The following is a 144,179-nucleotide window of genomic DNA, read 5'->3' on the forward strand; positions in this document are numbered from 1 at the left end:
TAAATTCTTTCCTTTTCCATAGATCTAAAGGCATACTATTCAATGTTTTAATTTACTTATAATTTTGCTCTTTATATTTAAGTCATTTTCCCATTTTGAATTAATCTTGGTATAGGGAGTGAGATGTTGAACTAAATTTAATGTTTCCCATACTGTTTTCGAATTTTCCCAGCAGTTTTTTTTTTAAGCTTATTTTTCCTATGTAATTATAGGTAGGCTTGGGGGAATGATATGATGTTCTGAGGACTGAGAGCTCTGAGAGCCCCCTCCCCCTGCTGATTCAATTGACCCTTGTGATGCTGATAGCTTAAAGACTTACCTCAGGCTTAGGTGTAAGCTTTTGATCTCACTCTGTTCTTGATCATGCCAGGGGCTGATCAAATTCTAGCCTCAGGCTTAGTCTCAAGTTTTAGTCTCACTGTGTACTAGATCCAGTCAGGCACATCCACCCTTGATAGTCCTGTCTTGGAGCCCCAACCTGACCTTTAGGTAAAAAGATCAGTACTTAGTATTTAGTACTATCATCCACCCCAAAGTGTGAATTAAGTCCTTGTCCCAAACCCAGATTAGAATTCTCAGGACTGGGGCTCTGGACTTCTCCACAGGTTTGAAATTTCAAGGGGTATGTTTTGGCTTGTACCTCTATTTGCTCAGGCAGAGTTTCAGGATCTGGATGTTGGCTCTGGCATAGGTTCCTGAACCTTGGACAGCAGATGTGGGGTGGGAGGGTGTGGCTCGCTCTTGGCTTGCTCTTCCCTCCTTGCTACAGCTTCTTGCTGGATCTGCTCTCCTTTCACCTCAGTTCCTAGATTTTTTTTTCCTACCTTTTGGCTTTTTCTTTTCTTGAAAGTTGTTTCACTCTGTCTCCTTGGTTCTTTCACTCCTGTATTCATTTTGTGGCCATATTTTAATCTTGGTCAGAAAAGATCCTCATGGTGGCACAGAGCTGCTGAGGATTACTCTGCCATCTTGGCTCCAACCCTGGAAACCTCTCTCCCAGCAGTTTTTGTCAAATAGTGAGATCTTGTCCCCAAAGTTGGGATCTTAGGGTTTATCAAACACTAGCTTGCTGAGGTCATTTACCCCAAGTTTATACCATTGATCTACCTTTCTATCTCTTAGCTAGTACCATATTCATGATCACTGCTTTATAGTACAGTTTAAGATCTGGTACTGCTAGGCCACCATCCTTCACATTTTTTTTTTTGTCATTACTTTCCTTGATGTTCTTGATTTTTGGTTCTTCCAGATGAACTATTGTTGTGTGCAGATGCAAAGCATGGAATCCCTGCAAAGGTACAGGGAGAGCCTCACCCAGAATTCCAGGGGACCCCCATGGAGAACTTTGGGTGAGGGGCAGTTGAGAAGGGTTGGAGACAGTTATTTTGTGGGGGTGGATGTGAGCAGACACTCTGCTTGTCTCTCCTGACTTGGGGTTCCTCCTGAGAAACCATTGTAGTTTAAGCCAGTGGTTTCTACTCATAGAGTTAGCCTATTTGTTATTACTATTCTTCATTAATATAATTATATAATTACTTAGTGATTAGAGAATAAGATATTTATCTATAGCAAGAGAGCCAGTTTTAGTTAAGTGTTTTCTCCCCTCCAGTGAGGAGGGGGGAAGGGGCATCAATTTAACAGTTCAGGGTCACCTTTCCTTTATCCTAAAACCTTCATTAATTTCTCTAATTTTCCTTGTTAATTCCTAATATAACTTTTTACCTTCAAATCTGTGCCTGATAATTATTTGGGAAGATACTTACAATTCAGTCTGTATATTTAGTTTGAATCCTGTTGGCTGCCAGTTTAAGATCTCCTCTGTCCTCAACAGTTAGATAAATAATTTCTATATACTCATCATACTGTCCTGAGAGGAATATAAATTTAAGAAAAGAACATCAGTTGGGGTTTCAGCCATAACCAGAAACTTACCAGAGGAATCTTATTCCTGTCTTCATTACCAACTGAAGCAGAAGCAGTTAGAGGGGGAGGGGTTTGAGAATCAGGAGTGTTTTACTCCCTCCTTTCCTCACTGTAGCCTGTCAATCTCTGGCTCTTGACTTAAAGCTATATTTGGCCCTGACACATTTATCTGCTTCTCCAAACTATCTATTCTTATCATCATAACACTATGTTATAATTGTTTCTAGTTTTTTTTTAATAATTCTTATTTTTTAGAAAAGTTATCACGGTTACATGATTCATGTTCTAAGTTTCCCCTTCACTCCCCGACCTACCCCCCATCCCCCCATAGTTGATGCACATTTCCCCTGGTTTTAACATGTGTCATCAATCAAGACTTATTTCCAAATTGTTGATAATTGCATTGGTGTGGTAGTTTTGGGTCTACATCCCCAATCATGTCCACCTCAACCCATGTGTTCAATCAGTTGCTTTTCTTCTGTTTCCTCTCCTGTAGTTCTTCCTCTGAATGTGGGTAGGGTTCTTTTCCATAAGTCCCTCAGAATTGTCCTGGGTCATTGCATTGCTGCTAGTACAGAAGTCCATTACATTTGATTTTACCACAGTGTATCAGTCTCTGTGTACAATGTTCTTCTGGCTCTCCTTTCACTCTGCATCAATTCCTGGAGTTCTTTCGAGTTCACATGGAATTCCTCCAGTTTATTATTCCTTTGAGCACAATAGTATTCCATCATCAGCATATACCACAATTTGTTCAGCCATTCCCCAATTGAAGGGCATATCCTCATTTTCCAGTTTTTTGCCACCACAAAGAGCACAGCCATGAATATTTTCGTACAAGTCTGTTTATCTATTATCTCTTTGGAGTACAGACCCAACAATGGTATGGCTGGATCAAAGGGCAGGTGATCTTTTATAGCCCTTTGAGCATAGTTCCAAATTGTCATCCAGAATGGTTGGATCAGTTCACAACTCCACCAGGAATGCATTAATGTCCCAATTTGGCCACATCCCCTCCAACATTCATTAGTCTCCCCTACTATCATTTAGCCAATCTGCTAGGTGTGAGGTGATACCTCAGCATTGTTTTAATTTGCATTTCTCTAATTATTAGAGATTTAGAACACTTTCTCATGTGCTTATTGATATTTTTGATTTCTTTATCTGAAAATTGCCTATTCATGTCCCTTGCCCATTGGGGAATGGCTTGATTTTTTATACAACTGATTTAATTTAATTAATTTAATTCCTTGTATATTTGAGTAATTAGAACTCTGTCATAGTTTTTTGTTATAAAGATTTTTTCCCAATTTGTTGTTTCCTTTCTGATTTTGGTTGCACTGTTTTTGTTTGTACAAAAGCTTTTTAATATAGTATAATCAATCATCCCATTCACATTCAGAGTTATAATTATCAATTGTGTATTCCCCAACATTTTGGTATCCTCTCTTAGTTCTACCACTTCTTCTTAGACTATTTCCTTTTAAACCAGTGATTTGTTTTAAACCAGTAACCCTTGTCCCCTCCCTTGATTTACTATCCTTTCTACGCCTCCCTTGTTATTCCCCCCTTTTTATTTTAAAGGCCTAATAAATTCCCTCTCCCTTCTCCTCCCCTCCCTTTTTTGATCTCCCCACTCCTCTGCTCCCCTTGGTTTATCCCTTATGACTTTCTCAGTAGGGTTAGATAGAGTTCTATATCTCAATGGATATAGCTACTCTTCCCTCTCAGGGTTAATTCTCCGGAGAGTAAGGTTTAAATATTACCTCTTAATGCTCTCTTCCTCTCCCTCTTATAATAGTATTCATCCCCTCCCCTTCCTATGCACTCTTTGTGTGTAAGAGAATATACTATTTTTCTTATTCATTCAAGTTTCTCTTGGTGTTCTCTACTATTCACCCCCCTCATTCCCACCCACCCCCTTATCATCTTAGACCATTTAGTATTACAACCTCTCCCTGTGAATAATTCTTCTAATTTCTATAATAGTGGATACTATAAAAGTGAATAGAGTTCACTACAGACAATAACACATAACATTTCTCCATATAGGAATACAAATAATTAGATCTTATTGAAGCCCTTAAAGAGGCAAATTTAAAAATGAGTGTTTTCTTTTTTTCCCCTCTGTTTCTTATTTACCTTTTCATGTTTCTCTTGATTTTTGTGGTTGGATATGGAACTTTCCATTTAGTCCTGGTCTTTTCTGTGCAAATACTTGGAAATCTTCTATCTTGTTGAATGCCCATACTTTCCCCTGGAAATATATAGTCAGTTTTAATGGGCATGTGATCCTTTGTTGTAGACCCAGTTCTCTTGCCTTTCTGAATATCATATTGCAAGCCTTGCGGTCTTTTAGCATGAAGGCTGCCAGATCCTGTGTGATCTTGACTGGTGCTCCTTGATAATTGTCTCTTTCTGGCTTCTTGTAAAATTTTTTCTTTTACTTGGAAGCTCTTGAATTTGGCTATTATATTCCTGTGGGTTGTCTTTTCAGGGTTCAGTGTAAGAGAATGATCTATGGATTCTTTCAGTGTCTATATTGCCCTCTTGTAGAACTTCAGGGCAATTTTGCTGAATAATTTCCTTTAGTATGGAGTCCAAATTTCTATTAATTTCTGGTTTTTCAGGAAGACCAATGATTCTCAAATTATCTCTTCTAGACCTGTTTTCTTGATCTGTCAATTTCTCAGGGTGATATTTCATGTTTCCTTCTAGTTTATCAGTCTTTTGACTTTTCTTTATTTGTTCTTGCTGTCTTGAGAGATCATTGGCTTCTACTTGCCCAATTCTTGTCTTTAGAGCCTGGTTTTCTGCTATATTCTTTTAATTTTCCTTTTTGATTTGGTCTATCCTGTTTTCTAGCTGTTTGATTTTGGTCTCCAATTTGCTTATCAATTCTTTTGATTTGGGGGCATCTTTTTCTAATTGCCCAATTCTAGCCTTTAGATACTGGTTTTCGGCTATAATCTTTTGGTTTTCCTTTTGAATCTGGTCTGTTTGGTTCTTCAAGGTTTCCACCTGGTTATTTCTGGTCTTCAATTTGCTTATCAATTCATTTGATTTCTGAGCCTCACTTTCTAATTGCGAAATTCTGCCTTTTAAACTGTTTTTTTCCTTGCCCAAATCTCTTCCATTTTTCTCATAATCTCAGATTTGAACTCTTCAATAGCTCGTGACTGGTTTTCATTTTTTTGCGAAGGTTTGGATATGATTACTTCTCTGTTCTCCTCTGCTGTTTGCTCTGTTGTCTGGATTTTTTCTGTGTAAAAGTTGTTGAGTGTTAAAGATTTCTTCTTGATCTTTCTTTTCTGGGGTTCTTGTCTCTGGCTTGCCATTGTGAGCTGTGTGCCCTCTCAGCTTTATCCTCATGCCCAGGGTCTGCCTGTGCTCTTTAGGCTCCTGACGTCTCAAGTCTAGTTGTTCTTAGGGTCAAGCCTCCTGGTGGTCCCCTTGCTTGTTCCTCTGTCCAAAGCTCCTTTAATAGTCTCAGGGTGTTGCTTCCACAGTCATACACCCCTCTGCACTAGGTCCCCACCCACGGTCTGCGCATGTGCTCAGAATCTGCATCTGCAGCTTCAACCAACCGTGCCTGTTCTCAGTGTCTGTGTTCAAAGTCCGCACGTTGGGGTCTTAAGTATTCCTGCTCTCAGGAACAGTCCCTGGTGACCCCAGTAGCTGCCAAGGACTTAATGGGTGCCCCAAATTTGGTCTAACTCTTGCGAGCTGGCTTTGGTCCTGTAGGTGGTGGTCAGGGGACAGGGGGTTGCTTAGCTCACGTTTTAGTGAGAGCTATTTCACCCTTTATAGCATGGAAATGCCCCGATCTTACGTACCTTCAATGCTGCGCCCTGTAGTGGGGTCCCTTCCTTCATCTGGATTTGTTTTTATGTCCCTTTGAGGAGTCCTATATATTTCGGTTAGGAGAGGTTAAGCAGCTGCTTTTTACTCTCCTGCCATCTTAACCCAGAACTACCTTTTTCTAGTTTTATAAAAAAAGTTTTTTGGTAATTTGATAGGTATGGCACTGAATAAGTAAATTGATTTAGGTAGGATTGTCATTTTTATCCCATGTGCACTTAATGGTTTTCCAATTGTTTAAATCTGGTTTTATTTGTCTCAAAGTGTTTTGTAGTTCTGTTTAAATAATTCCTGAGTTTGTCTTGGCAAATAGATTCGCAAATATTTTATATTGTCTAGACCAGTGATGGGCAAACAACAGCCCGCAGGCCAGATGTGGCCCCCTGAAATGTTCTATCCAACCACGACATTATTCCTAATCTGATGAATACAATGAGTAGGATACAGTACAATGAAACTTGGAAAGAGTTGCCTTAGAAATAGACTAACAAATGAGCATTTCCTTTCCTCTGGCCCCCTCTTTAAAAAGTTTGCCCATCATTGGTCAAGACTGATTTTAAATGGAGTTTCTCTTTCTAACTCTTGCTGTTCTGTTGGAAATACATAAAAATGCTGATGATTTAAGTGGGTTTATTTTGTATCTTGCAACTTTGCTAAAGTTATTATTTCCACTAGCTTTTTAGTTGATTTACTCAGATTCTCTAAGTATACCATCAAATCATCTGCAAAGAATGAAGTTTAGTTTCCTCATTGCCTACTTTGATCCCTTCAATTTCTTTTTCTTCACTAATTGCTACTGCTAGCATTTCTAGTACAATAGTAAATAATAGTGGTGGTAATGGGCATCCTTGCTTCACTCCTGGTCTTATCAGGAAGACTTTTAATTTTATCCCCCTTGCATATATTTGTTGATGGTTTTAAATAAATGCTGCTTATTATTTTGAGGAAAGGCCCTTTTATTCCTAAACTTTCTAGTGTTTTCAATAGGAATGGGTCAAAATGGGTTATTTTGTCAAAGGCTTTTTCAGTGTCTATTGAGATAATCATGTGATTTCTGATATGGTCACTTATATGAATGGTTTTCCTAATATTGAACCTGTCTTGTATTCCTGGTATAACTCCCACCTGATCATGGTGAATAATCCTCGTGATAACTTGCTGTAATCTTTTTGCTAGGATTTTAAGATTTTTGCATCTATATTGTTATATTGAATCTCTGGGAGCTTGAAGTTCACTTTTGATTGACAGGTGAATCAGTTGGATAGAATGTTCCCAGAAAGGCATGCGGACTCAGGAGAGAGCAGTTGAGAACCATGAGAGAGGTTCTGGATTTTTTACCTGTCCCTGAGGCTAGAGATCAGTGTGGATCCTGGTCTTTGGAGATAGAGACTTGCAAACTCAACCCTGCAAGCTCCTCCTGTGTTTCCTGTACCATCATCAACTTGTATTAGACCACCATCTCTGTTTCTACTGCCCCTAGATATTTGGAAGTTCATCTTCTTAGTTATCTAGGTTTCCCAGGGCCCGGGAGGGATTCGGGAAGTGTGCAGGAGAGGAAGAAGAGGGTGGAAAGGGTGGATATCTCAATTGATAAGGCTTAAGATCTACTGAAGAAGAAGCTGAAGATTTCACAGCAGTTTGCCTACTCTGGTTTAGCCCTGGCCAGGCTGTACCAGGAAGAAGCTATCATCTTGATTCCTTCATTTGCCTGCAGTTAGAGATTCATTAGTATTAATTTAAATTAGGGTCTCCCATTACCTCTATCCTACACCATTATCCTTCTTACCAAATATATTTAAAGTTTAAAAGTACCTTCCTGAATTGGTTTCCAAAGCTTATTTGGGAAGGGAGTCACGCAGTCAGATCACCAATGTTATCTCAGCTGAAGAGCCCAATAATATCAATTAACCCCAGGTGGGTCCTGAAGGGATAAAGACTTTGATCTAAAGGATCCTGCCTGGGCAACTGTTATAAAGGAGAAGTGCCATCCTATCATCTCTCTGTACTCCATCTTCATATACATCAAATAGATAGTAGTACCTCCTTTTAATATAACAATATTCATTAATGATATAGGTTGATAGTTTTCTTTCTCTGCTTTTGGTCTTCCTGGCTTGGGAATCAGCATCATATTTATATCATAAAAGGAATTTGGTAGGACTCCTTCTTTGCCTATTTTGTCAAATAGTTTGAAAAGTATTGGGATTAATTCTTCTTTAAATGTTTGATAGAATTCACTTGTGAATCCATCTTATCCTGGGGATTTTTCCTTAGGGAGTTCTATGATGAATTGTCCAATTTCTTTTCTGATATGGGATTATTTAAGTATTCTATTTCCCCTTTTGTTAATCTAGGTAATTTATATTTTTGTAAATATTCATCCATTTCACCTAGATTATCATATTTATTGTCATATAATTGGGCAAAACAGCTCTTGTTTATTTGCTTCTTTTAAAATAATATTGTTCTAATTTATTGCACAAGAATTTATTTTACCAATGGATGGAGTTTTTTTGGTCTTAGGGTTTTTAAATTTTTCTCTTCAAAATTTTTATTCTAATATTTAATTAGTTCATTTTTTTCTTTTATAGCTTGATATACTGGGCCTACCCAAATATTGACTACTTTTGCAGAAGATTATTTTATATCAAATTTTCTTTTAATCCTAGTTTTGTACTTTCTTTTCATTTTAATATGCAATTTTATTTCTAGCAATTATATTTTATTTTCCATTCCTTCAGTGAAATTGTTTGGATTTGTTGTTTTGCCTTACAAATATTCTCTTTTGGCATGTTGTCTTTGGACTTAAATTGTTTTCAAATTTTGTGGGTTAACTGCAATGAGCTGAATCCTATGTATTACTGGATCACTTATGAATGTTGATTCTTGTTATTTGATGATGCCAATGAGAATGCCAACTGTTTACAACTATCATTTTAATCTGTTTATTTTAATGTTTCGCTTGTTGCTAATTTGCATTTTAGGTCATTTTCCTTGACAGAGAAAAAAGACTCTACCTTCTGTTGCCAGTTATCACTGTCATATTATCAAAATAAGCACTAATACTCTCTTCTTTTATGCTTTTCTTCCAATAAAAAATCATTTATATAATCTATCTTCCCTCACCACCTGAGCTTATTCAGAGCTTTAGCATTCCTGAAACTATTTATGAATATGCTAATAACTTGTCCTTATTTCTACATTTTGTACAATCTGTATAATTTTATTTTATTTTTATTTTATCATTGGTTTTTATTCCACCTTCATTATTGAATATTTCCTTCTCCATTCCCCTATCAGTGAGTTATCTTATGTAATAGAGATTAAAGGGGAAAAAAATGTTCAACAATGGTCCATCTCTTAAAGTATATATTACAATCTACATCCATAGTCCCCGCTTCTGCAACAGAGGGAAGAACATTTTCTCAACTCTCCTGCAAGGGCCAACCTTGGCCATTAAAATTAAGATGTTCAGCTTTTGGTTTTTTCATTTACATTGTTATAGATAACTTTCTATAGTTTCTCTGGCTCTGATTAATTCATTCACTTCTTATGAAGTCATATTAATTTATGAGAGAATATCATTACTTTCATGTAGCACAACCTAGCCCCTTCTCCAGTTGAAAGATACCCTTGTTTCCAGTTCTTCGCTACCATAAAAAGTGCTCTAAATATTTTGGTGTATGTGGGGCCTTTCTTTCTGTCATATATCCCCTTAGGGCAACGGTCAGCAACCATTTTGGCTTTGAGAGCCATAAACGCCTGTGGAGGGAGGACAATGGAGGTGGAAGGCACTGGAATATGGGGCGGGGGCTGAAGGACCCCCTGGGGCACATCCTGGGGCTTTGCTAGCAGGTCGGGAGGAGCCAGATATGGCTGGAGAGCCATACATTGCCAACCCCTGCCTTAGGGGATATACCTAGTAGCAGAATTTCTGAGAATGTTCACTTCTTTATCACTAATTCCAAAATTCCAAACTACTTTTCAGAATGGTTGATCCAATTTATAGTTCTTTCACCAGTATTTTTAGTGTAACAGTTTTACTAAATCTCCTTTAACATTAACTTTTCCATATTTTGTCATCCTTCCAAATTTGCTAGTTGAGGTGATAGTTCAGAGTTGTTTTTTATTTGCATTTCTCTTATTAGACACAATTTTCCATGATAATAATTTGTGTTACTTTAAAGAATCATTTGTTTATATCTGGTCATATATTTAAGTTGTATATCAGATTCCTATCAGATGTTTGATACCCTGATATTTGACACTCAAATATATTCCCAATTTCCCTCCTTATCCTAGCTTCATTGCTTATGGAAAAGCTACACTTATCTTTTAAAAATCTAAATTAGTTGGTTAATACCTGTTGTGTCCACACTGGCCTCTAAAGAAATCCTTTTTCTTTCTTATTGAAATTGTTTTTCATCATGTCATCAGAATTTCATTGTCAAGAGATGATTGCCCTTGTATAATTTGAGGCCATATCATCACATGCATCCTTTCTCTGAGCTCTTTAAAATATGTTTTCAAAAATTCAAGATGTGTCAGATTGTTTGACTTCCTCTGCTTCCCTATCTGAAGCTCATTTTTAGAACCTTGTTGGTCCTTCCATTTTTTGAAAAATGAAAGCACTAATTAAGGCAAGTCAAGGAGTAACAAGCAGTTCTGGTATATCTGGATAATCAAAATGTCCCATCACTATATTTTCATGCCTTTATGTTAATAATGATTCTTAAACTTGAGTTGATTTATTAACAGGAAGTCTGTAATATATTCTGATTCCAGAATTATTTGCCTTTTCCTCCCTGATCATTGCCCAAATATCCTTCACCAATGCAAGGAATCTCTCTGAATTCTGCATTTTCTCTGAGTGTATCTTCTAAATATTAAATTACCCCATCTCTTTTACCTATGCTGTTCCTTGTGAATAAAGCATAGACATCAAGAACACATTCAAGTCATGAGTTTCATTTCACCAACTTAAAAAATTATTTATTCATTATATTAAAATTCTCAGGTAATTTCTTCTGTCTATTTTTCTCATATTAGAGTAGACATCATTTGACAAAAAGATATATGTATAATATAAAACTATGTCATGCTTATTTCAAGTCATTCTTTAAACAATATTTCTGTTGCTATTCTTTTAATATTCTTTTGGTTCTGCTTCTTTCACTCTTCATAATTACATGAAGGTCTATCCATGGTTTTTTTTTTAATTAACATGCTCATCATTTTTTACAGCATAGTATGATTCCATTACAATCATATGTCATAGCTTATTTAGCCTTGCTTCTTTTGATGGGGCATTCTCTTAAATTCCAGTTCTTTTCCACCAATGAAGAGAGCTGCTATAATATTTTAGAACACACAGGTTCCTTTGCTTTCTTTTTTTCCTCGTCACCTTAAAAAATGAGCCTAATAGTGATATTACCAGGTTAAAAGATATAGAGTTTTCTTAGTGATACTTTTGAAGTCAAATGTCTTCTTGCACCTGAACCTTTAGTTCCTCTCTCTTGTTGGCTAAACTTTGTATATTTGCATAAGGACATTTAAGGGCTTAGATTTCTGGCTCCTGTGTTATAACTCAGCTTCCTTTGTTGTAGCTATCCTGTATCTAACTTGATGGGGGTACGTAGGGGGCAGGTGAAAGCAATAGTTTTTATTAGATTTTCAAACACTTTTCTACCAGCCTTTAGTAGTATACTCCAACCTTGGCTAGGAATCTCTATTTTTTAAGTCTCATTCTAGAAAGCTACATCCTATACTTAGGACACCATTTTGGTGATATTCATTTCCTAAATCATTTTTTTTTTCTCTTGATAGGCCTTGCCTCCAATGGGCAGCAATGAGAAAAACACAAGTACTTTGTGATCTTTCAATTTTTGCCCAAGACTGCAATCCTTGGAAATTTGTTCTTCTGGCAGTTTATGTGCATGTGAATAATAGTAATTAGTAGCAGTTTCTTTTTTTTTTTTAAACGCTTACCTTCTGTCTTAGAATCAATAGTAGGTGTTGATTCTAAGGCAGGAGAGTAGTAAGGGCCAGGTAATGGAGGTCAAGTGACTTGCCTAGGGTCACACAGCTGGGAAGTGTCTGAGGCCACATTTGAACCCAGGACCTCCCATCTCTGGGCCTGGCTCTCAATTCTCTCAGATACCCAGCTGCTCTCTAGTAGCAGTTTTGAAATCTTAAGACTCTAAGATGTCTTGGGATAAATATTTGGGGAAGAGAAGACATGTTACTACTGTTACCAGAATGATAAATAACTGCCTCAGTACCTCTGAATAGGGAATCATCAACCAGAACATTTCTACCTTTCTTCCTCTGATCTTTCTCATCTGATTGCTATATATAGTACAGCATTCCTTGGAGAAGAAGCTACTTCCTCCTAAGAGCATTCAGCTAATTCCTCTTCTGGAAGAACCTTGAATTTATTTGCTTGTTTTAGCTGAAAGTGTACAGTTGTCTTTTTCCTTTCCTTCCTCCTTCAACTGACATTCTTCTATTCTGGAACCTCTTTTCAAAGATTGTTTCCCACTCTTCTTTAGAAACTTAAGATACCTGTCCCCCACCTTAAAGCATCACACATACACAAAAATACTCTATTGGTTCCTTTCTAAAACCAGACAAAACAGATCATAGCAGGATTGTTCCATGGTGAAGCATGTTTGTTTCCTATGTCATTAACCTTAAACTAGTAGGCACATACTCCAAACATACTTTAATTTCCTCGAGTGGCTTAAAATGTTTCTGTTGTCCATGAACTTACATTAGACCCTTCTTGAACTTGTATTTTCTATCTGTATCCCCAAGCATCTATATGAAGATATCCAAAGAAAGATCCTCAAAATATTGGGTAACATTTTTAGGACATGTTTTAGGACCATGGTCCTAAAAATTAGATTAATTAGGTTAAAAATTAAACAATTAGAAAGTATGGAGTACATAAGGGAAGAAATATGCACATCAATCAAGTTATAGTTAAAAACTGAGAAGGGCTAAGAAAATACTTAAGAGGGTTAGGGGAGATGACTACTATCTTCAAGTATCTTAAATATTCAGTGGGAAAGGCTATACTCATCCAGCGTGGCTACAAAAAAGGGTAAGTTGTCATAGGTGGAAATTGCAGGCAAAATTTCAATATGAAGGAAAACTTTCTAACAGTGGAATACCTTAGGAAATAGTGAGTTTTCTTTCACTGAAGATTTTTTAGTAAAGGTTGTATGATATGTCAGTAGTGTTGAAGAAGAGATTCTTGTTCAGTAAATAGGTTGAACAAGATTACCTCCAAGGTTCCCTCCAATTCTTAACTTCTGTGAGGTATTCAATTTGGGGAGCAGGGGTCAAGAAATACCTTACTTTTTTTTTTTATGATCCACTGTGAAAAAAAGTTTTTTACTTTTTATTAGAATTATCTTTCACATTTAAAAAGAATCTGTTGCTTTGGGTTATGGTGAACAAGTCCATATTAACCACCACCTACCTTCTTCTCCATTTCATGATTTTATAAACTTTCCCATATCCTTTGGGCATTTGTGTGTGTGTGTGTGTGTGTGTGTGTGTGTGTGTGTGTATACACATATACATATATATTTACAGAAAAACACAGATAGTAATACTTTTTGTTGTAGCAAAGAACTGGAAACTAAGTAGCTACCTGTCAAATGGTGGAATGAATAATGGAATATGACTGCACCAAAAGAGAGCAGATCCAAAATAAATTAGGAAGATTTAAATGAACTTACACAGAGTGAAATAAACATTATCAGAACACTACCTAGTAGCTATACCAGTGATGAACCTTTTAGAGATAAGAGTGCCAGGTCCTGTCCCACAATGTCATCACCCAGATCAAGTGCCATGCCATGCCTTCCTAGAGACCATCCCCATCCCCCAACTTGCCCCAGACAGGAAAGGGAGGAAGCCCATTGGGCAGAGGGGTGGTGAGGAGAGGTGTGTGTGGAGAGGGGAAGGAGAGTAGCCCCAGTGTTCTGCTCCCCTCCAGCTATGTGTCATACTGTGAGCTCTGCTCCCCTCCAACCCCACCATGGGAATCATCTTAACACACTGACTCAGTAGGCTGCCACTTGTGCCATACCCACATGCAGCATATGACCCCCACCACCAACTTCTTACCCCAAACAGGGGAGGGAGGAAATGCTCCCAATGGGCTGCTGGGCAGTGGGGTGGGTGAAATGAGTAATATCCTCAGGCTCATGGAGAGGGGGAGGAGAACAGCCCTGCCCCAGGCCCTCTGATTTTCTAGTAATGAACTCTGGTGGGCGACTGCAGGCGTGCCCTTTTTGGTGCGTGTGCCATAGATTTGCCATCACTTGACTATAAAATTACAAAGAAAAACAACTCTGAAAAACTAGAGAACTCTGACCAATGCAATGACCAGGAGTCTACTGGATCAGTTAATCACCCCCTGAAAGATGTCATGGACTTGAGATGCTGAATGAGATGTTTATTTTTGGATATGGCCAATGTGCGAAATTGTTTTGCTTGATTATATTCATTTATTGAAAGGCTCTTTTTTTTTTAAAGTGGGGGTCTGGGATGGAGGGAAGAAAGGTTAGTGAGAGTAAAGCTAAAAAAAACTAAGAAGGATCAATGAACCATTCTTTTAAAGTCCACAGAAGAAAACACTCAACAAAGGCATAGAAGGCAGAAAGGGCAGGGTTGGGGACTGGCCACAGTATAAATTATTCTGCAAGGATAGTGAAGGCAGAGACAGCAGAAAACCTATTCACTCCATGTGGCAGCAGAGAGTTAGAGGCAGCAGAACCCAGAGCAGGGGACCTGGTTCAGCCCAAGCCACTTGGCAGAGGTAGGGAAGCAATAGAGTAGGGTCCAGTCCAGCCCACAAAACAATTGGGGAACTGGTAACATGTGGTGCTGAATCTAGCTGGATAAAGCAGCTTCAAGCCTCTCTAGAGCAAAGCAGTTGGGCTGCCCAACAGATACATTGTGGGAAACAAAAGCAACTGGACCTACCCTATGTACCAGAGAAGAATATTCTGTAAGCTTGGAGAAGTGCTCCTTCTACCCCAGGAACAAAGAAAATCTCAACAGATAAAATGAAATTACCAAAAATTGAGCAAAAGACAAAAAAAAAAAAATAAACCTGACCTTAGAAAGTTACTTTAGTGAAAAGTAAGTACAAAGTACAAAACTCAGAAGAGGAAGCCAAAAAGGAAACATATGAAGCCTCAAAAGTAAGTGTAGGGGGAAGCTGGGTAGCTCAGTGGATTGAGAGCCAGGCCTAGAGATGGGAAGTCCTAGGTTCAAATCTGGCCTCAGACACTTCCCAGCTGTGTGACCCTGGGCAAGTCACTTGTCCCCTATTGCCTACCCTTACCACTCTTCCACCTATAAGTCAATACATAGAAGTTAAGGGTTAAAAAAAAAAAAAAGTAAGTGTAAAAAGGAGGTCAGGTCCCAAAAGATCCTCTGGAAGAACTTGAAAAGGAGTTAAAAAATCAAATAAAATAGGACTGACAGAAAAACTCAACAGCTGGGAAAAAAAATCAACCCCCTAAAAACTTGAAGAGGTCAAAAGGAAATGATGCCCAAAAATACATTGAAGAAAGCAATTTCCTAAGGAATAGAAAGGAGCAAATGGAAATGAGGCCAAAAAAAAAAAAAAAAAAGATAAAATAACTCTTTATAGAGTAGGATTGGCCAAATGGAAAAGTAAACACAAAGAAGAAAATAACTAAAAATTAGAATTGGGCAAACAGAAGCTAATGAATCCAAAAATAACAGGAAACAAAAAGACATAATAAAAATATGAAAAACCAGAAGGGAATCTAAAATAATTCACTGGAAAAATGTCTGACTTGGAAAACAGATGCAGGAGAGAGAATCTAAGAACATCAAAATACCTGAAAGCCACAATCAAAAAAATCCTGGACATCTTAACATAAGAACTCATCAAGGAAAACTTTGATACCTTTGAACAAGAGAGGAAATAAAAATTAAATCTACCAATTACTTCCTGAAACGCTTATGGTATACTTATCCTTTCCTCTTCATTCCCCTAATATCTTCGGTTGAATTTAAAGTCTTTCATGTGACTTTCCTGGAATTTGGATAGACTTTAGACAACAAATATGCAGGCCATTATCAGGTCTGCAACTGTTTCTCAATACAAAAAAAAAAAAAAAAGGGAAGAGAAACAGTTAATAATATTACATATATTTTGCCTTAATATTTTGTTTTAAAATCTCTGCTAAAACTGCATTAGTACATGTAAAATTTTATTTCTGTAGGATATTTAGATGGGAGTTCTTCAAACAAAAGATGTTTTGTATATTAGAGTGAAATATTGTTTAGGTATGGGGTGTTTTAAAGTTCCATAATTCTGATTGTTATGTATTGACAGTCCTCAAATGTTTAAATTTTTGAAATTATTGTAAGTAGAAAATATTTCTTTTCCACCCAGAGGAGAAAAAATAAATCTAATAGATAGTGTCCATATTGGCCTAAGTCTTATGACTTGAGTTCCATTACTATTTTTTATAGTTTTCTGTGTAAGCTTAGCTGCATCTCATCATATTGCTGTTTCATCAATATAAAAACAAATGAGCTAGTGACCAGCAAGATAAAGTTAGATTGTATTTGTTAGAATATGATAATCTTGGGGGAGTTAGGTATCACAGGCCTGGAGTTAGAAGCACTAGGGTTCAAATCTGGTCTCTGATTCTGGGCAAGTCATTTAACCCTGATTGCCTAGCTCTTGTCACTCTTTGGTCTGATACCGACAGACGATGAGAGTTTAAAAAAAAGGATATGATAATCTTTAGGGAAAATAGCTTATATGTTTATACAATGGAACTGTTGTCCAGAAGGCTTAATTTTTACAAGATCAAGAGACATGAAAATTTCATTTATTTACATAAACAATGGTATTTAAAAACAGACATTATAAAAACAGGATACTATTTAAAAAAATAAAAACAATAAACACCAATATTGAAAATATAAAAGTTTGGTCTTCCTGGTCCACAAATAATTACAGATAAAAATACGATTTTGCAAATTAATTTTTTTAACTTTCTAAAAACAACAACAATGCTAAAACACCTCCTTAAGAACAGAAGGGAACAAATTCAGCTACTTCTATTTTCAAAGCATTCACAAAATATTTTAAAATAAACTAGTAGTTATATTTATTTATTTATAGGACTAACATTCTAGCACGCTTCTAGCAAAACTTCAAGAAAAAATTTGGTGTAAAGACTGTCTAAAGAGATCCTTAAGTTACATGTGTGACAAAAATGCCATTGATGAAGAGACTTCATTATGGAAGCTGATCAGTGACCATGGATTCTGTTTCATTTGATTTCCTTAGGAGAGCTTGTTTAAGGGCACTAATTTTTTCATCAAGTTCAGCCAATGAATAGTTCTGCTGTATAAGATAAGAGCACAACTTATTAAGCAATAACAATAATTCACATTTCTATATGCTTTAAGGTTTACAAAATAGAATTTCTTTATATCTCTAGAGAGTAGAAACATTTTAGATATTTTTTAATCTAGATATGTACTTTCATTACCATCAATATGCAATGGTTATTGACCAATGAATGAAAACTGGCAACTGTTCTGCAACTAAAATTTTTAGCACGTTGCTCAAGGCCCTGAAATAGTCAAATGACTAACCCAAGGTCACATATCCAGTACTATATGAGAGATTGCACTTGAACTCAGGTTCAAGCATGGTTTTTAATCCACTAAGTCTGTCTTATTTCAGTGTAAATATTATTATACATATTTTATAAATGAAGAAACTACCCAATACTTTAAATGTGTAAATAAAGTACTAAATACAAATAGATATGTTTTTCCTTTCAACAAGAAACTGATTTTTTAAGTTTTGTAAATAAATATAGTAAGTTTAAGTAGTATAAAAACAAATATGAAATGTTAAAAATCATCATTTTCTTTATGACTTTAAAGTGTAAAATGTCCGTAGCTATTAAAAAAAAAAATCAACCCTAGTTATTTTTATCAGTTACTTATATGAAAATTCTTCTACAGTGTTCCTTTTTAGGTTATCCTAGTGAAATAAATAATCTTATCAATTCTTTTTTACTTTTTATCATATTATACTGTACTATCTCCTCTGAAAAATAATGCTTAAAAATTAAAAACCAAAAACAAAAATGCAATGTAAATGAGTGTGCATTGTTGGGGAGAAAAATAATTTAAAATTTCAGTTTAAATAACAACAACAATAATAGCTAGCATTATACAGCACTTTAAGATTTACAAGGTGTTTTACAAATTTCATTTTCATTTGATTCTCACAACAATTCTGAAAGTAAGGTACTATTATTATCCTCATTTTTACTGATGAGGAAACTAAGGCAGACAATGGCTTGCCCAGGGTCATAAGACTAAGCCAGATTTGACCATGGGTCTTGGGTCTTCCTGACTTCAAGCCCAGGGCTGACTGGTTTTAAACTAATTATATAAATAAACTTTTCAAGTTCATATAAGTGTAGTTTCATGATATTAAAGCTTAAAACTATACTTAGGTCTAAAGCTTAAAACTACATTAAGACCTGTATAAATTAGAAATCCTTATGACTCATGAAATCAAATTATATGATTTCCTATTAGATACTTTGTTACAAACAAATGTAGGGTATTTGAAGTGTTAAAAAAAAAAAAACTTTCTATATAAAAAAGTCTTATGCTTCAGAAACTGATGAGATTTCACCCTACTAATACTAGACAATTATAACATGAAGGTTTTAATAATTTGCATAGTTAAAAGCCAAACCTACACTTTAGAGACTGGAATTAAATTAAGATAAAAACTTACTTGTGGTGGTTGCACTTTTCTTCTTTTTCCAGAAAAATTCTAATGAACATGGGAAAAAAAAATTTACTAACTCATAAAAATCTGGGTGACCAATTCTGCTTTAGAATATTGGCAGAAGATTGGCAGAAGACATGTAATTCCATCATGAATTTCTAGAAAAAAATTTCTAATAGCAATACTTAAAGACAGGCATAAAATATGTCACCTGCCCAATTCAACAAATTATCCTTTATTCCATACAGTAAATAGAATGCTAAGGAAAGCATGAGAAAATATGAAAAAATATTCTAAATTTCTGTTGATTAGAGAAATGCAAATTAAAACAACTCTGAGTTACAATCTCATACCTCTCAGATATATATTTATGTAGATATATATCTATATATATTTATGTATGTATTTTATATTTAGCATGTTTAGCAATATTACATATTATATATGTATATCTGATAGGTATGAGGTTATATATATATATCAATATATCAGTAAAGAAAAATGATAAATGTTGGGGAGAATGTGACAAAAATGAGGCACTGCTGCATTGCTGGCAGAACTGATTCAACCATTTTGGAGGGCAATTTGGAATTATGCCCAAAAGGCTATAAAACAATGCATACTTTTTAATCCAGTAATACCACTACCTGGTCTATATTCCAAAGAGATTAAAAAAAATGGGGGGAAATGACCTGCTTGTACAAAAATGTTTATAGCTGCTCTTTTTGTGGTTGCAAAGAATTGGAAATTGAAGAGATGTCCATCAATTGAGGAATGGCTCAACAATATGTATTAAATGAGGGTGATGAAAAGCTAATGGGCTATAAGAAACAATGAGCAGGATGATTTCAGAAAGAGCTGGAAAGACCTACATGAACTGATACAGAGTGAAATAAGAAGAACTAGGGAAAATATCATATACAGCAATATTGTTGAATGATCAAATGTGATAGTCTTAGCTACTCTCAGCAATACAATGATTCAGGACAATTCTTGAGGGACTTATGACAAAGAATGCTATCTATCTCCAGAGAAAGAACTGTTGAGAGTAGGAATGCAGATAAAAGCATACATTTTATCACCTGCTATTTGAGTTTATGTTTTGGTGTTTTGGTTTTACAAGAGTATTTACTTACAAAAATGAATATGGAAATAATTTTAAAAAAGAAAGCATGAGAATAGGTCTAGGCACAAGTCTAATTCTCATAGCTACTTTGATATAGGTCAAAACCCTAGAAAGGATGATCTTGTAAAGATAATGTTACTCCAAATGGAAGATTAAACATTATTAAGAATACATTTATGTTCTTGCTTCTAACCCCTCTAAGTAATAATACAGTCGAGAGCCTGGGGTCAGTAGAAGAACATAGGAGCTTTCTAGCTTCTTTCTCTTTTTCCTCCCTCTTCCAGCAAAGTGACGAAATGAAGGGAAATGTCTTTAGGCTAGAAGGGAATAGGGAGTTAGCTAAAATGGTGGAACACTATTACTTTTTTTCCCATTGGGTCAAGAATTAAAGTTGTTAAAAATTGTAACAAAGTTATCTCAGAAGAGCTTTTCTGTGTTTTTACATATGATTTAGAAAATAGGATTACAGAGAATTATTCTGAGTAGAAATTTAGAACCCAAAAGACCATCTTGGTTTGGTCTCCAACCTTTGGAAAGGTTTAATATTATTCCACTTTTTACAAATGAGGCAACCAATCCATAAGAATAACATAATGAGTCCTTGTTCTGGCTTGGTGTGTCATAAATTAGGCAAATGAGACCTTCCCTACTCCCTCCAAGGTCAAGTGATTTGCCTAAGGTTCAAGAAAGCATGCTACATACCATTTGCCAAATTTTTCCTAAGAAGGCATTTCCAAAGTTAGGAAGAGCAAGGGTCCTAAGGTTTTACTTGTGCACATTTAGTCCCACACACCTCCAAAATAAGATTTTTATATGTTTGATGAAAATGAATTATTGTATTTTTAAAAAGCTAAAATTCTTTTTGCTAAAACTTTGTGTATTGTTATAGTAATAAAAATACAGATTAAAAGAAGACACATGAACTTCCATGTAGAATGGCCTAATCAATACTGTTATTAACAATAATTAAATTTGACTTAATTCTAACAAAAATATATTAAGTGCATACTATGTGTATGGCACAGCATTAGGTGCTAGGGAGATAAAAGTAAAAAAGTTGATGAAAATCTTACAACATATACACAGATGACTAAATATATACTATTTAACTTCAGGAAGAAAAGAACATTAATGGGTATGGAGCAGTGAGAATGGAGAACGGTTCAGCAGGTGACACCTGATCTCAGTTTTTTTTTTTTTTAAACCCTTACCTTCCATCTTAAAATCAATACTGTGTATTATTGGTTCCAAAGCAGGAGAGTGGTAAGGGCTAGGCTATCGGAGTTAAGTGATTTGCTAGTGCTACACAGCTTGGAAGTGTCTGAAGCCATATTTGAACCCAGGACCCTTATGTCTCTAAGTCTCAATCCACGGAACCAACTAGCTATGTCTCCTGAACTGAGCTTTAAAAGAAGTGCTTTAAAAGAAGTTAAAAGATTTTAAAAGGTAGAGGCATAGGTATCAGCCTGTACATACAAAGCCATAAAGAGAATGGATGGAATGTTAATTCAGGTCAAGGCTAGTAATAAGCCAATATCGGTAGAATGTAAAATGCATGAGGAAAGTAACATGATTACATCTAAAAATGTAGGTTGGGAGCCTGACTTTCAGTGAGAAGCAAAAAGTTGAGAAGCAAAAAGGAGTCAGTGAAGATTTCTAAATAGAGCAGTGACACAATAAGGAATAGTAATTTGGCTGATTCAGGGAGACTATATTGGAGAGGAGAATTGAAGCAAGAAGAATACTTAGGTGGTTCTTTCAACAGTCCACAAGTTATCCTGAACCAGGAAGTGGCCCAGTGAATGGAGAAAATAGGAGGGATATGAAAACTGTTTTAAAGGAAGGCTCATTAAGACTTAGTAAGTGACTAGATATGGGTTATGTTTTAGAAAGTAAAAGAGGAAATAATCAAGGATGATTTTGAGATTTAGAACTGAAGTAAACAGAAGAATATGCATACTCTGAAGAGAAATGGGAAATGGGAGGACAGTTGTGTTTAGAGGAAAATATGACTTCCATTTCATACATGTCAGGTTTAAGGTGCCATTGAGACATCTTAGATATCCAGATTTGGGAGTAATCTGTACATAAATTATAACCAAATCCATGAAAGGCAGTCTTTAAAACTGAATACATTTCAATATTCAAAGTAGTCTGACCTAGGTAGAAAACCTAGGAAAGTCAAACCAATACAAGGCAAACTGGACAAGTAAGATCCATTTCTTAGAAGGATATTTTGCTCTACTATATGCAGTTTTACTATGATTTAGTACTTAGAATAATATCTCTGAAAATAATGCAAACCAAACCGTTAATTCCTCTACAGAAATGGCACAGGAGGATATTTAAGTTTCCTACTTTTTTCCCATTATAGCAATGGATTCATAAATTAATTGGTTATAGATACTATCTCCTCAATTCATCTATGACTTCTAATCTGACATAAATTCTTATCTATGCCCTTCCCCAACACCTTCAGAGAATCTAATAACCATTCTCAAGGTATTATTAGTGAAGAATTCTGACTCTTTTTTTGTTTTATTTCTCACCTGGCTCACTTCTTTTTATGGAATCATATAGTCTCAGAAATTGGATTTTAGAGGGTACAAAGCCCAATCTATACCGGAACAAGAATCTTCTCTACAGCATTTTCAACAAATGGTCATTTTCACTTTCCTCCAGTGAAGGTAGAATACATTGAAGTGATAGGTCATTCTATGACAGAAAAACTAATTTTTAGAAAAGGTTTTCCTTATATAAAACCTAAATTTATCTTGTTGCAACTTCTACCTGTCTTCTGGGACCAAAGGAGAAAAAAATTTTTATTACTTTTTCTACTTGACAGGCTTTCAAATATCTGAAGTCACCTATCATTCTCCCAAATATTTTCTTTTCCAAGCTTTATACATTTCCAGTTCCTTCAAATGATCCTAACTTTCCAGAGGATCAATGTCCTTCCCAAGCTGGTATCCAGAAATAAAATAACACACAAAGGCTCTGTCCTGAGCCCTTTTTTATTTTCCCTTTAAACTCTAAACCTGGTAACTTTAGAGGCTCTCATACTTTTTTCATCATCACTTCTGTGCAGATGACCAGCCCTGACCTCTCTTCTAACCTCCTTATATATCTATGTCTCCAACTGCTCTCTGGATATTTTAAATTGGATGGCATCTCAGATTCATACAAACAAACCTCAACTCATCTCCCTTAAACCCACCTTTCCCTTTTAATCTTCCCTATTTCTATCAAGAGCATCACTAATTTTCTAGCCACTTAGGTTTGCATCCTCAATATTATTCCCGAGTCCTCTCATTCCCCCCTTCACCCTACATTCCCAGTTAGATGCCAAAACTTGCTATTTCTAACTTACCAATTATTTTTTCATCTGTCCCCTTCTCTTTATGCATAACCATTACTCTTGTTTAAATCCCAATTACCTAGTGCCTTGAATACTGTTAACAGTCTCCTGATTCATTTCCTTACCTTAAACTTCAGTTCATCATCTAAGCCAGTGATTTGCAAAGTGGGCACTACCACCCCCTGGTGGGTGCTGCAGCGATCCAGGGGAGCGGTGATGGCCACAGATGCATTTATCTTTCCTATTAATTGCTATTAAACATTTTTAAAAATTAATTTCCAAGGAACTAAGTAATATTTTTTCTGAAAAGGGGGCAGTAGGCCAAAAAAGTCTGGGAACCACTGATCTAAGCCTTAAATTTTCTCCAATTCACCATGCACATATATCTATCAAAGTGATTTTCTTCAAGTGTAATTTCAGTTCCCCTAACTCAAAACTTCAATGAGTCCCTGTTGCCCCTAATATCAAATATAAATTTCTGTTTACCTGTCAAAGTGCTTTACTACTTTGCTCCAACATACAATATCAAATTTCTTGGCACCTTACTACTCAGAATCACTAGTTTCCTTCAAGGCTATTAAGTGAGAAAACTCTGCTTCTTACAGAAGGACTTTCCTTATCCTCCTAGCTGCTAGTATTACCCTCCTTCTCCTCAAAAAAAAATCATCTTTTATTTTTATTGCATTTTTGTATTTATGTATTTGCCTCTTCTAAAAGAGTGCAAGCTCCTTGAGGTCAGGGACTATTCCATTTCTAGTTTTGTGCCTAGCACATAGTAGGCTTTAAAAAAACTAGCTGACTGCATGAGGGGACCTGACCTTGGCACAGGACAGCAAGACTTCCTTCTTCTTTGATTCTCTGTTTATCTTAATGTAGCCTAAACTGACATTAGCTTTCTTGGTTAATATATCCCATTGCTGAACTCATAATCCACTAAAACCCATAATCTATTTCTAAAGAAATGGCTATCTAGCCCATGATCCTCCTTTCATCTCCTAATTTTGAAACTGATTGTTTTAACCCATGTATAAGATTTTACATGCATCTCTGTTAAATTTTATTAGATTCAGGATAATATTCTAGTCTATTAAGATCTTATTTGATCTGAACTTGGTCACACATCTATCTCAATTTTGTGTCACTTACAAATTTGATAAGTATGCCAACTATGTCACTGAAAAAATTCTAAGTAGCACAGGATCAAGGCACATGTCCCTAAAGTATGCCACTAGAGCACACTTTAAAGTTGGCACTGAACCATTAACGAATACTCATTGGGTCTAGTCATTTAAGATAAAGTTTATGTTAAGGAAGGTATATATGTCAGATAAATTAAATGTATAGGGAAGAAAGGAAGGAAAGGAAGAAAAGAAAGAGAGAAAAAAGAAAAAAGGAGAAAGAAGAGGATTAGTATAGCATAATGTGTTCTTGAAGAAGCTTTGCTCTTTAAAAAAAAAAAAAAGCTTTCATTTCATTTCATAACCATCCTTATAATACATTCTTGAATGTTAACAGAAAGTCAAAGGCAAGGTTACTATCCTGTTGTCTGCAGGTTTTTTTCTTTTCTGGGAACTGACATGTTTGCCCTTCCTTAGTTCTGTGATATCTCTCCTGTTCTAATAATCATTTAAAGATAAATGAGAGAAGTTAGGAAAAGCACATTTTTTTTCATTCAATGTTCAAGGATACACATGACTCAGATGATCTCAAACTCATCTAGAAAACCAGAAATTCTACTGCTATCTTGGGAATCAATTCACTTATTGGCTATTTTTATTTGCCCTTTTTACTCCTAAAAAAAGGATGAGTAAGAAACAAAGGACTAAAAGAAGAAAGTAAAGAGCTGAACAGCTCTGCTTTCTTTCCATCATCTCTTAATGTTCCAACTACCCTGAGGCATGGTGATAAATTTTATGAGAGATGAACAATGTACTAAACAGTGATGGGCAACTTTTTGAGCTTGTTATGTCAAAATTCACCAAAAAACCGAGCATAACTCGGGTGGTCTGTCACTTCTGAGAAAAAAACCATAATTTTGTGACATTTATAGTTTAAATAATATACTTCTCTGTATGTAGCTGCATATGGCTGCGTGTGATTGAAAATGGCTACACGTTTCAGTACTGACACGTGTGTCATAGGTTTGTCATCAGGGTGCTAAGAGAAGATAGAAGATTACTTTTTGCTTGGAAGGGATCAGAAAAAGTGACATGGAGAAGATGACATTTGAATTGAGTCTTCTAAGACAATATGGGGGGAATTCTGGGAAGATGGCAGCTTAGATGAGTGAATCTTAAAACCTCCACACCCTTACACACTGAGATAGAAAACTATGAGCTTCGAGAAGAAAGAGGGCCAAATCTGATAATGGGACAGAGCAGGGGGAACCCTACTGCAGCACAACTAAAGAGGTACACCAAGAAAAAAGGCTTCAATTCTTGAACTTTCAGGTCTGAGGGTTTAGAAGGGGAATCCCAGGATGCCTCCCCCATGTGCCACAGCAACCCCGGAAATCTCAGGGCAGATGGGTGCACTGGCCGGGAGAGAGGACCTTGCTGGCACCGGACTCAGGGAGTTGAACACAGGCACTGGAAAGGTGACTGGAGGAGAAAACCAGAGAAACATAGTAAAAATGCCCAGAAGATGGTGGCTTAGAGAGAGCCAAACCTCAGGCCACGGACAGCTTGGTTTTCTCATATCGAGATAGAGAACGAAGGGCTTCTAGAGGAAAGAACACCAGATCAAACACAAGGACAGCGCAGGGGACCCCATTGCTGGACAGCTCAGCTCAGCTCAGAGAAAACACTACTTTTTGTCCCCCCACGGTTTTTCCCCCCTTCTCTGGAGGTTTTAGCCTCAGGGCAGATTAAGAAACTAATTCAATCAATACAGGCTTGATAACATCAATTAGACAGACAATAAGTCTTCAGAGGAAAGAGAAAGTAACTACAAACCTGCATAGTCAGCTGAGGGAAGATCTTTCATCAAAGATCATTAAATGCATCTGTTCAAACTAGCAGAACAAAAAGGGAAAAAATATGAGTAAGCAACAGAAAAAGAAAAAAGAAATGACAATTGACAGCTTATTTCAAGAAAGTGAAAAAAAAGAGCAAATGAAATAGAAATAGAAGAAGAGGAAGTAGTTCCAGCAAAGTGGACACGAGCTTTGGAAGATCTCAAAATTCAATTAACTCAACAACTTCAGGAACTCAAAAAGCAATCAAGAGAGGCAAGAGAGACTGAAGACAATTTGAAAATGGAAATATATGAACTAAAACAAGAAAATAAAGTCTTAAAAGCCAGAATTGGCAAGCTTGAAAACAAAGCAAAGAAGGCAAAAGATGATCTACAAAGAAAGTCGGACCAGAAGGAGGATGACCAAAAAGCCAGAATTGAAATTCAATCTCTAAAAAACAGAACCCAACAACTAGAAGCAAATGACTTCACAAGGCAGCAAGAATGTATTAAACAAAATAAAAAAATGAAAAATTTGAGAATATGAAACACCTCGTTAATTCAACCAAAGATCTGGAGAACAGAGCTAGAAGAAACAACTTAAGAATTAGTGGATTACCAGAACATCAGATAAAAGAACAAATTTAGATAGCATCCTACAAGAAATTATCAGAGACAATTGCCCTGAAATTCTCGAACAAGAGGAAAAAGTGGAAATTGAAAGAATCCACAGATCACCTCCTACATTTAATCCATAACTGACAACTTCCAGGAATGTTATAGCCAAATTAAAAAAACTACCAGACCAAGGAAAAAATATTACAAGCTGCTAAAAAGAAGTCATTCAGATATCAGGTAACCACAGTTAGGATAACACAGGATCTGTTGAAGGACCAGAAGGCATAGAACACAATATTCTGGAAAGCAAGAGAATTAGGTCTACAACCAAGAATCAACTATCCAGCAAAACTGACTATATTATTGCAGGGGAAAGTATGGTCATTCAATAAAATCTAGGACTTCCAAGAATTCATCAAGAAAAAACTAGACATAAACAGAGAGTTTGCTGCCCAAACACAGAACTCAAGATAATCACCATAAGGTAATTAAGAGAATGGGGGAGAGGGAAAAAATTCTTTTCTTTAAGGGACCCAATAAGTTAAATCAATTTGTATCCAAAGAAGAAAAGAAGATATTGGCAAATATTAAAAAATTTTATTACCAACAGGGTAACTAGAAGAAGTTTACATAGAAGGAACAGTGACAAACAGTACAGGATGAAATGTCAAGTTTTATATATATATATATATATGTAATAAGAAAAATAGGAAAACAAAAAGGAATAAATTTATATTCCATAAAGAAGCATGTGGGACCAACAGGGAAAAATAACAATACTCTGTAAGGGTAAAGAGGTTAGAGAGAAGAAATACTTAATACTTAAGTGCATTGAAATCAACTTAAAGAGGGAAGAAGAATCAGATCCATTGGGGCAGAGAATTGATTCACATCCTATAAAGAAGTAGAAGGGTAACAAAAGGACTGGTTGGGAAGGGAAGTAACACTAGGAAGGGTGAGGGCTTAAAAAGATCCAAAAGAAGAATAAGAGGGGAATAAGAAGGGGGAGGGAGAAAGGGAAGTACAATAAGGGAGGGGATCCAGGGAACTGATTAAAAACAAAACACTGGTATAGAAGGAAATAGTGAAAGAAGAAAGGACAGGACAAGGCAAGAGAATCAAAATGTCTGGGAATTCACAGATGATAATTATAACTCTGAATGTGAATGGGATGAACTTGCCCATAAAATGGAAGCAAATAGTAGAGTGGATTAGAAACCAAAATCCTACCATATGTTGTCTACAAAAACATACATGAGACAGACAGACATACATAGAGTGAAAATGAGAGGATGGAGCAAAATCTATTGGGCTTCAAATGAGAAAAAGAAGGCAAGGGGTTGCCATCATGATCACTGACAGAGCCAAAGTAAAAATAGATAAGGTTAAAAGAGAAAGGGAAAGTAACATCCTAATAAAAGGCAGTATAAACAATGAAGAAATATCAGTACTCAATATGTATGCACCAAACGGTATAGCTTCCAAATTTCTAAAGGGGAAGCTAGTGGAGCTCAAGAATGAAATTGATAGCAAAACCATACTAGTGGGGGACCTCAACCTTCCCCTATCAGATCTAGATAAATCAAACCAAAAAATAAATAAGAAAGAGATAAGAGAGGCGAATGAAACCCTAGAAAAATTAGAGTTAATAGATATATGGAGAAAAATAAATAGGGACAAAAAGTAATACACCTTCTTTTCAACAGCACATGGGACATTCACAAGGATAGACCATGTAATAGGGCATAGAAACATGGCAAACAAATGCAAAAAAGCAGAAATAATAAATGTAACCTTATCAGTTCATAATGCAATAAAAATAGTTACTAGTAAGAATACATGGAGAGGCAAACCAAAAACTAATTAGAAATTAAATAATATGATTCTCCAAAATAATTTAGTGAAAGAACAAATCACAGAAACAATTAATAATTTCATTGAAGAGAATGACAATGATAAGACTTCTTACCAAAACCTATTGGATGGAGCCAAAGCAGTTCTAAGGGGAAAATTTATATCACTGAGTGCATATATTAGCCAATTAGGGTGGGCAGAGGTTAATGAATTGAGCATGCAATTTAAAAAACTAGAAAATGAGCAAATTAAAAATCCTCAGATTTAAAATTAAAATTTAAATTAGAAATACTAAAAATCAAAGAAGAAATTAATAAAATCAAAGTAAAAGAACTAATGAATTAATAAATAAGACTAGAAGCTGGTATTTTGAAAAAACAGATAAAATAGACAAAGTACTGGTAAATTTAATGAAAAAAAGGAAAGAAAACCAAATTAACAGTATCAAAGATGAATAGGGAGACCTCACCTATAATGAAGAGGAAATTAAGGCAATCATTTAAAACTATTTTCCCCAATTATATGGCAATAAATATAGTAATCTAGGTGATATGAATGAATATTTACAAAAATATAAATTGCACAGATTAACAGGAGAAGAAATAGAATATTTAAATAATCCAGTATCAGAAAAAGAAATTGAATAAGTCATGAAAGAACTCCCTAAGAAAAAATCGCCAGGGCCTGATGGATTCACGAGTGAATTCTATCTAACTATTCAAAGAACAACTAATCCCAATACTATACAAATTATTTGATATAATAAGCAAAGAAGGAGTCCTACCAAATTCCTTTTCTGACACAAATATGGTACTACCAAAGCCAGGTAGATCAAAAACAGAGAAAGAAAATTACAGACCAATCTCCTTAATGAACATAGATGCAAAAATCTTAAATAGAATACTAGCAAAAAGACTCAAGCAAGTCATCCATCATGATCAGGTGGGATTTATACGAGGAATGCAAGGATGGTTCAACATTAGGAAAACCATGCACATAATTGACCTTATCAACAAGCTACCAAACAAAAATCACATGATTATCAATAGATGCTGAAAAAACTTTTGACAAAATACAACACCCATTCCTACTGAAAACACTAGAAAGTATAGGAATATAAGGACCTTTCCTAAAAATAATGAACAGTATATATCTAAAACCATCAATAAGCATCATATACAATGGGGATGAATTAGAAGCCTTTCCAATAAGATCAGGTGTGAAACAAGGATGCCCATTATCAACTCTATTATTTAACATTGTACTAGAAACACTAGCAGTAGCAATTAGAGAAGAAAATGATGGTCTACTTAAAAAATCCTAGAGAATCAACTAAAAAGGAAGTAGAAATAATCAACAACTTTAGCAAAGTTTCAAATACAAAATAAATGCACATAAATCATCAGCATTTCTATATATTTCCAACACATCACAGCAACAAGAGGTAGAAAGAGAAACACCATCTAAAATCACCCTAGACAATATAAAATACTTAGGAATCTATCTACCAAAACAAACACAGGAATTATATGAACACAACTACAAAACACTTTCCAAACAATTAAAACTAGATCTAAACAATTGGAAAAACATGACTGCTCATGGGTAGGACGAGCTAACATAATAAAAAGGACCATTCTACCCAAATTAATTTACTTATTTAGTGCCAGACCTATCAAAACTACCAAAAAACTTTTTTACTGAATTAGAAAAAACTATAACAAAGTTCAATTAGAAGAACAAAAGATCAAGAATATCAAGGGAAATAATGGAAAAAAAGTGAAGGAAGGTGGCCTAGCAGTATCAGATATAAAGCTATATTATAAAGCAGCAGTCATCAAAACAATATGGTACTGGCTAAGAGACAGAAAGGAGGATCAGTGGAATAGACTTGGGGTAAGTGACATTAGCAAAACAGTGTATGATAAACCCAAAGAGGCCAACTTTTGGAACAAAAACCCACTATTTGACAAAAACTGCTGGGAAAATTGGAAAATAATATGGGAGAGATTAGGTTTAGATCAACATTTCACACCATAAACCAAGATAAATTCAGAATGGGTGAAAGACTTGAATATAAAGAAGGAAACTAGGTAAATTAAGTGAACACAGAATAGTATGCTTGTCAGATCTCTGGGAAGGGAAAGATTTTAAAACCAAGGAAGAGTTAGAAAAAATTACAAAATGTAAAATAAATAATTTTGATAACATTAAATTAAAAAGTGTTTTGTACATACAAAAACAATGAAACCAAAATCAGAATGGAAACAACAAACTGGGAAACAATCTTTATAACAAACTCTGACAGAAGTCTAATTACTCAAATATACAAGGAACTAAATCAATTATATAAAAAAATCAAGCCATACCCCAACTGATAAATGGGCAAGGAACATGAACAAGCAATTTTCAGATAAAGAAATCAAAACTATCAATAAGCACATGAGAAAGTGTTCTAAATCTCTAATAATTAGAAAAATGCAAATGAAAACAACTCTGAGGTATCACCTCACACCTAGCAGATTGGCTAAAATGATAGCAGGGGAGAGTAATGAATGTTGGAGGGGATGTGGCAAAATTGGGACATTAATGTACTGCTGGTGGAGTTGTGAACTGATCCAACCATTCTGGATGGCAATTTGGAATTATGCCCAAAGAGTGATAAAAGAATGCCTATCCTTTGATCCAGCCATACCATTGCTGGGTTTTTACCCCAAAGAGATCATAGATTAACAGACTTGTACAAAAATATTTATAGCTGCGCTCTTTGTGGTGACAAAAAACTGGAAATTGAGGGTATGCCCTTCAATTGGGGAATGGCTGAACAAATTGTGGTATATGTTGGTGATGGAATACTACTGTGCTCAACGGAATAATAAACTGGAGGAATTCCATGTCAACTGGAATGGCCTCCAGGAATTGATGCAGAGTAAAAGGAGCAGAACCAGAAGAATATTGTACACAGAGACTGATACACTGTGGTAAAATCGAATGAAATGGACTTCTGTACTAGCAGCAATGCAATGATCCATAACAATTCTGAGGGATTTATGGAATTTATGGAAAGAATGCTACCCACATTCAGAGGAAGAACTACAGGAGAGGAAACACAGAAGAAAAACAACTGCTTGAACATTTGGTTTGATGCGGACATGACTGGGGATGTAGACTCTATAAACGACCACCCTAGTGCAATTATCAATAATGTGGAAATAGGTCTGGATTGATGACACGTTAAAACCAGTGGAAATGCGTGTTGGCTATAGGGGAGGGGAGCTTGAGGGGTGAAGGGGATAGTAAAACTATGAATCCTATAACCATAGAAAATTTTCTAAAAATAAAAAAAAAATTCTATTACTGAAAGAAATAAAAAAATAAAAAAAACTAAGACAATATGGGGAAGGGGAGAGGCTTGGAAGAAGGCAGAAGGAATCATTAGGAAAGGATATTTCAAGTGAAAAAACCAGGAATGCACCTAAGGTAGTAAAAGCATGACCTATATGGGGAGTAGTTATCAAGTTTATAGAGCTTGAAGAGAAATGTGGAAGCTAATATATAATGATAGTGAGGAGTTAGGCTGGAGAGCAAGAAACAATTAAAAAAGATAATTCATAGTAATAAAGGAAAGGCTCAACAAATGACTGAAACTTGAAGACTGACTTGAGTCCAGAACTTTTTCTACCACACCATATAAAATCTGATTTTTCTATAGCTTCCACTAATTCTTATTCCCCATGGCAGCTTCTTAAACACTTGAAAGCTACTGAGTCTTAGGTCTTTGCTTCTCTAAGCTACACACACCTAGTCACTTCAACTGTATATAAAATATAGCAATATTTAGCATACTCTCCAGTTCTCACCCAAGTTGTCATCCTAATCACTTTCTTTTGGATCTCATTAATACTCAAATATATGTGGGATTTTATTCATCTATTTAGAAGTTCCTATCTGTAATGCATATGCAACCTCTCCATGCCTACCCATTCTGTGCATTTATGTCCTCCTGTAAACTTACCATACGGGGTCCATCCAAAATACTAGAGACTTTCCTCATTTTTAACATTGTGAGAGTACCCTGTGAAGTCCTGTAACTTGCCATCTCTTACCCTCACCATGTAACCATCTTCTCAATACTGTTGCTCTACCAAATCATGTTTTCATAATTTACAAATAAGCTCATTAAGGTCTAATAACCTCTATGTCTTTTAGTCAACTGTGAAATGGTAATCTTTTTTTCTTTGTTTGTTTTTTAAACCCTTAACTTCTGTGTATTGGTTCCTAGGTGGAAGAGTGGTAAGGGTGGGCAATGGGGGTCAAGTGACTTGCCCAAGGTCACATAGCTGGGAAGTGTCTGAGGCCAGATTTAAACCTAGGACCTCCCATCTCTAGGCCTGACTCTCAATCCACTGAGCTACCCAGCTGCCCCAATTGATTCACTTTTGAAAATTGTTGCCTACTAATATCCTCATAAAGGATGCCCTCAATTCTTATATACCCTTGAGAGAATATGTGTGGGTTGGAAATGATTTCTTTTCACTGCTTTTTTTAGGTATCTATGATTTCTTCCATATCTTCTCATTTAGATATAATCGGTCTCTCAGTGTCTTCATTATGTTGCCTTCAACATGGATTTTCTTTTTCTACATATTCTTGGTCCAATTAAAAATTTTTTTTTCATCTTTCCTCAGTTTGTTAAATCTCCCAGCTTCTTCTGTATAGATGCCTAGGCAAGTTTCTTTTAAAATAGACTTGCTTTCTATTGCTTCTCTCTGAGTTATACTCATAATATATTTTTTTGGGGGGCGGAGGGGGTAAGATTCAACAAATTTATTAGTGTTGCCTTGGACAATTATGCTTTGTTAAGCACTTAAGTCTGTGATAATTAGATTAAGTCTACACTGCCCAGCTTTAGATTTAATCACCAAAGGTGAGAACACTTCTAATTCTGGGAGGTCCATAACCCACAGTGCTAGAGTGGGTAAGGAATCAGAATCAATTGACTTCCCCCTAGGCCCTATGAGAATCATCTATTGTGATTGGACATGCAAATTAGGAGAAAGGCACAGTTAGTGGAACATAAGTGACCCTTTTAAAAGGAGGGAGTTGAGTGAGTAAGAAGTCTTTGGCGGAAGAGAGCATCTGGTGACAGACCTCTTCTGGTCCTTGGAGGATTGCTGGCTGAAACACTGAGACCTTGATGAGACTGCTTCAATATCTTTGCTTCATTCACCTCCAGGCCTCTGGCCCTCTGAGTCTCGGCTGAGGGTTAATTAGATCTACTTGGATTAGAGGACCATAGTAAATTATCTACTGGGTTAGATTCTTATTTCCTTATTTTCTCTCTCTCTTCTTAATTGTAAATAAACTTTCATAAAAGTCAAATTTGACTAGAGATTATTCTTAAGTGAGGACTGATAATAGTTCAGTCCTCTGGCGACCATCTTTTAATATATTGAACACCCCCCACCCCCGAAAAAACCTTTTCCCTCCTTACAAGTCCTAAGTCATGTCTGTTGACTAAGATCTGGTTATTTTAGTCTCTGTGTGGCAAATTAGTTTATAATGGTTAAACTTTTAAAAAATGTATAATCATTATTGATGTAACTTCTGTTCAGCTCCTATCCTGAGTCAATTACTTGCTTAAATAGTTTAGGATTTAGTTGTTTCTAAGGGTTAGTTTTCTTGCTTTTAGTCAAAATTCTCATATTTATTAATGGTTTGATGGCAAATATAGACAGCTAATTTAGAGATTACTCCCATAACAATAACAAAAATAAGTTTCTTTTTCTGAGAACCAGCCTAGCTTACTATGAAGAAGCATATTACTGATCATTGGGAGAGGATTTTTATTTTGGTCATGACAAATGTGAAACAATGAAATCTACAAAATGGCTCTCAAAGTACTGAGCTGTTGCCTTTTGCTTTTGCAGTGATGGTAGCAGACAGAGAGGAAAGATGGCACAGTTATTAGGTGATCTATTAATTTTAAATTGACAACTGGTTCACTAGAAGGGAACCCCTTGCTTAATAACTAAAAAGCTCACAAACTGCTAGAGGAGTAGAATCATAACAGTCCTAACATTAAAAAACAAAAAAAGGCGGCAGAGGAAAGAAGGGAGTTATACCTAAATAAAAGGATGACTCATGGATACTCTGGAGAGGCAGATAAAGGAAGTGGTGGAATAGGTTTTATTGTATCTCCAAAGGCAACAAAAAAACAGCATTTCATAGGATATTTAGTCATCATGTATTGTAGTATTAATAATAAATATTTTCAAAAAATACAATTATAAAAACAATTGTACCATGTTCTTTTAAAAATGTCATTTCCAGAAAGGAGAAAAATACTATGAATGTAGAACTGAAGGTATGTCCCTCTTTCTGGACACCATGCCTCTCTTTAAAAAGATTATTATGATTTTACTATTCTAGAAACATGTTTGCTTTTTGGTCATCGAAAAAGGAGCTCAATTTAGTGTTAATTATACCACTTGTCAAACTATCTTAACACCCTCTTATATTAACACCCTCTGCTGCTATCTTTCTTGTCTTTCTGAGGTGTCTAGGATCAAATCAGTAGGTATGTTTTGGCTGTCACATTATTAATTTATATCTTGCTATCCACTAAAAGCTCCAGATTGCTATACTAGTGAAGTTGAGTTTTTAAACTGAAATGTAGGACTCTATTTTTATCTCTAATAAATTAATTCAATTAGACTTAGCCCATTGTTTTAGAAAGTCCAGATTTCTTTTTAGTGTTACCAAAATTAAGAAAATAATTTGTTTTAAGATTGTGGCAGGTGAGACAGACATGTGGCTCACTGGATTGAGAGCCAGGCCTAGCGACAGCTAGTCCTAGGTTCAAATCTCACCTTAAATACTTCCTGAGTAAGTGAAGGCATTAAGTCCATTATTAACTCTTGCTTGGACTTTCTTACTGGGCTCTTTGTGAAGGCTCTACATTTTCTAGTTCATTCCTCACATAACTGCCAAAATAGTTTTATATACAAGTCTAGGCATATCACTTCAACTAAAAACTTCAGTGACTATGTTGCATAATGGACAATATATAAATTCCTTAAGCCAAATATTTAAGTTCTTATACAACAATATGGTTCCAACCTATAATTTCTGGCCTTCTTGCAAATGAATCTTCACATAAGCGATTTTCTTATGTTCCATCTGAACTATTTTTCCCCCATCTCATTCTGCCATCATTTTTGTATACCCAACATCTAGTACAATGTGGGTACTAAATGTTTGTTAAAGGAAATGAAGTGGAGACTCTCTTGGAGCAATTTATCAATTAAAGGAATGGGAATAATGAGATCCTATTTCAAAAAAAGTGATTGGGGTCAACAGAAGTAGGATGTAATCAAGCATACAGGATCTGGGGTTACCTATTTTTTTTTCTTCTGAGGTGGGAAAAAAAGATTTTAACAAGAGCTGAAAAAAGAAGCTCAAATTTGTAGCTTATATTTTATCAATAAAGTTAAAAGCCCATCAGATATTCACATTCTTCAGAGGGCAGAAATAACTCAAAATTATTTTATGTGCTTAATCATTTGTTGTGGTAAGTAAAATCCAATACACAATTTAAAATTAAAGAATTGAGAATGAGAGGAAACTTAAAGGTTTAAACAAGATATGTAGGAAAAAGCAGGAACACTTGTGTTCCAATTCTACCTCTATTAGTTATATGATTGTAGACAAATCATGTAATCTTTCTGGTCTGTTTCCTTATCCATAAAATGAAGATAATAATGTGAAGGAATAAAAAAGCAGCACTGTACTAAGAGTTTGTAATACAAATGCAAGCAAGTAGTATTGGTGGCCAGGAAAAAAAAAGTATTGTGGTCAGAAGTAATAAGGATAGTCACTAGAGTTACAGGCTAATTGATTATTGACATTATACATGCCTTTGGTATCTATCTTAAAGGGTTTTGGGGGGATCACATAAGTTAATATGAGTAAATCATTTGGCAATCTATATAATAAATGTCGAGCATTATCTATTTAAATAAATGTCAAATATTAAAATTATTTCTATTAAACAAGTGATATTATAATTTAAGTCTGTTAGAAAGTACAAACATTCATACAAAAAAAAAGATGAAATGAGTAAAATTTTAACTGAATTGGATATACATTATATTCAAGCAAGAAAAAATGCCTAATTCTTACAGGAAGAAAGTAGTTGATTTAGAGAGGAGAAAATGTATGTGGGCAAATTTTATTAAGAAAAGTGCATAAATCATCAACATTTCTATATGTTTCCAACAAAACTCAGCAGGAGGAATTAGAAAGAAAAACTCCATTTAAAATCACTCTAGACAATATAAAATATTTAGGAATCTATCTACCAAGACAAACACAAAAATTATATGAACACAACTACAAAACACTTTTCAAAAAATTAGAACTGGATCGAAATAATTAGAATAACATTAATTGCTCATGGGTAGGATGAGCTAATGCAATAAAAATGACAATCCTACCCAAATTAATCTACTTATTCAGTAATATACCTATTAAACTACCAAAAAACTTTTTTATAGAATTAGAAAAAATTATAACAAAGTTTATCAGGAAGAACAAAAGATCAAGAATGTCATGGGAAATAATGAAAAAAAATGTGAAGGATGGGGACCTAGTGGTACTAGATCTTAAACTGTACTATAAAGTGGTGATGTTCAAAATAATATGGTACTGGTTAAGAGATAGAAGGGTGGATCAATGGATAAGATAGTGTATGATAAACCCAAAGATTCCAGCTTTTGGGACAAGAACCCAATATTTGATAAAAATTGCTGGGAAAAATTGGAAAATGGTATGCGAAAAATCAGGTCTAGATCAACATCTCACACCCTATACCAAAAGAAATTCAAAATGGGTAAATGACTTAAATATAAAGAATGAAATCATAAATAAATTAGGTGGACAAAGAATAGCATACCTGTCAGATCTGTGGGAAAGGAAGGAATTTAAGACCAAGTAAGAGAAAGAGAACATTACACAATGTAAAATGAATGATTTTGATTATATCAAATTACAAAGGGTTTGTACAAACAAAACTAATGCAACCAAAATTAAAGGAAATCAATAAACTGAGAAAAATGTTTATAACAAAACACTCTGACAGAGGTGTAATTTCATGGGTAGAGTCAAGATGACAGCTTAGAAGCAGCAAAAGTCGATTCCTCTGTGAAAACCCTTTCACACTAATCAAAAATAAAGCGTTTCAAGGTGGACAGAGAGGTGAGGGACCCTCCTGTTCAATTCAACTTAAAAGGTTTGCAGAGAAGGTTGAATTCTCGAGTTTAAGGAAAAGAAGTAAGTACCCACGGCCCTTCTCCTATCTACTGTGCTGAGACTCAGGTTGTTGGTGGGATCTCAGGGCAAGGGCTCCAACTGGGACAGAGTACATTGCTACCACAACTATGGAAAGTTAGGGCTCTGACCACAGCTGGCAAGGAGGCAGCTGGAGGAGAGAAGTGGAGAAGAGGGCAGGCTGGTTGCGGACTTCAGCCACCACACTCCATCATGGGCTTCAACCTCTGTAAACTTTGGCCTTAGGGCACATTCAGCTCTGCAAATCAGCTCAACTGGCTTAATATAGTTTATCAATAGTGTAGAGAAGAAGCTTGCAGAGGGCAGAGAGGCTCAGGCCCATGGAGCTGGCAATAAACCAGACGAGCAAGGGTACAGAGAGGACAGAAAGCCAGGCTCAGCGGCATGGGTCTCTCCTGCTTGATCCAACTTGAAAGGTATGTAGATAAAGCTGAATTTACCGGTATAAGAGAAAGATCCAACATCCCTCCCCCACCTACTGCTCTGAAACCCACAGTAGAAATCTGGCTGACTGGGATCCTAGGGTGAAGGCTGCAACCAAATGGAGTACCTTGGTATCACCGCAGGAAGTTCAGGGCTCTTACAGGGCAGCTGGCAGAAAGGAGTATTGGGGAGAATGTGGGTAAATTCCTTCAGCCTCCCCACGGTCACTTTCACCTTTAGCTTCTGTGCAGCTGGGGAAGATCTGGCCTTAGGGCACATTAATACAATGGGTCAGCTTCAAGCCCTTTCAGGGCAGAAAAGCTCAAACTCACAGATTCAGCAAATTAAACAAAGCAGCAAGAATACAACAAGGAGGGGGAAAGAGGGAAAAATATGAGGAAATAACAGAAAATGAAAAAATAAATTATAATTGACAGCTTCTATTCAGGTAATGAACAAAAAACAAATGGAAAAGAGGAGGAATCAGGAACAACAAGGAAAAACTCGGGAACTCTAGCAAATTGGACCTAGGCTTTGGAAGAACTCAAAACACAAATTCAAAATACAATCGAGAGGCTGAAGAAAATTGGGAAAAGAACTTAAAAAGCAAAATACATCATCTGGAAACATTGGAGCATGAACTAAAACAAGCAAACAGTGTCTTAAAAGCCAAAATTGACCAGCTCAAAAAAATATAGTAAAAAATAAAAATAATGACCTACAAAGAAAAATAAATCAAAAGGGAAAAGAGGATCAAAAAGCCAGGGATGAAATTCAGTCTTTAAAAATTAGAATTGAACAACTAGAAGTGAATGACTTCACAAGGCAGCAAGAGGCTATAAAACAAAATCAAAAGAATGAAAAAATTGAGGCAAAACAACATACCTGGAAAACAGATCCAGTAAAAACAATTTAAGAATTATTGACTACCAGAAAATCATGACCAAAGAAAAAACCTGGTCTTCATTCTATAGGAAATTATCCAAGAAAACTGCCCTGATGTTCTTGAACAAGAGGGTAAAGTAGAGATTGAAAGAATCCACAGATCACTTCCTGCATTAAGTCCCCAATTGACAATGCCTGTTATAGCTAAGTTCAAGAACTTCCAAACCAAAGAAAAGACATTATAAGCTGCTAAAAAGAAGCAATCAGATATCAAGGACCCACAGTCAGGATTACACAGGACCTGGCTTCATCCACGCTGAAGGACTGGAACAAAAGGAATATAATATTCTGTAAAGCAAGGGAACTGGAACTACCACCAAGAATCAACTACCAAACAAAATTGACTATATTCTTGCAGGGGAAAGTATGGTCATTTAATGAAATAGAAGATTTCCAAGCATTCATGAAGAAAAGACAAGATTTAAACAGAAAATTTGATGCCCAAATACAGAATTCAAGAGAACCACCAAAAGGTAATTATGAAAGGAAAAAAAAAAAATCAAGGGACCCAATAAGTTCAAAGGATTTGTATTCCTATATGAAAAGATGATATTGGTAACTCTAAAAACTTGTTATTATCATCAGGGTAGCTAGAAGAAATATACTTAGAGGGTACAGTGACAAATTATAGGATGATATATAAAAAAATATATATGAAAAACTAGTAGTAAAAAAGAGGATAATACTAAGAGAAATGGGAAAAGAGATAAAATGAGGCAAATATATATTTCATAAAGAAGTGCACAGGGGAGAGGAGGGAAGGCCAATACAATGGAAGAGAGGAAGAAGTTGATGATAGGTAATACTTAAATCTTACAGTCACTGGAATTGGCTCAGAAAGGGAAGAACAGTCTGATCCATTGGCAAGAAAATTATATCATGCCCTATAGAGAAGGTTTATAAGGGTTATAAACAGACTGCTAGGAGGGGGTCATTTAAAAGGCACTATAGTAAAAGGGGACTAATAAGAAGGGAGGGGGTGGAAAGGGGAGTAAGATTAGGGAGGAGAAAGGGGAGAGTGACAAAGCAAAAAGTTGGAGGGGAGGGTAAGAGGGATAAAAGAAAAGGCAAAATCAAAGGAGGAAGTAAAAATGGAGGGGAATACACAGACAGTAATCTTAACTGTGAATGGGAATGGGATGAACTCACCCATAAAAAAGGAAGAGGATAGTAGAATGGATTAAAAACCAGAAGAATCCTGCCATATATTGTCTACAAGAAATGCACTTGAGAACCCTAACCTGAGTGATATTTACTTGTTGAAATCTTTCCTAGTCTTTAAGACTCAGAATGTTATTCAAGAAAGTTCAGTAAAGGGCAGATGGAAAGACCTAGAAGACCTGAGGTTATCAGAATGATGGAAAGGGCCAAAGGATTCAAAGACTCCACCATGAAGCCTTCCCTCATCCTCTCATTTGGAAATGATCTCTCTTATGAATCTCTTCTTCAATTCAATTTTTAAATAAATTTATCAAGAAGATTATAGGTTTTTATTTTTGGGGGGAGAGTCTAGAACTATGATACTATACCTCCCAGGGAGGTAATTCTTTCTACTGGTGCAGATCTGCATGTATTCTGTAACTAACAATTCTAAAGAATTGTTTGGGATCACTGAGAAGCTGTGAGTTTACTGAGGGTCAAAGCAAAAGATTGGAAATGGGAAAAGAGCACTGAAATAAGATTTGTGTTTTTATCTAAAAATTCCTTTGAATAAATATAAATAGCTTGGAATTTATTATTTTCCGAATGACTTGACTTTTAATATTTTTATGGGGTAAAAATAATGAATCTGAAATAGAAATGATTTAACATACATTTGCAATAATATCTCTGCTATAAATTCAGTATTGGAAATGCTTATTGTTTCTTCCTTTGAGAACTATATACTCATATCCTTTGTGGAATGGGTAATACTTTTGTAAATGTATGGGTTCCTTACAGAATCTAGATTTCAGATTTTGGTTCTTTGAAAAAAATTGCAAAATAAATTTGCTGTAATTTTTTTGTTTTATCTTTACCTTTATTTTAATAATAAATTTCCTCATGAGTTTAAAACACACACACACACACACACACACACACACACACACACACACACTTGAGACAGGTAGACATCAGAGGGTAAAGGTAAGAGGGTGGAATGGAATTTAATGAGTTGCAACTGAGACAAAGAAGGTAGGAGTAGCAATTTTTGATCTCAGACAAAGCTAAAGCAAAAAGATCTCATTAAAAGAGATAAGGAAGGTAATTTAATCTTGATGAAAGGCAGCATAATTAATGAAGAATACAATACTCAATATATATGGATCAAATGGTATAGCATTTAGATTTCTAAAGGAGAAACTAAAGAAATTTAAGAAAGAAAGAGATAGTAAAGCCATAATAGTGGGGGACCTCAATCTTCCCCTATCAGAACTATTTAAATTAAACCAAAACAATAAAAAAGAAGGGAAGTGAATGAAATGTTGGAAAAATTGGAGCTAATAGATATCTGGAGAAAAATAAGTAGGGATAAAAAGGAATATACATTCTTTTCAGCAGCACATGGCACATATACAAAGAATGACCATGTACTATGGCATAAAAACATTGCAAACAAATGTAGGAAAGCAGAAAATATAAATTCAATTTTTTTCAGACCATAATTCAATAAAAATGATAATCAAGGGGCAGCTGGGTAGCTCAGTGGTGAGAGTCAGGCCTAGAGACAGGAGGTTCAAACCTGGCCTCAGCCACTTCCCAGCTATGTGACCCTGGGCAAGTCACTTGACCCCCATTGCCCACCCTTACCAATCTTCCACCTATGAGACAATACACCGAAGTACAAGGGTTTTAAAAAAATGATAATCAATAAGTGCTTATGGAAAGACAAATTTAAAATTAATTGGAAACTAAATAATCAAATTCTTCAAAATTGGTTGGACAAAGAACAAATCAAAGAAATAATTACTGATTTCATTGAAGAGAATGACAATGAGGGAGCAACATATCAAAATCTATGGGGTGCAACCAAAGCACTACTAAGAAGGAAATGTATATCCCTGAGTGTATATATCAATAAATGAGAGAGGGAAGAGATCAATGAATTGGGCATGCAACTGTGAAGATGGGATTAACTCTCCTCTGCCCATTTTTTAGATTAAATAACCAGAAGCATATACACCCCACTTACATTTGAATGAGGGAGGTCTATAGCCCACGTGTGCTGAAATTGGGTGACAAATCAGAAGCGACTGACTGCCCCGTGGGTAATCCTAAGAAAATTTATGGACTATAATTGGTCCATGTAAAGTAGAGGAAGGCACAGGACATGATGCAAAGAAGCATTTTTAAAAGGAGCTATAACTTCCTGTGAGAGATTTCTTTTGTTCCTTATTCTGAGATCGAGTTGTAAGATGGGGAAGAATCTGCTTACTGGACCTGAGACCTTGTACTTGGTGAGACTTTCTTTTCTTTTCTTTTCTTTTCTTTTCTTTTCTTTTCTTTTCTTTTCTTTTTAAAACCCTTACCTTCTACATATTGGTTCCAAGTCAGAAGAGTGGTAAGGGCTAGGTAAAGTGATTTGCCCATGGTCACACAGTTGGGAAGTGTCTGAGGCCAGATTTGAACCTAGGACCTCCTATCTTGAGGCCTAGTTCTCAATCCACTGAGCCACCCAGCTTCCCCCAAGACTGTTCTTAAATCTCCCACGAAAGGCTTCACCTCTTGGGAGAGGCTTCATGGCTGAAGTCCTTGCTTTATTCATCACCATGCCCTCAGTTTAAGGCTAAGGCCCCTCCAGCTGAGGACTAATTAGCCCTGCCTGGGTTGAGCCAGGGTCTGTAGCAAAATTCTTAGTGTGTTAGGTTGGATATCTTACCCTATCCTCTCTTTCATTACCCCATATTTTTTCTCTCTCTCCTTTTGTAAATAAACTACCATAAAAGTCATTCTGACTTGACTGAGATATTTCTTAGTGACCACACTCTTATATATTCAATGCAACCATAATTTTAACCCTTACACAACTTAAAAACTAAAAAGAGAACAAATTAAAAACCCCCAGATAAAAACCAAATTGTAAATCCTAAAAATCAAAGGAGAAATTAATAAAGTTGAAAGTAAAAGAACTATTGAACTAATAAATAAAATTAGGAGCTATTACTTTGAAAAAACAAAATAGATAAAAGTACTGCTTAGTTTAATCAAAAAAATAAAGAAAATCAAATTAACAGTATCAACGATAAAAAAGGGTGACCACCTCTAATGAAGAGGAAATTAAGATAATTATTAAGAACTATTTTGCTTAACTATATGGCAATAAATATATGACAATCTAAGTAAAATGTGAATAATTACAAAAATATAAACTACCTATATTTCAAGAGGAAAATAGAATATGTAAACAATCCCATTTCAAAAAAGAAAGCAATGATGGTTTAATATTATAAAAACCATTCATATAATTGACCACATCAATAATCAAACTAACACAAATCACATGATTATTGTTATATTCAAACCCTGAGACTTGTTGGTCTCACCTTGATTGACAGGGGAGACAGTTGGAGACATCGGAATGTTCCCAGATGCCGTGAGCCAGGGGCAAAAGTCGGTTGGCCTGAGAGTATAAATACCCCAGTAGCCATCTGGGAGGGGTCTTTGACCATTGATCTTTGGGTCTTTGACGGTTGGTCATTGGTTCTCTCTCTGAATCTTCCTAGATCTTTAGGTCTGAATCATTATAGCTCTTTAGGTCTCTGGGTCCCTGGGTGGTGAAAGGGAGGAAGGGAGGTCTGAGAAGATGAGGGCGGTTAAGGTTGGAATAGTTCCTGAAGGCTGTCAAGGCCTTATCATAAACTGATAAGAAGGCTGAGAGGAAATCATCAACATAGCTGCACCAACAGAGCAAACTACTCTCTCTGGTTTGGCATTGGCCAAGATGAACCAGAGGGGTTGTGAAGAACAATAGCTTCAGCTTTACTGAATCAAGAGCCTCCAGTCCTGAGTGATTATAGATTATAGATATTAGATTGACAGGATCTCCAATTCCCAATCTGTTTCCTGATTATCCTTTCCCTAATTAAGATCATAGATAAAGTATTTAATAAGTACCTTCCTGATTATATATTATATAATCATTATATCACGACCCTTGGGGAGGGAGCAAATGCAGTCAGATGAACAATGTGATCCAAGGCTAATCAGAGCCCAATAGTAATAACTGATCCAACCCCTGGTGGGACCTAAAAGGGTTACCTATCCACCTGACCATTTGGGGTCCTTCCTGGGCAACTGTTATTTAGAAGGGCAATTATAACATCCAGCAAGGGTGATTCGGTTGGTGTTCCCCTATCACCAGCACCTAGGGAGAATACAGAGATACAGCTCCACCTCAACAATATCTATATTCCCCATAGAGATTCATTCTTTATAACATTATCTCTACAGCCTTAACTAAAAGAGGAAAATTATAATTAGGTGAAAACAGAATAGCATACCTGTCAGATCTATAGGAAAGGAAAGAATTTAAGAACAAGCAAAAGACAGCAAATATTACAAAATGTAAAATAAATAATTTTGATTACATTAAATTAAAAAGATTTTGTACAAACAAAACCAATGCAACCAAAATTAGAAGGGAAGCAACCATTTGGAAAAAATCTTTATTACAAAAACTTCTGACAAAGGTCTAATTTCTCAAATTTATAAGGAGCCAAGTCAATTGTACAAAAAGTTAAGCCAATTCCAAAATGATAAATGGGCAAGGGACATGAACAGACAGTTTTCTGATAAAGAAAGCAAAACTATCAATAAGCACGTGAAAAAGTGTTATAAATCTCTCGAAATTAGAGAAATACAAATCAAAACAACTCTGAGGTACCACCTCACACCTAGTAGAAGGGCCAATATGATAGCAAAAGAAAGTAATAAATGTTGGAGGGGATGTGGCAAAATTGGGACACTAATACACTGCTGGCGGAGTTGTGAATTAATCCAACCATTCTGGAGGACAATTTGGAATTATGCGTAAAAGGCTTTAAAAGAATGCCTGCCCTCTCATCAAGCCATACCACTGCTGGGTTTGTACTCCAAAAAGATAATAACGAAAAATACTTGTACAAAAATATTTAATAGCCATGCTCTAATTAGTGGCAAAAAGTTGGAAAATGAGGGAGTGTCCATCAATTGGGGAATGACTGAACAAATTGTGGTATTCTCATGGTGATGGAATATTATTGTGATGAAAGGAATGATGAACTGGAATGATGCAGAGCGAAAGGAGCAGAACCAGGTGAATATTGTAGACAGAGACAAATATATTGTGGCACTATTGAATATAATGGACTTCTTTACTAGTAGCAATGCAATGATCCAGGACAATCCCGAAGCACTTATGAGAAAGAAAGCTATCAACATCCAGATAAAGAACTATGGGAGTAGAAATGCAGAAAAAAACCATATGATCGATCATGTGGTTTGATGGGGATATGATTGGGGTTTTGGCATTAAAAGATCACTCTACTGCAAATATGAATTAATATGAAAATAGGTTTTGAACAATGATACATATATAACTCAGTGGAATTGCTTGTCATCTCTGGGAAGGGGGAGGGAAAAATCATGAATCATGTAACCATGGAAAAATATTCTAAATAAATAAATAAAAAGTAAAAAGCAAATAAATAAATACTTGGGGGGGAAAAAAAAGCGAACTTCCAGGCTTGAATTCTAACCTGAAGACACCTACTTACCCAGAGTTTTCATTTTAGTTTAGTAGGTCATTTTTTTACATGGGAATGTCTCTAATTTGGGGCATATGTATCTCTTCTCAGTCTCTAAACTATGCATCCTTAGAGACCTTTCCAACTGTTTTAACTGCAACCAAATTTTTCCTAAACCCCAGGACTCAGAATTACTCTCCTGAATCTACAAAAATGTACAAAATTCTTAGTACAAGCAAAACTTTTGATATAATTTCATTTTATGATTAGTGGCATTAGGCTGACTCAGGAATCTGACTAGACTAACTAGATAAAGTTACTGTGAGCTGGTTTTCCCACCTTTAGTTAATTCAGTCTATTTGAAAGTTGGACTTGGTGCCAAAACTGCTTTCTTTTGCTGTTTTCAATTCTTGAATTTTTAACAAAAAAAGATATTATCCCAAAGAAATATGCAAAAGTTGTAGTTCTTCCAAAGCATACTTCAATGACTCATAGAGCCAAGGATCATTAAAGCTACAATGCAACAAGATCATATGCACCAAACTTAAAGAAGTGTGATTAAAAAAAATACTACCCCAAACTGACAAATTGTTCCAGCAAAGCACCTTAATTAAACCATCAAAAAATAAGCAAAGACCTTTGGAGGGACTTGATAGCCAGAAGAGTTGTTACTGGTTTCTCTAGAATGCAAAATAGTTTTCTTGAAGTTGGAACAACAGTGAAAATATCAGTTAAAATAACAGAAACAAAGACAAAATAGCTTAAATGATTATGGCTATCAAGAAAAAAAAAACCCAAACATTTGTCATGAACGGGATAATATGAATTTTAGACACAGCTTCAATGATTATGGCTATCAAGAAAAAAAACCCAAACATTTGTCATGAACAGGATAATATGAATTTTAGACTCTTCATTATGTTTTCATAATGATTTTACTAACGCTCTCCTTCTCGCTAGTCTCATTATTACTAGCCTATTTGAAGTACTTGTAGACTGTCTCTAGCCTTTCATTACTTCAATGAATCTATACACTAACAAATTAACCTAGTTAATATAATACCTGCACAGAAACTCTTTCTGATTAAAAAAAACCTTTAGTAGACCTCCAACTACCAATGTGATAGAATTTAAACTCTTAAGAGGAGCAATTAATTTAATTTCCCGTTAATTCCCTACATGAATCCTTTGCTCTAGCCGAACTGATCTATTCGATGTTCATAGAACATATTACATTTAGTCCTGTTTCTCTGTACTTTTGAGCAAGCCTTTCTCTCTCATTTCTTCAATTATAAATCATTCCTTAAGGACAACCAATCCACTTAGCACACAAAATGTTAAATGTTTCTCAAAAAGAAAATGGAAAACATTAAGCATTTGACCTGTCTCCCTACACATAACATATTTAAATAATTCCAACAAATTTAAATAAACTACTGATGATGAAAAAAATTTTTTAACCATTTCCTAAGGAAGTTTAACAAATGTTAATCAATTGCCAGAGAGACAAAAAAAAAATCTAAAAATCCTAACAGCCAGAAAACATTGTAGAATATTGTAAAAAGCACTGCCTCTGGACTCAGAAGACCTAGATTCAAATCCTAGCTGGATTTGAATCACTATCTCTGTGACTTTGAACAATCGCCTAGCTTCCCTTTGCAGTATTCTCAGTCAAAGAGAAGTTTGGACTAGGTGGTCTTTGAGGTCCTTTCCAACTGTAGATCAATAATCCTAGGGATCTATGATCCTTTCCAAGTAGGAAGATATGACAGTCAAAGGTAATACTTATTTTGAGATAAAAACTTATTTATGAAATCTTAGGAGAATGATGGTAGAAAATAATGATTGGTATCAACTTATAAAACTGTAAGAATCAATGAAAGGAAAGAGGCTCAATAACAAAAAGAAAAGTTCACAAAATTATTTTTCCTTAGTTACATGAAGACTACTTTTTTTAACCTTCAGTAATTTTTAAGTTTGAAGCCAAATTCTCTTGCTCACTCCTTATTTTCCTTTCCCTTCTCTGAGATGGTAAACAATCTGATATAGATTTTACATGTTTATAAGACATCTTTCTATATAGGTCATTTTGTAAAAGAGAAGTTCAATAAACAAAAAAAGTGAAGAAATAAAGTGAAATATAGAATGTGTCAGTCTGCATTCAAACTCTATCCATTTTTTCTTTGGAGACGAATGGTATTTTTCATGAGTGCTTGAGGACTTTCTTGGATCACTGTATTGCAAAGAATAGTCATTCATAAATGTTCATCATATAATATTGCTGTTACTGTGGACAATTTTATCCTGGTTATGCTCACTTCACTTTGCATCAGTTCATATAGGTCTTTTCAGGTTTTCTTAAATCATCCTCATCACTTGAGTAGTATCCTTACAATCACATATTACAGCATGTTCAGCTATTCCCCATTTAATGGACATTTTCCAATTTCCAATTCTTTGCCACCATAAAAAAAGAGCGGCTGTAAATATTTTTGTACAAATATGTCCTTTTCCATTTTTTTACATCTCTTTGGAATACAGATGATGTAGTAGTATTGCTGGATCAAAGGGTATTTCGCAGTTTTATAGCCCTTTGGGTATAGTACTAAATCGCTCTCCAGATCATTTTAAAACTTCACAAGTAGCACATTAGTGTCCCAATTTTCCCACATCCCTTCCAGCATTTATTATTTTTCTTTTCTGCCATATTAGCCAATTTTATAAGTGTGAGGTGGTATCCCAGTTTTTTTAAATTTGTGGCAGTACTTTCCAAGTAGCAAAAAAAAAAAAAAAAAACAAAGAGGAAAAAAGTAGATGCCCATTGATGAAATTATAATCTCTAAACTGAGATGTGAAGAAGTGATATATGAGAAGATAACTTCGTTATTTTTTTTTCAGAGGTGGGAGACCATGACTGCAGAACATAATATGTAATGACAAGTTTTTGGATAAGCTATTATCTTTGCAGAACTTTAAAAATATACATATATTATCTTATTAAAAGGGATGGCTCTCTGAGAAGAGACAGAGGAGAGAGTGGGAAATGTAGGCAATATAAGAACAAAAGATAGCAATAAAGTGATTTTTTTTAAAAAAACGATCAATGAAAACAAGTTCAGAGAAGGTTTAGTAAAATATTCCATTAAATAAAGTAGATCATCCTGAAGAAATAAAGATAAAATTATAAGGTGTACAACAAAGGAAAAAAGGGTGAAAAATCTGTCAAGATTTCTAAATGACACTTTCTCCATAAATGAGAGTGAACCCGCCACATTTGGACTCTTAACAATAGAGTGCCTGATATGAAGCATATGATTGCACTAAAAAAAAAAAAGGAAAATGAAGAGAGAAGTCAAGGAGGTTTCAAGATGCTGGAATAAAGAAACAATTCACTAAGATCTCCCAAATTTACCTCCAAGCTACTAAAATGACTCAAAAGGAATTCTAGAGCAGCAAAACCAACAAAAAAGACAAGATAAAACAATCCTTTAACCCAAGGTAGGCAGGAAGTATCGAACTTACTGGGTTATGAGGGAAGTTCAATCCAGCACAAATGGCATTCTGGCAAGCCAGTAGCAGGTCTTCCTATAGTGAATCAGCCAAGCCTCCCCTGAACACTGGTTCTGGCCCAGAATACACCCAGGTCACACCTATACACCAAAGAAAGGCCCCAGAACAAGAAAACTGGGACAGTTCTTACTCTACCCCAGAAGCAGAGCTCAAATTTAGCATAAAGGTAAAGTTCATAAAATATGCTAGAAAAATGAGCAAAAAGAAAAAAAATAACCAAAGAAGGTTACTATGGTGACAGGGAAGATCAAAACACAAAACCAGAAAAGGATAACAATGTCAAAATAACTTCATTTGAAACCTCAAAGAAAAAAGTGGTGTCAGGCCTAAAAAGAACTCCTCGAGAAGCTCAAAAGCAGATTAAAAAACAAATCAGAGAGATAGAAGAAAAACTGGGGAAAAAGTGATGCAAGAGAATCCTGAATATTGGAGAAGGCAATGGCCAAAAGCAAAAAAAAAAAAAAAAAAAAAAAAAAAAAAAAAAAAAAGAGAGAGAGAGAGAGAAGGAATGAAAATAGAGAGAAAGAGGGAAAAAGTAGTAATCATTACTAAGAATGTAATAAACACCCATAAAACAGAAGCGAAGAGCAGAATGGACTAAAATTCAAAATGCTACAGTATGTTGTTTACAAGAAATACATGTGAAGCAGGGAGAAACATGTATTGTTAAGGCAAGAAGATGGAGCAGAATGTCATGCTTCTGTTTTAGCAAAAAAAAAAACCAAAAAAACAAAAAACCAACGGTAGCAATCATGATTTCAGGCAAAGCAAAAGCAAAAATAAATCTCATTAAAGGAGATAAAGAAGAAAATGAATTCTTCATAAAAGGTACCACAAGACAATGAAGTAATATCAATAAACATATGCACCAAATGGCATAACATCCACATTTTTTAAAGAAGTAAAATGATAGTAAAACTAGTACGGGACCTCAGCTTTCCCCTCAGAACTAGATAAATCTAACCAAAAATTAAAGAAGAAAGAAGTTAAGGAGATAAATAGAATTTTAGAAAAGTTAGATATGCTAGCTCTCTGAAGAAAATTGAATGGGATATATGTTTTTCTCAGTGGTGCATGGCACCATCATTAAAACATCACAACAAAATGGACAAATATTGAATGTATCCTTTTCATATTACAATACAATAAAAATTACATTTAATAAAGGGCTGTGGAAAGAGAGATTAAAAATTAATTGGCTAGTAAATAATCCAGTGTTAAAAAATGAGTCAATCTAAGAACAAATCATAGAGATAATCAGTAATTTCATTAAAGAGTAAGACGAGAATGAGACATTACAAAATTTATGGAATATAGCCCAAGCAGTAATTAGAGGAAAAATTCATATCGCTAAATAATCATATCAATAAATGAGAAAGAGTAGATCAATGTGGGCATGTAACTAAAAAAATCTGAAATTCTAAAATCAAAGGAGATATTAATAAAACTGAAAATAAGAAAATTATTGAATTAATAAATAAGATTAGAACTGATTTCATGAAAAACAACAACACCAAAATAGATAAAACATTGGTTCATTTGATTTAAAAAAGGAAAGAAAACCAAATCATCAGTATAAAAAATGGAAAGAGTGAATTGGCCATCAAAGAAAAGGAAATTAAAACAATGATTAGGAGCTAATTTTGCCCAATTACATACCAATAAGTCTTACGATCTAAGATGAATATTTATAAAAATATAAATTGTTTAGATTATAGTAGAGGAACTAGAATAAATAACTCCATCTCAGAAAAAGAAATGGAATAAGCCATCAATGAACTCCATAAGAAAAAAACCCCAGTCAGATGGATTCACAATTGAATTCAACCTAATATTTAGAGAACAATAACATATAATTTAACTATACCATATAAATTATTTGAAAAAATAGGTAGAGTCCTACCAAATTCCTTTTAAAACATAAATATGCTACCTAAGTCAGAAGAAGCAAAAACAAAGAAAACTATGGACTAATTTCCCTAATGAATACTGACACAAAAATCTTAAATATAATACTAACAAAGAGATGATAGCACTATATCACAAGGATCACTATGACCAGTTGAGTTTTTATACCAGGAATGCAGGGCTAGTTCCATATAAAGAAAACTATCAGCATAATTGATCATATCAATGAAAAAAGCAAGAGAAATCTTATGATTACCTCTAGATGCAGGAAAAGCTTTTCACAAAATACAATACCCATTCCTATTAAAAACAATAGAAAGCAAAGGAATAAATGGAGCTTTCCTTAAAATGATAAGTAGCATCTATCTAAAAAGATCAGCAAAAATTATCTGTAATAGGAATAAGCCTTCTCAATAAGATCAAGTGTGAAATAAGGTTGCCCAGCACTACCACTATTATTCAATATTTTACTAAAAATGCTATCTATAGCAATAATAAAAAGAAATTCAATGTTAGAATTGACAATGAGGAAACAAAACTAATTCTTTACAGATGATATGATGGTATTCTTAGAAAATCACCTAATAATAACTAGCTGAAATAATAGCTTTGGCAAAGGTGTAAGATATAGAATAAACCAATGTGAATCATCAGTGTTATATATTCCTAAGAAATTCCAGCAGCAAGAGATAGAGAAATTCTATTTACAATAACTGTAGACAATTTAAAAATCTAGGGGGTCTATCCTCCAAGACAAACCCCAGAACTATATATGAAGACAATTACAAAATACTTTTCAGTCATATCTTAACTAGAAAAACATTAATTGCTCGTGAGTAGGCCAAGCCAATTTAATAAAAAAGGCAATTCTACCTAAATAAATGTATTTATTCAGTGCTACAACAAACTATCAAAAAATTCATCTGGAAGAACAAAAGGTTAAGAATATCAAAGGAGCTAATTTTTAAAAAATGTGAATGAAGATAGCCTAGCTTTATCAGATCTCAACCTTTATCACAAAGTAGTAATCATCAATATGGTCTGATACTGGCTAATAAATACAGTGGTGAATCAATAGAATGGATTAGGTATATAATACACATTAGTAAATGACCATTGTAATCTATTATTTGATAAACCCAAAGATTCTAGATTTTAGGAAAATTACTATTTAAAAAAAACTGCTGGGAAAACTAGAAAACAGTATGACAGAAACTACATATAAACCAACATCTCGACTATATATCATAATAAGGTCATATGGGTGCATAATTCAGAAATAAAGTATGATACAATGAGCAAATTAGGGAATCATGAAATAATTTACCCATAAGATTTATGGATAAAAGGAAAATTTATAACCAAAGATGGAGAAATTATGAAATGTAAAATGACTTATTTTGATTACATTAAATTAAAAAGCATTTACCCAAACAAAACAAATGCTACCAAGATTAGAAAACAGAAAACTGGGGGAAAAAATTTCTTAGCAAATATCTTTAACAAAGGCTTCATTTTTTAAATATAGAGAGAACTGAGTCAAATTTATATGTCATTCCCCAATTGATAAGTGGTCAAAGGATATGAACACGACAGTTTTTAGATGAAACAGTCAAGCAACTGAGTGATATGAAAAAGTGCTCCAAATCACTAATGACTAGAGAAATGCAAATTAAAATAACTCTGAAGTACCTTACTCCTTTCAGATTGGCTAATATGACAGAAAAGGAAAATGATAAATGTTGGAGGTGATGTAGGAAAATTGGGATACTAATGTGGAATTGTAAACTGATTGATTCACCATTCTAGAGAGCAATTTGGAACTACACTAAAATAAATATAAATATTTATTATATAAAACTATAAAACTATGTATACCCTTCAATCTAGCAATATAACTAGGTCTCTATAACAAAGAGAAAAAGGGAAAAGTAACAATTTGTACAAAAATATTTAGAGCAGCTCTTATTATGCTAGCAAAGACTTGGAAATTGAGGGAATGTCTATCAGTTGGGGTATGACTGAACAAGTCATCATATATAATAGTAACACAATATTATTATGCTATAAGAAATGACAAGCACGATGATTTCAGAATTATAGGAACTGATGTAAAGTGAAGTGAGAAGAACCAGGAGAACACTGTATACAGTAAGAACAATACTGTATGATAAACAGTAGTTATTATCATCAGTGTAGTACAATAATCCAAGACAAATTCAAAGGACACATGATGAAAAACGTTCTCTACCTCCAGAGAAAGAACTGATAGAAGCTGAATGCAAATGGAAGCATATTATTTTCCCCTTTATTTTTTTCATGTTTTTTTATTTGTATCTTCTTCCACAGCATGACAAATATGGAAATGTTTTACATGACAGCACATGTGATGCTTCACATCTCAAAGAAGGGGGAGAGGAGGAAGGGAGAAAAAGAACTTGTAACTCAAAATGTTAGAAAATGATTGTTTATATGTAAATGGAAAAAAATTAAAATATTACTGAAGCAAAGAAAAGAAAAATGTAAAGAATTATTGGATCAGAACAAAGCATTAGAAGAGTATCCTGAACTGGAGCAAACCCAATTTTCAAGGCCTTAAAAAACTGATACTTAAGGTATTTGAAATAAAAGAAGAAAGGCAGAATGCCAAGATAGTGGAAAAGGCTCAGAGATTCTCTTGACTGCTACCAAATTACCCTCCAAAAAACTGTGACATAACACCTCAAAATTAATTTTGGAGCAGCATAACCCGAAAAAGATGAGATAAAACAATTTTTTAGCCCAAAATAACAAAGAAAGCCAGGATGAAAGCTATATTGCACCATAATGGAAGTAGAGCTCAAAGTAGCACCAAGGCAGACCCTTACCATGGCAATACTCCCTTGGCTGCAACTGAATCCTGCAGCTCTTAGCCACAGATGGTAAGGAGGGTCAGACAACTGCTTAGGAGATTACAGGGTACCGTTGCTGGTTTTGAGTGCAAGTGTTGTTGCATTGTCTGTGTGCAAACTAAGGAAGTAGTCCTGGGGCACAGTCTAAATAAGGAGAAGCATTAGCATACTAGTGCTTGCAACCACGGGGGACCAGGGAACGCTGGTTACATTTCTAAGGCAGAAAAGTGTGCTTGTGGTTATCAAAGACTCCAGAGCACAGTCTGGGAAATTATTTAAAGAACTGAAAACTTAAAAGATCCTCAGAGATAGGACTGAAGACAGCTATAAAATAAAGCCTGAAATGGTACTCCCTTCACCACAGGAACAAAGCCCAACTCTAAGTTTCTTTAAGTTATAAGACAAGAAAAAGGATGAAAAACGAGCAAACAAATGCAAAAAAAACCTTAATAATAAAGAATATTATTTTGTTGAATGAAAAGACCAAAACACAAACTCAATTATTGCTGCATCCTAAACCTGCATGAAAAAATATGAATTGCTTTCAAGTCCAAAAAGAGTTCATGGAGGAATCCAAAAAGGATGTTAAAAGTCAATATGAGAAGTGGAAGAAAAATTGGGAAAATAAGTGAGAGTAATATAGGAAAATGATGAAAAAAAAGAGTAAAGAGCTTAGTAAAGGAGACATAAAAAATACCGTAAAACACCAAATAGGCCAATTGGTAAAAGAGGCACAAAAATCTCCTTTAGAGAACTTCTAAAAAAGCAAAATTGGTCAAATGGTAAAAGGTATACAAAAACTCACTGAAGAGAAGAACTTCTTAAAAGACAGAATTGGCCATTTGGAAAAAGAGGTACAAAAATTTATGGGGAAAAAAATCTTTATGAAAATTTGGCTATGTCTTAAAAATTAGATCTAGGCAAGCAGAAGCTAATGATTCCATGAGACATCAAGAAACATACAAAAGTCAAAAGAATGAAACAATAGAAGAAAATGTGAAATATCTTACAGGAAAAACTGACTTAGAAAATAAAGCTAGTAGAGGTAATCTAAGAATTAATGGACTACCTAAAAGGCATGAACAAAAAAAGAGCTTAGACATCATCTTTCAAGAAATCAAGGAAAACTACCTTGATATTCCAGAACCAGCAAAATAGAAATATAAAGAATCCATCAATCACCTCCTGAAATAGATGCCAAAAGGATAAATTCCCAGGAATATTATAACTAAATTCCAGAACTTCCAGACAAAGGAGAAAATATTACAAGCAACCAAAAAATAAACGATTCAAATATCATGTAGCCACATTCAGGATAACACAAGATATAGCAGTTTCTATATTAAAGAATCAGAGGGTCTGGAATATGATATTCCCAAGGGCAAAGGAACTAGGATTTAAACCAAGAATCACTTACCCAGCAAAACTAAGCATAAAAATGGTTATTTAATGAAATAGAAGACTTTCAAACATTCTTAAAGAAAAAACCAAAGCTGAATGGAAAATTTAACTCTCAAATACAAGACTTAAAAAAGGGTGATTCAGTAAGGTTAAACTATTTACTTTCCTATGTGCAAAGATGATTCTTACAACTCGTAACAACTATATAATTATTAGGGTGGTTAAAAGAGATATACATAGACAAAGGGCAAGGGTATAAGTTGAATATGATAAGATGATATAATAAAATAAAATTAAGGCACGACAAAAAGGAATACATTAGGAGGAGGGGGAAGGGAAATAGAATGAAGTAAATAATCCTACAAAGAAAGAGGCATGAAAGAGTTTTTACAGTGGAGGTAAAGATGAGGGAGGTTGGGAGAGGAGCACATGAACTTTATTCTCAATAGAATTGGCTCAGTGAGGGAAGAACATACACATTCAAGTAGATATGGAAATCTATCTTACCCTACATGAAAGGGGAAAAGGATATAAGAAGGAAGTGGGGTTGACAGAAAAGAGGGCAACCTGGGGGATGTGGCAGTCAGAAACTAAGCAGGGGGAAAGAATATGGAAAGTAATATACAATAATCATAAAGGTGCAAATTTTTTTTACAAATTTCTTCAATAAAGGCCTCATTTCTCAAATACATAAAGGAATGAGTCAAATGTATAAGAATGTAAATCATTCCCCAACTGATAAAATGGTCAAAGGTTAAGAACAAGCATTTCCTTGACAAAGTAATTAAAATTCTCTATGGTCATGCAAAAAATTCTTTAAGTCACTAGTAATTAGAGAATTGCAATTAGACAGCTCTGAGGTATCACCTAACACTATCAGAATGGTTATTATGATAGAAATGAAAAATGACAAAACTTAGTGGGAATGTGGGAAAACTGAGACACTAATGCACTACTGGGAGAGCTGTGAACTAATTCAATAATTCTGGAAAGCAATTTGGACCTATGCCCAAAGGACTATCCCAAAGAAATAAAGAACAAAAAGGGGAAAGATCTATAGGTACAAAAATAAAAAATACACAGCTCTTTTTGTGGGAGCAAAGAAGTGGCAAATAAGGGGATACTTATCAATTGGGGAATGACTAAGTAAGTTATAGTATATGACTGTAATGGAAAACTATTGTGCTATAAGAAATGATGAGTAGGAGGAGCTCAGAAAAACCTGGAAAGACTTACATGAATTGAAATGGAGTAAAATACATAGGAGTAGAAAAACACTGTACAATGTGACAGGAATAATATAGAAAGAACAACTTTAAATTAAGCCATTTTCATCAATACAATGATCCAAAACAATCCCAAAGGATTTGAGACAAAAAATGCCATCTGCTTCCAGAAAAAGAACTGATGAGTGAATCCAGACCAAAGGAAACTTTTTTCATTTTCTTTCTTAATTTTTTTTAGTTTCCTTCCACAAAAGGATTAATATGAAAAAAACATTGGAGTTCGGGCTTTGAACTTGGTGCTGAAGGATCTTGGCTGAGACCTCAGGCAGCTTCCCCTCTGAATTGTCACGTGGAATTTCTCCAAGAATTTTGAAATCAGAGACTTCCGGTTAAGATGGCAGCAGAGTAAGGAGCAGCTGCTCGATCTCTCCTAACCAAAGCATACAGGACTCCTCAAGGGGAAATAAAAACGAACCCAGATGAACAAAGGAACCCCACAACAGGGCGCAGCATTGAAGGTACGCAGAATTGGGGCATCTCCACGCTATAAAGGGGTGAAACAGCTCTCACTAAAATGCGAGAGGAAGAAGCCCCTCCCCCACCCCCTACACCACACACCTCGCACAATGCCAAGGCCAACGCACAAGAGTGAAAACAGGACTGGGGCAACCAGAAAATCACTAGCAGCCCCAGGGCTTGTACCTGTGTGTTGCAAGACGAGGGACCCCAAGTGGCTGGGGGGCATGCACGGACTTTCCAGAGCATCTGCACTGGCCAGGACAAAGATCTCTAACACAGGGACTTTCCCTAGCTTCTGTGTGGGTGAAGACAGTGCCCTAGGCTTGAATAAAGATCTCCAGCCCAGGCTTGGACCTCGAGTGAGGACCCGGAGCAGACAGGAACGTGGCTGTAGAAGCAGCCCCTGAGACTGTTGAAGGAGCCTCGGGCAGAGGGGCAGACTGGGGTCTACCAGGAGATTTGACCCGAGGACAAGGAGACCGGAGCCCCCGGGAGCTTAGAAAGCACAGGCAGACCCTGAGTGTGAAGACAAAACTGAAAAGGGGCAGGGCTAATGATGGCAAGCCGAGAACTCCAGAAGAAGAAAAAGATTATCAAGAAAAACTCTGGAACACTCCACAACTTTTACACAGAGAAAATTCAGACAACAGAGGAGGACAAACAAGTAATCATATCCAAACCTTACCAAAAAAATGAAAGCTGGCCACAAGCTATTGAAGAGTTCAAAAATGAGATGTTGAAGAAGATGGAAGAGATCTGGCAAGAAAATAACAGCCTAAAAGGCAGAATTTTGCAATTAGAAAGTGAGGCTCAGAAATCAAATGAATTGATAAGCAAATTGAACACCAGAAATGACCAGAATGAAAAGGAAAACCAAAAGATTATAGCTGAAAACCAGTCCTTAAAGGCTAGAATTGAAAAATTAGAACACAATGATCTCTCAAGACAACAAGAACAAATAAAACAAAGTCAAAAGACTGATAAAATAGAAGGAAACATGAAATAACTTAATGAGAAAGTGACAGACCAAGAAAACCAGTCGAGAAGAGACAATTTGAGAATCATTGGTCTTCCAGAAAAGGCAGAAATTAATAGAAACTTGGACTCCATACTTAAAGAAATTATTCAGCAAAATTGCCCTGAAGTTCTACAACAAGAGGTCAATATAGACATTGAAAGGATCCATAGATCAACCTCTACACTGGACACAGAAAAGTCAACACCAAGGAATATAATAGCAAAATTCAAGAGCTTTCAAGTAAAAGAAAAAAATCTAACAAGAAGCCAGAAAGAGACAATTCAAATATCAAGGAGCACCAATTAGGATCACACAGGATTTGACAGCCTCCACACTAAAAGACCACAAGGCTTGGAATACAATATTCAGAAAGGCAAGAGAGCGGGGCCTTCAGCCACGGATCAACTACCCATCGAAACTGACTATATACATCCGGGGAAAGTATGGGCATTCGAAAAAATTGAAGATTTTCAAGTTTTTGCACAAAAGAGACCAGGACTAAATGGAAAGTTTGATACCCAACCACAAAAATCAAGAGAAACATGAAAAGGTAAATAAGAAACAGAGGGAAAAGAAAGAAAACTTATAATTTTTAAAATTTGACTCTTTAAGGGCTTAAATAAGATCTAATTATCTGTATTACTATGTGGAGAAATGCTATGTATAATTCTCTGTAGTGAACTCTATTCACTATTATAATATTCACTATTATAGGAACCAGAAGAATAATTCATATGGAGAGGATAGGATACTAAATGGTCTAAGATGACATGGGAGGTGGGAAAGAGGGGGGGAATAGTAGGGGACGCCAAGAAAAATCTGAGTAAATAAGAAAAATAGGATATTCTCTTACAAACAAAGAGGGCATGAAGGGGAGGGGATAAATACTATTATAAGAAGGAGAGGAAGAGAGCATTAAGAGGGAATAATCAAATCTTACTCTCAGTGTAATCAACCCAGAGAGGGAAGAGTAGCTTTATTATCCATTGGGATAAAAAACAAACTATCTAACCCTACTGAGAAAGTCAGAAGGGACAAACCAAAGGGAGCAGAGGAGTGGGGAAGTCAAAAAAGGGAGGGGAGAAGAAGAGGGAGGGAATTCATTAGGCCTTTAAAAAAACAAAAAGAGGGGAATAAAAAGGGAGGGGAAGAGAGGGAAGTCAATCAAGGGAGGGGATAAGGGATACTGGCTCAAAGCAAACCACTGGTTTAAAAGAAAATAGTGTAAGAAGAAGGAATGGATCCAGGGAAGGATACAAAAATGTAAGTGAATGCACAACTGATAATTGTAACTCTGAATGTGAATGGGATGAATTTGCTCATAAAACGGAAGCAAATAGCAGAGTGGATCAGAAACCAAAATCCTACCATATGTTGTATACAAGAAACACATATGAGGTGAGTAGACACACACAAGTTTAAGGTTAAGGGCTTGAGCAAAATCTTTTGGGCGTCAAATGAAAAAAAGAAGGCAGGAGTGGCTATTATGATCTCTGACAAAGCCAAAGTAAAAATAGATAGGATTAAAAAAGACAGGGAAGGTCATTACATCCTGATTAAAGGTAGTATAAACAATGAGGCAATAACACTGCTCAATATGTATGCACCAAGTAGTATAGCATCCAAATTCATAAAGGAGAAAATGGCAGAGCTCAAGAAGGAAATAGATAGTAAAACCATAATAGTGGGAGATCTAAATATTCCTCGTTCAGATCTAGAGAAATCAAACCAAAAAATAAATAAGAAAGAGGTAAGAGAGATGAATGAAGTCCTAGAAAAATTAGATTTAAGTGATATGTGAAGAAAAATAAATAGGGACGTAAAGTAATATACCTTCTTTTCAGCTGCACATGGCACATTCACAAAGATTTACCTATGTAATAGGGCAGAGAATCATTGCAAACAAATGCAAAAGAGCAGATATAACAAATGTAACCTTCTTAGATCATAATGCAATAAAAATAATAATTAGTAAGGGCACCTGGACAGGCAAATCAAAAACCAATAGGAAATTAAACAATATGATTCTCCAAAACCAATTTCTCAAAGAAGAAATCATAGAAACAATCAACAATTTCATTGAAGAGAATGACAATGATGAGACATCCTACCAAGCACTGTGGGATGCAGCCAAGGCAGTACTCAGGGGGAAATTTATATCCTTGAATGCATATATTAACAAATTAAGGAGGGCAGAGATTAATGAATTGGGTATGCAACTCATTAGAAAGCGAACAAATTAAAAACCCTCAGATGAAAACTAAATTAGAAATACAAAAAATTAAGGGAGAAATTAATAAAATCAAAAGTAAAAGAACTATTGAATTAATAAATAAGACTAGAAGCTGGTATCTTGAAAAAACAGGTAAAATAGACAAAGTACTGGTCAATCTAATAAGGAAAGAAGAAAATCAAATTGACAGCATTAAAGATGAAAAGGGAAACCTCACCTCTAATGAAGAAGAAATTAAGGCAATCATTAAGAACTATTTCGCCCAATTATATGGCAACAAATATAATAATTTAGGTGATATGGATGAATATCTACAAAAATATAAATTACCTAGATTAACAGAAGAAATAGAATACCTAAATAATCCCATATCAGAAATAGAAATTGAACAAGCCATCAAAGAACTCCCTAAGAAAAAATCACCAGGACCTGACATTCAAAGAGCAACTAATCCCAATACTATACAAATTATTTGATATGATAAGCAAAGAAGGAGTCCTACCAAATTCCTTTTATGACACAAAGATGATACTGATTCCAAAGCCAGGTAGACCAAAAACAGAGAAAGAAAACTATAGACCAATCTCCCTAATGAACATAGATGCAAAAATCTTAAATAGAATATTAGCAAAGAGACTCCAGCAACTAATTAAGAAGATCATCCACCATGATCAGGTGGGATTTATACGAGGAATGCAAGGATGGTTCAACATTAGGAAAACCATCTACATAACAGACCATATCAACAGTCTAACCAACAAAAATCACATGATTATCTCAATAGATGCTGAAAAAGCCTTTGACAAAATACAGCATCCATTCCTATTGAAAACATTGAAAAGTATAGGAATAGAAGGACTCTTCCTAAAAATAATAAACAGTATATACCTAAAACCATCAACAAGCATTATATGCAATGGGGATAAATTAGAAGCCTTCCCAATAAGGTCAGGAATGAAACAAGGATGCCCATTATCACCTCTATTATTCAACATGCTATTAGAAACACTAGCAATAGCTATTAGAGAAGAAAAAGAAATTGAAGGTATCAAAATAGGCAATGAGGAGACTAAGCTATCACTCTTTGCAGATGATATGATGATCTACTTAAAAAATCCTAGAGACTCAACTAAGAAGCTGGTAGAAATGATCAACAACTTTAGCGAAGTTGCAGGATACAAAATAAATGCACATAAATCATCAGCATTTCTATATATTTCCAACACATCACCGCAGCAAGAGGTAGAAAGAGAAACACCATTTAAAATCACCCTAGACAATATAAAATACTTGGGAATCTATCTACCAAAACAAACAGCAATTATACGAAAACAACTACAAAACACTTTCCAAAAAAATAAAACTGGATTTCAACAATTGGAAAACCATTAATTGTTCATGGGTAGGACGAGCAAACATAATAAAAATGAACATTCTACCCAAATTAATTTACTTATTTAATGCCATACCTATCAAATTACCAAAAAACTTCTTTACTGAATTAGGAAAAACTATAAAAAAGTTCATTTGCAGTAACAAAAGATCAAGAATATCAAGGGAAATAATGAAAAAAATGTGAAGGAAGGGGGCCTAGCAGTAGCAGATATTAAACTATACTATAAAGCAGCAGTCATTGAAACAATATGGTACTGGCTAATAGATAGAAGGGAGGATCAGTGGAATAGACTTGGGGTTAATGACATCAGCAAGACAGTGTATGATAAACCCAAAGAGCCCAACTTTTGGGACATGAATCCACTATTTGACAAAAACTGCTGGGAAATTTGGAAAATAATATGGGAGAGATTAGGTTTTTAGATCAACATCTCACACCCTACACCAAGATCAATTCAGAATGGCTGAATGACTTGAATATAAAGAGGGAAACTATAAATAAGTTAAGTGAACACAAAATAGTATACCTGTCAGATCTCTGGGAAAGATTTTAAAACCAAGAAAGAGTTAGAGAAAATTACAAAATGTAAATTAAATGGTTTTGATTATATTAAGCTAAAAAGCTTTTGTACAAACAAAAATAATGTAGTCAAAATCATAAGGGAAACAACAAATTGGGAAAAAATCTTTATAACAAAAACCTCTGACAGAGGTCTAATTACTCAAATATGGAAGGAGTTAAATCAATTGTATAAAAAATCAAGCCATTCTCCAATTGAAAAATGGGCAAGAGACATGAATAGGCAATTTTCAGGTAAAGAAATCAAAAGTATCAATAAGCAGATGAGAAAGTGTTCCAAATCTCTAATAATTAGAGAAATGCAAATCAAAACAACTCTGAGGTATCACCTCACACATAGCAGATTGGCTAAAATGATAGCAGGGGAGAGTAATGAATGCTGGAGGGGATGTGGCAAAATTGGGACATTAATGCATTGCTGGTGGAGCTGTGAACTGATCCAACCATTCTGGCTGGCAATTTGGAACTATGCTCAAAGGGCTATAAAAGAATGCTTGCCCTTTGATCCAGCCATACCACTGTTGGGTTTGTACCCCAAAGAGATCACAGATACACAGACTTGTACGAAAATATTTATAGCTGCACTTTTTGTAGTGGCAAAAAACTGGAAAAGGAGGGTATGCCCTTCAATTGGGGAATGGCTGAACAAACTGTGGTATATGCTGGTGATGGAATACTATTGTGCTAAAAGGAATAATAAACTGGAGGAGTTCCAGGTGAACTGGAAAGACCTCCAGGAACTGATGCAGAGTGAAAGGAGCAGAGCCAGAAGAACATTGTACACAGAGACTGATATACTATGGTAAAATCGAATGTAATGGACTTCTGTACCAGCAGCAATGCAATGACACAGGACAGCTCTGAGGGATTTATGGTAAAGAAAGCTACCCACATTCAGAGGAAGATCTGCAGGAGAGGAAACATAGAAGATAAACAATTGTTTGAATGCAGGGGCTGAGGGGGACATGATTGGGGATGTGGACTCGAAACTACCACACCAATGCAACTAACAACAATATGGAAATAGGCCCTGAACAAGGACATAAGTTGCAACCAGTGGAAATGTACGTTGGCCATGGGTGGGGGGTGAAGGGGAAAGTAGGGGCATAAAGTATGTAAACAGGTTAAAAATGAATATTAATAAATGTTTAAAAAAAAACATTGTATGACTGCACATGTAAAAATCTATATGAGAATGCTTACCATCTCAGTGGGAGGAGGGATGTGAGGAGAGGATGGGAGGGAGAAAATCCAAGACTCAATATTCTTTGAAAAATGTTTGAAACTGTTTTTACATGTGTTTGGGGGAAAAAAATAAAAGGAAATTTAATAAAAAAGAATGATGAGAGGGTATTAAATGCTTAGAGAGAAATCATGTTTTATTTTTATTTAAGAAAAGCTTTCAGAATAAAGTCAATAAGTCTATTTTCACATATCCACAAAATATTTAAGAAAATAATCTAACTTCACAAAGGGGGGGGGGAAGAACAACTAAAAGATTTCAGAATATAATGTAGTACTAGATGAATAATCTATAAAAATGGTTCATTAGTACATATATGTTAGACAAATAATACAGGAAAGGAGAAAAGTGAGTTGAATTGCCTTTGGAACTTTAAGAAGTTCTTTTAATGACCCTAAACTTTTACCAGAAACAAAGACATAAATATCATGGGGACACTGTACAACTTCTAGTCATGAAATTGCAAATATTTAAAGCAGTAAAATTTGGATGACCTATAACCCAAGGGAGAAACATATAGTGAGAATGAGAAAGCTACAACATTATCAGTGAAAGAGAAGTAGCATAAAGAATACCATCAGAGAAAGAGCTCACTTCTAAAGATAGAGTGAACCAGATCTGAAAATCCTCTCTGACCAAGATTAAAATATCTCCACAAAACAAACACAAGAGTGAAAGAACCAAGGAGACAGAGTGAAACGACTTTCAAAAAAAGAAAAACCCAAAAGGTAGGCAGAGATCATCTGGGGAACTGAGGTGAGAGGAAAGCAGAGCCAGCAAAAGGCTACAGCAAGAAGGGAAGAGCAAGTCAAGAGCAAGACACTCCACTTGCCCTCATATCTGCTGTCCCAGGTTCAGAACCTAAGCCCAAAATAACATTCAGACTCTGAAAACCTGCCTGAGCAAATACTGGTACAAACCAACCCACACCCCTTGAAATTTCAAACCTGTAGAGAAGTCCAGGGTCCCGGTCCAGGGCAGTCTGGGTAGAATGGGCTGATCTGTGTGGGCCCACAGGGAATTCAGGATTTCCAGTCTGTGCTTGGGACAAGGACTTAATACACACTTTGGGGTGGATGACAGTACTAAGTACTGATCTTTCTGCTTAAAGCTCAGGGCAGAGCTCCAAGATAGGGCAATGAAGGGTGGTCTGATTGGATCAAGTACACAGCAAGACTAAAAACTTAAGCCTAAGCCTGGGGCTAGAATTTGATCAGCCCCTGACTTGATCAAGGTCAGAGTGAAATCAAAAGAGAAATAACTGATTGGAAATAGAGGAAGACTGGTTATGTAACAAGAACTAATAGTTTGTAGGCTCCATTACAATTGACACAATGTCAAGAGATCTATGGGAAGACCTGGGTTCATGTTCCATTGGTAATAGGTAGATCACCTAAACTTAAAATGCTCCTGCCAAGTCCCAAGGACTAGGACTTACAGATGAATTGTTAATCTGCATTTAAATAGATAGTTTCTATCCAGAGACTTACTCATACAGATGAAATCACTGTGAACAAAATTAAAAAAAAAAAAATTTCCTTCTGGCACTACCAGCTTCTTCTTAAGGTTGCCAAGATTAGGTATAGTAAAAATGATTTTGTGTAAGGTAAGTAACATAGTAAGGCAGCTAGATGGCTCAGTGGATAGAATCCTGGGCCTAGAGTTAGTAAGATTTGAGTTTGAATATGACCTCAAACACTGCGTAACTATGGGCAAGTCACTTAACCTCTCTTTGTCCAGGAGAAGGAAATGACAAACTCCTCCAGTATTTTTGCTAAGAAAACTACATGGCCCATGGAGTCATAGAGTCACACATGACTGAATATGAAATATGAACAACAAAATCTGAAAGAGAATAAGGAGATAAATCAATTAAAGAAACTTTGTAGAAAAATAGTACAAAAAAAGTGATTCGTTTAAAACATTTCTTAAATGTTTTCCACATATAATTCCCTAAGTTAGGCACTTGGGAAGACACATAAATAGTTAAGACTCTTGCCCTTGTGATGTTTCTAATCCAAAAGGGAGAGATAATTTGTGTAAACAGATTAATATAAAAATTAAAATATAAATGCATAACATGAATATAAAAACATGAAGAGGGATATAAAGAATGAGGAAGAAATAATTTCTAGAGGAGGGGAAGGAAAGCTTTATAGAGTAGGTATGCTTAGGGATTTATGAATGAAAATAGAAAGTTAACAAGGGCAATGCAGGCATAAGCAAGAAATGTTGAGAGGCAGAAAGATATGAGTAGTTTTTAAATAACTATAAATAATGTAGTTTCACTAAAACACATTTGAAGAAACTGGCAAAAAATAAAAGAGAAAAAAATGTGGTTTGGGCATAAATTTTTTAAGACCTGAAATGCCAAGTGAAGGAATGTAGTCTATACTCGGTAGGCAAAATTTTTCAAAAGTATATTAAGGGGGCAGCTGGGTAGCTCAGTGGAGTGAGAGTCAGGCCTAGAGACAAGAGGTCCTAGGTTCAAACCCGGCCTCAGCCACTTCCCAGCTGTGTAACCCTGGGCAAGTCACTTGACCCCCATTGCCCACCCTTACCAATCTTCCACCTATGAAACAATACACCGAAGTACAAGGGTTTAAAAAAAAAGTATATTAAAAATGGTTGCTATATTTGAAATATAGTTTTCAGTAGCTACAGACATTTCTCATAGAAACCAAAGTTTTTCATAAACTGGTTTAACCTTGAAAAACTTTATATTTTTATTATTCTAAGTTCAAGTGGGTACAATTTTTCCATACTAATGCGATGTTACTTAATTCTAAAAATAGGGGAAAGAGTTGTACATAACAACTTTATAGAACATTTTTGGAAAAGTAAAGAAAACAACTCAAGAAAAGCCGAGAAAAATTAGCTTAGCACTTGTAGTTTACCAAATACTAACCAGCCACACTACATAGGCTTTCAAAAAAAACCAAATTTGAGTGCTCTTTGGGGAAAAAAAAGGAGATGTGGGGGAAAGACAAGAACAATCATTTATTAAGCACTCCCTCTCTGCTAAGCTTTATAAACTCACAAAGTATTAAACTTTAAGAATTATCTCATTTGCCATAAAGCATAAGATATAATGCATAAGAAAGTGAATTTTACTTACAACAGATTGAAAATATTCTGGGGAAATTCCTTCCAATTCCAAGATTTTATCCTCAAGTTTTTTAATTCTCTGATAAATGTCTCTAGGTACTGGACCACCTAAAGAAAATTTAAGATTGGAAATTTTATACTTTTAAAAGTCATATGACTTGGTTATTTTGACTTTTTAAAATATATTGTTAAAGTATTTTTATACAATTGATTTGGCAAAGTCCAATGACTAATTTGTATCTCAGTCATAAAAAACGAAGTACGAGGAAATCTTTTATTCATATATAGCAACATATATTTTGGGGAATATCATTATCTACCTACCTCTTCAAAACACTACATTCTACGAGTTGTCAAGAGTTCTTAGTGCTTAGTATCTTTACACTTTCCATGCTGAGTTTGAGGAGAGATATTTAATAACATGATTTTTGAAAAGCCTGTTAGTTGTTTAGGATGAAGAAAATCCATAGTCACCACTTACTATCATATGGATTAACACAGCCAATTTATCAAATTTCCTTTAATTTAAATTTTTCCTATTTACAACAGAATATTTTCCCTATACCTTGAAGTATACTGATGCAGGAAAATCTTTTTTGCTAAGCATCAAAAATATCCTACAGTATTCTTGAGCATTTCATTTTTAACCTGACACACCTTTGTCCTCCTGCTCTGGAATAAAGAGGTGATGATGCATAATTAAGACTCTAGATAAAAGCTTTCTGAGGAAAGAATAGTTAAAAACAGGTTTTTGTTTTTTTTTTAATAATTCAGGAGCAATTTCAGTATATAAAGGTTACAAGGTATCTTTTTATCATCTACCTTTACAGCTGGAGTAGAAGGCCTTTTAAGTATACCTAAAACTTTATTTTGACCTTTTATTTACTTATTAAAAAAAAACGTAAGAGGAATAACTCACTGACATATCAGGATTTGAATAGGTATCTTTTTTTTTTAATTGAACGTTGGCAAGATTATGCCAATTTATAAGATAGCATTAATCCACAATTTAGAACAAGAGAAAATTTTTTTCCCCTAGTAAGTCCTTCCTTTTCACCATTTTAGGTTCATATCCATTAAAATCCTGAAATAGTAAAAACACTCACCTGTATGCAATCGCAAATGAGCTTCAATATTTTGCAGTCTTTCTTCTACAGCCTGGTTCCCACAATCACGAAGCATGTTACTAATTTTATGACCAGTTCCCTGTGTTCCTTCAGCTCTAGTTTGTGGGCCATAGGTATTCACAACTCTAGAAACTAAGTTGCCAAGAAATTTTTTTATGACTACTTTGATATTTATAGCCTCTTTAAAATCAAGAATTCCCAAATACTTTTCAATCTCTTTAAAGATCTCAAACCCCCTCATACAGGTATATTTAAAAAAAGCCCAAAGTTTGCTTAAAAACACACACACACACACACACACACAATAAAAACATTTTCAAACGTTGAAAGTAAGGAAAAAAAACACAATACATCATTAAACAGATAGTCTTGGTTAGCATAGGCTTTATTTGATGTTTTAAAAGAATTTTTTTTTTAGTTAAGCACCTATTATATGCCAGGCACATTGCTAAAAACTTCATAAATATCATTTCATTTAATCTTCACCACAAGACTATGAGGTAGGTGTTATTATTATCTGTTTTATAGATGAGCAAACTGAGGCAAATAGTTTAAATGACTTAAATTATAATGGTTACTTACCCTTGACATGACTTTTAAACCCTGGATAAGGAGTAAAAACTGCATCAGTCCTTGCACAGCTATTCTCTAAGGAAAATAAAAAAGGATAATAATCTCAAATAGTCATTATGAAATGTAGAATTTTGTAGTCTCCCAAGTAGCTTGCATTAATAAAGGAATGGAGTTCTTTCTTAATACTAAAATATAAAACATTACAATACAACAACAGTCAGTTAATAATTTAAAATTGTTGTTTTCTGTAACTTCTTAGGTAAATGTTAGTGAATCTCCCATAAACAGAAAAAATTTATAAAATACTTCAAAAATTTAGTTTCATATTTAAACTTTGGGTCATGTGAAATGATAGTAAGTCAATATACTTTCAAAACAGCCAATGTTACAACAGAAGAATGAAGTCTAGAACTCTAAATAGGAAAGCATTTTATTTCCATGTGTCAGAAAAATTTTATTCTTTCTATTTCAAAATAAAACTAATTTTATTGATTTGGCTTTTTAAAATTGTTTAGCATCATTTATGTTTACTGGCATTGAGAATTAAAAAGGATTAGCTATATAAATTTATAGTACTCTTTACTCTAAGAGCTATATCATAGGAAGAAGCTTTGAGAACTAAAAGTAGATATTTCAAAATCCTTATAAAAATTCCTTAACCACACAGAGGAATAGCCTTTCTCTTGAAATCTTTAAACATAAGAATTTACTCTGGGACTTTTTCAATGTAGTCAAATATAAACAGCCTAATTGTAACTAAGCATGGATTTAAGACTGGGAGGCAATTTTGCTTTTGTACTAGACTAATGATACCAATGAATACCAGCACCTGCTCTGCCATTTATATTATACTCTTAAGAAAGTAGCTAGTGTCACTAAGAGATTAAGTGACTTGCCCAGGCTCATGCAGACAGTATTTTGTCAGTTAGAACTTGAAATCAGGTCTTCTTCACTCCAAGACTAGATCTCTAGCAACAATGCTACATTGCTAATTATAAATTATTATGAGACCAAAAGAAAAGGTCAGAAGCTACTGACAGAACAAAAGCTTTTAAAAAAACAAAACATTTAGTAGATTCAAATAATATCAGTTGGTTTCTGGAATCATTTCTATCTTTAGTCAAAAGAACATATAAAATAGATAGGTTAGAATTTTTGGATGGTAGAGGTGAGAGATTTGATCAGTGTAGAGAACTTGGGGTGTGGAATGAAAACTAGTATCAGACCTGATGGTTTCTGAAAGTTACTTGGGTGACCGAAAATTTAAATGACTTGCTCATGATTGTAGAACAAAATCTTTCAGACTCTAAGGCTGGCCCCTATTTTCTTTTTGGAATACAAATTTAAAGAAAAATTTTATTTCTCATTATTCAATTTATTTTTGGTAGGAATTGTTTTATAACATAAACAGGTAAGTATTAATGAATACAATTTGTTAAAATGCATTAATACTGTCAATGTGTTTCTCACAGTCAACACAAACACTAATGTTAAAAAGGAGAGGCAGCCTGGTACAAAGGAAAGAGTACTGTCTCCAGAGACAAAGATTCAAATCTTACCTCTGGTACTGTATGACCTTGATTATGTCACTTAACTTCCTTGGACTTTTGTTTCCTTACTGTAAAATGAGGGGGTTTGACTAGATGGCTTCTGAGATACTTTCCAGTTCTAGATCTATGAAATTTAGTGAAGAAAAGCCTCAAATTCAAATATCTGTCACTAATAGATATTAAAATTATTTTCTTTTGGGTAATATTTCAATTTAAGACCCAAAATTCTATTTTTAATTGTTATTGTCAGTTACCTTATTTAAGATTAGGTTCAATAGAGATGATGAGAATGAAAAGTAAAACTAATAACAAAAGATTATTCTCTGCTAGAGCTAATTGAAGGTATTATATTCCAACTTAGCAGACTAAGTGACCCATAAGAATTTCAAACAGGTATATTATGGTGAATATCTAAGTATAAGTAATTATTTGCTAAAATTCTTTATAACTCTGTTTTTAGTCAGCAAATGACTCTATGGATCAAGGTACCTTGTTGAATATATAAATTTTCACCAACTTCCTTATATTTAAGAATTAACATGGAGAATAGGAAAATATTGACACATGTTTTTGTTCCTTCAAAAAATACCTTCTTATATGCTGCAGATGGAATTCTAAGCTTTGAAAATGAGATTATGAGAATGCTTGTATCTACTGCTTTTTTAAAAAGCTACTACAAAAGAAAGATATATATTTATATGTTATATATGTTATTTATATATGCATATGTTGCATGCGTATGTATATAAACCAATATATACTTATTAAACATCTACTATGTCAAGCATAATACTAAGTGCTGAGAGATTTTATATATAAATATATATATGTGTATATGTATATATACACACACACACACATACATACATACACACACACACACACACATATATATATGCAATAATGCTGGAGTAGCCTGCCACTTCCTTCTCGAATACATATGTGTGTGTATATCTATATACACTACATTCATTTTTTATGTATGTAATCAGAGAAATGTGTCTTTACAGTTCTTATAATAGGGAAAGTTAAATCAACATAAATTATTAAATGGAAACCAAAGAAAAGTATTATTGCCAATCTTATCTGATGCCTGAATGTTTCTGTTAATTAGCCAAGAGATTTGAGGGAAAAAAAGGCATTCTGAGGAAGAATCTTTCATATATTTTTCTAATGATAACTCGTGCTCTAATGATTACTATGATGCATGACAATGAGTTTATCAGCGCTTTCTAACATTTTTCATTCTATGGCAAAACATGTACTCAGAGAAGAATCTGATGGAATCTAACAAACATATAAATAAAAAGAGAAAAATTATGACATGTATATTTCTGTAATCAACTTATAAAGTACAATACAAAACACTATCCAAGTGGAGAAAAAAACTTCTCATTATTTTAAGGAATACTATCTATTTTCTGAGTTCATTTCATGAGTTGGAACAAGTCATTCAAAGTAATACTCTTTACTGGAATGAAATTTAGATAACTAATTTCTATCTCACTGATTACCAGCACTTTCCCCTTCTATCCTTAAAAAAACCAAATCTTTAGTCTTCATTTTAATTTATAAAATTTAAACTAAAATATTCTTTAAAAGAATGTAACAATAAGGTTATTTATTCAAAAATGGCTATTTAAATATATCCTATTCCATTTAATTTTTAATACTGAAGAAGTATTTATTTATTTTAGCATAGTTTTAAAAACATTTCTGAAAATAGCCTGTTTTAAAATTTATTTTTAGGTATATCTGTCTTTGCATCACATTTATTTCTATACATACTTCCTTCTGCTCCACATCCAGTAAGCCTTTTCTTATAAAAAAGAATGAGAAAAGAATCAGTAAAACAAATCAACATAAAAACCACATCTGATATTATATAAAATATTTAACACCAAAAATTTCTCACTTCTTAAATGGAAGAATATAAATTTTCCCAACTCTTTTCTGTAGTCAAAGTTGGTCATTTTAATTACAGTTTTCAGCTTTGTAAAACATTCTATTTAAGAGGAAAAATCTTTGCAACTGATCCTAAAATAAACATAATTGAATCCTTGATTTTACTCATTTTTAAGAGCTAAGAAGTGAAAAAAAAAAGATAATAAAAAGTACCTCTAAATTAATAAAATTACCTTAATCTTAAATTCTGGCTGGATATTTACCTTGATTACAATCAATTACATTACAAAATTCTCTGACATTGTTTTCATTGATCTCAGCTTGCTTTCGTTCAATGAATGCTGATATTCTTCTGTCAATCTGCAAGTAACAAATAAGTTCATACATATGTACATTGTTGAAACATCTTCAATTTTTTAAAGACAACTTTTAAAATCAGGACAAAAACACCTATGCTTACTTCTGCTTTTCCAGCTTTTATCTGGACTACTTCTGGATCAAAGATAATTTGCTTGTCTTTAAGACCTCCCAAAAGACAATCTTTGTATTTTTCATCAGCACATGGGTTATCATCAGGGCATATTTTTGTATCATTTTTGTTGCTTGTTTTTGTCTTATCAGCCTCTTCAATGGCAGTTATATTTTCCTCTTTAATCAGGCACTGAAGTCTTTCTAAAAAAGGCTAAAAAAAACAAACAAACCATGAGCGTATTTGATGGCATTTAAACTGACCAAGATTAAATCCATTATGATTTTAACTAAAATTCTACTTTAATTCAATTTTAAAAGTTATTCAATTTAAATTTAGCATTTTGGCCCTTATACATTTGATTACGTATTACTACTTGTACTTTTGTATTGTGCTGCCATGATTATCATCATTTGTCATAGATTTGTGAGAAACTTAAGAAATCTAAAACTGTCTTTGAAGGAATCACCCTGTTATTTTGTGCCAAATCAAAGGCTCAGCCTCTGGCACCAATGTCACTTAATTAACATGTCATTCAAATGCCTACTCAGAACACTAAGACTTAGTATTTTTCCTCCTTAACATGAGAGCCAGTGCACTTACTCAGTAAAGCCCTGCATTATCACTACATCACTGGAGATTCTCCACTTGAAACTGCAGTTGGTCAAAGTGTAGAAGAAAATACAGACATGAAATATATAGGTGTTATACTGAACACTTATGCTTTTCCTTTCTTGGTAGGTTATCTCTTTAGGTCACAAAATGAAAAAAGTTTCTTTCAACATAGCAGAAAATGAACACTTTTCACTAACAAAAGAAAAAATGTATCAAATCTAATGTATAAATTATATCACTTACTTTCCTTTTTCCTTCCAATAATTATTACTCCCAACATGAAATAGTTAGATTTTAGCATACAGTCCTTAAAGGGCTAAATATTACTATATATTCCAGCTTAAAAATACTTTTCAAATCATACTTTTTCCATAGCTATAATTTTGTTCCCTTTGTTAGCTACAGTAAAGACTTTTCTGTAACCTATAACACATTTTAATGCCACTGAAGTGACCAATCCAAAACTTTTCTTCCATTTCTCCATTTAACCCCCACACAATTTGAGTTTTCTATATGAAAATTTGTATAATTACCAATATAGAGCCATTTGACTAGAAGCCACAAAGGTCACAATATAGCACATGTAGGGCAACTGACTGATACATTCAAATAACAAAATACTACTCTCCTATCCATGTAACAGTTCAATGTCTATTTCTGATATAGAGAATGCTATAAAAAACCTTTAAAGAAAATTAACAGATAATATAGTGACTGGATACTTACATGAGACAATAACATAGAAATTACTTTCTTTTAAAAAACTAAGCTGAAAATGTTTAATTGCAATAGACACTGCAGGATGTATCATGCTGAGATAATGCCACTTCTTAAACCACTGAAAGCACTCCATGAGCCTCCAAACTCACCCAAGGCATGGAATCATTATCATAGCATGACACACACCTGCCGTGTCTTATTGCTTAATTATAACCCACCATAGATGAAACTGTACTGAATTTACAATGCAGGTCTAGAAATGAATAGAAATAGATTCATTCAGTCTTCATAACCCCATCAGTTTATTGGACTAGTCTTACAACTATTCTGAAACCTATCTATAATCTTGTATTAATAGTGTTAAGCTAAAAATAATTGAAATGTTATAAGCTTGTAATTTTACTACAATTAGATTCTATTCTCACAGTCAAGTTAATGTGTCCAACAAGATATTTACCTGAAAATATAAAACATGTTGTTCAAGAGCACTAAAGAGCAATGCTGGCTGGAGTGTTGAGAGGCTCTGAAGCTTGTTCCAATCGATTGTAATTTTCACCACATCATCTTCAAGGTTAAGCTTCAAAAGGGCAAAACAGCACTATCACAAAAATTACACCATTATATTGTACACATGTGCTGTCACAAAAATAGGATTTTTACAGGGCAACAAATATACCTATCTTACTTAAAGTTATCAATCTCTTAATCTTCAGTTAAAAATTAATAAGTTCTCATTTTAAAAGGTACTGGAATCTTGAATATTTTGATATAACAACAGGAATGGTTTCACATCCTAAAGGGGTTAAATCCCATGTCATGAGATTGCTATATAGATGAAATTGCCTTATAAGAAGATACTTTGGGTACTTTAGTTCCTAAACCTTTTGGACTGGATTGAAGGTAGACCTGCCTCATGTTGAAATCCATTCAATTAAAATGAGTTTCTAATATGCACATCATTTTAGTTTGCTAGTTTAGTTAGATCTACTGTGTATTATTTGTCCTTTGTTGATAACAGAATCATACTTTTATTGCCTGTCTTCTTTATCAAACTTGTATCTTACTAAATCAAGACCACTCATAAGTATGAAACATATATTTAACTATATTTTTATTATGATGTTAAATATAAACATATATTTAACTTTTATATTTTTAAAAAGCATGTTCTCAAAAAATTATCTAAAGCATGATTTATTGAACAGTAATGAGAAAGTAAAATTATAATTAAACTCTTTTGAATCCAATCATACTTTTGTAGATGAAATGTTTAAATTAAGCTCCACAAAGTTGACTTTTTAATAAATTTTCAAATTGCTTAATTATATTATGGCATAGGAGAACAAGAATGTGAAAGGCAGCTCTCCCACAGAATTTTTAATAAAAGAAAAGATCTATGGTAAATATGCAGCATTTATGAAAAGTCACTGAAAATAAGATTACATTATATGCGAACATAAAAAGCATCATAATGCCAACTTAACAAAAATTATGTAATTGGTTTGCATTACTGCTTTTGCAACAATTTTTATAAAAGTCAGCATTAGAAATCCTTCATAACCTCATACAGAAAGGATAAAATGGAAAAAAACACAAACTATGAAATATTTCAAAATGGTTCTGCTATATAAATGTAACAACATAATATATGGGAAAAACTTAAACTATAGTTACCTAGAATCTGGTTCTGAGTTCTTAAGTCTATTTTAGAGTAGTAGAAAAAATTATGAGGTCAGAGCATGAGGCACTGAGGTGTCTGAATTAATCTCAATGTACATTTTTAAAAATGTGATGTAAAGAAATTTCACAGGCTAACAAACCTTTAATATATTTGTTGGAATTGTATTAGTAGACTTTACCAAAAAATCTGATTATAGTAAACATAAACACCTTGCTTTGCAATGAATTCATTAAGCCCAAGGAACAAATTTTTGTGGAAAATAGAAGTCAGACTAGTTTTCATTTATTATAAAAGTGTGAACATTTTAATTGTATGTAATTATCTTCATTTTTAAAAGGAATTAAAAAAACAACTATGCAATCCTTCATTCAAATATAGGGGTAATTTTCATTTCAATTAAAAATAATGATTATTCACTAAACATTCAGCATTAGCAATATTAACTTTGACATTTGATTCCACAGAACTTGTAAAAATAGACTAACTCCAAATCTTTTTTAGTTTGTAACTGATATGATCATTTTTTGGGTATTCTGTATAGAAATTAATAATATAGTAGTAAAATATTCAAGTTCAAAATAAATGAAAAATAATCAAAAGGCAAACTACAAAGTTAGCTGAAAGTTAATAACACCAACTTAAATATTAAGTAAGAACACCAACAATCTGAGTAAGCATGTACATTAAAATATTTAATAGTGTTCCTTACCAAACAATATTAGTAAGATTTAACTTCTTGCAAAAGTAAATAATGACCTCAAGTAATACTATACTTTTTAAAATTTTCATTCCCAAATACTTCAAAAATATGGTCAGTATTTTGATTAACCACCACACGGAGCTAATTTTATTTTTTGAGTGATAACACCTTCACTGTGTCAGATTCAAGTAATGATATTTACACATTTGCCACTGACACTTTATGTACATTTTTCTCATGTGACTACCAGAACCAAGGGTCTGGGAAACACACATTAAAATAAAATCTGTAAGAAAAATGACTTGAAAAATCCAGAATAGGAAAAGTAATTTTCATATAATTCACTAACTTAAAATTTGACCTATCATTAGAAAAATTATCTTATTCATAAATGACTGTTAACAGGACTGTAATTTTAAATTTAATTCTATCCTAAATCAGGATGTCAACTTCCAATTCCTTTGTTTAAACGAAATCAGAATGGATAAGCATGAGGCCTAAAATGTTAATATTCAAAATAAAAGTCTTTTTTCAAGTCATATCCTTTCAAGAACTCTACCAAGTACTTGAAAAAATGTACTGAATACTAAAGAATTCTTAATAATTTCCACAAATAACTGCTACAAACTTGGTTGAGTATCACAAACTGTCTCAACAGGGATGACTAAAACGAAAAGCCCATTTTTTTGGTATGCCAGACAAACATTATTGAAAAAATTATCAGAATAAAACTATGGTCACAAATCAGGTCAGGTCATTTTATGAACCTTACCACATCATTAGGTGCATACAAGATTACTAAGGCAACAGTTATTCAGTTCAGTACCTGGGAGGCTTTTATATCTTAACAGCCAAACTATTTTCTGTTAGTGAAAAGGGGAGGGAGGAGGGGGGTGGGGGGAAGAAGGTCAATAAGGAAAAAATGTCTGAAGTTAAATTTCTACGTGGACCATATAACCATCATGAAATAATCTGAGATCTCCACATATATAGTGAATGGTTTGTTATATGAATGTGTAATAATTTTCTTTAAAATATTCAAACATGTAAACTAACTAGTTTTTAATTTTGATTTAATATTTAAGTTAGAAAGATATATTATCGCCAAACACTGAAGTTGTCTTCAGTACCCATTTAGGCTTAACTACACCCATGAGGCATCTGAAGTGATCTAGTCTCAAGGTCTGTCTTAATAAATTCTTCCCCCCCGAGCCACCATTCATTTTTTTCTCCAATAAATGCAATGTGACACAGAGTAAAAGGTAAGCAAAACTACTATTCATTATGATCAATAACAAAAATAGTGGGGAAAAATTTCCCAAATGGAGAGCAATCCTTCCGTCTCCCGATTCTCTCTCCATATAGAGATGGTTCGTAAGTCTTTTTTTCCCCCGTCTCTGAGGAAGCAGGAACGATGTCTGATCCTGAGCTCCAGGAGCTTCAGCCAGACCCACAGCGGAGCCTTACCCGCTTTCTCCTCGCCAGGCCAGCTTCCCCAACCAGACAGTTCCTCATCCGATTTCTTCGCTGTTTTCTTTTCTTTCTTTCTTTTAAGAGGGAACGGGAATCACCATTAAGAGACCCCAGGAAACCAGTGTTAGGAAAAGTGAGAGGAGGCTGTACCACTATAATAACACTGGGGGAGCCCTAATTCTCTTTTCCTGGGGCAGACACCCCGAAAACCAAGCTTCGTCAATCCCACTGACGTATCAAAAGCCTCAGTTAAGCCTGTTCTCTGGGGAAACGAGAAAAGAAAGAAAAATAGAGAACAGGAGAGAAGCAATGCTGCCGTCATTTACCTTTTCTGCCAGGGTGTTGAGGGAGCGGAGGATGCCAATCAGAACCTCGCGGTAGAAGCTGCAGTTTTGATCCGGGTTCATGTCAATGCCTCCGGGATGACCCGGTTCCCCCACAGGAGCAGCCATGACACCTCCCCAACTGCCACCGAGGTTCCCGTTTAGCCCCGCCCCCTTCACCCTTCAGTTTTCGTCGCGCTGTGATGACGTCAAAAGAATCGGGTCCCCTACATCTGACTGGCAAACAAGAAGACCAATCAGGTGATCGGAAGAAGCAGTTTTTTCGCGTCCTCCCTCCTCCCATCCCCCTACCCCCCCCCCAATACCTTTTTTACTACAGTCATCCTTGTGACTGGAGCGTATAACGGAAAAGTCCAAGTTGTAGTTCGTTTTGTGTTTTCGTAGGCGTTGAAAGTTGCAGGGTTCTGCTTTTGTCTTAGTTTGCTAAACATTAGGACTGACTTGGTTCGTGTTCTTTACACCACAAGTGATGGTGAGGTAATCTGGTAAGGAGAGTCCTGATCCCCCTGGAACTGGAAGTATGCTCCCTAGCCTTTCTATGGGACAGGTGCTCCGGCGCCTTCTGGAAGGGGCACGTGCTTTGTTGAAATGACAGCAACTCCTGATTGGTCGGAGGAAGGGAATGTTGAAGATGATTGGCTACAGAAGCAACAGGAGAAACAGCTTGTTTTCTCCTTTCGAATTACCTGGTTTTCCTCTAGTGATTTGCAGTTTGCACATTTTTCCCTGAGGGGAGTATTCATAATGTGGTCTGCCTTTCAGATTTTACCCTTTTCAAATTTCGAGTATCATTTATAAGGGAAAGGATAGTAATTTTGTCATCATTTAGCAGAGGTAATGAATGAATTAACTTACATCTTGGGCATAGACTGGGCTGTACCTTTTCTCCATTCACTGTGCATTTAAATTGGCATGAGGGGAAAACTTGAAATGAAAACTGGGAAATTCAGAACACTAGAGCTGGTTTTATAATTATTGGGGAAATAAACAATGCCTGGCTGTTGGGCTGGCTTGAAGAGATGAAGATATTGGATAGTCGATGTAAATTAAGTGGTCTCTAACCAAGGACATCCAATCCCATACTAGAAAGGGAAGGGATAGCAATCTAAGGGAGAGGAATTTCTGGAAGGGTCTGTGTAGAATTATCAAATAGTTTTCAGTTCCTCTGGTGGTGTCAACTGTATATTTTTGAAACCTAGGAGTTTGCCCCAGTCCCTTAGGAACTTGTCTTGGGGAAGTCCCAGACTGACCTCATTTCTAAACTGAACAATAGACCTTAAAGTACTTAATGATTCCAGTTTAGATAAGATTAGTATGCAATCAAGTCTTAGGTATCCATTTTGTCTTAAGAAGTTTCTCCCATAGTATCAGAGACCTCTCCCCAGCACCTGGTTGGATACATCTTTTTTGTATCCATTGCACAGCATTAGCCCTTTCCTGTAAATCAAGCCCTGAGCTCCTCATTTCCTTTTGCTAATTAGAGCTAATCATTTTTTTGTTTTTTTTTTCCTTTTTTTTTTTTTAAACCCTTAACTTCTGTGTATTGGATCCTTGGTGGAAGAGTGGTAAGGGTGGGCAATGGGGGGGTCAAGTGACTTGCCCGGGGTCACACAGCTGGGAAGTGTCTGAGGTCTGATTTGAACCTAGGACCTCCTGCCTCTAGGTCTGACTCTCAATCCACTGAGCTACCCAGCTGCCCCACGAGCTAATCATTTTTACTTCCCTTCCTTTGTTCCCCAACAGGCATATAAGACCCTGAGTTCTGTCACTCTTTGGAGAATCATCTTTGGCAGTGCATTCTGTCAGAGACACTGTCCCCAGACTCCCAGAGCCTTGGCTCTGTGTGGTTTTTAAGCACTTGACTCTGTGTGACTGCCTAATATTAAGAACTTGTCTCCTACCTGATTAAAGATTTGCTTTTTTCTGATAATTTTAGTGGTTCTGTGTTTTTCCAAGTAGATAGTGGTCACTTCTAACTCTGGCTGAAATCTGAAACCCCAGACTCAGAGTTTCAGACTAACAATAGGCCTTAAAATACTTTAGATGGAGGACTTGATCAGATGTTAAGTATCTTTTTAGTCCTAGTAGGCTCTCCTACTACATCAAAGTCCTTTCTCAGGTAGCAGAGCACTTGGCTGGATCTTTCCCTTTTGTGTCAATTGTAAAGCATCAGCCTCTCCTTGATAATCCTTTCTAGAACTCCTCATTTCTTTGTAGCCATTGTAAAGCCATGTCCTTAGTTCATGTCCTGTCCTTAGTTGCCCAAGAGATATATAAGTTCCCCAATTTTCATGTGTCCTTGGAGCTGTCATCTAGTGTGGTGTCACTTCCAGGGATATGGTACCCAGAGTAGCCAGAGTCTTCAACTCTGTGTGATTTTGAGCTTGTGACTCTGTGTGGAGGCCTAAATATTTGTACCCTATGCCTCTCCTGATTAAAGACTTGGTTTTTCTGACTATTTAATAGTTCTGGTTTTTTTTTCCCAAGTTAACATACTTTACAAGCAGTCATGAAGTGGTTTGAAGACCACTAGTAAGGGGAAATCCTTTATTATCTAAGGCAGCCCATTGTACTTTGGACAAGTCTCTTTATCTTTAACATGTTTCCTTATTTTAAAAAATGAGAGTGTTGGATTAGATGTTTTCTAAAGTTTCTTACAGCTCTAAACTTTATGAAACTGAAAATATTTCTAGAATGTTTTTCTTTTTGCAGAATCCCAAATTGTTGTTTTTTTTTATATAGCAAGGCTAGAAGGCAGTTTTATCTCAATTTAAAAGATGTTTGTTCTTTTATGGTAATTAAATGGAATTTTATAGATATTGTAATGCAAGGATGCAACAGAGGCTTTTGCTCTGGCAAGAGTCAACTGTAAACAGCCCTGGCAGTTAAGTCTTAGAATCTTCACAAAAAGACAGTTGGAGTGTGAGGCTTGAAGAGAGTTGATGTTCCAACTGAGGCTCTGCTTTTGGCTTTCAGTTTTGCCTTGGCCTGTGCTTTTGTCTCTGCACAATTTGAGCCTAGCTGATTTCTCTGGACCTCTCCCTGACCTCTCCATATTATACCCCTGTTATCTTTCCTAAATTTCCCTTTGGGCTCTGGGAGAAAGGGTGGTTTTGGTTTTGGTTTAGACTTTGTGGGTTTTAGTTCTCTATAGGCAAGTGGAACATCCTTAAATCAAGCTATCCCTTATTTTATTGATCTACTAAATACTTTAAGGCAACCAAATCTTCCTGACTGGGAGAGCAGGCTCTCTCTCAGTCTAACCCTCCTGTGACCCTTTCCCCACCTTTAGCTTCTCCCTAGTGGCTATTACAAAACCCTAAACCCCTCTCTCCTTCTGATTCCTGATATTAATAAATCCCCTTTGTTACCTACTCAAACCCTCTGGTGAATCATTGTGTTGAAGATTGAGGCAAGGGCTGAAGGGGGAAGGAGTTATTTTCTTTTATTTCTTGAGGGTACTGTGGGCAGTCATCTTGGCAGGAAGTCTTACCTGAAACTTCCTCCTGCCATCAGTTTCACTGACAGGGAGGAGCTCTTCTACTCTTCCCTCAAGGAACTTTAGAAACTAAGGAGAGAAGCCCTCAAGGCAGATTTACACATTTCTGACTGTCCCAACTCCTTTGTATCTATAGAGATACCTTTCCTCACCTTGAAGAATCCTGCCTATATCTCCCAAGTATCCCCTGTCTCTAGCCTCAGTGTCTAGCCTGTTCCAGCTACCCTCCTGTATACTCCCATTCATTCTCTTGCCATCCAATATACCACCTCATTCTTTCCTTCCCTACATTCAGCCATCCCCTTTCATTCCTCTTCCTATCACCTCATCACCTTTATCCCTCCCTTTCAACCAAAAGATTCAAAGATTTACTCACTTTCTCTATAACAATATTTATATGAATCCAAAATATAATGAAAACTTCCAGTGTAAGAAAGAAATCATTTTCCACTTCTAGAAGGCTAATTACAGTTTGTTAATTGGATTGCTAAAGAAATTGATGTTTCGAAATTATGATAAAAATATATATATTCCCTTCCAATGGCACAGATCATAGGCCTTTCAAATTTTCTCATCCTATATGATTTTGACTGTCTTTTTTTTGCTTTTAAATATTATTTTATTTTATTTATTTTCCATGGTTACATGATTCATATTCTCTTCCTCCCTTCTTCCCTCCCCACTCCTGAAGCTGACAAACAATTTCACTTGGTTGTACATTATTATCACTCAAGACCTATTTCCATATTATTCATTTTTGTAAAAGATTAATCTTTAAAAACCCAGACCCCAAATAATATACCCATATAAACAAGTGATAAATCATGTTTTTCTTCTATATTTCTATTTCCACAGTTCTTTCTCTAGATGTGGATTGCATTCTTTCTCATAAATCCCTTGGGATTGTCCTGGATCATTACATTGCTATTAGTAGCAAAGTCTGTTACATTTGATCATCCCACAATGTTTCAGTTACTGTGTATAATTTTCTCCTGGTTCTGCATATTTCACTCCACAGCAATTCCTGTAAATCCTTCCACTGACTATGTCTTTTCATTAATCCTCCATAGAATATTCCTTCTATGGTACTCCTACAAAAAGCACTTCTTTAAATATTTTAGTGTAATCTAAAAAATTTGTTAAAAATAAAATTATGTACAATATGGTTACTGCATGTTACAGTATACATTACAGAAAAATCTAATATAATTTGTTAAAATGCAAAAAAGGCAAAATAACCGTTGCTTTTCCCAAGATTGATAGGTTAATAAAATTGATAAAGTAAAGATATTCCCATTCTTAAAAAAAAAGTGGAACAAAACTGTGAAAGATTATGTGTTCTGACAATCTCACAAGAGTGAATGTGAGAGTGCACTTGTCATACTAAATACTGTAGTTTTTTTCTTTTTAACATGAATACATGATTAAACTATCAACTCTATGCATTTCATGGCCATGCACATATAAATTCCAGGATATGCATTTATTATTATTATTTCCCCCTTTATTTTATGTGATACAGTCAATGTTTAGAACAACAAAAAAAGTATATTTAATAAGGAGAATCAATTACTTTAAGAAGGGAGAGGATATTTACTGACTATAGACATCAGTTTTATTAGTAACATATGGTTGTTTTGACATTAAATGTAATATTTTGTCTAAGTGTTTTTCCTGACATCAGATCTATTTTTCTCTTTGTAACTTCCCCTTATTACTCCTCCTTCCAACTTTTGTACCTAAGCAGAATACATTTTATCCCCATGAAAATATCCATCATTTATCCACAATGGCTTCTTTCTCTTCTCTACTCTAACCATTTTCATAAGCCTCTTATGGCACAAATTGGAAGATCCTTTAGTATTTCTTTTGCTCTCCCCTAATTCTTTAGTTTAATAATGTCTTTTCTAAACAACGGGATGTAGAACTAAATACAATAATTCAGGAATAGACTGAAGTAAAAAATTAGGATTGGACTACAGTGAAATTAGTCTCCTTATTCCTAGATACTTTACTTCTCTGTAACATCTAATGTTGAAATTAGTTGGTCAGATTTACTAAACACCATGTGCCAGACAATGGTGCTAAGTGTTGAGAATGCGAAGGAAAACAGTTTTTACCTTTTTTGTCATCAAAACACATTACTGACTCATCTTGCTCTTTCAATACATGAAAACCCTAAGATCTTTTAAAGACAATGAGTGGCCATATTTTTTCCTGTATTGTACTTGTGAGAGTGATTATTTCAACCCATGTATAAATCTTACATTTATTAATATTAAATTTTATTTTATTGAATTTTGCATGCCTTTTAAGTTTTTTTAGAATCTTGTATGTCATTTAAATCCAGTATGTCATCCAGCTTTGTGTCATTTGAAAATTTTATGTGTTCCTATATCCATGTTATTAATAATAATGTTAACTAGCTTTTGAACCCTCAAATGGATAGCTCTATCCAGGTGGACTTTGAACCATTACTAACCACACTTTGAGTCCTACCATTTAGCTAATCATCCAGTCCTTATTTTTCCATTCCCCACTCCCTGACCCCAAGAGAATGGGAGTGCTTAAAACTCACAGGTCTCCAGAATTAGCTCTGAAAATAGCAGGGTAAAAAAAAAAAAAAAAAAAAGACTAAAGCTTGGAACAATAATCCCCATTTCCCCCATTGTCACTGCAGAGATAAGAAGATCTTAACTCTAAAATGAAGACTAAAGTCAGGAAACAACATTCCCTGGAAAGGCTAGTAACAAAAAGAGGAATACTAATGTGTGCTAAGACAATGATCTCATAAAAAAAATGTCAGGAGTTCTAAAATGTCAAAATGAGTAAACGCTGGCTAAGGTAAAGACAAAAGTGGAATTCGAAGCTGCTTTAGGGAAAAGGAGAAGATCTACAAAGGAATGGGACTATGTTCTTGGGTAGATGAGATACTAACTGAAAATAGAGAAAGCAGAGCTGTTCAATTCTCATTTTCTTTATGTTTTCTTGAAAAGTAAAATAACCTTTAGACATTAGAGAGCACCTAGATTCCCTGGATAAGGTAAAATCATCTGGTCCAGATGAATAACATCTTTGGGTATGGTAAGAGTGGGCAGATGTAACTGCCAAAACATTTTCAGTTATCTTTATTTTTTATTGAATGATATTTTTTCAGTTACATATTTTTCTTTCTTTTATTTTTTACAACATGACTAATATAGAAATACCTTTTGCATGATTTCACATATATAATTGAATTGTATTGTTTACTTTCTCAATAGATGGGGAAGGTAGGATGGAGAGACAATTTAGAACTCAGAAATTTTTGTAATGAATGTTAAAAATAAAACAAATTTAAAATTAAAATGAGCATTGTGAAATCACAAAAAAATTAAGAAATAAAAAGAATGATCAGAATGTATCATGCTCAGTTAAATGTTAACAAAACTGAGAACTAAAGAAATACCTTTAGAAATGTAAAATACTTAAACTATCTGGAGACCAGATAGACATCTTAAACAATCCATTCCATAAAAGGAAATAGATCCTTCTGTGAAAGAAGTATCAAAGGGTGGATGTGAACCTTTTGGTGCTGATGAGTTCACAGAAGAATTCTACCAGACTTTCAAAGATAAGTTAATACTCTTAATTAAAAATTATTTTAAAAAACTGAGAAAGGAAGAGCCCTGTTATAATCCTTTTATAAGATTTTGGTACTGAGGTACAGCCTCAGTACCAAATTGGAGAAAGATAATACATAGAAAGAGAACAACTGTATAGGCCAATTGACTCAAACAACTTAAAAACAAAATCCTATCAAACTATAGAGATTTATCCAAGAAATGATTCATTATGCTCAAGCAGGGTTTTAATCAAGGATTTAAGAATTGCTCAACATTATTCAAATAATCAATATAATTAATCATATTAAAAACCAAAAAATCCAAAACTATGTGATCTACATAGATGTAGGAAAAGTCTTTGACAAAGTACAACACATTTTTATGCTAAAATTTCTTCAAATCATAGGTATAGAGGGACCTTTTTGAATTTCAGAAAGAGCATCTATCTAAAACCAAAATCCTTTTTTCTAATATCTTTGGGAGTGAAGTAAGGATGCCTACTTTTTCACTATTGTTTTATATAGTTCTGGAAATGCTAATAATGGGAGAAACTAATTAAGGAATTAAAAGGATAAATATTGGTAAAAAAAAGAGATAACTAACACTAACCTTTTAAAATATTGTTAATACAAACATTGTGGAAACCCCTAAATGTGGAAAAATGGTACATAAATCTAGTTTTAGGCAAAAAGCATGAAGAGTATTGACTTCATCTCTAGGACTACCCAGACCTTTTTAGTCTCTCTGTGATCATTTTTACTGGCCAGCTTAAAGATAATTTTAGGAGAAAGCATGTAAATAGAAAGAAATTCAAATGCTAAAATAAAAAGTTTTCAAGACTAAATTGACATGTTGGGGCTCTTTTTTGGAAGTCTGGTTTTCTTTCTTTTTTTCTCTTTTGCTATTAGTGGAGTGCTATTTTTGGAAGGTTAAGTTTTCTTTATACTGTCTGGAATTTGTGTTATTTAGATATTTTAGCTGTTCTTTGAAACAGGTGTCTGTTGCTGATACCTGGAAATAGTGTTAAGCTATACTTATTTAAATTTGTTTCTAATGGAACATTTTTTATAAATTTTGCTTAGGTTTTTTGTTTCATACATTTTGTATATTTTTATTTGTGTCATTTTGCCTCAAAAGGAATTATTTTTTACTGTGTTCCCCTATTCCTGTTAAGTACATTAAATTTTTTTTCCCATCTAAAATCATTGCTTCACCAAAATACTGAGCATTTACCAATTATATCTTTAAATTTTTTCCTCTATTATTATTCCAAGAATATTCTGTTTGTTCCCAATTTTAGTTTTTTTATTTTTTTCCACTGAAAGTTGTCTATAAGTCTTTATCAGGAAAACTTTTTCTCTTATAATTTATCTATTGCTAGTATGAAAGTGTTTTATGCAAATGATTTATTATTGAATTTGATTGATTTGCTATGTGCAAGTTTTGATCACACACTGTCTGCACAATTGCTTGCTCTATATTGGCATATGGAAACATTTATTGATGATTTTTTCATCATGTTAAGTTCATCTGTGGCATTAATTTGCTTATTGCTTATATGCATAATGGTAGTTGTATACAAATTTGCTTATTTTGCTCAAGTTAATATTATTAATCTTATTAGTTTGTTAAGCATGGACCGATTTCATAAAATATAGGTGTTAAAGTAATTGATTAATTGAATTGTCCCATTGCAATATAGGTTGGGAATTATTAGGTTTCAGGAATTATAAAGGCCTGTATTAGGATTAGACTCAAATTATGAGGTGATATTTGAAAAGTACTTCAAAGCAAATAAATAAATAAATAAAAGTAATCAAAGACAAGTAAGTGAAAAAATTTGGAAATTTCTAAATCTGAATTTCCTTTAGGAAATGGAAGTACCTAAGAATTGATTAGCAGTTCATTCTCTGAGAATAGATATTTAGAAAACTGAGACCACTACTGAGCAAAAAAGGCTTTCCCATAGAAAAACTGAGAGATATCTGAATCAGAAAATACTTCCCCTATAAGTAAGGCTGAGACAGACAGATAATAATAGGCCTAAAACTGGCATTTAAAAAAATAAGAACCATGAAGAGTAATGGAAAAGTTAGAATGGCCAAATAAAATATGCTCCAGCAGCAAAAGGCATTATTAGAAAAATAATGACGTTGCTGGAGAGTCGGAGTACAGTTATATTGGGTTTACCTAGACCTTTATACTAACTGGCTCAGAATCTCTTATCAGACCTGTATAAAATATTTAGAGGCTCAATTTAGTGAAGTTGGTACTCCACAGGAACCCTAATTCATTAATTCTTCCATATAGTATAAAGGAAAGCCTTCTCTCCAGCTGCACTCTCCTAACTGTCCCAGACTTTCTCTGATTCAAGTGCTTAATATATGCTTGTTGACTTGACTACTCAGAGTGGACATATAAATGGATGATACTATGATTATTGAGAAAAACAAGGTAGAGTAGAACCTAAGAGAATCCAGTCAGATTACAGCAAATGGATAATATAGGCTCAACTTTCTCATGCTATGAGCCAAAAAAACAATTAAGTGATATGAAAGGATTCAGGTTCCAGTCACAAGAAGGCCCCTTACTGTTCAGACAATGAAAGGGGTTACATCTATGTGTGGAGTATCATTCTGGACTATAAATCATTCCATGCATTGGGCCAGAAAGTTTATCACTTTATGTTCAGGAAAATTTTTTAAGCTAGCTTTTGGCCATATGGATCAAGAAACGACTCTGGAGCTTGTTAGAGAGAGATTTCACTGTTAAAAGGTAGCTTATATATTGAGGTATATGTCCTCAAAAAGTTTAAAACCTATGTATAATGTATGCCAGTGGTTCCCAAACTTTTTTGGCCTACCGCCCCCTTTCCAAAAAAATATTACTTAGCCCCCCTGGAAATTAATTTTTTAAAAAATTTAATAGCAATTAATAGGAAAGATAAATGCACCTGTGGCCATCACTGCCTCCCTGGATCGCTGCAGCACCCACCAGGGGGCAGTAGCTCCCACTTTGGGAATCATTGATGTATGCAATGTGATTCCAACTCATGTTGTATATTTAGAGAATATAAGTATTGAAAACCTTTGGAACTTATTTGCATTTACTTTTTATCTCTAGAAGGAGATAATAAAAATACACTATGTCTTACTGGTGACTGATCATTTTACCAGTAAGCATAAGAATATCCTAAAATGTTATGGGAGAGATATTTTTTAATGTACGTATTCCTTGTTTACTCTGACCTAGGCAGAAATTTTGAGAGTGAACTGTTCAAGGGAATATTGTCTTTGGCAGGCATAAAAAATTATGATGCCTTCAGACACTTGCTAGTTATGTGGCCCTGGGCAACCCCAATTCCTACTCTTCTATGCATCGATTCTTTTTTTTTTTTTAAATAAACCCTTATTTTCCACCTTGGAGTCTATTGACTGTGTATTGGCCCCATGGCAGAAAAGGTAAGGGCTAGGCAATGGGGGTCAAATGACTCGCGAGGGTCACACAGCTGAGAAGTGTCAGAGGCCAGTCTTGAACCTATGGCCTCCCGTCTCTAGGCCTGGCTCTCAATCCACTGAGCTACCCAGCTTCCCCCTATGCATCAATTCTAAGACAGAAAGCAAGAGTTTTTTTTAAAGTATTTCACTTACAATTCACAAGATAATCCATATCCTCAACATTTCAACTTCACACTGTTGAACATATTAAGAACTCCTAGAGCAGAACAAAAATCTCAGCAAAGTCTAAATATGGCATTTCTAGTTTAACTCAATTTGACTAGAAGTGATGCTACAGATTTTACACCATATTTTTTTCCGTTTGGGTAATAGCCAGACATGACTTTTGTTTTGGAATTTCAGATATTAAACAGTTTATATCTTAACTGAAAGAAAAACCACAAAGAGACTACAAATTAGCCACAACTTAAACTTAATCAAACTACAATAGAAACAAATGATAATACAATCTCAGTATTTATTTCTACCACTTTCTAATTTTTAAAGAATTATTTTCTTCACTGAATTCTGGTACCTCCTTTTCTATTTGGCCAATCCTACTTTTTAAGAAGTTATTTTTTTCAGTGATTATTTGTACCCTTTTCCCCATTTGGCCAATTCTACTTCTTAAAGAGTTTTTCTCTTCTATTGATTTATTCTGTTTTTTAAGATGTTATTTTCTTCATTATTTTTTTCAATTACTCATCTCTTTCCCAATTTTCTATCTCCCTTATTTTATTTAAAAAATCCTCTTGGAGCTCTTCCTGGAATTATTTTTTTATTTTTTATTTTTTTAACCCTTACCTTCTGTCATTGGCTCCAAGGCAGAAGAGTGGTAAGGGTAGGCAATGGGAGTCAAGTGACTTGCCCAGGGTCACACAGCTGGGAAGTGTCTGAGGCCAGATTTGAACCTAGGACCTCCCGTCTCTAGGCCTGGCTCTCAATCTACTGAGTTACCCAGCTGCACCCCCCCCCCCCGGAATTATTTTTGACCTGAGACTAATTCACATTATCCTTTGAACCTTTGCATGAGAGCTATTTTGACTTTGTTGTTTTCTTCTGAGTTTATGTTTTGAACTTTCTTGTCACCATAATCACTTTCTATGGCCAGGTTATAATTTTTTTCTTTTGCTATTTTCTCATTTTTCCAGCCTATTTCTTGACTTTTAAATGTTAAACATGAGCTCTCCTCTCTAGGGCAGAGGAGTCATTGCCTCAAGCTTCAGGTATTTTTATGCTGCTACTTTCAGAGACAGTTCTAGGGGTCTGTAGATTTTCAGTTCTTCTCAATTGGTATGTTTTAAGGAGAGAGTTGGTCACTGTTCTTCTGGCCTATAAGCAACCCCATCTACTCTTTTCCAACCTGAAACTGTGGTACAATGACTCAACCATTTATAAACAATATAACAGAGTACTACTTCCATTGCCAATAAAGGATCCCCTGTTACTGGGGTCTTCTTCTGACCAGTTGCTCAACCCTCTTACCATCTGTGGGCTGAGAGCTCTGAAAGCTGCCACTAATTTAGTCATTTCCAAGGCTTGTTGATGGCCAGATGGAGGGTGGCCTGTGCTTGCATGCTCTGCATTGGTAGTTACTCCACTTTCCCTGCAGCGAAACAGGCCTTTCCTCCTGAATTTCTAAGTTGTCTTAGAAAATTTTTTATCCCTTCTTTCATTGGTTCTATTTCTTCAGAATTTGTTTTTAGGTATTATTTTAATGTTGTTTGGATGGGAATCTGAGTGAACCCAACTGAGTATTGCCTTTACTCTGCTAACTTGGCTTTGACCACCCTTTAATACTTCCAATAGGGAGACAGAGTTTTATCAAAATACCTTCATATTTAAGGAAGTCTCAAATTGGCAGACCAACTAGGAAACATGACTTATGCAAAGTTCTTGAGAAACTAGGCAAGTTACTTGTTTACAGAATAGGGCTGGAATATAAAGGGACACCTATGCGATGTAACACACTATAACAACTTATTGCCTTTCCTTTCCTACCAATTTCCCATTGTTATATAAAGAAATTAATAGACACCAACTCTTGTCACATAATCAGTGCTAACATTACATATAGAGGTTGTGGAAACTAGTCTATCTGGGGAAAGCAGGAGATGCACCTCATTTTTAGCAAGAAGAATGCAGAATAATGATTTCACCCACAAAAGACTGCAGACTTTTTGAGTTACTTTGCAATCATAACCATTAACTACCTTAAATAGGTGATTGTAAAAAAGTTGTAACATGCCAAGAAAGACTGAGGAAACAAAGGTTCAATTTTCTGAGCAAATTAGTTTATTAAGCAATGCATGCCTAACGATTTCAGACTAGACCCCTTCCTCACCTTATAAATGCAGGAATAAAGAATACAGGATGATGTAGACTTTTATATATTAAAAATAATTCATCAAATAAGGCCAATTAATAAAAAATGCAACATTTAGTAATCTGATTTCTAATTGGATGAAAGATAAAGGACTCTCCAAGTTGGGAGAGGGAGAGTGAATAGGCACAAGTCCCTGAAAAAGAAATAGAAGTATCTGGTTCAATCAAAGGGACATAACAATAACAACAAAATAACTGAAAAGTATGGGACCAGTTTTCAGTAAGATATATGGGTTGCTTGAGATATATACAATTATGAGAAAACATTTTGCATCAATATCTGACTATATTTCTGGTCAATATAATCTAGGTCCTTGGTTAAGGGTCTCTAAACAGCAGGTATTGGTGGTCCATTTTCCCATCTGGAAACCCATGCTGGGTTGAAACAATGCAATACAATTTTCTCCTAATTTTCACATTTGATTAAATTTTCTTGTGAAACTGAATTTGGACTAGACCCATAAATGAATAAAAAGGGATGTGATAGCTCCAGAAGTGAGTCAAGATGAAATCAGTGTGGTTCACTCAATTCCCACAATTAATAAATAAAAATTTTGTTTGACTAGAAAAGTAAAGCCCTTTGGGGTAAACTTGAGTCAGCCCAAGTAGAAACAACCTTTTGAATTTTTTCTAGAACTCTATTTCCCCTTAAAGAAGCTTTTGGGTCAATGAGAAATATTTAGAGGATAAAGGAATTCCCTCAGGCCACTTTCTTATGACCATCCTACTTACATTATGCTAGAATTTCTTCACAAATATATTCCTGTATTACATACATGTCCATGGAATTATGATTAGTCTCTCTCAAGAAAATCACATCATCCCAAAATGTATATGCAAGAGACTGAAAAAGAACTAACCCTCACTTATGATCACCATATTCTCATTACATATTATTTTAAGTTTAAAAAGTGCTTTCTTCCTAATAACACTTTGAAATAGGTATCCCTTTGACACATAGATGCCCCTAAGAAGCATATACTGAAAGGAGGTAAGGAATGTAAAGAAAGGCCTTAAATAATTAAAATAGTTATAGAAGCAATTTGAGCCAGTTATCTATATATTCAAGAAATGAAGCCTTTGTCAGAGAAAATTGCCATAAAATTTTCCCATTTTTCTGCTTTCCTTTTAGGTGGCATAAATTTTTCTCATGCAAACTATTTTTAATTTAATGTAAACAAAACTATCCATTTAATACCCATGATTCTCTACATCTCATTTGGTCATGAATTTTTCTATTGTCTGTAGTGCTGACAGGTAAATCTTCCCATGCTTCTCTAATTTACTTATACTATTATTTTTAATATCTAAATCTTGTAACCATCTTAACCATATCTGCTATTCTCAGTTTCCACTAAATTTCTTTCCAGTTTTCCAGTAATATTTGTCAAATAGAAAATTCTTGTTTTTTAAATTATATTTTCCCCCAATTACATATAAAATTTTTTAACATTATTTTTAAAATTTTTGGGTGACTTCCAGGTTAAGATGGCTGCAGAACAGTTGCAGGACTTTTTACTCTCCTCACCACCAACCATACATGATACATCAAAAAAGACAAAAAAACAAATCCAGATGAAAGAAGGGACTCCATAATAGGGCGCAGCATTGAAGGTTGGGCATTTCCACAATATAAGGAGGTGAAAAAGCACCCACCAAAACGTGAGCTGATCAACCTTATCCCACCTCACCTACTGTGCCAGAGCCAGCGTGCCAGAATTACAACAGGCATGGAAAGAAAATCAGCATAGTGATAGCAAGCAATACCCAAGAAATAACCACCAGAAAGAACAAACTAGAAAGGCACTAACCCTGGATAATTTTTATAAAGAAAAAATCCAGACCACAGAGGAGACAGCAGAGAAGGACAAACAAGTAAACACATCCAAACTTTCCTCCCCAAAATGGAAATTAGTCACAAGCTCTTGAAGAGTTCAAATTTGAGATCATGAGAAAGGTGGAAGAGATTTGCCAAGAAAAGTGGGAAATAGTACAAAAAGAAAATAACAGTTTTTGAACTTGGAAATTGAGGTCCAGAAATCAAATGAAATAATAAGCAAATTGAAGACCAGAAATGATGTGCTGGAAGCTATGAAAATCAGGATAGACTTAACAGAAAAGGAAAATCAAATGATTATAGCAGAAAACCAGTCTTTAAAGACCAGAATTGGGCAAGTAGAAGCCAATGATCTTGCAAGATAGCAAGAATTAATAAGTCAAAGTCAAAAGAGTGACAAAGTAGAAGGAAACACGAAATATCACACTGAGAAAATAAATGATTTTGAAATAAGATCTAGAAGAGAAAATTTGAGGATCATTGGTCTACCGGAAAACCTAGAAATCAAAAGGAACTTGGACATCATACTACAAGAAATCATCCAATAAACAGCCCTGAGGGCAAAATAGATATTGAAAGAATCCATAGATCATCCTCTACACTAAATCCTCAAAAGACAATCCTCAGGAATATAATTGCCAAATTCAAAAGCTTGCAAACTAAGGAGAAAATTTTACAAGAAGCCAGAAAGAGAAAATTCAGATATCAAGGAGGACTAATCAGGATTACACAGGATCTGGCAGCCTCCACACTAAAAGACCACAAGGCTTGGAATATGATATTCAGAAAGGCAAGAGAATTGCGTCTACAAACAAGGATCACCTATCCATCAAACCTGATTATATACTTTTAGGGGAAAGTATGGGCATTCAGCAAAATAGATTATTTCCAAATATTTATAAAGAAAAGACCAGAACTAAGTGGAAAGTATGATATTCAAACACAAAAATCAATAGACACATGAAAAGGTAAATAAGAAAGAGAGAAGAAATTAAAAAATTTTTTAATTTCCTTCTTTAAGGGCTTCAATAAGATCAAATTACTTGTATTGCTATATGGAAAAATGGCATGTGCAGCTCTCAAAAACGGTATTCCCTATTATAGTATTTAGAAGAATTATTCATAGGGAGAGGTTGGAATACAAAATGGTCTAAGACAATATGCAAAAAAAGAAAAAAGGGGGAATAGAAGATGGCAACAAGAGACACTTGAAGGAATAAGGAAAATAGGATAATCTATGCTATACAAAGAAGCACATGGGAAGGGGAGGGGATGAATACTATTATAAGAAGGAGAGGAAGAGAGTGTTAATGGGTAATACTTAAACCTTACTCTCAGTGGAATCAATTCTGAGAAGAAAGAGCAGCTAGATCCATTGGGATAACTAATTCTATATTGCCCTATGGGGAAATTCAGAAGGGAAAAACCAAGGGGAGTAGTAGGGTAGAGAGTTCAAAAAGGGAGAGAAAGAGAGGGGGGAGGGAATTTAATAGACCATAAAAACTATAATAAGAAGGGCACAGAAAGGGAGGGGGTGGTAGGGGAAGTAAACTGAGGGTGGGAATAGGGGGGACTGATTAAAAGCAAACCATTGGTTTAAAAGGAAATAGCAAAAGAAGAAAGGGCAGAACTGGAAGAGGAATTCAAAATATTGGGGAATACACAGATGACAATCATAACTCTGAATGTAAATAGGATGAACTCCCATAAAAACAGAAACAAATAGCAGAGTGGATGAAAGACCAAAATCCTACCATATGTTGTCTACAAGAAACACACATGAGGAAGATAGACACACACAGGGTAAAAGAAAAAGGCTGGAACAAAATCGATTGGGCTTCAACAGAGAAAAAGAAAGCAGGAGTTACAATCATGATATCTGACAAAGCCAACGTAAAAATAGATCTGATTAAAAGAGAAAGGGAAGGTATTTACATCCTGATAAAAGGCAGTATAGACAACGAGGAAATATCAATAATCAGCATGTACCCACCAAGTAGTATAGTATCCAAATTTCTAAAGGACAAACTGTTAGAGCTCAAGGAGGAAGTCTAAAATAGAATTATACTAGTGGATTATCTGAACCTTCCTCTATCACATCTAGAAAATCAAACCAAAAAATAAATAAGAAAGAGGAAAGGTGTGAATGAAATCTTAGAAAAATTAGAGTTAATAGATATGTGGAGAAAAATAAATAGGGACAAAAGGGAATACACCTTCTTTTTGGCAGCACATGGTACATTCACAAAGACTGACCATGTAATAGGGCATAGAAAAATGGCAAAAAATGCAAAAGAGCAGAAATAATAAGTGCAACTGTTTCAGATCATAATGTAATAAAAATTATAATTTATAAAGGCACATGAACAGGCAAATCAAAAATTAATTGGAAATTAAATAAAATGATTCTTCAAACTCAGTCAGTTGAAGAAAAAAATCATAGAAACAATGAATAATTTAATTGAAGAGAATGACAATGATGAGACAGCCCACCAAAATCTGTGGGGTGCAGCCAAGGCAGTACTTAGGGAAAAATTTATATCCTGGAGTGCATATATTAAGAAACTAGGGAGGGCAGAGGTCAATGAATTGGACATACAATTTAAAAAACTAGAAAGCAAACAAATTCAAAATCCCTAAATGAAAATTTAATTAGAGATCCTAAAAATTAAAGGAGAAATTAATAAAAGCAAAAGCAAAAGAACTATTGAATTGATAAATAAGACTGGAAGATGGTACTTTGAAAAAACAAATTGAATTTACAAAATACTGGTCAATCTGATTTAAAAAAAAGGAAAGAAGAAAACCAAATTAATAGTATCAAAGATGAAAATGGAGATATCACCTCTAAGGAAGGGGAAATTAAGGCAGTCATTAAAAATATTTTGCCCAATTATATGGCAATAAATATAGCAATTTAGGTGATATGGATGAGTATTTATAAAAATACAAATTGCCTAGATTAACAGCAGAAGAAATAGAATACTTAAATAATCCAATATCAGAAAAAGAAATTGAAAAAGCCATCAAAGAACTCCCCAAGAAAAAATCACCAGGACCAGATGGATTCACAAGGGAATTCTAACAAACATTCAAAGAACAACTAATCCCAATACTATACAAACTATTTGACATAATAAGTAAAGAAGGAGTTCTACCTTATGATACAAATATGGTACTGATCCCAAAGCTAGATAGATCAAAAACAGAGAAAGAAAACTACAGGCAATCTCCTTAATGAACATAGATGCAAAAATCTTAAATAGAATGTAAGCAAGCAAACTCCAGCAAGTGATCACAAGGATCATTCATTATGATCAGGTGGGATTTATACTGGGAATGCAAGGATGGTTAAATATTAGGGAAACATTTCACATAATTGACCATACCAACAAGCAAAGCAACAAAAATCACATGATTATCTCAATAGATGCTGAAAAAGCCTTTGACAAAATACAACATCCATTCCTATTGAAAACACTAGAAAGTTTAGGAATAGAAGGGCCTTTCCTAAAAATAATAAACAGTATATATCTAAAACCATCAATAAGCATCACCTGCAATGGGGATAAATTAGAAGCATTCCCAATAAGATCAGGAGTGGAACAAGGATGCCCACTATCACCTCTATTATATTTAACATTGTACTAGAAACACTAACAGTAGCAAATTGAAAAGAAAAAGAAATTGAAGGTATTAAAATAGGCAGTGACTAAACCAACCTATCACTCTTTGCAGATGATATGATGGCCTACTTAAAAATCCTAGAGAATCAACCAAAAAAACAGTGGAAATAATCAACAACTTTAGCAAAGTTGCAGGATACAAAATAAATCCACATAAATCATCAAAATTTCTTCATATTTTCAACATATCTCAGCAGCAAGAGTTAGAAAGAGAAATACCATTTAAAATCACCCTAGACAATATAAAATACTTAAGAATCTATCTGCCAAGACAAACACAGGAATTATACAAACACAACTATAAGACCCTTTCCAGATAATTAAAACTAGATCTAAAAAATTGGAAATACATTGATTGATCATGGCTAGGATGAGCTAACATAGTAAAAATGACTATCCTACCCAAATTAATTTACTTATTTAGTGCCATAACTATGAAACTACAAGAAACTTTTTCACTGAATCAGAAAAAACTAGAATAAAGTTCATTTGTAAGAATAAAAGATCAGGCATATCAAGAGAAATAATGAAAAAAAAAGTGAAGGAGGGTGGCTTAGCAGTACCAGATCTTAAACTGTACTATAAAGCAGTAGTCGTCAAAAAAATATCATACTATCTAAGAGACAGAAGGGAAGATCAATGGAAAAGTCTTGGGGTAAGTGACCTAAGCAAAACAGTGTATGATAAACCCAAAGAGCCAGCTTTTGGGAAAAAAACCCACTATTTGACAAAAACTGCTAGTAAAATTGGAAAATCGTATGGGAAAGATTGGGTCTAGCTCAACATCTCACACCCTACACCAAGATAAATTCAGAATTGTTGAATGACTTGAATATAAAGAAGGTAACTATAAATAGATTAGGTGAACACAGAATAGAATGCTTGTCAGATCTTTGGGAAATGAATTATTTTATTTTTTGAAATTATTTTTTTTATTTTGAATATTTTCTCCTAGTTATGTATTTCATGTTCTTTCCCTCTTCCCCAGTCCCCCCCCCAACCCTGCCTTAGCCAAAGCACGATTCCACTGGGTTTTACATGTATCATTGATCAAGACCAAATTCCATATTATTGATAGTTGGACTAGAGTTATCATTTAGTATCTACATCCCCAATTATATCCCCAACAGCCCATGTGTTCAAGCAATTGTTTTTCTTCTGTGTTTCTCCTCCCACAGTTCTTCCTCTGAATGTGGCTACTTTTCTTTCTTATACGTCCCTCAGCCTTGCTCTGGATACTTGCATTGCTGCTAGTATAAAAGTCCTTTATGTTCAATTCTACCACAATGTATTAGTCTCTGTGTACAATGTTCTCCTGGATCTGCTCCTTTCACTCTGCATCAATTCCTGGAGGTCATTCCAGTTCACATGGAATTCCTCCAGTTCTTTATTCCTTTGAGCAAAATAGTATTCCATCACCAACAGATAACACAATTTGTTCAGCCGTTCCCCAATTGAAGGACATTCTCTTATTTTCCAATTTTTTGCCACCACAAAGAGCAGAGCTATAAATATTTTTGTACAAGTCTTTTTCCTTATTATCTCTTGGGGGTATAATCCAAGCAGTGCTATGGCTGGATCAAAAGACAGATAGTCTTTTAAAGCCCTTTGAGCATAGTTCCAAATTGCCATCCAGAATGGTTGGAACAGTTCACAACTCCAGCAGCAATGCATTAATATCCCAATTTTGCCACATCCACTTCAACATTCATTACTCTCCTTTGCTGTCATTTTAGCCAGTCTTCTAGGTGTGAGGTGATACCTCAGAGTCGTTTTGATTTGCATTTCTCTAATTATTAGAGATTTAGAACACTTTCTCATAGTTTTGATTTCTTTATCTGAGAATTGCCTGTTCTTGTCTCTTGCCTATTTATCGATTGGGAAATGGCTTCATTGTTTGTACAATTGATTTAGCTCCTTGTATATTTGAGTGATTAGACCTTTATCTGGGTTTTTTGTTATAAAGATTATTTTCCCAATTTGTTGTTTCCCTTCTAATTTTGGTAGCATTGGTTCTGTCTGTACAAAACCTTTTTAATTTAATGTCATCAAAATTATTTATTTTCCATTTTGTTATTTTTTTTCTAACTCTTGCTTGGTTTTAAAATCTTTCCTTTCCCATAGATCTGACAAGTATACTATTCTGTGCTCAACAGATTTATATTCAGGTCATTCACCCATTCTGAGTTAATCTTGGCATAGGGTGTGAGATGTTGATCTAGGCCCAATCTCTTCCCATATTGTTTTCCAATTTTCCCAGCAGTTTTTGTGAAATAGCTGGTTTTTGTCCAAAAAGCAGGGTTCTTTAGGTTTATCGAAAACTGTCTTGCTGAGGTAGCTTATCCCTAGTCTATTCCACTGATCCTCCTTTCTGTCTCTTAGCCAGTACCATATTGTTTTGATGACTACTGCTTTGTAATACAGTTTAAGATCTGGTACTGCTAGGCCACCTTCCTTCATTTTTTTTCATTATTTCCCTTGATATTCTTGGTCATTTGTTCTTCCAAATGAATTTTGTTATACTTTTTTCTAATTCAGTAAAAAAGTTTTTTGGTAGTTTTGATAGGTATAGCATTAAATAGGTAAATAAATTTGGGTAGGATGGTCATTTTTATTATGTTAGCTCATCCTACCCATGAGCAATCAATGTATTTCCAATTTTTTAGATCTAGTTTTAATTATCTGGAAAGGGTCTTGTAGTTGTGTTTGTATAATTCCTGTGTTTGTCTTGGCAGATAGATTCCTAAGTATTTTATATTGTCTATGATGATTTTAAATGGAATTTCTTTTTCTAACTCTTCCTGCTGCAATGTGTTGGAAATATATAGAAATGCTAATGATTTGTGTGCATTTATTTTGTATCCTGCAACTTTGCTAAAGTTGTTGATTATTTCCATTAACTTTTTAATTGAATCTCTGGGATTTTTTAAGTAGACTATCATATCATCTGCAAAGAGTGATAGCTTGATCTCCTCGTTGCCTATTTTAATACATTCAATTCCTTTTTCTTCTCTAATTGCTATTTCTAGTGTTTCCAGTACAATGTTAAATAATAGAGGTGACAATAGGCATCCTTGTTCCACTCCTGATCTTATTGGGAATGCTTCTAATTTATCCCCATTGCAGATAATGTTTGTTGATGATTTTACATATATACCATTTATTATTTTTAGGAAAGGTCCTTCTATTCCTAAACTTTCTAGTGTTTTCAGTAGGAATGGGTGTTGTATTTTGTCAAAAGCTTTTTCAGCATCTATTGAGATAATCATGTGATTTTTGTTGGTTTGCTTGTTGATATGGTCAATTATGTGCATGGTTTTCCTTATGTTGAACCATCCTTACATTCCTAGTATAAATCCCACCTGATCAGAATGAATAACTCTCGTGATCACTTGCTGGGGTCTTTTTGCTCGTATTCTGTTTAAGATTTTTGCATCTATGTTCATTAGGGAGATTGGTCTGTAGTTTTCTTTCTCTGTTTTTGACCTATCTGGCTTTGGGATCAGTACCATATTTGTGTCATAGAAGGAGTTTGATAGAACTCCTTCTTTGCTTATTATGTCAAACAGTTTGTATAGTATTGGAATTAGTTCTTTGAAGGTTTGTTAGAATTCCCTTGTGAATCCATCTGGTCCTGGAGATTTTTTCTTAGGGAGTTCTTTGATGGCTTGTTCAATTTCTTTTTTCTGATATTGGATTATTTAAGTATTCTATTTCTTTTCCTGTTAATCTAGGCAATTTATATTTTTGTAAACATTTATCCATATCACCTAGATTGCTATATTTATTGCCATATAATTGGGCAAAATATTTTTTAATGATTGCCTTGATTTCCTCTTCATTAGAGGTGAGGTCTCCCTTTTCATCTTTGATACTGGTAATTTGGTTTTCTTCTTTCCTTTTTAAAATTAGATTTCTAGTACTTTGTCAATTTTATTTATTTTTTCAAAGTACCAGCTTCTAGTCTTATTTATTAATTCAATAGTTCTTTTACTTTCAATTTTATTCATTTCTCCTTTGATTTTTATAATCTCTAATTTCATTTTCAGCTGGGGATTTTTAACTTGTTCCCTTTCTAGTTTTTTAATTTTCATGTCCAGTCATTCATCTTTGCTTTCTCAATTTTTTTATTATATCCACTCAAGGATATAAATTTCCCCCTGAATACTGCTTTAGCTGCATCCCACAGATTTTGGTAGGATGTCTCATCATTGTCATTCTCTCCAATGAAATTATTAATTGTTTCTATGATTTCTTCTTTAACTATCTGATTTTGGAGAATTATATTATTTAATTTCCAATTAATTTTTGATTTGCCTGTCCATGTGCCCTTACTGATTATTATTTTTATTACATTATGATCTGAAAAGATTATATTTATTATTTGTCCTCTTTTGCATTTGTTTGCCATGCTTCTATGCCCTAGTACATGGTCAATATTTGTGAATGTACCATATGCAACTGAAAAGAAGCTGTATTCCTTTTTGTCCCTATTTATTTTTCTCCATATATATATTAACTCTAATTTTTCTAGGATTTCATTTACCTCTCTTATCTCTTTCTTATTTATTTTTGAAAGGAATCATTTTAAAACCAAGCAAGAGTTAGAAGAAATTATAAAATGTAAAATAAATAATTTTGATTAAATTAAAAAGATTTTGTACAAACAAAGAAAATGCAACCAAAATTAGAAGAGAAGGAACACCTCACATTTAGCAGAGTGACTAAAATGACAGCAAAGGAAAGTAATAAATATTGGATGGAATGTGGCAAAATTGGGACTTTAATACATTGCTGGTGGAGTTGTGAATTGATCTAACCATTCTGGATGGCAATTTGGAACTATGCCCAAAGGGCTTTAAAAGACTGTCTACCTTTTGACCTAGCCATACCACTGCTGGGTTTGTACCCCAAAGAGATAAGGCTGATATACTGTGGTACAATCCAATGTAAAGGACTTCTCTACTAGCAAAACTAGCAATCCAGGTTGACTTGGAGGGACTTATGAGGAAGAACACTATCCACATTCAGAGGAAGGACTCTGGGAGTGGAAACACAGAAGAAACACAACTGCTTGATCACATGAATTGATGGGGAAATGATTGGATATATTGACTCTAAAGGATCACCCTATTGCAAATATCAATAGTATGGAATTAGGTCTTAATTAAAGACACATGTAAAACCCAGCGGAACCGAGTGTTGGCTATGGAAAGGGGATGTGGGGGGAATGGAAGGGAAACAACATCAATCTTGTAACCATGAAAAAATATCCTACATTAATTAATTAAATAAAATTTCAAAGATTAAAAAAAAACATAAAAATTTGGAGTTCCAAATTCCCTCCATCTTTCCCACCTTTTCTCTCTCTCTATCCTACCTAATACCTGAGATGGTAAGCAATCTAATATAGATTTTACATGTGTAATCATGTAAAAACATTTTTCCATATAATCATTTTATGGAAGAGATCTCAAATTAAAAACAAGAAAGAGATTGAAATATAGTGTTTCAATCTGCATTCAGACTCCATCAGTTCTTTCTTGGAAGACAGATGCCATTTTTTGTCATGAGTTTCTGGGATCGTCTTCGATCACTGCATTTCTGAGAATAACTATGCCATTCTCAGTTTGTTAGGCCTGGGAAGCCAACTGAAAATAAGAGCTGATAAAAACAGCAACACCTAGTGAATGGTAAGAAAACCCCCAACCGGCAACAACTGCTAAATGACGAGAAGACCCCCAACCAGTAACATCTGTTAAATGGCTGATAGGATGCATGTGTTAATATCCAGCCCTCCCTCATTCCCCCAGTTCCTGGAACTCAAACTGTATATAAGCTGACTAGACCCTTCATTCAAACATTCCATTTGCCTTGGAAGCTGTGGGACCCAAGCTTGAGCTTGCAATAAAACAGTACCTCTTGCTTTTACATTATCTGGTGTGCTTCGTAATTTGTGAAATCAGCACTGGGCTGAACAAGTTGTTCATCAAAATATGTTGCTGTTGTTGTGTGCAATTTTCTCCTGGATCTGCTCACTTCACATTGCATCAGTTCTTTTAAGTCCAAGTTTTAAAAAAATCATCCTTTTCATAATAACCCTTTGTATTATCCTAGAGGGATGACTGAACAAGTTGTGGTATATGACTGTAAAGCAATTATATACCACAACTGATTTAATCATTCACCCATTGATGGACTGTCCCTCAATTTACAGTTCTTATTCCAAAAGCTCGGTTTAGTGGTTTATCAAAGACTAGATTACAATAGTCATTGAGTAGGTCTTCTGTAGTTATAATTGCTAGTACTCCTTTTGTCTTGAAGCTAAGATCAGGGCCCTTGTTCCCTTGTAAATAACTTAACCATAAGCACTCTTATACACCCTGGAACTGTGACTAGAGCCCCTGCTTCCCTGTGGCCACAGGTGCTAGTCCTACTCTTAATCCTGGATTTGGGTATGACCTGTAACTGCATATAGGCAATGCAACGGACTCCTACACCCAGTATGAGAAGAGTATCCACAGTGATCCCTTTTTGACAAGTTATCTATTCCTCTTGCTATCTCTAGGTTGATAGCTCCTCAAGTTGATGTTAACACTTTTTCAGTTGCCTCCAAGGCCTCTTTTTCCAGTGTATGCATTGCAACTAGAGTTATAGATCTCACCCCTGCTGATCTCCCAAGTTGTGTTATACTGGAAAAATTGTCTCACTCAAACTTTTAGTTGGCTCTTCCACCACAGAATTCAATTTGAGACATTATTTTTAAATTGTTTGGAGGGAGAATGTTGGGAGAATTCTGCCAAGTTGCTACCACACTCTCTCATCTTGGTTCTTGTTCATTTTTAATCTTCATCTTACATATGAAAATGACATGGAGAAGTAACATAAATTATTCATCTTTATAAAACTATTAAATGTCTGGGTCAGGATTATGAAAAAAGACTATAAATTCAGCATTATTCATAATGTGACTGTTTTTAGTAAAATGCATCCTAGGATAATAACTGAAAGCATTTTTTACTAGAGTAATGAGTTCTAATTTATACAAATCTTGCAAATGACTTTTGTATTCTAATTATTGTATAAATTCCTTTCTTTTCTAATTTGTAAAATGGGGTTGAAATATTTATTACAGAGATAATTTGAAGAGTCACTAATGAAAAAATGAATCCAGTATCTTCCAATGCAGTCCATTCTGTTTTTTAGTAGCTTTTTTAGTAGGAAGTTTGTTGTTGTTGTTACTATTGTTCTCCTGATTTCAAGGCTAAATGTATAAAATTTCTCTCCTTTGGAAAAAATCTAATTCCTCATATGTATGGTAATCCTTCAAATACAAGTAACATGTAACTGTTGTCTTCTCTTTTTCAAGGATAAATATTATTGATATTTGTATTTCAGCTGAGCCCTTACCATACTATACCAATCCTTTTGCCCTTTATACTGACTCCATATTGTACCTTCCATAGCATCTTTTGCAAAAGTTCATTTTTCTTAAGTATCCACTAGAAATCAAAAGTTAATCAAAAGTTACGTGAACATTTGTTAGGGACATTTCACCTGAAGTATTCATATAAGAAAAGTTAGAAATCTAGGTTATATAAAAATAAAAGAAAGCATTGTAAATCTGTTAAAAGTTTCATTATTCAGCCTTCAGTTTCTTTTTGCTATTGTTTATCTCTTATGCTGTTGTAGTCATTATATGTATATACATTATGTATAGCATATATATATATATATATATATAATTTTTTCTTGGTTCTATTTACTTTGTACCAGCATCTTCAAGTGATTCTCTGTACTCTTAATGTTTATATTTTTCTCATGATATATTAATATTTATATTCACATGCCACAATTTGTTTAGTCATTGTCTATAACACCATTTCTCAAAGGCACCTACTTGGTTTCTAGTTTCTTGATACTCTAAAAAACGCTGCTATAAATAGGAGTCAGTCCCCAATTGATAAATGGTCAAAGGAAATTGAATAGTCAGTTTTCAGAAGTAGAAATCAAAGCTATGCATAGTCATATGAAAAATGCTCTAATCGATATTGATTAGAGAAATATATATTAAAGCAATTGAGATACCACTTTGAAATTCTCATTTTGGCTAAGATTATAGAAATTGGTCATGACAGATGTAGCAAGGGATATGGAAAAATAGGAATACTAATAATGCACTATTGCTGGAATTGTGAACCTATTTAACTATTCTATGCCCAAGGGTCTGAAAAACTGTGCATGCTCATTGAGTGGCCTCTATATCCCCAAAAGATTTTCTACAAAAGGAAAAAAAGAATCTATATATACAAAAATATTTATAGAAGTTCTTTTTTTAAAAAAAAAAAACTCTTAACTTCTGTGTATTGGCTCCTAAGCAGAAGAGTAGTAAGGGTAGGCAATGGGGGTCAAATGACTTGCCCAAGGTCACATAGCTGGGAAGTGTCTGAGGCCAGATTTGAACCTAGGACCTCCTGTCTCTAGGCCTGACTCTCAATCCACTGAGCTACCCAGCTGCCCCTATAGAAGTTCTTGTAATGGTGGCAAAGAATTGGAAATTGAGGGAAATGTTTGAACAAGTCCTAATATCTGATTATGATGGAATACTATCATGGCATAAGAAATGAGGAGCAGAGTTATTTTTAAAAGGTCTACAAAGGCTTATATGAAGTGATGAAAAGTTAACAACAGAATCAGGAGAACATTATACATAAAAACAACAATAAAGCTGTGAATGACAACTATTCTGATCAACACAATGTTCCAAGACAATTCCAAAGGGCATATGATAAAAATGAGAAATAACTAATGGAATCTGATTGTAGATTGAAGCATACTTTTTCACTTCCTTCATTTCCATTTTTATTGCATCATAGCTAATATAAAAATATGGTTTGCAGGATTTTACATGTATAATTGCTATCAGATTTTTTGCTTTATGAATGGAGTGGGAGCATGATAGAAGGAAGGAAGAGAATTCAAAACTCAAAAATTTTAGTTTTTATCTGGGGATTTTTAATTTTTTCTTTTCCCAAATTTTTAAAATTCATGTCCAATTCTTTAATCTCCTTTTTCTCTATTTTGTTGATATAGGCACTCAGGGATATAAAATTTCCCCTGAGTACTGCTTTGGCTGTATTCTCATAGATTTTATATGTTGTGTTCTCATTGTCATTCTCTTCAATGAAATCAGTAATTCAAAAAATTTTTCAAATGAATGTTAAAAATAAATAAAAAATTTTTAAATATAAAAATAAGCAAAATCTATAAAATTTCCTATGTAAAATGTCAAAGAACACACCATACAACCCTAACCTGATATTTTGACTGACAAGGAATTACTCACTCTCAATGTGAGAGTAATTTCTGAACCAGTTGCTGCCTATGTACACTGAAACTTGTAAGGATAAAGATATACATTAAAACAAAAATGGAAGAAAGAATAAAAATGGGGGAGAGGATAATTTGTACCCTGAAAATAATTCTAATCTCATCCAATTGAATGAGCTTTTGTTATTCAATAGAGTTAAAATAATCTCCAAGGGATGGAATTGACATAGATAAAAACCTTTTTCTTTTTTTAAAAAACCTTTACCTTCTGTCTTTGAGTAAATAGTGTGTATTGGTTCCAAGGTAGAAGAGCAGTAAGGGCTAGGCAATGGGGGTTAAGTGACTTGCCCAGGGTCACATAACTAGGACATGTCTAAGGCTAGATTTAAACCCAGGATCTTTCATCTATAGGCCTAGCTCTCAATCCACTGAGCTTTCTAGCTCCCCTCATAATATTTTTCTAAACATGTTTAACCAATGTAAATCAATTGCCATAATGAGGAGACAAAAAGAGCCCAGAAATCCATTTCAGCTATAAAATATTTGATCTTCTTAGCAAATTGAGAGATATGGTAGTCAAAGGCAATACTTCTTTGGAATATATTTTGATTTTAAACATAAAACTGTGAGAAACAGTGGAAAGTAAAAAAAAAGTTTAAAGAAGGCTTATTGAGGAGCCTAAAGAAGCAGATTCATTCTGAGAGCTTTAAGAATGAAATTGTAAGGAGATCAATAAATAGAAGAAAAATTAAAAACATTTACAAAAATTTAGTAGTAAATTATTTTCTTAGTCAAGGACAATACCATCATTTTTGGATTCTAACTATATCTTATGTGTTTGAGGAAGTGGAAATAATGGAACAATGAGCCTGAATATGAAAGAAGATTTTACTTATGATTCTCAAAGTATCTGAAAGAGAATAGACTATTAAAGGTATGGAAATTATAATAAAGAAAAGAGGTAAATGAGAAAATTTTAATAATTATTGGCCTATATACATATTTTTCTCATCTATTCAAAAATTTTACATAAAAATCTACATTTACATTAAAGGTTTCCTTTATAAAAGTCTAAAAAAAGGAATAAGCAAGCTTCTGGAAATGATATTCTACTTCATTCCTCACCTTTTCAATCACACATTTGACTGAAAGGTATAGAGATTACAGAATTCCAATATGCTTATTTTTTGTTGACAATAGAAAGCATTTGACAAAGCAAAAGGCTTTATAAAAAGCTGTCCTCTGGCAGAATGTCTTTCATGCATATCAAAATTATATAATATTCCTACAAAGATGTAGTAACTGACAACTTTGTTCAATGGTTCTCTGATTATTTATATCAGATGATGCATTAAACAGCTAAACTTGCCAATGATGTTTTTTACTGTCAAGGAAGATGTCCAGTGTATAGTCCAAATTGAAGATAGATTCTTTATAGATTATGAATTCCTCCAGAAGCTTCTGCTTATAATTGATTTGGTACTAATTATATGAAGACCTAGAACACTAATGAGCCTCCTAATGAGTTGGTACTCACAATGATTCAAAGGAGTTTTCCTTACTAAAAAAAATCAAGTAGATAAAGAATATGTATTATTTAGGTAACGATATGTAGTTGAATGGGCAACCCATAAAGCTGGTTTATCAGGGGATAAAAAACTTGGATACTGCAAGGGAATATAATTAGTTAGACTCAGAATTAAAGGGAAGAAGAGTATAGGCTTCATCATTTTGACAAAATTTCATGTTCTTTTAATGGCTCTAACCTTTTTTCTGAAACAAAAGACTGTCTTAAACATTCAATTTTAATGGAAATGTATGCTAGAAATCATGAAATATCACAATCTCTGAAGCATTAAAGTTAAAGATGACTCAAAAAGAAGTGGAGTGATGCATAGTGCTACAACACTTTTTTTTTTGCATGTGAGGAATTATGCAGGAGAAATAGTATAAAGGATGTCATCTGAGAAATGTATTATTGGAGGAAAAGTGATAGGTCAATCATATGGTTGGAATGAGAGCTAGCCAGTAGAGAGCCTATTTGTTCCGTTAGCATCCATAAAAATGTCAAGAGAACCAGAAGGTGGCCCCCATTGTATGAATCCCTTGTGGAGAATTTACGGGAGGATATAGATAAGAGAAACACAGAATGGACAGATATAAATGGGTAGCAGTTTGTGTTATTGGGAAGAAATGCCTAAATAAGATTGTAAATTCTTTACATTATTAGAAGAAAAATGGTGATTAACATTTCACTATCTAAATCATGAGTTGTTAGGAAAGTGCTACATAGCACAGTAGAAAGCATACTAATATTTGAGTAAGGAAAATATTAGTTGAAATATTATCCTGACACTTAATAGTTATGTCATTATATCATCTAAATATCAGATTCATCATCTGTAAAATGAGAATTATACCCAGAATTGTGAGGATCAAATGAGATAATGTGCAGGAAGTGCTCTGTATATCTTACTGCACTAAAGAAAATTTCAGCTTTTGTTGTAACTGGAGGATTGAGGTAACCTCTGATTGACTGGACACTTTCCATAGAGCTGGACAGGAGTTCCAGTCCCTTTCTGTGGGATCTAGTTTCTGGACATTTATGGAAAAGCTTGTGTCTTCTTGAAATGATACAGCAACTCTTGACTTATCATCATATCATCTATGAGATCTCATTCAGCTTTGTGACTAGGATTGTGTTGAACGATAATGCTTGGCAATGCATCATGTACACTTAGGAATTCAATAATTGCTTGAGAATATACTGTAATACTCAAATTATATATATATATGTATATACATATGTATTTTATTATGTGCACATGATTATTTCATAAACTCATTATGTAACTTTTAAAAACATGATAGTGAGGGTGCCAGCTTTGCGTACAACTAAGTCTTGGTATCAGATTTCCACCCTAGATGAAATTAAAATACTATGGAACTAATGCTTTGATCCTGAACAACTTGGAAAAAGGTAAAATGCTTACCACAATTATAAAAAAATTTTCTATTATCCTAACTACATAGAAATAATATAGTACAGTGGCCAGAGAGTGGCATGGAAGCCAGGAATACTTGGATTCAAGTTCTGATTCTGACATATACTGGCTGTGTGACCCTGGGCAAGTTACTTAACTTCAATGTTCTAGATAAACTTCCAGGACTATAATTTGCTGAGAAGATGTTGACTTGCATAGGAAGAGGGAATGTCTTCACAAAGAATTGAGGAAATGAAGCCGTGACATCACAGATCCTTTCCCTGTCACAGCTGTAGATCTGCACATCTGGTCACAGCTTTTTGAATGAGAAGTTTTCTTTTGTTTCTTTCTTTGTTTTTCAGAACAGAAAGTAACCTGGAATGGAGCAAGAGACTGAAATCTGAAATCCTTGAGACCCAAACCAGATTAAATTTTCATTCCAGGCCTAAGGAAGGGAACGTCCTTTGGCCAAATGTTCTTGTCAGACTGAAGAGTCAAATATGACCCCCATTATTAGAAAAAGTGTTACTTTGTTATACACATGTGCACATGCATGTACACACATATCTATCCCCCAAAAAAGATGAAGAAAGAAATGAAGAAAAAGATAACAAGCTTAAATTATGGATTTTAAGAGTGTTCTGCTGTTTCACAATTTCACAGTTCAAGCTGAAGTTTCCTTTTTTTCTCCTTTCTATTTTCAAACACATTGCACAGAAGATGAACATTTGGTTGGCCATAATAGACTGCTCCTTTCCCAGGTATCTCCTGCTTGTTTCTTTTATCTGTGAATAGGAAATGGCTTAAAGGCACCTGTGTTATGAAGGTCCTGGGGCAGCTGCCTGACTAGTGAATGCCTGATTATGTGTTAACATGCTTTGTCAGATATTGGCAGAATCTGTTCTCTTCCTTTGCCTTTTCAGCAAGGGTGCCATTGACAGACTGGCTACCCATTTATAGAAATGTTGTCCATCACACTGTGAGGAAGGACAATAGTGTTTTTCTGTGGCCAGTGACTGTGGGAAACTTTTCTTTGGCTATTCAGGCAATTTTTTTTTGCTTGCTCTGAAGAGGAGAGACTGATGAGTGCAAAAAGTACAATTAAGCAAAGCCAGACTTCAATTGAAGGCTGTAGTGTAGTCTGCTGTTCTCACTTTTTTTATAGGGGGAAAAAACCCTATGGTTTTTCACGTTGCTGTGTGGCATTCAGCAGGGGGCTATTACAATCCTAAATTTTTTTTCTAGACCACCTAATTCTAAGTAAAAATTAAATGTAATGAGAGCCACTTGGAGTTCTGAATATTTTAAAGCATAATTCCCACAGAAGGGATTCGACCTAAACTGCAGTGTGCATCAGTTGGCTAATTATAGCTGCATTTTATATTACAGCAGGTGTCAGATGCAGTCATCTCAATAAAGTCCACATAATACTCTGGGAAATAACAAAAGCTTTTCTTTGAATGTGGGTACTAATTTCTGCTAGGTGTCATATGAGCTCTGATACTTCTTATTGGCATTAACAAGAACACTGTAGCACTCAGAAATGCTTTTTGCTTAGGATGAATTGGTACTGTAAAGCACTTACCAGCCAGACTTGGCAGATGTCAGTAGTTAATACTAGTGTTGCAGAAGTTGGAATATAATGCAAAGAGTCTTATGTAAATACTTTTAGATGATGGGCTGGTTTTGAGAATGAGTCTGAGCAATACACCAACTCACTTAACGAAAGCTAAATAGATAGCAGTGGGATATCTGTATTTACTTCAGCTCTTGCTTTAGTGAAAGTCCTTTAAAAGTGAAGGGCAGATGGTAAGGCAGTAAACTAGGTGAAGAAAAATGTTAGACTTTGATAAGCATTTGTTATATTCACAATGCTTTTCTAGAACTTGTGCTGATGAGTTACATTACACAAGTGACAGTGAGGGTAAAAGCTTGCCTAATGACCAAGACTGAACAGAAAGAATTAATAATAAAAAAATATGAAAAAAACCTTACAAACAATTATTTTCTTTAATATTCATTAACTATTGTAGTAGTGGCCTCACCAGAATATAGCTAGATTTATATAAGTTGGAGTCTCTAAAAAACTTCACTATATAAATATATATGTATGTATTTGTATATCAAATAGTCATGAAAATTTGTTCCAAACACCAGAGAATTTATGATTTATTTAATCTACCTTATAAATCAGTTCCTTCATTAATCATATTAGATAATATAGGATAAATGGAACATTAAGAAGGGGAACCTATTGTTTTTCAGTCAAGATGGGCGAATTGTAAATAAGAAAGTCAAGGGAATTGGTTCTTCTCCAAATTCTTATTTGGCATGAAAAACTGCTGAAATCTCTTCTCTTCCTACTAAGAATAATGAGAGAATAGGAATAGAAAAACAAATACATAAAACTGAAAGAATAACTTGGAAAACTGGAGAGTCTTGGTTTGTTTCATTGTCCCCTTTTAATACTTACCTCATACTCAACCCCATGTCTTGTTGTCTGATTGGATTCTATGTTAGTGGATATATGGCTCATTTCAAATTCACTACCTTTCCTACACCATGTTGGCCTTAGGTCATCTTGTTAGGACACACATATCTGCATATAGTCTTCAATCAGCGGAACCTAGAAAATCTGGGCTTCCTGATCCAGGATCAAATATTTAGCCCTTTAATTAGATATCCCCATTACTAAGCCTTACCAGCATTTATGAAACTAGACATTCTATAAGAACTGCCCAATATCCTTCCACAAAAGGAAGTCTGAGTGGAGAGATGGCAAGCTTCTATCTTTTTCTATTTAGGGCTGACTAAAGTCTTGAATACTCTAAGATGCCCTTGGATCACCTCAAATAAGAGTGACTCAACTCTCATCTTTTAGTTCTTACCCCACTGGCTAAAAGAAATAACAGCTCACACCTAGGAATTACATACCACAGAGGAACCATTGCAAGATGAGTACTGTCACCCCCAGCAAAGGGCAGAACAAAGGCCTCTTCCTCATCCACCCAGCCCAACTCTGGAGAAAGCATGAATTGGAGATGAGCTGCTTTTGCTCCTTGTGAAAGTCCAGCATGATTCCCCGCTGTGGAAAATTTCCCCCTTCTTAGCTCTCCCCCATCCAGTTTTCTTCCCAAACCAAGTAGATAATGTAGCAGAAAGCCATTAATAAAATCTAACATTATTTCATGAAAATATTAAGCAGAATAAGTATAAAAGAAATTGTGTACCCTCCAGTACAATAAAAAATTTCTACTGTAAAAGAAAAGCCAACAAAACATGCAATGGAGAAACATTAGAAACTGTCTTATAAGAAAATTTTGAAACAAATTGTGGTATATGGAAGTAATATAAAATTATTATACTACAAGAAATGAAATGGACAATTTCATGGGAAACTGGGAAGACTTTTATGAAATGATTTAGAGCAGAGTGAGCAGAACTAGGAGAGCAAATTAAACAATGATTATATTATAGACAAAAATTTGAAAGACTTCAGAACTCTGATAATTATGATGATAAAGAGAACCCTAAATGAAGATGAAACACTCTACTAACCTCACAACAGACAGACAATGAACTTCAAATGCAGAAAGAGACATACATTTTTGGATATAACAAAAGTTGAAATTTGTCTTGCTGGACCACATAGTTAGGAATTAAAGGCTATGTTGTTGATGATATTACTATTGACAAAGTTCACTTATTGGAGAAGGATGTAGTGGGAAAGACAAATTAAAGAATACTTGTTACTTAAACAAAAATTTTGAAAGAAGCATTCCTACTAAAAATATGTACAGAGCAAGGTTGTTCATGCCTACTATTTTAATTTAACACTATAGCAATTGTAATCATAAATGGGAAAGATATTAGATGTATTAATATTAGAAAAATAGACCAAATACATTTGCAGACAGCATGATAGCATATTTAGAAAATCCAATTGTATCAACCAAAATACTAACAAATAATAAATGAAGTCAATCAAGTTGCAGAATATGGTGCTATACAGGGAATTATCTACATTGTTATTTGTTATTAATAAAAACTAAGAAAACAAGCTATAATGTCAACTATCAAATAATTGGGATTTACATAAGGATGTCCATAAAATTATTTTGAAAATGAAAGAGAAAAAACGTGGTTGAAAATGAGAATGAATGGATAAAGAATTTTGATAAAGACTCAGAAGGAATATATGAAAATTATAATAATCTATTATTAGAATTAATTAATTTCAGTACTTTTATTATCACTAAATAAAAGGCAATGGACAATTATGGAAATCCAAAGGGGGAAATCTATTAAAATAAATATTGTGGGGGGCAGCTGGGTAGTTCTGTGAATTGAGAGCCAGGTCTAGAGATGACAGGTCCTAGGTTCAAATCTGGCCTCAGACACTTCTTAGCTGTGTGACCCTGGGGAAGTCACTTAACCCCCATTGCCTAGCCCTTACCACTCTTCTGCCTTGGAATCGATACATAGTATCGATACATAGTATCGATTCCAAGACAGAAGGTAAGGGTTAAAAAAAACAACAATATTGTGAAGTGCTAGTTATGAGGGATTGTGCATAAATTCTTGACCATCTTGTATCCTGGGGCCAAAAATAATTTATTTTTTAGTTTAGAAATAACTAAGCAAAATTATTCTTCTTTAATTTGATTTTCTAGAAACAGATATTTGCCCGAATAATATCTAGCTTCATTTTTGCATAAATGCTCCTGAAATCAATAAAGTATTGCTGACAGATACCTAGAACTCCCAGGGGCTTCACACAAAATGGATTAATATTTTTATATTACAAACAAATTTGTAAAGCATCTCATCAGCATGTCTATGCTACTTCATCCACTTACCTTCAGCAGCAAGAGGACAAGAAGAAAGGGGTGGATAGAGATGATGGAAGTAATTTGGGATTGTGATCTACCAAGTGATAAGCAAATATGACTAGGAAACAAGGAATCCAAGCGTTTAGGAAAGTGTAACATTGTGCTAGTTAAAGATTTCAACAGGTAGAAAGTGAATCTAGAGCCAGGGTTATGGATGGAGAAAGCAGCAAAGAGTTGTGTTTATAGAAGTTGTGATAAGGACAGTAAATACATTTAGGAGGATGAAGAACAGAAAGAATGAGAAGGACAAGAAATTGTGGTCAGATTGGGACATTTAAGAGTTATGAATCATGGAAGCAAAACATTTGCAGATAAGGTTGAAATCAAAGTTATGACTTTCCTTATATGTGCCTGGGATAGAATGAGAACATATATTAAGGAACTGAGATTGATAAACAGAGGGAAGGGTATTTAAAGGATATAACAAGTTTTTGTCCACATGTATATGGGTCTGGCTTAGGGTGTAAGAGAATATTGTCAATATTGAACTTCAAGTTCAATACTACACTTCACGACTACTAACTTCAGGAGAAACAAAGGAGAGTGACAAGGCTGACAGAAAATGGGCGATACATCTAGACAGTATGAACTCTGAAGGAAGAAAGATCATTGAGTTAAGGTTGTATCAAGAGGACTAGACATAATAGTAAGCATGAGCATCCCTACTCTCCTTCCTGCTTTGATATGTCAAGGGACATGAGATAAGGGACAGTTTAATCCTGGGGGAAGATGACCAGGATTACAGTGTTGTCAATGGAGATCCAAGTTTCTGTAAGAAGGTGAAAGGAGTGTAAGAAAAGTCAAATATGAAGGGCATTTTGTTAAAAATAAAAGTGAGGGTTCCAGAGGGAATGGTGACCAGGAAAGGGAGCTTTGTTCTAGATAACCTATAAATTGTAGCCATTGTATAATAGATTGCCATTCTATTTCCAGTAGCAATTTTAATGCTGATTTAATTATTATTAATCCCTGATTACAAAGTAGAAAACAGGAAAACAGGAATAAGACTGGTGGCAAGAGAAATAAGTGACAAGCCCTGGTGTCCTGAGAGGGTGTCTGGATGCAATGAGACTTGCTTTGGGGCCAGTTAGAAATAGGACTTTGATGTTCCATTGATGTTCCATTCTCCAAATAAATCAAGTAAAGAAGAGAAGGGTTGTAGTATTGTTTCTGATAAACTGCAAAGGTTAAAAATTTTTTTGGTGGTTGTTTCTGACTATTCATTTTCTTGGCAAAGATACTGGTGTGTGTATTTCTTCCTCTAGTGTGTCCTTATTTTATAGATGAAGAACTAAGGTATATAAGGGTAAAGTGAATTGTCCAGAGTTACACAGCTGGTAAATGTCTGAGGTCTGATTTGAACTCAGATATTCCTGACTCTAGGTCTGGTGCTTTATTCACTGTACCCCTTAACTAGGCAGGGCAGCAAAGTGGTGAGGTACACTGCCAGACCTGAGATCAGGAAGACTCATCTTCCTGACTTTGAAATCTGACTTCAGATATTTACTAGTTGTGTGACTCTGGATAATTCACAAAAACTTAAAAAATTACTTTAAAGATCTATATTTTTTCAGAAAGAAATTATTATTTATCATATTTTTAAGTAAGAAGATAATACTTAAGGTTCCACAAAATGAAGAATTTTGAACAGCCTTTTAAAGCAGAAATTTGGAAGTAAATCTCTGAAGAGAAGAAATTGGGTCAAGGAACAGGAATACCAGCTCTGTAGATCTCAAAGAGTAGTTAAATGCTTTAACCCTTTATAACCACACAACCTTCTCAAGATTTTGAATAGGAAGAGGTAAGAAGCCTTTTTTCTTTTTCATTATTAGACACACACACATACATGAAAAATAAAGTGAAAAAAATTATGACTCAATCTGTACTCAGAGCTCATCAGTCTCTGGAGGGGGATAGTATTTGAATCCTTTGAAACTGTCTTGGATTATTGTCTTGAGTAGAGTAGCTAAATCTTTCACCATTGATCATTGTTACAATGTTCCTATTATTGTATACAATATTCTGGTTCTGCTCAATTCACTTTGTATGATGAGTTCATGTAAGTCTTACTAGGTTTTTCTGAAACCATTTGGGTCATCATTTCTAATAGCATTCCATCACAACTAAAATTCTACCATTTCCCAATTGAGGTGCATTCTCTCAATTTCCAATTCTTTGCCACCACAAAATGAACTTCTATTAATATTTTTTATAGAATAGGTCCTTTTCCCTTTTCTTTGATCTCTTGGGGACACAAACCTAATAGTCATATTATTGTATGCACAATTTTATCCTTTGGGCTTCATTCCAAGTCATTTTCCAGAATGGTTGGACCAGTTCACAATTCCACCAACAAGTGTATTGGTGTCCCTATTTTTTCATATCTCTTCTAGCATTTTTCTTTTCTGTCATGTTAGTCTTATAGGTATGAGGTGGTCAAAGTTGTTCTCATTTACATTTCTTTAATCAATAGTAGCTTATACCATTCTATATGATTGTTAATAGCTTTAATTTCTCCATCTGAAAACTGCCTGTTCATATTCTTTGACCACTTTTCAATTGGAGAATAGTTCTCTGTCTCAGTTCCCTATATATTTTAGTACTCATTTTACCTAGTTTTTATATGACTATAAAATATAGAATACTACAATCTCCATAGAATTAAAAATAAATATCAACTAGATAGTAATGCCTAGTGGTTTAGTGGATCTAAGTAGGGTGCAGAATATTAAAATAGGGAATTATGATGGAGAATCTTAGTATAAGATATTTTCAGAGAACTGTATGAGGAGAAAAGAAGACTGGGTGAGCATTTGGCAAGACTGAAATAAAGCTGATGGGCTTTTGCTCAATAAATATCCTGGCAATGTCAAGAGAAAATGAAGAAGGTTCCTATAGCGAAATTATGAGAGGATCTGGGTGAGAAACAGAGGATGGGGGCAGGAACACATTGTGATCTGAACTACTGGAGGACAGACCCAAACTTGTAAGATCACAAATCTAATTGTATATCTGGGCATATTCATATTAATCTATTATTAAAGAAAATTGGTTTATGGCAATTGTTTGGAAGTACTATTTTTTGAAGTAATTTTTATTTTTTAGAAAAGTTATCATGGTTACATGATTCATATTCTAACTGTCCCCTTCACCCCCCGACCTCCTCCCCACCACCCCCATAGCTGATGTGCATTTCCCCATGTGTCATCCATCAAGACTTATTTCGAGAACTTCCGGTTAAGATGGCGGCAGAGTAAGGAGCAGCTGCTTGATCTCTCCTAACCGAAGCATACAGGACTCCTCAAGGGGACATAAAAACAAATCCAGATGAACGAAGGGACCCACAACATGGCGCAGCATTGAAGGTATGTGGAATTGGGGCATTTCCACGCTATAAAGGGGTGAAACAGCTCTCACTAAAACGCAAGAGGAAGAAGCCCCTCCACCACCCCCATAACACATACAGCCCAGAGGCCAACGCACAAGAGTGAAAGCAGGATTGGGGCACCCAGTAAGTCACTGGCAGCTCCAGGGCTTGTTCCTGAGAGCAGCAAGACTTAGGACACCAAGTGGCTAAAGAACGTGCTTGGAATTCCCTGAGCTCTGGCTCAGGTGAAGACATTGCCCTAGGCATGGAAAAAGATCTCGAGCGCAGGCTAGGACCTTGAGTGGGGGCCCTGTGCAGACGGGAATGCGGCTGTGGAATCAGCCCCTGAGACTATTGAAGGAGCCTCGGGCAGAGGGACAGATCAGGGACAACCAGGAAGCTCAACGCCGAGAACAAGGAGACCTGAGCCCTCGGGAGCCTAGAAAGCGCAGACAGACCATGAGTGTGAAGACAAAGCTGAGAAGGGGCGGGGCTAACAATGGCAAGCCTAGAACCCCAGAAGAGAAAGATTATCAAGAAGAACTCTGGAACACTCCACAACTTTTACACAGAGAAAATCCAGACAACAGAGGAGGACAAATAAGTAATCATATCCAAACATTCCCAAAACAATGAAAACTGTTCACAAGCTATTGAAGAGTTCAAATATGAGATGATGAGAAAGATGGAAGAGATATGGCAAAAAATAACAGTTTAAAAGGCAGAATTTTGCAATTGGAAAGTGAGGCTCAGAAATCAAATGAACTGATAAGCAAATTGAACACCAAAAATGACCAGATTGAAAAGGAAAACCAGTCCCTAAAGGCTAGAACTGAGCAATTAGAAGCCAATGACCTCTCAAGACAACAAGAACAAATAAAACAAAGTCAAAAGACTGATAAAATAGAAGGAAACATGAAATATCTCAATGAGAAAGTGACAGACCAAGAAAACAGGTCTAGAAGAAACAATATGAGAATCATTGGTCTTCCAGAAAAGGCAGAAATTAATAGAAACTTGGACTCCACACTTAAAGAAATTATTCAGCAAAATTGCCCTGAAGTTCTACAACAAGAGGGCAATATAGACATTGAAAGGATCCATAGATCACCCTCTACACTGGACCCAGAAAAGTCAACACCCAGGAATATAATAGCCAAATTCAAGAGCTTCAAAGTAAAAGAAAAAAATCTTACAAGAAGCCAGAAAGAGACAATTCAAATATCAAGGAGCACCAATCAGGATCACACAGGATCTGGCAGCCTCCATGCTAAAAGACCGCAAGGCTTGGAATACAATATTCAGAAAGGCAAGAGAGCTGAAGGCCACGGATCAACTAACCATAGAAACAGACTATATACTTCCAGGGGAAAGTATGGGCATTCAACAAAATTGAAGATTTCCAAGTTTTTGCACAAAAGAGATCAGGACTAAATGAAAGTTTGATATCTAGCCACAAAAATCAAGAGAAACATGAAAAGGTAAATAAGAAGCAGAGGGGAAAGAAAGAAAACTCATAATTTTTAAAATTTGACTCTTTAAGGGCTTAAATAAGATCTAATTGTCTGTGTTCCTATGTGGAGAAATGGAATGTAAAATTCTATGTAGTGAACTCTATTCACTATTATAGCAATCAGAAGAATAATTCATAGGGAGAGGACAGAATACTAAATGGTCTAAGATGACATGGGGATGGGAAAGAGGGGGTAATAGTAGGGGACACCAAGAGAAATTTGAGTAAATAAGAAAAATAGGATATTCTATTACACACAAAGAGGGCATGGGAAGGGGAGGAGATAAATACTATTATAAGAAGGAGAGGAAGAGAGCATTAATAGGTAATATTTAAACCTTACTCTCAGTGTAATCAACCCGGAGAGGGAAGAGTAGCTATATTATACATTGGAATAAAAAACTCTATCTAACCCTACTGAGAAAGTGAGAAGGGATAAACCAAAGGGGGCAGAAGAGTGGGGAGGTCAAAAAAGGGAGGGGAGAAGAAGGGGGAGGGAATTCATTAGGCCTTTAAAAATAAAAAGAGGGGAATAACAAGGGAGGGGATAGAAAGGGAAGTTAATCAAGGGAGGGGATAAGGGATACTGGCTCAAAGCAAACCACTGGTTTAAAAGAAAATAGTGTAAGAAGAAGGAATGGATCCAGGGAAGGATACAAAAATGTCACTGAATGCACAACTGATAATTGTAACTGAGTGTGAAGGGGATGAACTTGCTCATAAAACAGAAGCAAATAGCAGAGTGGATTAGAAACCCAAATCCTACCATATGTTGTCTACAAGAAACACATATGAGGTGGGTAGACATACACAAGTTTAAGGTTAAGGGCTGGAGCAAAATCTTTTGGGCATCAAATGAGAAAAAGAAGGCAGGAGTGGCTATTATGATCTCTGACAAAGCCAAAGTAAAATTAGATATGATTAAAAAAGACAGGGAAAATCATTATATCCTGATTAAAGGCAGTATAAACAATGAGGAAATAACACTGCTCAATATATATGCACCAAGTGGTATAGCATCCAAATTCATAAAGGAGAAACTGGCAGAGCTCAAGAAGGAAATAGATAGTAAAACCATACTAGTGGGAGATCTAAATATTCCTCTGTCAGATCTAGATAAATCAAACCAAAAAATAAATAAGAAAGAGGCAAGAGAGGTGAATGAAGTCCTAGAAAAATTAGATTTAATTGATATGTGGAGAAAAATAAATAGGCACGTAAAGTAATATACCTTCTTTTAAGCTGCACATGGTACATTCACAAAGATTGACCATGTAATAGAGCATAGAATCATTGCAAACTAATGCAAAAGAGCAGGTATAATAAATGTAACCTTCTCAGATCATAATGCAATAAAAATAATAATTAGTAAGGGCACCTGGACAGGCAAATCAAAAACCAATTGGAAATTAAACAATATGATTCTCCAAAACCAATTTGTCAAAGAAGAAATCATAGAAACAATCAACAATTTCACTGAAGAGAATGACAATGATGAGACATCCTGCCAAACTCTGTGGGATGCAGCCAAGGCAGTACTCAGGGGGAAATTTATTTCCTTGAGTGCATATATTAACAAATTAAGGAGGGCAGAGATTAATGAATTGGACATGCAACTCAAAAAATTAGAAAGCGAGCAAATTAAAAAACCCCAGATGGAAACTAAATTAGAAATACTAAAAATTAAGGGAGAAATTAATAAAATCAAAAGTAAAAGAACTATTGAATTAATAAATAAGACTAGAAGCTGGTATTTTGAAAAAACAGATAAAATAGATAAAATACTGGTCAATCTAATAAAAAAAAGGAAAGAAGAAAACCAAATTGACAGTATCAAAGATGAAAAGGGAGACCTCACCTCAAATAAAGGGGAAATTAAGACAATCATTAAAAAATATTTTGCCGAATTATATGGCAACAAATATAACAATTTAGGAGATATGGATGAATATTTACAAAAATATAAATTACCTAGATTAACAGCAGAAGAAATAGAATACCTAAATAATCCCATATCAGAAAAAGAAATTGAACAAGCCATCCAACAACTCTCTAAGAAAAAATCGCCAGGGCCTAATGGATTCACAAGTGAATTCTATCAGACATTCAAAGAGCAACTAATCCCAATACTGTACAGATTATTTGATATGATAAGCAAAGAAGGAGTCCTACCAAATTCCTTTAATGACACAAATATGATACTGATTCCAAAGCCAGGTAGACCAAAAACAGAGAAAGAAAATTATAGACCAATCTCCCTAATGAACATAGATGCAAAAATCTTAAATAGAATACTAGCAAAGAGACTCCAGCAAGTAATTAAGAAGATCATCCACCATGATCAGGTGGGATTTATACCAGGAATGCAAGGATGGTTCAACATTAGAAAAACCATCCACATAATTGACCATATCAACAGTCTAACAAACAAAAACCACATGATCATCTCAATAGATGCTGAAAAAGCGTTTGACAAAATACAGCATCCATTCCTATTGAAAACATTGAAAAGTATAGGAATAGAAGGACCTTTCCTAAAAATAATAAACAGTATATACCTAAAACCATCAACAAGCATTATATGCAATGGGGATAAATTAGAAGCCTTCCCAATAAGATCAGGAATGAAACAAGGATGCCCATTATCACCTCTATTATTCAACATAGTACTAGAAACACTAGCAGTAGCAACTAGAGAAGAAAAAGAAATTGAAGGTATCAAAATAGGCAATGAGGAGACTAAGCTATCACTCTTTGCAGATGATATGATGGTATACTTAAAAAATCCTGGAGGATCAACTAAGAAATAATCAACAACTTTTGCAAAGTTGCAGGATACAAAATAAATGCACATAAATCATCAGCATTTCTATACATTTCCAACACATCACCGCAGCAAGAGGTAGAAAGAGAAACAGCATTTAAAATCACCCTAGACAATATAAAATACTTGGGAATCTATCTACCAAAACAAACACAGCAATTATACGAAAACAACTACAACACCTTTTACAAACAAAGAAAACTGGATCTCAACAATTGGAAAGCCATTAATTGTTCATGGGTAGGAAGAGCTAACATAATAAAAATGACCATCCTACCGAAATTAATATACCTATTTAGCGCCATACCTATCAAATTACCAAAAAATTTCTTTACAGAATTAGGAAAAACTATAACAAATTTCATTTGGAATAACAAAAGATCGAGAATATCAAGGGAAATAATGAAAAAACATGTGAAGGAAGGGGGCCTAGCAATACAAGATATTAAACTAATTTAAAACAATATGGTACTGGCTAAGAGATAGAAGGGAGGATCAGTGGAATAGACTTGGGGCTAATGACATCAGCAAGACAGTGTATGATAAACCCAAAGAGCCCAACTTTTGGGACATGAATCCACTATTTGACAAAAACTGCTGGGAAATTTGGAAAACAATAGGGGAGAGATTAGGTTTAGATCAACACCTCACACCCTACACCAAGATCAATTCAGAATGGGTGAATGACTTGAATATAAAGAGGGAAACTATAAATAAGTTAAGTGAACACAGAATAGTATACTTGTCAGATCTCTGGGAAAGGAGAAATTTTAAAACCAAGCAAGAGTTAGAGAAAATTACAAAATGTAAATTAAATGTTTTTGATTATATTAAACTAAAAATCTTTTGTACAAACAAAAAAATGTAGTCAAAATCAGAAGGAAAATAACAAATTGGGAAAAAATCTTTGTAACAAAAATCTCTGACAGGGGTCTAATTACTCAAATATACAAGGAGTTAAATCAATTGTATAAAAAATCAAGCCATTTCCCAATTGATAAATGGGCAAGAGACATGAATAGGTAATTTTCAGATAAAGAAATCAAAAGTATCAATAAGCACATGAGAAAGTGTTCTAAATCTCTAATAATTAGAGAAATGCAAATCAAAACAACTCTGAGGTATCATCTCACACCTAGCAGAATGGCTAAAATGAAAGAAGGGGAGAGTAATGAATGCTGGGGAATGAGGGGATGTGGCAAAATTGGGACATTGATGCATTGCTGGTGGAATTGTGAACTGATCCAACCATTCTGCCTGGCAATTTGGAACTATCCTCAAAGGGCTATAAAAGAATGCCTGCCCTTTGATCCAGCCATACCATTGTTGGGTTTGTACCCCAAAGAGATCATAGATAAACCGACTTGTACAAAAATACTTATAGCTGCGCTTTTTGTGGTGGCAACAAACTGGAAAAGGAGAGTATGTCCTTCAATTAGGGAATGGCTGAACGAATTGCGGTATATGCTAGTAATGGAATAGTATTGTGCTAAAAGGAATAATAAACTTGAGGAGTTCCAGGTGAACTGGAAAGACATCCAGGAACTGACGCAGAGTGAAAGGAACAGAGCCAGAAGAACACTGAACACAGAGACTGATATACTATGGTAAAATCGAATGTAATTGACTTCTGTACCAGCAGAAACCAATGACCAGGACAGCTCTGAGGGATTTATGGTAAAGAATGCTACCCATATTCAGAAGAAGGACTACAGGACCTCTCCTGAAACATATAAGAAAAACAAATCCTTGAAAGTATGGGCTGAGGAGGACATGATTGAGGATGTGGACTCGAAACTATCACCTCAATGCAACTAACAATTTGGAAATAGGTCTTGAACAAGGACACATGTTAAAACCAGTGGAAATGTGCATCAGCTATGGGTGGGGGGAGAGCAGGGGGTGAAGGGGAAAGTAGGAGCATGAATCATGTAACCATGTTAAAAATGAATATTCTTAAATGATTAAAAAATTTTAAAAAAAGGCATTTCGAAATTGCTGATAGTTGCTTTGGTGTGGTAGTTTCAAGTCTACATCCCCAATCATGTCCGCTCAAGCAGTTGCTTTTCTTCTGTGTTTCCTCGCCTGTAGTTCTTCCTCTGAATGTGGGTAGCGTTCTTTTCCATAAGTCCCTCAGAATTGTTATGGATCACTGCATTGTTTCTAGTACAGAAGTCCATTGCATTCTATTTCACCACAGTGTATTGGCCTCTGTGTACAAAGTTCTTTTAGCTCAGCTCCTTTCACTCTGCATCAATTCCTGGAGGTCTTTCCAGTTCGCATGGAATTCCTCCAGTTTATTATTCCTTTTAGCACAATAATGTTCCATCACCAGTATATACCACAGTTCATTCAGTCATTCCCCAATAGAAGGGCATACCCTCGTTTTCCAGTTTTTTGCCACCACAAAAATCACGGCTATAAATATTTTTGTAAAAGTCTGTTTATCTATGATCTCTTTGGGGGTACAGAAACAATAATGGTATGGCTGGATCAAAGCGCAGGGAATCTTTTATAGCCCTTTGAGCATAGTTCCAAATTGCCATCCAGAATGGTTGGATCAGTTCACAACTCCAACAGGAATGCATTAATGTCCCAATTTTGTCACATCCTCTTCAACTTTCGTTACTCTCTCCTACTTTCATTTAGCCAATCTGCTAGGTTTCAGGTGATTCCTCAATGTTGTTTTGATTTGTAATTCTATAATTATTAGAGATTTAGAGCACTTTCTTATGTGCTTATTGATAGTTTTGATTTCTTCATCTGAAAATTGTCTATTCATGTCCCTTGCCCATTTATCGATTGGGGAATGGCTTGGTTTTTTAAATAGTTGATTTAACTCCTGGTATATTTGAGTAATTAGAAGTCTGTCAGAGTTTTTTGTTATAAAGATTTTCTCCCAATTTGTTGTTTCCCTTCTGATTTTGGGTGCATTATTTTTGTTTGTACAAAAGCTTTTTGTACAAAAGCATCCCATTCAAATTCAGAGTTATAATTATCAGTTGTGTATTCCCCAACATTTTGGTATCCTCTCTTAGTTCTGCCCCTTCTTCTTAGGCTATTTCTTTTTAAACCAGTGATTTGTTTTAAACCAGTAACCCTTGTTCCCTCACTTGATTTACTATTCTTTCTACCTCCTCCCCTCTTTTTATTTTTAAGGCCTAATGAATTCCTTCTCCCTTCTCCTCCCCTACCTTTTTTGACCTCCCCACTCTTCTGCTCCCCTTGGTTTATCCCTTCTGACTTTCTCAGTAGGGTTAGATAGAGTTCTATATCTCAATGGATATAGCTACTCTTCCCTCCCAGGCTTAATTCCACTGAGAATAAGGTTTAAATATTACTTCTTAATGCTCTCTTCCTCTCCTTATAATAGTATTTATCCCCTCCTTCCTATGCCCTCTTTGTGTGTAAGAGAATATCATATTCTTCTTATTCATTCAAGTTTCTCTTGGTGTTCTCTACGATTCACCCCCCCCTCTTTACCACCCACCCCCTTATCATCTTAGACCATTTATTACTCCAACCTCTTCCTATGAATAATTCTTCTAATTACTATAATAGTAGATACTATAATACTGAATAGAGTTCAATACAGAGAATTACACATAACATTTCTCCATATAGGAATACAAATAATTAGATCTTATTGAAGCCCGTAAAGAGCCAAATTTAAAAATACGAGTTTTCTTTCTTTCCCCTTTGTTTCTTATTTACCTTTTCATGTTTCTTTTGGTTTTTCTGGTTGGATATCAAACTTTCCATTTAGTCCTGGTGTTTTGCGTGCACATACTTTTAAATCTTCTATCTTGTTGAATGCCCTTACTTTCCCCTGGAAGTTTATAGTCAGTTTTGATGGGTAGGTGATCCTTGGTTGTAGACTCAGTTCTCTTGCCTTTCTGAATATCATATTCCAAGCCTTGCAGTCTTGTAGTGTGGAGGCTGCCAGATTCTGTGTGATCCTGATTTGTGCTCCTTGATAACTGAATTGTCTTCTTCTGGCTTCTTGTAAATTTTTTTCTTTTACTTGGAAGCTCTAGAATTTGGCTATTATATTCCTGGGGGTTGTCTTTTCAGGGTTTAATGTAGAGGGTGATCTATGGATCCTTTCAATGTCTATATTACCCTCTTATTGTAGAACTTCAGTGCAATTTTGCTGAATAATTTCCTTTATTATGGAGTCCAAATTTATTAATTTCTGCTTTTTTTCAGGAAGACCAATGATTCTCAAATTATCTCTTCTAAACCTGTTTTCTTGATCTGTCAATTTCTCAGTGAGATATTTCATATTTCCTTCTATTTTTTCAGTCTTTTGACTTTGCTTTATTTGTTCTTCTTGTCTTGAGAGATCATTGGCTTCTACTAGCCCAATTCTTGTCTTTAGAGACTGGTTTTCTGCTATATTCTTTTGATTTTACTTTTCAATTTGGTCTATCCTGTTTTCTAGCTGTTTGATTTTGGTCTCCAATTTGTTTATCAATTCTTTTGATTTGGGGGCATCTTTTTCTAATTGCCCAATTCTAACCTTTAGAGACTGGTTTTCAGCTATAATCTTTTGAGTTTTATTTTGAACCTGGTCTTTTTTATTCTTTAAGGCTTCCAGCTGGTCATTTCTGGTCTTCAATTTGCTTATCAATTCATTTGATTTCTGAGCCTCAGTTTCTAATTGTGAAATTCTGCCTTTTAAACTGTTATTTTTTTGCCAGATCTCTTCCATCTTTCTCATAATCTCAGATTTGAACTCTTCAAGAGCTTGTGACCAGTTTTCATTTTTTTGGGAAGGTTTGGATATGATTACTTGTTTGTTCTCCTCTGCTGTTTGCTCTGTTGTCTGGATTTTTTCTGTGTAAAAGTTGTTGAGTGTTAAAGATTTCTTCTTGACCTTTCTCTTCTGTGGTTCTTGTCTCTGGTTTGCCATTGTGAGCTGTGTGCCCTCTCAGCTTTATCCTCATGCCCAGGGTCTTTCTGAGCTCTTTAGGCTCCTGAAGTCTCAGGTCTAGTTGTTCTCAGGGTCAAGCTTCCTGTTGGTCCCCTTGCTTGTTCCTCTGTCCAAAGCTCCTTTAACAGTCTCAGGGTGCTGCTTCCACAGTCATACACCCCTCTGAACTGGGTCCCCACCCACGGTCCGTGCCTGTGCTCAGGATCCAAGTCTGTAGCTGAAACTGAGCCTGCTCTCAGTGTCTGTGTTCAAAGTCTGCGCATTCTTTAGCCTCTTGGGGTCATAAGTCTTGCTGCTCTCAGGAACAGGCCCTGGTGACCCCAGGTAGCTGCCAAGGACTTAATGGGTGCCCCAAATTTGCTCTCACTCTTGTGCACTGGCTTTGGTCCTGTAGGTGGTGTGTGGGGGGCAAGGGGGTGCTCAGCTTGCATTTTAGTAGAGGTATTTCACCCCCTTATAGCATGGAAATGCCCTGATCCCATGTACCTTCCGTGCTGTGCCCTGTTGTGTGGTCCCTTCATTCATCTGGATTTGTTTTTATGTCCCCTTGAGGAGTCCTATATGTTTTGGTTAGGAAAGGTTAAGTAGCCAGAAGTACTGTTTTTGTGTTTAAGTTAGTACTTACTTAGGTACCTTGAATATAGTGTATCGTTAATTCTGACTCTTAGAATCCCCAGTTTCCTTCACAGTTCAATTCAATTTAGCATAGAGCCTGACAATTAATAAATACTTTGTGAATAATTGTTGACTGATTGAAATCCAAAGCCAATCTAACATGCAGTATATTATGATTCCTTCTTTGTAGTGGATTCCACACTCAAATTACCTTGTATTTTATATGTATTATATGTGTGTGTGTGTATATATATATATATATATATACATATATATATATATATATCTCATATGTATGTCTACTTAGAATATAAGTACCTTGAGATTAGTAGCTATTTATGTCTTTATTTTCTTGTGGCTATTACTAGATATATTTGGTAGAGAATAGGTCCTTTTCCCTGATTGATTAGATGTATCTCTAATATTGTTGGTATGGGTACTCCCTCCAAAAGAGGAGATGACAACCCTTTTCACACCTTATCTTGTGCTGTTCTTATCTATTTCTTTCCATAATTCCTCTCAAGAGTATCCATCCAATTTGCTAGAGGTTTTCCTCTAGTTCTTCTAGCATTTCAGGAATATCATTGTTGCTATCCATCTATTGTCCTGTCTCATTCTCACCACTGACTTGCCCTATCTCTTTTCTCAGAAGAGGAAATTCTTTTCCCTTGATAAAAAAAATAAATCTGTTTTTTTTAGTGTCAGTGTTTTAACCTAATAGGATAGCAATATTCTGAGGCAGTATGTTGTCCATTGAAAAGGCACTACATTTAGAGTGATAGGATGCAAATCTCAGGTCTACCTTGTAACTTTAGGTAACTGTGTGGCTCTTTCTTGAGTCAGAATTCTTTTCTTAGTAGAATCGGAGGATTAAAGTTTGTGAGGAAGGACTCATACCTGCTAAAATGGGACTTTCTTTATTCTCCATCTCTAGAGATGCCATCCTTTCTGATCATGTCTGGTATATGACTTGCCTGAGTGTCCAAATATTGAGAGAAGTTAACAAGCCCAGCATTGCCAACTTCATGGAAGTGATGAAGCTGTTTAGTGAATAGTCTTTGGTTGATAGTGAATCTTCTGACTAGTATCACCCTTACAATATCTATTTTTCTTTTTTGAAGAAATTTAATTTCTTTTGTATTTATAGAGATGAACATCAATTTTTTAAGGAAATGCAAAAGCAATTAAAGAAGCTATCTGGAAAGGGAAAACTAAGAAAAGGAGAAAATATTTGCTATCAAGAAAGACAGTTGGATTAAGCTGGTGAATAAGCACTTATTAATTATTTGCTATGTGCCAGACACTGTACAAACTTCTAAGGATAAACAAATTGGAGAAAACAGTAGAGGGAAAGCACCAGTAACATTGAGGGGGACAGGAAAAGATTTTTCCAGATGATGAAATTTTATCTGAGACTTGAAGAAAGCCAAAGAAGTTAGGAGATAAATATGAGAAAGAACCTTCCAGGTATGGCTAGTTAAAATGCTTGGAGTTGGAAGATAGATTGACTAGTGTAAGAAATATTAAGGCGGCCAGTGTCATTGCATCTATAGCCAATACTAGAGACCAGTATATGGAAGGGTGGGGACTGTAAACTATGAGAAGACTGGAAAGATAAGAAGTTTCCAGGACATGGAGCCAAATGTAAGATTTTATATTTAATCCTTGAGGCAATAAAGACCCACTGGAGTTGATTTAATAGAGTAGGAGAAGCATGAGTGTGTCGCATGGTCAGACTTGTATCTTGGGAAGATCAATTATAAGTCAAGTATAGGAGGAACTGGGGTGGGGAGAAGACTTATTGCAGGGAGACCAACCATAAAGTTATTTCAATAGTCCATATGTGAGGAAATAAGAGTCTGAACCATGGTACTTTCAGTTAGGGAATAAGAAGAGGGCATATAAAGGGATTTTTTTGAATGTAGAAATGTCAGGACTTGGCAACTGGATGACTATGAGGAGTGAGAGAGTGAGGAGTTGAGGATGAACCTAAGTTTTGAGCCTGTGGAACTGGGAAGATAGTGCCCTTAACAGTAATAGGGAAATTAGGACAAGAAGGAGATTTTAGGGAAAGTATGAGTTTAGTTTTTTACATACTGTGTTTAAGTTGCCTACAAGACATCCAGTACAAATAGGCAGCAGGAGATGCTAGACTGGAGATCAGGACAGATTAGGATAGAACAAATAAATATGAGAATCTTATGCATTGCGATAATAGTAAAGCTAATGAGATTATCAAGTGAAACAGTATAAAAGAAAAAGAGAAGAGAACCCAGGATAGAGAACTGGTGGACAACCATGATTAGCAGATGTGAATTAGAGGAATATTCAGCAAAAAAGACTGAGAAACAATGGTCAGGCAGGCAGGAAGAGAACCAGTAGGGAACATTGTCTCAAAAATCTAGAGAGTAGGTTGACTGACAGTGCCAAAAGTATAGACAGGTCAGGAAGGATGCAAATGGAGGAAAACCTATTTGGTTTGGCAATTAAGAGATGGCTGGTATTGTTGGAGGGAACAATTTAACCTGAGTGATGAAGTTAGAAGCCAGACTGGAGAGAGTTAAAGGAGTAAGAGTGGGGAGGGGGGAATGGAGGCATCAGTTATAAACAGACTTCTTTAGAAGTTTAGCCAGAAAAGGGAGAAGAGGTATAGGATAATAGCTAGCAGAGATGAATGGATCAAATGAAATGACGGCTTTTTGAGGATAGGGCATGTATGAAGGCAGTAAAGAAGACATAGAGAAAGTGAAGACAAGTAAGAGAGCAGCACTGATAGAGGGGGCATTCTGCTGCAGAAGACAGGATAGAATATAATCATGTGCATGAAGAAGACTTGCCTTGGCAAGGAGGACTACTACCTCTTTATGAGAAATAGGGATGGTTTTAAAGGAAGTCTTTGGACTTCTGAGGGTGGCGCCAAGATACAGGAGTAAACCACAGCAATTTCGTGTCACCAGGAGAATTCTCTCCAACTAAAATTAAAATATCACCACACAATGAATATAGGAGTGAAAGAACCAACAAGGAGACAGAGTGAAACAACTATCAAGAAAAGAAAAAACCCAAAAGGTAGGCAGAGAATATCTGGGGCACTGGGGTAAGAGAGGAGCAAAGTCAGCAAGAGGCTGTAGCAAGGAAGGAAGAGCAAGCAACCTCCCATTCCCACCCCACAGCTGCTGATACAGGTTTGGAACCTAAGCCCAAGCCAACATTGATACTGAGATCCTGCCTGGGCAAATAGTGATACAAACCAATCCACACCCCTTGAAATTTCAAACCTGTGGAGAATCCAGAGACGCAGCCCAGAGCCCTCTGGGCTGAAGTGTGCTGATCCTTGTGGGCCCAGAGTGAAGCCAGGAGTCCCTGCCTGGGCTTGAGATGAGTATATAGTTCACACTTTGGAGTGAGGACACATTTCAGAGGAGCCACCCCCCCAATCTTTTTGCCAAAAACTAAGTGCAGAGCTCCAGGACAGGGTAATCAAGGGTGTGCCTGAGTAGATCAAGTACACAGTGAGACCAAAAAATTAAACCTAAGCCTGGGAGGAGAATTTGATCAGTCTTTGACCTGATCAAGTTCAGAGTAAGATAAAAAACTGAGGCCCAAACCTGAGGCAAGTCCTTAAGCCATTAGCATCTCAAAGGTGAATTGAATCAGCAGTGGGAGGGGGCTCTCAGAGCTCTCAGCCTCAGGCTATCCAATCAGCTTCCAAGAATTGAAACTGATAAAAACCAGAAAATAAGCTGAGAATAACATTAAGGAAGGATTGAAGTTAAAGAGGGTACCTCAACTCCCCAGAAAACAGAGCCTAGATAGGAAAAATGAGCAAATTTTTAAAAAGCACATGATAAAAAAAAATTAATGGAGACAGAGCAAGATACAGATATAGAGGGAAACAGTGAAAACAAAGGAAACATATGTAAAATCCAAAAGAAAAATATAGATTGGACACAGATTCTGGAAGAGGTTAAAAAAAAAACAACTTCAAAAACCAATTAAGAGAGGCAGAGGAAAAGTAGGGAAGAGAAATGAAAGTAATTCAAGAAGAAAGGGAAATGGTGCAAGGAGAAATGAAAGTGATGAAAGAAGAAATGGGCCAATTGAAAAAGGAGAACCAAAAACTGACAGAGGAAAATCAGATCTTAAAAATCAGAATTGACCATCTAGAAATAGGAATGAAGGAAGAGGTAAGTGGCAGAAGGCATCTTTGTGATATTAGATGAGGAGAAGGGTATAAGAGTACTGGGAATGGCTTTAATTTTTTCCAACAAAATATGAATAAAGTACTCAACTGAGAGGGCAGAGGAGCAGGAAAGCCATCGAAGGCTTCAAGAGGGAAGAAAAGGTTTGGAAGAGCCTCTATAGTGACTGTGATAGTCAATTAAGGAGGCATAAAAGTTTCATCTTGCCACAATGAGGTCCTAGTTGAGATTTGTTATTGGGTGGTCATTTTTTCAGTTGTTTCTGGCTCTTCATGACAAAAACATTTGGAGTTTTCTTAGAAAGATACTGGAATGGTTTCTCATTTCCTTCTCTAGTTTACTTTACAAATGAGGAAACTAAGGCAAAAAGAACTAAATTATTTTCCCAGGGTCACACAGCTAAATGTCTGAGGCCAGATTTGAACTCATGAAGAGGAGTCTTGACTTTAAGCCTAGCACTCTACTCACTGCACAAGGAATTTCAAAATTTATAAGGTAGTGTATTTGTGGATAATTGCAAGATCGAGTGTATGACCATATCTGTGTAGCTGACGAAGAGTGGAGGAGAAAGTCATGGGAAAATAATATTTTAAGAAATGGGATAATTAAGGGCGTTTCAGGAAAAATTGATATGTATGTTGAAATTCAATAATATGAAAAAAGAAATGGAGAAGAGAGAAAGATTATAACTGAGGAAGGAAGGAAGGAGAATGTTCTAGATACTTGTAGAGATTACCCACCAGAATCTTGATTAGGTGATAGATATGAAATGTATTAACCTCATAGGAAGAGAGCCTACTGAGTGATTGTGGTAGACAGAGAGTCTGGAAGTGGTAATAGTGAGCAAGGAGTATTTCAACTCCCTTATCACAGTAAGTGGTAGGGAAATATGATTGATGGTGCTACCAGGGGCTAGCCAGGGAAGCTGTATCATCAGAGGGGAGCCATATGTCCATGAAGGCAAGAAGATGGAAAAAGCAAGAAAGAAAAAGGTTTAAGATGAAAGAAAATTTGTTGTCTATGGAGCAAATATTTCAGAAAGCACAGTGGGTAACTTTAGAATTGGACTTTAGAGTTAGTAGGATAAGGTTGAGTGGGGGTAGGAATATGGGAGCAGGCAATGGAAATTGGAGGGCAGGGTTTAATTAATAGCAAGTTCAAAATCACTTGGATGGGGAGAAAGTGATGGGGTAGAAGTATGTAAATGGAGGTAGCTAGTTGGTTCAAAGTATAGAAAGCCAGGCATGGAAATGGGAGGTCCTGGGTTCAAATCTAGCCTCAGATACTTCCTAGCTGGGTGAACCTGAGCAAGTCAATTGTTTAGCCCTCACTGCTCTTCTGCCTTGGAACTTATGCTTCATATCCATTTGAAGACATAAAGTAAGGGTTTTTAAAAAAATGAAAACAAGTATATTAGTAACTGATGCAATAAATTCAGATAGATTATCATTGTACACAGAGGTTTAACTGGGGGATAGAGTGATCTCAAGGTGTTAGGTAGCAGTTTATATCTGGAAACAGGGAGGAAGCATGCTTAGGCCCAGGCAAATTAACTATACCCTGGGTGGTCAAGCCCTTCTAAGAAGGTACAAGCAAATTGCCTGCTGCAGAATTTGTGTGTTCAGGAGTGCCTAGAAGTTGACCTCTTCCCTATACCAAGACTCCTGTTTTAGAGCTGGAGTATTTTGAGAGAGTACCTGAATACTCTTAAGCAAGCCAACTACAACAAAACTTAGATATCCAGAAGTTATACCTCAAAGAAAAATGGCCTGCTGTGGATCCATGACTAGAATCTGAGGAAAAAATTTGTTATTCATTACTGCTGTGGGGCAACCAGATACGTGAATAGTTTGGATAGGGATGCCCAGAGTGTATATGTGTTAGATTTGGGGTCTTATCTGCGATAAATATTGCGTTCTTTGTATTTAAGGGAACTCACTGGAGAGATTCTCCATTTAGGACTCTTTTTCTACTGGATACTTTTGTTTGGGTATATACTAGAAAAAAAATTGACATGTTTTTCTATTTCTTACTTCAAACTTTATTTCAATAGTTTTCCAGCTCATTTCCTTAAAATTTAGACTAATATTTTGTTTATAATTTTGTTTGTTTGAATTTTGGGTTATATTATTATAATCCAGCAAAAGTATTGCTGCTAATAAGGAGTATAATTTTTAAATGTTTAAAAAATTAGTTTCTAGAAGTTTGTCTAGAGCAGTTTGATAGCTTATAGAAGATTAGTTAAAAAATAATAGTACTAGAATCTTTGGGTTTTTTTTTTTCTGACATGAATCCAGACAGCTTGTCTGGGATCTTTATTGACTTTAGGTCCATAGAATGGGGTTTACCTGTAAGCCTGGAAATGCTGAGTAATCAACCCTAAGTGTTTAATCCTTTTGGACAAAGATTACACTTCCTTGAGAACTTTTCTGGGAATGTATTCTTTAAGTTAAACTGCTTTCTTAGTGATGGATGAGTTAAAAACTCAATTTGTTTTGCCTTTGTAGTGGCAGAGCTTTTTAGGGGGAAATTCTGGGTGCCCTTTGATAGAGAGACTTAGAGGAAAATTGCCTGTATCTCTAAAGAAATCACACATGATATAAGTTTTTACAGGAACCTCAAGCCAAATTGTTTAAATTTTTTTTTACCTGAAGGGAGATGTGGTGACTTCCAGTCAATTTAGGTTATTAATCCTAATTGTGGAATATTCCACATACTCAAGAAGCATTGCAAGGGAGCAGGCTTTCTGTCTAAAGAAGCTTAATTTTCTTTTCCTTCATGTTTATTGTTTCGGGAATGGTGGTGGTTGGAGAAGGCCCTTTGGGTAAACAACAAAATAAGCATTAATGTATTAAAACTTTGTAAAATTATACATGTTTGTTAAATTGTATCACAATGTGTCTGGAAGAATGCAAGAATGTTTAATTACTGGATTTGATTATGAACTGTGCTAGGTATTTCTTGTGACTTTTGAAAATCAAAAGGGGGAAAGTATCAAAAAGGATAATTCAGAACATCTCTAAATCATTAGTAGCTACAAGTTGGGGCTATGGACCTTGCCAAATATAAACAAGTAGACTTACTGAAGGCAATAAATATGAAACTGGAGGTGGAAGCAGGAGGGAAGAAATTCAGAGTAGCAGTTAATTGAATAAATCAATCAACTAACTCCATAGCATTTAAAGTGTGATAAGATTCTAAGTCCTGAAAGAGTCATCAGGTGAGAACATGTCTCAATTAATAATAAGCCTTAGACTAAATATGAAAAAGTTCTTAATGTGATATTATATAGGAAGATTATTCATATTGGCAGAGTAAATTTGGTAACATCTTGTAGAGCCTGTATAAGAATAAGGGACTTGGTTCAGAACCTGATTCTCATTCAAAAAAAATCTATTAAGTGCTTACTACATACCAGATTCTATGCTAAGTGCTAGGATTACAAAAAGAGACAAAATTTCAGAACTCACACACGCAAGGAACTACAGTCTCATGAGGGGAGATAAGCAAATATATACAAACAAGATTTATGAGAATAAATAGAAAATAATTAATAGAAGAAAGGGATTGAGAGGTATTGGGAAAGACTTCCTGTAGGAGATGGGATTTTAGTAGAAACAAGAAAGCTATTAGGCCAAAAGAGAAGGGAGAGCATTCCAGACATGGAGGACAGCCAGAGAACATGCCTGCACCTGAGAGATGAAGTATCTGGTTCTGGGAACAGAAAGGAGGCTGATGCTGCTGTATAGATAAGAATATGGATCAAGGAATAGGGCATAAGAAGACAAGCAGAGAGAGGGAGGCAGATTATGAAAGGCTTTAAGTGACAGTGGAGTTGGTATTTGATCCTGGAAGTGATGTGGAACCAATGGAGTTTATTGAATGTGTGTGTATGGGTGTGTGTGTGTGTGTGTGTGTGTGTGTGTGTGTGTGTGTGTGTGAGAGAGAGAGAGAGAGAGAGAGAGACAGACAGACAGACAGACAGACAGAGACAGAGAGAGACAGAGAGAGACAGAGAGACAAAGAGAGAGAGACAGAGAGAGACAGAGAGGAACAGAGAGAGACAGAGAGGGACAGAGAGAGACAGAGAGGGACAGAGAGAGACAGAGAGAGACAGAGAGAAGAGAAATATATAGAGAGAGACATGGTTGTTTGATTTTCACCTTAGGAAAATCACTTTAATTATAGATATTTGGCTAGAGTAGGGAAAGATACAAGGCAGGCTGATCCATTAGCAAGTTTTGGCCATGTTTGAAGTAATGAAGACCTGATTCAGAGTTATAGCAGTGTCAGAGGAGAGAAGAGGTGCAAGAGATGTTGCTAGGAGGATGGTGAGGCCCTTGGCAGTAATGGTGAAATTTAGATGAGGGGAGGGTATAGAATGAAATATAATTAATTCAGTTTTGGATATGTTGAGTTTAAGCTGTTTACTAGATATCTAGTTCAAGATGAATGAAATGGAGATACACGATAGGAGGTCAGCAGGGAAATGTAGACAGGATAGTAGATTTTAAATTTGTCAACACAGAGGTGATCATTTAATCCATGGGAGTTAATAAGATCACTAATTGAAGCAGTATTATGGAGAACAAATGAAGGCTCAGAACAGAACCCTGTAGGACACCTAAGGTTAGAAGGTTACCTGTATGAGGTTCCAGCAAAGGATACTGAAAAGGATAGGCAGGAAGAGAACCTAGAGAGAAGAGAGTATGAAGGAGATGAAGGTGGTAAACAGTATCAAAATGCTACAAAGAGATCAAGAAGAAAAAGGATTGAGAAAATCCTTAATTCACACTGGGTTTGGCAACTAAATGATCATTGGTGATTTTGGAGAGAACAGTTTTGGTTTAATGATGAGGTCAGAAGATATATTATAGAAACAAGGTTTCTGACTTCCTGGTTAAGTTGGCGGCAGTGTAAAAAACAGCGCTTAACCTCTCCTAAACGAAACATACAGGACTTCTCAAGGGGACATAAAAACTAATCCAGAGGAACGGAGGGACCCCACAACAGGGCGCAATGTAAAAGGTACGTGGAATCAGGGCATTTCCATGCTTTACAGGGGTGAAACAGCTCTCACTAAATTGCGGGCTGAGCAACCCCCCCGTCCCCCACACCACACCACCTACAATGCCAAAGCCAGCTCAAGAGAAATAGAGCAAGTTTAGGGCACCCATTGAGTCATTGGCAGTTCCAGGGCCTGTTCCTGAGAGCAGCAAGACTTAGGACCCCAAAAGGCTAAAGAATGCGCACGGACTTTGAGCGTGGACACAGAGTACAGGCCAGGGGGCTTGACCTTGAGAAAAACCAGAACTCAGACCTCAGGACCCAAAAGACTGCAGACAGACCCTAAGCGCGAGGATAAAGCTGAGAAGCTGCTGGGATAACAATGGCTACCCAGAATCAGGAAGCTCAGATGAGAAAGATTAACAAGAAAAAGAAATCTTTAACACTCGACAACTTTTACACAGAGAAAATCCAGGCAACCGAGCAAACAGAAGAGGAGAACAAACTAACATCCGGACCCTCCCAAAATAATGAAAACTGGTTACAAGCTCTTGAAGAGTTAAAATATGAGATGACGAAAAAGTTGGAAAAGATTTGGCTAGAGAGATGGGAAATAGCTCAAAAGGAAATCAGGCAAGAAAATAACAGTTTAAAAGGCAGAATTTTGCAATTGGAAAGTGAGGCTAAGAAATCAAATGAACTGATAAGCAAATTGAACACCAGAAATGACCAGATTGAAAAGGAAAACGAAAAGATCATAGCTGAAAACCAAAAGATTATAGCCGAAAACCAGTCCCTAAAAGCTAGAATTGAGCAATTAGAAGCTAATGATCTCTCAAGACAACAAGAACAAAGTCAAAGGACGGATAAAATAGAAGGAAACATGAAATATCTCAATGAGAAAGTGACAGACCAAGAAAACCAGTCGAGAAGAGACAATTTGAGAATCATTGGTCTTCCAGAAAAACCAGAAATTAATAGAAACTTGGACTAAATACTAAGAGAAATTATTCAGCAAAATTGTCCTGAAGTTCTACAACAAGAGGGCAATATAGACATTGAAAGGATCCATAGATCACCCTCTACACTAGACCCAGAAAGGGCAATGCCAAGGAATATAATAGCCAAATTAAAGAGCTTTCAAATAAAAGAAAAAATATTACAAGAAGCCAGAAAGAGACAATTCAGATATCAAGTAGCACCAATAAGGATCACACAGAATCTGGCAGCCTCCATGCTAAAAGACTGCAAGGCTTGGAATATGATATTCAGAAAGGCAAGAGAGCTGGGCCTTCAGCCACAAATCAACTACCCATCGAAACTGACTATATACTTCCAGGGGAAAATATGGATATTCAACAAAATTGAAGATTTCCAAGTATTTGCAGAGAAAAGACCAGTACTAAATGGAAAGTGTGATATCCAACTACAAAAATCAAGAGAAACATGAAAAAGTAAATAAGAAACAGAGGGGAAAGAAAGAAAATTCATAAGTTTTACATTTGCCTTTTTAAAGGCCTCAGTAAGATCTAATTATCTGTATTCCTATGTGGAGAAATGCTATGTATAATTCTCTGTAGTGAACTCTATTCACTATTATAGTATTCACTATTATAGTAATAAGAAGAATAATTCATAGGGAGAGGGTGGAATACTAAATGATCTAAGATGATATGGGGGGTGGGAAAGAGGGGGTGAATAGCAGGGGACACCAACAGAAACTTGAGAGAATGAGAAAAATAGGATAATCTATCACACAAGAAGAGGGCATGGGAAAGGGAAGGGATGAATACTATTATAAGAAGGAGAGGAAGAGAGCATTAAGAGGTAATATTTAAACCTTACTCTCAGTGTAATCAACCCGGAGAGGGAAGAGTAGCAATATTATCCATTGGGATATAAAACTCTATCTAACCCTACTGAGAAAGTCAGAAGGGATAAACCAAGGGGAGCAGGGCAGTGGGGAGGTCAAAAAAGGGAGGGGAGAAGAAGGGTGAGGGAATTTATTAGGCCTTAAAAAATAAAAAGAAGGGGGTAGAAAGGGAAGTTAATCAAGGGAGGGGATAAGGGATACCGTCTTGAAGTAAATCACTGCTTTAAAAGGAAATAGTTTAAGAAGGTAGGAATAGGGGAGGACATGAAAATGTCAACAAATGCACAACTAATAATTATAACTCTGAATGTGAATGGGATGAACTTGCTCATAAAATGGAAGCAAATAGCAGAGTGGATTAGAAACCAAAACCCTACCATATGTTGTCTACAAGAAACACATATGAGGCAGATAGACGTACACAAGTTTAAGGTTAAGGGCTTGAGCAAAATCTTTTGGGCATCAAATGAGAAAAAGAAGGCAGGATTGGCAATTGTGATTTCTGACAAAGCCAAAGTAAAAATAGATATGATTAAAAAAGACAGGGAAGGTCATTACATCCTGATTAAAGGCAGTATAAAGAATGAGGAAATAACACTGCTCAATATGTATATACCAATATGTATGTTCAATATGTATGCTCAATATGTATGCTCGGCTGATCAGACAACCTCCCTCCACGGGAGACCTTAATCAACTGTCTTTTCCTCAAGATTCCAAACTCCTAACAGCTTTTTTGAACTCAGCCAAAGCTTGAAAAAACTATATGATCCCTACTCTCTATACTACAATATGTATGCACCAAGTGGCATAGCATCCAAATTCATAAAGGAGAAACTGGCAGAGCTCAAGAAGAAAATAGATAGTAAAACCATAATAGTGGGAGATCTAAATATTCCTCTTTCAGATCTGGATAAATCAAACCAAAAAATAAATAAGAAAGAGGTAAGAGAAGCTGGTGGTTCCGGGTTAAGATGGCGGCAGAGTAAGAAGCAGCTTTTAACCTCTCCTGACCTAAACACACAAAACTCCTCAAGGGGACATAAAAACAAGTCCAGATGAACGGAGGAACCCCACAACAGGGCGCAGCGGGGAAGGTACGTGGAATCGAGGCATTTCCATACTATAAAGGGGTGAAACAGCTCTCACTAAATCTCGGGCTGAGCAACTACCCCAGCCCCACCCCCTCCACACACAACACCTATAGCGCCAAAGCCAGCTAAAAAGAAATAGAACAAGCTTGGGGCACCCATCGAATCATTGGCAGCTCTGGGGCCTGTTACTGAGAGCAGCAAGATTTAGGACCCCTATAAGCCAAAAAATGCACGCGAAATCTGAGCGTGGGAGCAGAGTGGACACAGGGCGCAGAACGCCAGCTCAGAACCCAGGCGCGGGCGGAGGCGTGGGTGGAGGCAGACACAGCCACGAGCTAAAGCTCTGAAACCCTGAGTGGGGAACCAGCATGGACGGGTGTACGACTGTGGAAGCAGCACCCTGAGACTTGTAAAGGAACCTCCCGCAGAGGATCAAGCAAAGGGGTCCACCAGGGGGCTTGACCTTGGAAAAAAACAGAACTCAGACCTCAGGAGCCAATAGACCGTGGACAGACCCTGAGCGAGAGGATAAACCTGAGAAGCTGCTGGGCTAATGATGGCTACCCAGTCTCAGGAAGCTCAGAAGAGAAAGAATAACAACAAGAAAAAGAAGTTTTTAACACTTGACAACTTTTACACAGAGAAAATCCAGACAACCGAGCAAACAGAGGAGGAGAACAAACAAGCCGGACCCTCCTCAAATAAGGAAAACTCCTCACAAGCTATGGAAGAGTTCAAAACTGAGATTTTGAGGAAAATGGAAGAGATCTGGCAAGAAAATAACTGTTTAAAAGGTAGAATCTTGCAAATGGAAAGTGAGGCTCAGAAACCAAATGAACTGATAAGCAAATTGAACACCAGAAATGTCCAGATTGAAAAGGAATACCAGAAGATTATGGCCGAAAACCAGAAGATCATAGCCGAAAACCAGAAGATTATAGCCAAAAAACCAGAAGATTACAGCCGAAAATCAAAAGATCATAGCCAAAACCCGAAAGATTATAGCCGAAAACCAATCCCTAAAGGCTAGAATTGAGCAATTAGAAGCTAATGATCTCTCAAGACAACAAGAACAAATAAAACAAAGTCAAAAGACTGAAAAAATAGAAGAAAACATGAAATATCTCAATGAGAGAGTGACAGACCAAGAAAACCGGTCTAGAAGAGACAATTTGAGAATAATTGGTCTTCCAGAAAAACCAGAAATTAATAGAAACCTGGACTCCATACTAACAGAAATAATCCAGCAAAATTGCCCTGAAGTCCTACAACAAGAGGGCAATATAGACATTGAAAGGATTCATAGAACACCTGCGACATTCAATCCGGAGAAGAAAACAGTTAGAAATATAATTGCAAAATTCAAGAGTTTCCAAGCAAAAGAAAAAATCTTACAAGAAGCCAGAAAGAAACAATTCAAATATCAAGGAGCACCAATCAGGGTCACACAGGATCTGGCAGCCTCCACGCTAAAAGACCATAAGGCTTGGAATACAATATTCTGAAAGGCAAGAGAGCTGGGCCTGCAAACACGGATCAACTACCCATCAAAATTGACTATATATTTCCAGGGGAAAGTATGGGCATTCAACAAAATTGAAGAATTCCTAGTATTTGCACAGAAAAGACCAGGGCTAAATGGAAAGTTTGATATCCAACCACAAAAATTGAGAGAAACATGAAAAGGTAAATAAGAAACAGAGGGGAAAGAAAGAAAACTTATAATTTTTAAATTTGCCTTTCTAAGGGCCTCAGTGAGATTTAATTATATGTATTCCTATGTAGAGAAATGTTATGTATAATTCTCTGTAGTGAACTCTATTCACTATTATAATATTCACTATTATAGTAATCAGAAGAATAATTCACAGGGTGAGGGTGGAACACTAAATAATCTAAGATGACATGGGGGATGGGAAAGAGGGGGTGAATAGCAGGGGACACCAAGAGAAACTTGAGTGAATAAGAAAAATAGGATATTCTATTACACACAAAGAGGGGACAAATACTATTATAAGTAGGAGAGGAAGAGAGTATTAAGAGGTAATAATCAAACCTTACTCTCAGTGTAATCAACCCGGAGAGGGAAGAGTAGCTATACTATCCATTGGGACATAAAACTCTTATCTAACCCTTCTGAGAAAGTTAGAAGGGATAAACCAAGGAGAGCAGGGGAGTGGGGAGGTCAAAAAAAGGGATGGGAGAAGAGGGAGGGAATTCATAAGGCCTTTAAAAACAAAAAGAGGGGGGAAAATAAGGGAGGGGGTAGAAAGGGAAGTTAATCAAGGGAGGGGATAAGGGATAGTGGCTCAATAGCAAACCACTGGTTTAAAAGGAAAAAAGTATAAGGAAAAAGGGGGTAGGAATGGGGGAGGATTTGAAAATGTCAGCAAATGCACAACTGATGATTATAACTCTGAATGTGAAAGGGATGAACTCGCTCATAAAACTGAAGCAAATAGCAGAGTGGATTAGAAACCAAAATCCCACCATACGTTGTCTACAAGAAACACATATGAGGCGGGTGGACATACACAAGTTTAAGGTTCAGGGTTTGAGCAAAATCTTTTGGGCGTCAAATGAGAAAAAGAAGGCAGGAGTGGCTATCATGATTTCTGACAAAGCCAAAGTAAAAATAGATATGATTAAAAAAGACAGGGAAGGTCATTACATCCTGATTAAAGGCAGTATAAACAATGAGGAAATAACACTGCTCAATATGTATGCACCAAGTGGCATAGCATCCAAATTCATAAAGGAGAAACTGGCAGAGCTCAAGAAGGAAATAGATAGTAAGACCATACTAGTGGGAGATCTAAATATTCCTCTGTCAGATCTAGATAAATCAAACCGAAAAATAAATAAGAAAGAGGTAAGAGAGGTGAATGAAGTCCTAGAAAAATTAGATTTAATTGATATGTGGTGAAAAATAAATAGGGGCAAAAAGGAATACACCTTCTTTTCAGCTGCACATGGTACATTCACAAAGATTGACCATGTAACAGGGCAAAGAAATATTGCAAACAAATGCAAAAGTGCAGGTATAATAAATGTAACCTTCTCAGATCATAATGCAATAAAAATAATAATTAGTAAGGGCACCTGGACAGGAAAATCAAAAACTAATTGGAAATTAAATAATATGATTCTCCAAAACCAATTTGTCAAAGAAGAAATCATAGAAACAATCAACAATTTCATTGAAGAGAATGACAATGATGAGACATACTACCAAACTCTGAGGGATGCAGCCAAGGCAGTACTCAGTGGGAAATTTATATCCTTGAATGTATATATTAACAAATTAAAGAGGGCAGCGATTAATGAATTGGGCATGCAACTCAAAAAATTAGAAAGCTAACAAATTAAAAATTCCCAGATGAAAACTAAATTAGAAATACTGAAAACCAAGGGAGAAATTAATAAAATTGAAAGTAAAAGAACTATTGAATTAATAAATAAGACTCGGAGCTGGTATTTTGAAAAAACAGATAAAATAGACAAAGTTCTGGTCAATCTAATAAAAAAAAGGGAAAGAAGAAAACCAAATTGACAGTATCAAAGATGAAAAGGGAGACCTCACCTCTAATGAAGGGGAAAGTAAGGCAGTCATTAAAAACTATTTTGCCCAATTATATGGCAATAAATATAACAATTTAGGAGATATGGACGAATATTTACAAAAATATAAACTGCCTAGATTAACAGCAGAAGAAATAGAATACCTAAATAATCCCATATCAGAAATAGAAATTGAACAAGCCATCAAAGAACTCCCTAAGAAAAAAATTGCCAGGGCCTGATGGATTCACATGTGAATTCTATCAGACATTCAAAGAGCAACTAATCCCAATACTATACAAATTATTTGATATGATAAGCAAAGAAGGAGTCCTACCAAATTCCTTTTATGACACAAATATGGTACTGATCCCAAAGGCAGGTATATCAAAAACAGAGAAAGAAAACTACAGGCCAATCTCCCTAAATAACATAGATGCAAAAATCTTAAATAGAATATTAGCAAAGAGACTCCAGCAAGTAATTAAGAAGATCATCCACCACGATCAGGTGGGATTTATACCAGAAATGCAAGGATGGTTCAACATTAGGAAAACCATCCACATAATTGACCATATCAACAATCTAACAAACAAAAATCACATGATTATCTCAATAGATGCTGAAAAAGCCTTTGACAAAATGCAGCTTCCATTCCTATTGAAAACACTGGAAAGTATAGGAATAGAAGGACCTTTCCTAAAAATAATAAACAGTATATACCTAAAACCATCAGCAAGCATCATATGCAATGGGGATAAATCACAAGTCTTTCCAATGAGATCAGGAATGAAACAAGGATGTCCATTATCTCCTCTATTATTTAACATTGTACTAGAAACTCTAGCAGTAGCTATTAGAGAAGAAAAAGAAATTGAAGGTATCAAAACAGGCAAGGAGGAAACTAAGCTATCACTCTTTGCATATGATATGATGGTATACTTAAAATATCCTAGAGAATCAACTAGGAAGCTTGTACAAATAATCAACAACTTTAGCAAAGTTGCAGGATACAAATAAATGCACATAAATCATCAGCATTTCTATATATTTCCTCCCCCTCATAGCAGCAAGAGGTAGAAAGAGAAACACCATTTAAAATCACCCTAGACAATATAAAATACTTGGGAATCTATCTACCAAAACAAACACAGTAATTATACGGAAACAACTACAAAACACTTTCCAAACAAATAAAAATGAATCTAAACAATTGGAAAGCCATTGATTCCTCATGGGTGGGACAAGCTAACATAATAAAAATGACCATTCT

General features: G+C 35.1%; 1 protein-coding gene across 2 annotated transcripts; it reads right to left on the reverse strand.

The window, feature by feature from the left end:
- Nucleotides 1–16,663: 16,663 nt before the first annotated feature.
- On the reverse strand, nucleotides 16,664–78,304 carry LOC123237691 (MAP3K12 binding inhibitory protein 1). Of its 2 annotated transcripts, none has more exons than XM_044664774.1 (9): nucleotides 78,182–78,304; nucleotides 74,459–74,578; nucleotides 72,658–72,879; nucleotides 72,461–72,557; nucleotides 68,752–68,817; nucleotides 68,149–68,301; nucleotides 67,053–67,150; nucleotides 18,623–18,661; nucleotides 16,664–17,197 (listed from the first exon to the last, which is right to left on the reverse strand). In XM_044664774.1, exons 1-9 carry the CDS (start codon nucleotides 78,260–78,262, stop codon nucleotides 17,093–17,095), a joined length of 981 nt encoding a protein of 326 aa, XP_044520709.1. In that variant the 5' UTR covers nucleotides 78,263–78,304; the 3' UTR covers nucleotides 16,664–17,092. The 2 variants fall into 2 exon arrangements, with proteins under 2 accessions (XP_044520709.1, XP_044520708.1); XM_044664773.1 differs by having other exon boundaries at nucleotides 16,664–17,200.
- Nucleotides 78,305–144,179: the final 65,875 nt, after the last annotated feature.

Source organism: Gracilinanus agilis, chromosome 2 (assembly GCF_016433145.1).
Source record: "Gracilinanus agilis isolate LMUSP501 chromosome 2, AgileGrace, whole genome shotgun sequence".
NCBI classification, from domain to species: Eukaryota; Metazoa; Chordata; class Mammalia; order Didelphimorphia; family Didelphidae; genus Gracilinanus; species Gracilinanus agilis.

Bases quoted from the DNA above. Each gene is read 5' to 3' on its own strand.
- LOC123237691 (XM_044664773.1), bottom strand. From the start codon at position 78,262: ATGAACCCGGATCAAAACTGCAGCTTCTACCGCGAGGTTCTGATTGGC. The intron at 74,579-78,181 runs GTAAATGACGGC...GCCCTTTTGAAG, and splicing joins TCAACACCCTGGCAGAAAAG to CTTAACCTTGAAGATGATGT. The intron at 17,201-18,622 runs GTAAGTTTTTAT...TATCTTATACAG, and splicing joins GAAAAGTGCAACCACCACAA to CAGAACTATTCATTGGCTGA.